The sequence below is a fragment of the Achroia grisella genome, unplaced genomic scaffold, assembly GCF_030625045.1.
Source record: "Achroia grisella isolate CSIRO2021 unplaced genomic scaffold, CSIRO_AGI_Agris_v1 utg152, whole genome shotgun sequence".
NCBI lineage: Eukaryota > Metazoa > Arthropoda > Insecta > Lepidoptera > Pyralidae > Achroia > Achroia grisella.
The window spans coordinates 218,564-362,742 of record NW_026712648.1 but is presented as its reverse complement, the minus strand read 5'-3'; the positions used below and the strand labels follow the sequence as shown (position 1 = coordinate 362,742).

At 32.0% G+C, this 144,179-nt stretch overlaps 2 protein-coding genes and 1 pseudogene across 6 annotated transcripts; 1 reads left to right on the top strand and 2 right to left on the bottom strand.

Annotated features, from left to right (window-relative positions):
* The window catches only part of LOC131840918 (uncharacterized), a 22,243-nt pseudogene extending 20,057 nt beyond the window's left edge, over positions 1-2,186 (bottom strand).
* A 31,243-nt stretch (positions 2,187-33,429) lies between these two features.
* On the top strand, positions 33,430-124,152 carry LOC131840889 (visual system homeobox 2-like). Of its 3 annotated transcripts, none has more exons than XM_059189086.1 (9): positions 33,430-33,881; positions 56,926-56,979; positions 68,872-68,892; positions 73,092-73,182; positions 74,137-74,263; positions 109,767-109,941; positions 120,173-120,303; positions 121,446-121,628; positions 121,973-124,152. In XM_059189086.1, the coding sequence occupies exons 1-9, from the start codon at positions 33,581-33,583 to the stop codon at positions 122,123-122,125; spliced, it is 1,236 nt and encodes a 411-aa protein (XP_059045069.1). In that variant the 5' UTR covers positions 33,430-33,580; the 3' UTR covers positions 122,126-124,152. The 3 variants fall into 3 exon arrangements, with proteins under 3 accessions (XP_059045069.1, XP_059045067.1, XP_059045070.1); XM_059189084.1 differs by having other exon boundaries at positions 109,767-109,950; XM_059189087.1 differs by lacking the exon at positions 68,872-68,892 and having other exon boundaries at positions 109,767-109,950.
* A 2,136-nt stretch (positions 124,153-126,288) lies between these two features.
* On the bottom strand, positions 126,289-139,807 carry LOC131840888 (uncharacterized). Of its 3 annotated transcripts, none has more exons than XM_059189083.1 (5): positions 139,604-139,807; positions 134,756-134,873; positions 134,071-134,256; positions 133,076-133,229; positions 126,289-128,138 (listed from the first exon to the last, which is right to left on the bottom strand). In XM_059189083.1, the coding sequence occupies exons 2-5, from the start codon at positions 134,846-134,848 to the stop codon at positions 128,044-128,046; spliced, it is 528 nt and encodes a 175-aa protein (XP_059045066.1). In that variant the 5' UTR covers positions 134,849-134,873; positions 139,604-139,807; the 3' UTR covers positions 126,289-128,043. The 3 variants fall into 3 exon arrangements, with proteins under 3 accessions (XP_059045066.1, XP_059045065.1, XP_059045064.1); XM_059189082.1 differs by having other exon boundaries at positions 139,608-139,807; XM_059189081.1 differs by lacking the exon at positions 139,604-139,807 and adding an exon at positions 136,461-136,483.
* Positions 139,808-144,179: the final 4,372 nt, after the last annotated feature.

The window sequence follows — 144,179 nt, the reverse complement described above, 5'->3', positions numbered from 1 at the left end:
CGCTCATTATCAAGATGAGAGTGTAGTGTTGCTGTCACACCGTTCAAATATATATTTGGGATAACAACAACTTATGTTGTTTCTATTTTACAATTTAGAAATTTACCATTATTATCTAATTATAATAATTCATGATATACTTATAAAAATGTTGCAAAACAACAAATAAACGACCTTATTGTATTAAATTTAAATAATAAATTAATATATCCGTGGTATATGTGTATCTACCTATCATACTGTGCCCGTTCTTAACAATTTATGCATTATAATGATACTGAAGTATAGCAAGAAACTTGTTTCTTGTTTTAAGTGAATAAATGTTTTTTTAAATAAATAATTGCACTATAACAAGTAATAGGCATGCGATAATCAACACAGAAACCGACACGAACTTATTTTTAGTGCAATCAGATGAGACTATTAGCGCTATGAATTTTAACATTCATTCAAATTTGGAACGTCTCGCATGGAACACGATGTTGTTTTGTTTAACTTTATATACAATTTTTCTCCCTTCTTCTCAAATATTCTGTGGCGTCACTATTAAATTCAGTGTACAATACATTCTAACCATTGTTTATTATATAATATCAATACAACTTTATAATATTAATAGAATTTTTAGAGAGAAAGTTTTTTATACGGCATTCGAATATTTTTTCGGGCAGATTTAGAACAGACTCTGGTAGTTTGTTGCAAAACCTTACGCAATTAACATGAAATGAATTACTAACGTACGCTTTTTTTACTTCTTTATTTATAAAAGTATTAACAGTGAATAACAGAATCGGCGTAGTTACGGTGTGAGTGTCACTTCCAAATGCACCCGCCACTGCGTTTCTTATATATTTTATTTTACATTTGCGTCATAAAACGCTCATTACGGAATGCATTTGCTAACGAACGAGATGAATTCCGCAATGCGCGGCCCCTTATGTACTGAGACGGACCGCTCTCGTGATACGAATGACGGTACTCCCAGGGCCAATGTTCATGACGATGGTCGAATACCTTATGTCTTTAAAATATGACATAAATAGTTACTGCGTATGTAGTGTAAACAACTTCTTTATTATAATTTAAAGGAAAAAATTAAGAGTTTCTAGTTTGCTACAAATAAAAAGTAATAAATATATTAGTTATACAAAATGTATGAGAAAATAAATCAGCCATATTATTGAAACCATTCTTATTAGGCAAATTTTTGGGTTACAGTTTATGTAAAATAATTGAACTCCTTAATGAATTAAAATTATTTTACGTAATAGAGAAAATGTAATAAATAGAAGATAAAGTAATCATAGTATCTACAAGTTTTATTTAGTTACTAATATCTAGTACTAAAAATACATAATAATGTAGCTTAACTTCAGGAATTACGCCATTTAAAATATTTGAATGCTTAATTATTGTGTAAAATGAAATTAAAGAAATGCATTAAGCACTATTGCATTACTAATGGCCTATCATACTTACATAGCCTATCTCCGAGACTATCGGCTCACAAAAATGGCCGGGCACATAGCGTCTTTGTCTATAGTTAACGAGTTCCTCCCCGTAACGATGTCCTCCCGGTAATGATGTCCCCCTCTTTCCTCCTCCGTCACGCCCTCTGCAGGCAAGTCATCGCTGAAAACAATGATATTAGAGTGAAATAGTGAGAATAGTTATATGAAGCTAAAAGGGTCCGTTTAATTATTGGTGATGTCAGTAATATTCAATAGTGTTTTTGCGAGGGTTTAAATTGAATGTGTGCCTATGTATTTGGAAATATTAAGAATTATATAAACAATCAACAATGTTAAACCAATTAAAACTTGCCTCTATTATATGTATTTGTTTACATCTACATATAACTTTGTTTTACGGTTTATGTAAGTCCGCATTAAGACTCCGTATGGATAGTTCCCACCTCTGCATCTGAACCCACTAATAAAATAAAAAAAAACTAAAACACAAAGACCGATATGGCCTAATTAAAGGTATTGTCAAATTACTTAATGGATTTAAATAATTTTGGTTATTAAATAGTCTAAACATTCTGCCTTTCCTATGACATGCGTCATGACATTTACCATTTACGATATTCAGTGCGGAAACTTGAAATTCATCATTGCTATTAAAAGCGTTTTAGCCTTGCCTATTAGTGACCAAATTCCGATCATGGCTGAATTGATATCCATATTGCGATAGGTACATGTTCCGCCTCTAAACGAGGCATTCTCGTACAAGTTTCTACATGATTTTGATCTAGAGAAATTAGGATAAGTATTTAAATACGATTAACTGTGAGTTAGAAAGTCAAATTGTTTTAGTAGATATACAAGATTTTATCAGATTTTTACTTTATTCGGTCGAATTGTAAATTATGTTTTAATGTTGACAACCCTGGACTAACAAAACAATCTGTACAATACAGTTTTTCAGAGTTTTACCCACAACTTAAATATTCACCCCATTACAGCGTGAACATTTGCATCCAATAATAACTTGGGTTGGCGACGAAACTTCTACAATTGACTTGATTCACATCGAACAGAATATATTCCATCTTATACCGCATTCCCAGTGAACTCGTTGAAAGTCAATTTTGTGAATACATAGTAAATCTCAATATGCCCCCACGTCCTACCCGACTGTCAATCGTTATTCCATCCCATAGGAGGGGGGAAGGGGGAGGACACAAGTTTTTCCATTTACCGTCAGCCAGATAAATGTTGAATATTATGAATTACTTGTTATTACCAGCGACTTCGTCTGCACAAACAGTTCAGACAGATATGCACTTTTACAATTATAACATTAGTATGAATGTAAAGTACCTACTACACTACTACTTGTGTACCCAACACTATATTATATCTAAAATATTAAGTCTATATATAATATAATACTATTTTGTGACTGTAAAACAAATCATATGTAATAATTATCGATAACCTTTTACTATGATGATGTATTACTGTTTATTATTTAATACGTTTTCTTATATTAACACATAAAACTCAGAATATTTCGCAACATGTCAACACATAAACTTTTTACTATAAATTGTAACTGTAAATAAAATCTGGGGCTTCAAATGTCTACCATGTCTACCACTACCCCAATATGATCATAATAAGTAATTTTGTTTAATTACGAAAAAGAATGCGAATTTAATTACAAAGAAAAGACATCAACGACTTTTATAGATTACAAAAAAACTCATTTATATTTCCAATAATAATTTCGAAAAGAAAATATCGCCTTAGATAAATATATTAGAGTCGGCTCCACTCCAATGAGATCGCTTATTTACAATTCTTTGAAACCGTAAGTATATAAGGAGAACATAAATTATACAACGAAGTAATGGGGCCGTCCAATTTCCAGAGATCCATTTCAATATTGCAGAGTGGTGGGTAGGGCTTTGATCTCGGCTCCTTCATTATAGGTATAGTATCGCAAGGGGCGAAAGGGGGACGGGCGGGGGAGAGGGGGTACGGTGACAACAAAATAATATGGAAATGTGAAATGAGAAAACATCACAAAGAATCACTTCAATCATATAACAGTACTGTTTATAAAATAAGCGAAATATGTATAAATATTTATTATATTCAATACTAGCATCCTGCTATTAAAGTATCAAGAATTGGTACAATAAATTTACAAATTGTATACGTAAATATTCTTCAGAAATCACACATGAAAAACGCAAGGAAATCCGTTCAGTAGATTTTTGGAATACAATGCGTAAGTTTTATCTTAGCTACCGAAGATTACCTTAGCTTTCTATGACATAACGGCCAAACTTAAATAAATGTAAATTTACGTGAAGATAAAGACGAGTATTACGAGGATATATATACGGCATCTTGTATACAAAAAACAAACGAAGTCACAGTCACAGTAGTATGTGCCACGTAAAACCTAAAGAAGTAAAGTATTTTTATCTTTTATGTTAGATATACATATCTGCCTATAGTAGATACCTAAAATATACTTTATTTGTAATATGCGATAAAAAGACTTAAATAATATATTAAAGAATACTTATATAATTACAATAAGGCTGGCTCATTGCTGACAGCAATCTTTTCAAAGCAACGTTAGAGTAACGGATTTAATTAGATACCAACCTATTCGAGGTTGGTGACATAGATTCTTTATGTATATATAGACAAAGATAAATGGTAACCGACAATATACCTACACGAACAGCATTTCATATTCAACGCCATCATTTATCATCATATAAGGTCTGTTATTCCAATAGATTAAGATATTATGCCTGCATATCCGGAAATAATTGGTGGAAAAATAAATGAAACATACGTGTCACATACAGACTTATAACTCACTTCGTATATAGTTCAATTTTGAAAATATTTTTGATCTTTATGTAATATTTTTTACCGCTAATTGCATGATGAGAGTAATGGATTACATTATAGAATAGAATATGAAGGTATAGTAGAATATATCTCTTTTAATTTTATGGTGTAATTTAGCAGCTATCTTATTACCTACAGTATTTTTGGGATAACTTTCTTTGTAGCAGCTGTGTCCACTAAAGTATTGTAAGTAATCACTGGCCTCCCGTGACACGACCCTCCCCTACCCGTACCACCCGCCACTCATACATTTGATGCTTGTGTAACACACCCCCTCCGACAACTTATTGTGTGTTGACTTGGGATAACCACCCCTTGCTTATCGTAAAGATATATGACTTACTTATTTTTATTATACAAGAAGTTTTCTGTGTAGGTACATACCTACTAGCTGTTTCATACGAGTTCGTTTGCTTTTTTTAGATAAAACAACCTATATCCGTCCTTGCAATACAATTTATTTTCACGCCAAATTTTATAAAGATCTCTTATTAAGAGTCGGTTTAGTCGTATAAAGGCAATACAAAAGAAAAAGAAAAACATTATTTTGGCATCTCCTTAGCTCAAAAAATAGTAGTAGATAAGTAGATACGTGAATTATTTTATTCCTAGATATTAACAAATAGAATATCTTGTAGTTAAAATTGGTGTATAATTGGTGTGTAGATAATATGAATGTAAAAGTGTATCTATCTGTTTGATTACCTCTTCATGTCGATTACTCTGATGTACTTTGACGTGAAATTGTATTATTTATTTATTTAGGAACACCAACAAACAATATGACAAAATTGGAAATATAATGCCGCCATATTTACAATATCATAATCTATAATTTATATTGATTCTGGAGTAAAAAGCATAATCCATCACATTTAAAATTAATCTTCCTGTTGCTAAGTAACAGTTATGTCTTATGGGCAACTGTGATCAAATAAAGAAATATATTATATCCACTGAATATCTCCATCAAAGTCCTGGATGTCGAGGATGATTAAGAGTGACCGTTAAATGTACTAAATTTAATAAATGTGGATATTTGATGAATGAATGTTAAGTCTGCAATCATACGTTGGGTGTAAAGGAGGTAATAAGAAAGATAGTCTCTAATAGAAGGTCGCTTATGTGAAACATTAGGAATTACTGATTGTGAATACTCGTTGAATATTTTTTATTCTTTGAGATGATGCGCTGTACTGTAGCATCAAGATGGATATAATGTATATGTCATGTAATGTATGGATATAATGGAGGCAAATAATCTTGTGGAAAAGCAAAAAAAATATTAAAGCAAACGTAATCACAAGTAACAGATAATAATTAATAATAATATAAATCTAATATCACGAATTTTTATTCAGATATACTACTTTTAAATACTGAAAAATTGTTCACAGTACTTCATTTGCTCATAGAACTTGACTTATATTGGTACGTATGTTTGAAGGGTATTCACTTTGTGAATAAAAAATAAAAGCTAATGGAGAGCAAGGGTAGTTACTGCGAATAGGGTTTAGAGATGTGCTGCAGTTGACAATCGACAGGCGCGGAACAACCTAATGGGTAGGCCTGTTACAATCGGGACGTAGAGCTACGAATATCAAGAATAGTAAAAGTTAAACAAAAGTTAATTAATATTGCATATGATAGTGGTTAGGTAGTACATTCTCCATTATTTCATTTAAATATGTATGTATATACTCGTAATCCTGTACTAGCTTATTTGAAAAATATAACAGATGAGTTTCGTGTAGTAGATTTGATTTATTATAAGTGTCAGTAAAGATATTTTGATTTAATTGTATTTCATTATCCTGTATTATTTTCTAATATTTTGTAATATAATGTATTTAGATGTAAATTTTGTAAAAAGTCGACAGTATGGGTACTTACTCCACACCATTTTTGTACTGTTATTTTCTTTGCAAGCTTTCCTGCAGTTACGTCATGGCAACGCCTGCGTTGATCACGATGATGCGTCACTCCTGAGTGATGTCAGAAGATGATGGCGATGTCCTGCTCGTGTATATAGGTGATCATTCCATGTTTACTATTCTAAATATCATTATTATTAATGTCACTTAAGTTCAGTTAAATGGATTCCTGGATGTTATGAAACACATTTAGAACCGGAAAGTGGAAATAAAATAATATACACGTAGTTTTAAGTAAACATTCGCGATTTGCATACATTATTAACTGGTTTTAACAGGTAAATAAAGTTTTTACCTCTCTCGTCAATTCACTACCCGTGGCGGTAAATATATATATATAATAGTCGATTAGTCATGTCTTGATCATGGATAGTGTTATTATTCACGTTTATAAAATCAATGATATATACCAACTTATAGCTTATAAATATTTTTCTAATATGCTTCCTCCATTATAGCTTTTTATACCTCAACGGCGAGAGGTGTAGAGTGTGGCTGGCGATTTGCGATTTTCTAAAGAGTGCTTACTGTGTAGCACTCTCCACGTAACCTCCCTCTGTCCTCTTCGCCCCGACCTCTTGCCCCTCTCTCCTTCACAACCCCGCCGTACTCCGAGGAGCACTGGAGGTTGGAGAGTTCATTCTTTAATCGTTCTTCCGCCTTCGACAGGCTTCTTGAGCATACAGTTTTACAAAATCACAGATCTTCGAAAGCTCTCGATTGTAGTGATTGACAGAATGTTATTGGTAATTTTAGCGGCCGTTTTTTGTTAACAACCTCTATTTTTTTAGGATATATGTAAATAACTATCGAAACTTAACCTCTCGGGTAAGATTTCAGCTTCATGATTCTTTCAAGAATAATTCTGTCATATCATAGTATGATCATCATTTATGAGCGATTTATGTTGCATGTTTTTAAGAAGTAGTTTTATTTTTACTTATGTATAATTTATACTTATTGTGTATATTTTGTATACATATCCCGTTATCGCGGATGGGGTAATCAGAAGCATTATCAATTATAATAATCATTGTCATTGTGATCGCAACAATTGACATGTCCAGAGTCCAATGTAGCAATGGGCGAGTCTTTTTTTTGTTTACCATGACTAAAACCTTTTAGTATTTAATTAAATAAATTTAAAAAGAAAATTCGATAGGTATGATGGATTTGCTGCCAAAGCTAATCCTATAAGCGAATCATGCGTGAGTGAATACGATTTGAAGTGATTTGTCATGCCACGCTTCGGTGGCTTTTCATTTTGGGGAAAATCAGTAGGTACTTTTTGCTGACGGGGTTTTTATGTACTTATCAGTCACGAAATATAGCGTTTTAGAACCTAGTAATTATTAAATTGTTAAATTGATAAATATTAATAATTGACCTTATGAGGATTATGTTTTTTGCATTATTACAAAGCCATGCTCCTCTCCTTTCATGTCATATATATCTATCAACTAACTATCAATAGAAGATTCTTTTAAATTTATATTTTTGTATGTTATATGATATCTTCGCTAAAATTAAACATACGATAATCTTGAAAGCAAAATAATACTTCAGTGGTAGGTCCTTACCTATTTCCAAACAAACTGTATCCGAATTAGTAGTTAATTTGTTTTGATTTGTAACAAAATTATATGTTCCGTTCTATGTCTTTTAAGAACGTTGTTGTATGCCTCTATGTCTTCGTGGTCTTGAGCAAATTCTCTTTATCAAGTGCAGATCTAATTGTTTGATTTACCAATACATCATTTACTTCAAGACCACTAACTGTAGATATATGTATGCATATTAAAAGGTACCTATAGCAATACAGTAGGGTCGTATTGAGGGTGGCAACGATTTTCTGTAACTTAATAATAAATTTTATTGGCAATCTACGGCTACGCGTCTCCCCCTTCGTCTCACGCATGCATTGTATATATTTCAAAATATAGATACCTGCAAAAATAAGCAGAGACTAAAGAGGATTTTAATCCCGCCTTAACTATGTAATAATTAATTATATATGTTAACTAAGGTAGACTTTATAAATAGTCGTCTCGGTCTCCTATTTCAGCAGCCAAGCAGCTTGCTTTATAAGAAGTATTTCGGTTGAAAGGTGAAAAAAGGCTGTAAAGTTAAAGGATAAAAGAAATGATATATTAGTAATATGGGCGGAAAATACACCCAATGTCATCGGTGCTGTTTTGGTATATAGGTAATGGTAAGCACTTCAATCAGGTGCGTCGTTAGATTCACTGTCATTCCAATTATATAAATAATTAAAAAATATACCTTATAGAGTACCATATAAGGTGGGATAGTGTAAAGAAGACTATGTAGTGAAGATGAATAGTACCTACATTATCCTGACGTGTCTAAATTATAAGTGCTTTTGTAAATACGTTAGAATATGACACGATCAAGATATCATGTCATATGTTAACTTATTTGCGTATGTGACAGTAATTCGTGGACAAGTCACCATAACATCATTGAGATTTTGTCCACAATGTCACCAGTTTTCATTAATGTATTGCGGCAAATTTCTCTTAAAATCTTGTTTTATTTCTATTATTTTACAAACAAAGATAAAATACTGGTACGAAGTTTTAGTTACAGTAAGTAATGGAAAGCTTTAAGTAACCATTATAATTGTTATCTATAATTGTATAGACATCTGTATATTCAATGACATAAAGCCGCGGTCGCCTGCCACAACAATGAACTGTGACGATCTCTGTCAGGTTCCAACAATAGTTCTCTCGCTTGTAATATTCAAAGTGGATAACTCTTCAGTTATGAATAAAGATACCTATGTCACATACTTATGAATATGAATAATGAACCACAAAGCAACAATACAAATAATATAAATAAGATTGGTAATAATAGTGTAAAAAACGAAGTTGTAACTTTTTTATATAATCGACTGAAAACGTCAATCACTTATTTTTTAATTAATAGCTACAACTAATAAACATTATTTTTCAGATATTATTGCCTAACTTTTTCTTTTTAACCTTCTCTTGTCAAGCTAACATTATCACGGATTATCACTTCATTAGAAAAAGAAATGGCACCTGAATTTTTTGTATGTATGTTGCTCAATGACTAGGTAAGGATTACCGTGTGAAAGGATTTCAACGTGAAGGCTACGCACGAATGAACTATTGCCAGCTTTAGCTTTTTTTATGAAATTGTACAGCACCTAGATGTAACTGCAGCCTACATATTCGTACATGAACAGCATAACGGACATCACGTTATCACTCGTGATAACGTTCATGCGTTGTCATTTTAGAAGACTAAGATATCATGAGTGTATTTTGACTACATAATCGCCTATAGAAATTAGACACAGGTTACATAAAAAGCAGCTTAGCGGCTGAAATAGGTGAGACTGAATTATGTATCAAAGCAGATGACTTTTTACAGTTTATCTTTGGTAACTGCTCTGATATTGTCTGTTTTAATTCACACGATCATAGTCGAGATGCCTACAAATAGTTTCCTTAGATACCGACATATATTTGACAGTAAGAGGAAAAAGTCTGGGTACAACTACCTAATATTGTATTTAATTATTTTAAACAGCTTTTAATTAATTTTAAAATACAAACGATAACATCAACTTTTTTATTTGGTAGACTTTGATGTAATTTGACGACTGTTGTTGTCATGTTATTTACATTAAATTTATCGTGAAATCTTGACACGTCGCATGTGAGTGACGCGTATAATGGGTGTTGAGTTACGCAGCCGGTGGGCGGAGGGACAAACAAACACACAAACTGACATTTTTATATTATTATTGGGGACGTGACGATAGTCGTGCGGGCCTTGTTACGACAAAAATTATTATATTTAGTTATTTACATAATAGGATTTTTCACAAAGGGCGCGATAAGCATTTTGAATGTCAGGGGTTGGTTATATGCCGCATGCAGCTGTAAATCAAGGGGATAGACAGCCATTCATTGTCGAATATTGAATAATCAAATTATCTTACTTAGTAATAATATTAATGTATGGTAATTACATATTTTATTTTTAAAATCAATTTTATGCAATGAAAAATATATTACTGAAATACGTGAGTTAGAAATATTAAGAAGCTAACGGCTCTACTAATCGTAAGTGTAACGGGTTAGTTAACCACCTAAATCAGTTGAATTGTGAATCAGTATAAGTAGTTGGAAAACGAATAAATTTACCCTGCATCCGTATCTAAAATCAATTTACAAGCTCACTACTTTCCGTAGCGTTTCCGTAGGACGTGATAATGCTACGCTTTTGCTAAGCTTTACAGATTCTACAAGTCTATACTTTAGTGCTCTGCTGAAAATTTTCATATTATTTACATTGGTTTCTAACATATACGTGAATACGTGGAATAAACGCCGAGAAAGGCTAATCGAATTAAAACTGATCAACTAAATTTTTGTAAACATTGTTTGATTTACATCACATATACATACAGTCCACTCATTCTATCGCCCACTTTTTGGTCCTACTTTGATAGAATTCCAACATTTACATACACAGAAGAAATAATAATAATGTTAATTAATACGTACCGCGCGTTAATATTATTTTTTAAATATGTATATTTATAATAGCATGTGGTAATTGTTATATGCTTGTTTGCAACGATTGTGGTAGGTATAAAAATAATTAGGTATATTAATGTTTTATACATATAATCTAATATTCAGTTATTCCGTTTATAGCTGTGACTGTGTCTGCAAGTACCTATCTAATATTGTATGGCATAAATTTTGTAGGTATATTGTTGGCACATTTAGTACTCAGGTAACAAAACAAAATAATAAGTGTTCACAATAAACCGTTAAAATCGGAAGTATTTACGTTTAATAATATCTCATCAATAATTAAAAAGACGTTTCAAATTACAACAAAAAACGAAAGGGGTTGTTTACAACAACATTCTACAAAACAACACTAGGCATTATACGAAAACAAACAAGAAGACATCCGGCGAAATTGATACGATACTACACCTATAAAAACGTGCTCTCATTTATTGATCAGCATCGATCGAAACAAAGAGATCTTTAGAATAGGTATCGCATATCGCGAGTAGTGTGGACGCTTGCTCGCACCTTTTTATCGATATCGACAATCATTCGACACCTGTCAATTAGTGGCTGTCACAACCGTCTCTTCACAATGAGCGAACAATCATGCCCATTCTGTCGCGCACGCATTGATAATAAATAGATATTAATACAATTAAAGAAACGCGCGGTCAATAGCCGGCCGATCTTTGTGTTAGCAGCTGCGAGCAGGTACATTTCCTTTCTCATTGTTATCAAATTATCAGACATTTTGTGGCCGATGTGGTCAATGGAACGGTTTTGCCGAATCATCACTATAGTGTCGGTCGCCTCAGTAATATGAGCATTATTATATTATTATTTTGTTGTGTGTAACGACAATAGGCTTTGTGTAAGACGAGTGTGCTGTAGCGAATTTAAAGTGTTATGACAGAATTGGAGATGACAGTATTTAGATATTGTTGGTGCAGAATAGAAAGTTATTGTGTGGAAATATGATAACAAAAAATATGTTTACGTAAACTAGAGATATTTGATAGTATAAAAATAACTACTTCAGATTCGATAGGGAAAAAAGGCATCTACTAATCTCTTCGATACAACCTACCTAATACGTAGTGTTAATATTAAAAATACCTATTATTTTTTAATAATATTCATATTCTTATTCCAGTAAAATTAGTCTTCTCCATTCCTTTTATATCTTATATATATCATATACCTAATATGTAAATAATGCTAAATGTGATATACAGTTGTAAGTATAGTAGGTACAACAGAAATAAAAAGATAAGCTATTTAGATGTTAATCCAGAATATCTTTAGTAAATAGGTAATCTGGTTATCAAATTTTGTTTAAAGACTGCCTACTGTCGTACAAAGGAATATTATACCAGTCAATTTAGTTCTCTACAGGCTAATTCACATAATATCGTGACATTGTTATAGAAACATCTTAAAAGAATTCCCCTTTTATCAATAACAAAGTTAGTATTATTTTATATACATCTTAGTTAGATCAATAGTATATCTATAAAGGTATTGATAAATGAATCTCGTTTCCATGCAATTTCATTATTCGATTAACTGTGCGTATCCTCGACGCCATTTGCAATCGCAATCACAATTACGACCACCCTTTTTCTCTACTTCAAAACTTTGACACAACTTTAGTTGTTATGTTACTATGTGTCTTATTGCGGTGACGAAAAGTCTATACTGATTTGATGAAAATGTATTTGCTGAATGAAGCCGCGACCCGAAGCCCGGGGCTGAAGTGAAAACACGAGTGGTGTATTGAGGCGAGTGTAATTTTGAGTTTCTTTTCTGGAAACTCGTGACATGATTGGTGGAGAAGACGGCCGCGGAGGGTCGCGATTGGTCGCTACGCGCAGGGAAAAAACGTGGCTTTGTGCGACCGCTGCGATTATTCACGACTATTAGTTATGGTTGGGTGAGCGGCCGGCCGCTCTAGTGGTGTTACGTGAAATAATATCGATATTTAGAAATTAATTATTTAGATTACTAACTTGATAACTTGACTTTATTTTTATAGAAAACAATATGAACTATATACATTAAAAATAAAATAATAAAGGTTTACATATTTTTACATTATTATATTAATTTAATTTTTATATAATTTTTACGTGTTATATATATATTTTGGTAGATATTATTTTATGCATCTAGATTAAACGAGAGATATATATTAAACATATTGCTTCAGTGAAATATATGGCGAAACTTTACTGTTTTTTTTTAAAATTATAGGCCCATGAATTTCACAGTTGATCATATATTTTCTGACAGCAATATTCATTATCCTATTTTTCGTATAATAATCAAAGTATAGATGTTGGTACAAAACAATACGTCATTCTTACATTAGTTTAATTTTAGCTGATATTTCAATTCAGTAAAATTAGACTACCAAACAGCAAAAGAAGAAACTAGATTAGGTATTCTTTTAATTTTACATATATATTGCCTAAACAAAATACTCAATGTTAGAAAAGAAATATAACTAGGTACATAATAATATTTAGTTATCACTATATTTTTTATTCATGTTTGCATATGCTCAAAGTGTCTTCGATAAAATTTGGAATCACTCTAAATCATTATCTATTTCATTATTAATCATTAGTAAATAAAATAAAATTTCTATTAATATTAAGAAAAAAGTACCTAACATCGATATAATCTGATCGATCCATCGACACCGCCTCCCCTCTAGTGTTTACAGTTCCCGTATAATGGGACCAGTGGCAGTTGCCAGTTACCGTTCGCAATCATACCACCTTTTACTTACCGCCAGAACGAGTTGGCAATATCCTGCGGCGTAGAGTGACAGAGACAAACTACATGAATTCAAATACAATGTGCATTCAAATATACGAATGTCAAAATAATACGTCCAAAAATGAACTGTAATGCACAGTGATAAGTGTCTTTGCATAATTCATTACGATACTGTGTTTTGAAGTCACAATGTTTAGCATGTATGTTTTCTTTAGATATGAATGCAAATAGTAATGGCGCATTTTTATTCAGAATGTTTATATAGAGGGGTTGCTCCGGGTATCGGGGGTGAGTGCGGGTACATACGCCGCCATTTTGTGCGGGTAACGTCAGCAAAGAAGCGAGATTACAGAGCACTCGAGTTATGAGGCTGGGGACCAAAGTGGATTCGCTAAGTGAAAGCAACTGACTGAGGAGCCCGTTGATTAAGCCCTTATACTTCATATCTCCAATGCTGCAATCTCGGATAATCTTCTGATTGATATTGGTTTTGATTCAATGATAGGGGATTTTTTTATAGATGATAATGGATTGGTGCGCTATAGTACCTAATCCTCATGAGCTAACGGTTTACACTAGCTGAGCATCAGTGGATGATTATATTCGCTTGAGGTCAGGTCAGGTAATCTAGGTATGTCACGAGTTACGATGGTTTCCAGGGGAAACCGCAAGCACGTCAACCTGACAGGATACAATGCTAGAGCTATGAGTTCCTTAGACCACATTACTAACAATCTCCTTCCAAATATCCCAATACTAACTGATTGGTGTCATTTTGCGTCTACAGGATCGGTAATTATTATATCATATTGGACAAAAGCTACAGCATATGCTGGTGGTCACTCTATTCTTCCAAATTTGAATTTAAAAATAAATCTAAATTGTAAACATATACAACCATATATCTAAAGAAGACGAGCTGAGTTTCTTTTCAGTTCTTCTCATCACGAAAGCATAAGCTGACGGTATTTATATAATATTTGACATAGATATTGTGATGACAGGAGCGGTGGTGAGAGTAAACACACACAGTAGGGTGTAACTTGTATTATATTATATTATACAAAGCAAGCTTGTATGCTATTCAATAGTCATTTCTCGGTGAGGAATCCGGTATACGTGTAAGGTTTAGTATGCATTAAAGCAGTATGAAAAAAGGATATTTCTGAGTAAATAATACAAGATCCAAAGTGGAATTAAGGTGGGCATTTAAATTTATGTATCTCCTTTATATGTCCTTTAATAAAATAATTAAATTTACTTGAATATTCAAAATCATTATAAACCGTATAGAATGTTCAACGAACTTTAAAAGTCGCATGAACAGCCGTCATTAAAATCTGCACCAATATTCTCATTAATGCTGAAATTAAATTGAAATCGAATTCCGCAGTTCATGACGAATTGGCTCGTAACACTGACGAGTCTGTGACGAACAGTGACAAAGTAGCGTCCGCCGGGAAGCGAGCGTGACAATCGCGCTCCACTCATTAGCAAGTTGTCCAAACTCGTTATAAGTTGATACCGCCTCCCCTACCCCGTGACTAGCCCACTGTCGCGTTCGCCACTGTTCATTGTTATTTAGGTAGCAGTATAAACCAATTCGGCGACATAATTTGGCGGATAGGGATGGCAGATATATGGCAATATTCAACATAGGTAAATTCAAAAGTGTTTAAATTTAAGTTCTTTTGAATAAAAAAAACATTCAATTTGTTCTGTCCTGTCCTGGCCTGTCCGTTCCAATCTATTCTACTCTAGTGTATTCAACAACAGGTATTAAATGGATATCTACTACAAACTCGTGAAACGTTACCTTGCAAACCTTTCATATGTTAGAAAATTAAGTAGAAAAACATGTAATGCAACTGTTGGGGTTAAAGTATATTTAAAATAAAGTTTTCAAGTGTTAACAGGTAGTCAGGAAGGAAGCTGATTCCCAAACAAATATTGAAAATCTGATTAAGAGATTGAAGTAAGTAGTATGTTTTATTTATTACTTGTTACATAAAGACGGATTGATGAGTTAATAAAACACATTTAATATCATATATTATTATTATTCCTGCAGCAGTAATGGGTGGATGCGACTTAAGTGGATAGGATGTATGATGAAAAGATTAATCTTTATAAAAAGAGAAAAAGCTCAGATATATCTATGGGAGAAGCCAATACGTCGACCTAAAATGGGAAAATTTACAATTATTTTCATTTTTCGAGAAATTTAATTATTAATATTTGACTATAATAGGTACTATATGTACTTACAAGTAGGTGCGAAGTATTATTTCAATGCTGGTACCACAGATAACATAATATTACATACTAGTACATATATGTAGTATTTAGTTAAAAAGTGAATCTAGAAAGTTCCATAAAGAAACAGATACCTAATGAAACAGTGTTACTTAAAGAAAAAGGCCATTTAAGGTTTTTAACCTTTGGTATTCCAAGTGTTGATAGGCTAAGGTAACCGTCACTGGTAGGTACGTATATACCACATAATTGGCTCTTAGGCTTAGTTATCATCATGTGCTATTAAAAATATATTGTATAAATATAATAGTAATAACCCTGGATAAATGACACAGTCAAAACAACTTTTTATTATGCTAGACAAGTAATACTCTCAGACCAATACAATAATCATACTGTAATATTATGTTATCAGTGATCATACTAATGAATATGAAATATTGTAAGACAGTGTGTTAAACCGTTAGATCATCGAGGCTGTCAAATTAATTCAAAATATATAATAACGCTTTTGTTAGATGCAGACACCCCTGGAGTCGATCGCCTCGGGCGTACGGTAAACGGTGCGTGAGTTCGTGACTTTTGACCGGCAGGCTGGCGTCGTGTAGCTCGCAAATTATTTTATATCATAATGTATTGACGATAATTCTTTTACTGATCTTCTTATACAGTGTGTTTATAACACACATTTAATATTTATAATAATGAAATTCATTGAGAAACATGTAATTAATAGTATCCTGATTTATAGAAAATTGCCCTTGTTTTTGGGGGAATATATAAAAAGGAAAAGGGAATAAAAAGGTAAAATATCTGTGTGTACTTATTGTATAGAAAAAAGTTAAATCTGTATGTTAGAATTCAACGCCCAAAAGGATAGATGTTTCAAGCGTCCATAGGCTACTGTGACCGCTTATATCGGATGGGCCATATAGATATCTATTTGCCACTAATGTAGTATTAAAAAATAAGATAATAATTTGAGTTTGCTACAATTTATTATATTTATATATTGCGTACAGATAAATACTAAATAGTGTGTTAGAAGATACCTATATTACAAAAGTAGTCAGTTATCATTTGCTTATTAGCAAGGTTGCTTATATGTAAGGCAACCGTCACATACGAACATGACATGATGGAAAGCATCACGTTATCATATGCCTTCCGTTAGTCTTCATACCCAGTAATTTCCCTGTCATATATCAATCGTGTAACCGAAACACAGCTTACAAATAAACACTCTGCGGCAGGTAGAGGCTGAAGAATTTATTTGTATAAAATAATAGAAAATTCTTTATTCAAATAAACTTAAATTTAATTACTTTTGAATACTTATTCGGAAAGTTCATATAATCATCCCAAGAAGAACGAGCAGGCTAATTGCGTGTCTTAAAAAAAAACAAAGAGCTTCCAATGAATTTTGAAACTTTACTTCCAAAAATTATTGGATGCTCTACAGTTAGGTCCAAAACCCCATCTGTGAGAAGTCCTGTAATTGGTCTCACAGCTGAAGTGTTAACGTCATTTTGACAGCTATGTCTAAAATTGCGTAACTCGTATGGGATCATCCTGTAATAGTTTAATTGAGAGTATCGCATCGCTCCGGGCGGATTGTAGCGAGTTATATCTCGTTAACGAAGCGGAGTGCGGTCCGCGGACACGCTAATGATCATGATGACGCATGGCGCATGGCGTTACGCTGCCACAACGCTCACTTGCTGGCCACACACACATCACACTCGTCACGTATTGTTATCTTACTGATATTGTAAACACGGAAATTTGTGTATGTGTATGGATGGATAGATGTTTGTTACTCTTTTGCACAAAAACTACTGAAATTATTTTAATGAAACTTTACAATAATATAGCAGCTATATTCTATACCTATATTATTCTAAGTATTATAGCTTAGGTATACATAATAATACATACACACAGGCTATATATTTCCGTACACAGTTGAATCCGCGGGTACAGCTAGTATATTTTATACAGTAGTACAGCTTATATTTTTTACTAGCCTACTCGCCAACTTCATCTGCATCATACTTATTTGACATTTATCTTTACATTTCGCTCAATTTACATAATATCTTTTTAAATATATGTGTTATTATATATTTTGTGTGAAGGATCACCAAACCTCCATCAATCCATCCACAAAATATTCGCATTTATAATATTAGTAATATTATTAAGATGTAACTGGATCAAATCTAATCAAATTTATTTTGGTACAATATTTTTGTGAAAAAATATTGTTAAATACAATATAAAGTAAAAAATAAAAATATTTGTCAAATTAAATCATATATACTAAGGATATTTCAAATAATATCTTCATGCTTTATATATATATAAGTAGCTAGAAATGTTAATCAGTTGAAGTTTTTCTTAAATGGATGGCAATATAATGTTGACACTTGTGCTAATTATTAGCACACACCAATGTAGTATGATAAGATGAACATAAGAATCCTGTCAATTAGCTCATCATGACAAATTCACAAAGAATTAATCACGATAGCTTAATTCGTTAATTCCATTAATAATTCTAACATATTTACATTAAATGTTTTCTTAAATGAAGTTTCGTATTATTGTAGTATGACAGTAGGTATATAATACCAGCGTCGTAGCACCTCGTCACGGCATATTCTGAGCTAATATGTTGTAGATACCACTCATTAGTGCTTCAATTGTTTGTTAATTTTTTTTTGGTTTTTAATATTGATTAACTGTATAAATGTACTTTCTTTCTTTCTAATTGTACGAGAAGTAGGTATTAAAATATTTCATATGTGATCGATTCACAGCGCATCGAACGCCACTTCACTTCACAACAATATGCAATCAATTTAATTATGTGCTATGCAGCTCCAACGAGCTGCCCTTACAGGCCAATGGTTGGACCGGGCCAATTGCAGCGAGCCGCGATTGGCCGCCGCTTCTATTAATTATTCGGTCTCGCGATGAAATCATGGCGGACAGTGTGAATAGGTCTTTGTTTTTCAGTTGTACCTCAGTTATTATGGCGGTTCCGATTTTAATAGTCGTTGCTTCAACATTTGATATTGTGGTTAAATTACTTTGATTTTATGTGTGATCCTATAGAGTTGATCTAAAGATCAGGTGAGAAAAATTTGGATATAACAGTTTATAATTTTTAATTATATGTTTAAACGTCTGTTGTCTTAGTTTCTGTTACGGATTCGCTAACATGATTACATTGTGCACGATAAACGTTCTTTATAGTCTTCCCCATAAAAAATGTTGTGCGTATGTTATTTTTTAATGATTAGCAACCCATTAAGGCAAACAACAATGAAATAATCGTTAAGATATAGCTATCAAATAACGTAAGGGCACATATGATTTCCAATTAAAAAGTGACAAACAAAAACGAGTCTCTTATGCCTAATAATTGTTATATTAGGTACTTTGCCAAAGAATTTATCAAGTGATATAATGACCTTAAATGATAGAACAAAAGTTAGTAAAAATTTATGATATTGTATTGTACACATGAATTTATTTAGTGTAAAATTGTATTTGCTGTGAGTAAAATAATAATTATTCGAGTGATTTATTATTATTATTATGATTAATTTCTTTATTTCACCTCGCATATATGAATGGCAACAAATACCTACTTGTAGTTTTTAATAAAACAATGCAAAAAATAATTAATGGTACAAACAATTATTGTTCGAAGCTGGAATCTGAAAAAGGTATTAATTTGTAATACAGATCACCAGATTATTACCTATAGGTATAGGTACGGTATGCGGATAAATGAAATAATTTTAATTAAATTTAGAACCTATAACCCATTCTACGGGGGGAAGGGGATTGTTAGTAATGAGGACTGTTGACCCCATTGCTAGCAATGTACCATGTCAGGTTGACCTCCACGCGGTTCCCCCTACTGACCTGACCTCATGCTCATCTTATCATCTGTCACTGGTGCCCCACCAGCCTTAACCGTTAGAGCAGACGTGCACCATTCCATTATCATGCCTGAAAAAAAACCCCATTCTACGTATATTTAAATATATATTGATACTAGAATTCAGGGTGAACTATAACTAAGAATATTCTTCTTTAAAAACATGATACCTGTCTACTTTTAGGCATTCATTCAAGCAAGCGGTTTTTACGAATTGCGACTATATATTTATTTACTAATTTAGGTACCCGGTACGTCTGTCACATGGCAATCAAGAGTGGCCCTGATTTTTGATCAAACACCAGCTCACGCTATGTGAATTTCCTTTTAGTTTTGGAAATTAATAATAAATTTATTGCGTATAAAAACTGTTACAAAATGGATTTATTTACTGCTTGTATTGTATATCTAGATACCTATAGATATGTATATAATGCAAGTAGTTTTTAAAAAACTATTTAACACCAAGTTCAGTGATGTGTCTAAACTAGGTCAAGTAACTTAATTCATTGTGAATCTGGAAGTAAAAATGACAGTTACCTCATTATCATGTTGCTATAGAATTGCAACAGTATCATGTTCATAATATTGTTTTCTAGTTTAGTAAGGACACTAGTAGATAAAAAACAAATTGTTCTGACTATTCAAAAGTGCATAAATTAAGTTTATTTGAATAAATGATTTTACATTCTATTCTATTCTACTATAGTATAATTAAACACAGCGGCGGTCTTACCTATTGCAAGGTTCCAGGACCCCAAGTATTTAAATCCTTATAAGCATTAAAACACTGGGCTATAAGATATACCTAGTTATTATTTTTTATAAGACGAGTTGTGAGATTGTTTGCTTTTTTAGCTAATTACGAAAAACATTTGCACAGGGAGAATACTTCTGTATCTACATGTTGACAGCCTCGGTCTTTACTTTTCGATGGTCTGGGGTTTGATTCCTTGCACGGGGCAAACATTAGTATTCATGACTATAATTATTTATCTGAGGGTATTCTGTGTACGTTACGTATGTAATAAATGTACTTATTTATAATAATAAAAAGTTCACAAATAGTTCATTTCACAACACAACATATAAAATACAGAATATAAGTTTTGAAATCAGTTGTTTATAACTGAAATTCAGCTTATCTTGGATCTAGATGGTCCTGTGTGGATTGTTCAGACTTATTGTTATTATCTACTAGCTATTCGCCCCGGCTTTACACGGGTGTACATGTATACAATATAGAAACCTTCCTCTTGAATCACTCAATCTATTTAAAAAAACAGCTTCAAAATCCGTTGCGTAGTTTTAAAGATTTAAGCATACATAGGACGGACAGACAGCGCCAGCGACTTTGTTTTATACTATTTTGTTTTGTATTTGTTTGTTTTATACTCGCAACAAATTATTATTACGGTCACCTGAGATTTAGGACACAATTAAACGGCATTCCTAGTCCATAACTAATTCCTACTTCATTCTACTGATTTCTACTTCATCATTATTTTACCTATGTAACAATAGGTTCTATTATAATATGAACCAACTTGATATGGTTGTGATGAATCGGATGAATAGAAGATGTCATGAACGAAGATAACAGGTAAACAGAATGAGTGGATTTATAAATCAATGTCACTTTCCGATTCAAACTAATCATACTAATTGTATATATTCTATTAAATGAAGAAATAAATATTTTTGTATATTAAAAAAAATATAATATTTCTGTTTTCAATAATCTGACAAATGAAATATTTAAAATTTAATATGCCTATTAGTTTTTGAAAACAGAAAGCATAATGAATGGGATTCCACTACAATAGTGTTCTTTTCTCTGCCATATTGGTTGGTCCTTCAGGTTGACCGAGGCAGGTCAACCAGAGGAATATGGTTATAGTTTTTATTTTAAAAACTAAAGTGGTCTGCGTAAGTGCCTTTATCTCTCCAATACGAAGCAGCATGCTTTGTGAGATGTATTCAATTTGAAGGGTGAGTACATGAAGTTACTAGATATTGAGGCATGACATCAAAGTCCTTTGCAATGGCAATGTGTGATGTTACGTCACATGATGACGTGAAAACGGTGTTTTTCTTCATGTATATAGGTGACTGTTACCACTTATCATCAGGTGGATCGTCAGTTTGTTTGCTGTCTCAATTACATAAAGAGAAACTTATTTTTTAGATTTTATCCATTTGCTCAAAGGAGTCGCAGATAGTTGTATACTCCTGGTTTTCGTATCGACAGCGGTATTCATGCACATATATAATGTTAAAGTGTACTAAAAGACAGAAACATTACACATGTTTCTGAGTTACACTGTCACTGAAGAAACGATGACATTTACAGAAGTATAAAACTATGTTGCGAATATCGACGCCCTCCATAGAGTTTGCCCAAAAAATCATTTTAAGTTTACAAGGGAAGAATGAGAAGAAGGAACAGTAGTATTAGTAGTACCTAGTAATGAGGATTAGAAACTCCTTTGCCAATACCTGGAATGGCGAATTTACCAGAAATAAGTAATCCAAGTAAATAGTGTTAACTATAGTATTCATAATAACTTTGTTATGGTGATCCGTTAGTTTGTTTATATTTTATGTTAAAAAAAAAGAATATTGTAATTAAATAAAAAAATGTAACTGAAAATAATTAGGAATAGATTCATTATTAGGTAAATGTAATTTTGTAGAAATATCATCCTCCAATTCCATATTATAATTGTTTTTTATGCACCTAGCATTTCGGGTTCGTACGGGTATTTAACAAATATTATAATTTTTATCTAAACAATATTGAATAGTATTTTAATTTTGTACATTTTAACGTTTCATTGTATATATTTAGTACTTATATATTTAGGTCATAATTATTACTCATTAGGTGGCAGCCCTATCTCGCTGCCTCCCCACCGCGGCGGGTGACCGGGTGCAGGGCTGCCACGCCCCACAACTTAGGTTTTTTAATCAAACGCCCTCTGTCATTAGTATTCCGCATAATGGAGTGTACGACCGCCATCTATACGTACTCACCTTGGTGCATACCTACGCAATATGGGGACCTATGGAACAGCTCTATATGAGTGCTGCGAACTTATACTGAAGCTTCATATTGGCACACTACGGCTGAGGAACTGTAATAGAAACTAGTGTATAAATAGTTTACACATAACTAATTGCAGTGACATCGTCTACTTTTTTAGAAATCAAATAGAGCTTATGTCCGTCCTCGTGCTATAATCTACGTGCCCAATTTAATTAGGTTCTGTTCAGCCATTTAAGGTAACTAATAAACAGACTGAAATACTTTCACATTCATAGTATTAGTGTGTTTGATATTATTGTAATAGTTACATTTATATCTAAAAATACTACATAATATGTTACGCTCTATTTCGAATTTTCTTATAAGGAAAACGAACTATGGAACAACTGCATATAATTGAGAAATATTAATATTTTAAAACTTACAAGTAGTTACACTCTACTTGTAGCATTCATATACAATATATTAACATTATTAGTCATTAGTCATTAGTCATGTGCTTAGCAGTTTTTAGACCCAAAAGATAGATATAAATATCAATTCGGTGTGTTTAAGTTTAAAAACTGCTTTAATTTGCTTAGCATAAGGAGAGAGAGCGTATCATGAGTATATTAAACATTTGTACCCTTTTGAAAAATTCATTCACTGTTTATTTCGTAGTATCATATCTTACATATTTATATATAAAACTTACTATGTTTAAACAATCAGATGAAAGTAACTTGGTAGGTACACCTCACCATTAGGTATATAGAGTTACTCTTGAACTAATGAACAGTACCTAACTCTCTCTAAATAGTACGTTGCATATATAGAATATATATGAATTTACTAGCCTCACTAGTTACTTATAAGTACTCATTAGTAAAAAATCATCATGATAAATTAATTATAAAAAAATACAAAATTATATTAAAGTCCTATTCAAATTCTAAATAATTAATTTTTATAAGACATCATGCCTATATAGGAAAAAGTAGTATTTTAGTTGTCATTTTGTCTACTGTTAAGTTTGGTGGCTGCTATTTCAATGGTGAAGAATTGGCAAGAAACTCAAAAGGAATTTAATCAGTATTTTAAGAAAGCTTTAATAAAATGTACATACCAGAATTGTCTAAAATTAATTATGACAATAAAAATTTGCAAGGTATGTAAATATGAACACTCCAGTTCTTGCTTGTCTCTGCCTATAACGTAATGTGTAAGATGTTTATATATATTATTAGATTTTAAAGTATATACATTAAAAATATAACTATAATATTCATATATTGCTCAGTCTATAATTCTCCATGATACCTCGATAAAATGCCTATAACTCAGTTTTCTCAGGTTCATAGGTTGGATGTAAAGGTGCATTGGGTGCGCAATTATGCACCCCGGATCCAGGGGGCCACCCCCACAACCCCCACCTCTCGCTTGTCGTCTCCGCGATATTCAATAAAAAGTAGTGTCGTGTGAATTTGTGGTGGCCCTAGAGTGGCGCGTGTACCTTGAATTCAGGGTTAACACTTATTTTTTGGTTTTGTTATTATAAATAATTTAGATTTCTTAGTTTATATTTTTGTTAATTTATATCATGCATCCCTATTTATTTGGTCACGCCGGAACTTCAAAACGAATTAACTAATAATATCTATATTTTGTTTTCCTAATACTTGGTTCTTATGCAAATAACGCTGAATTGAAAAACACTACTAATGTAATGTCGTTTCACAGGCCGCGTATTTGGGGACAATTTGTGTATTCCACAAGACATCGCCTATCGAATCAGCTAGGTATGTATATTATTATATATATTTGTAGATGTTCAGTAAATAGGTACCTATTCAAGATTTAGAATTTATTTAGAAAATATAAAATACGGCACATGTTAAGATAATTTTTACTTATTTTATAATCCCACTACTACCTAATTAATTTAAATCCGATTTTTATGTAACTTTACATGTTCGATATAGATTATATACATATTTTAATATTAATGTGTACATTAGAAGGTGTTTGTTAACTTTTTACTTTTTTAATGAAATTGAATGTAAAGATCTACCTATGTAGATATCACGAGGATGGACATAGGCTATCACATCATATCATCATCTGCTTCTTTCTTATCCCATTTATTTGGGGTCGGAGTAATATGTTTTTCTCTACCATCCTTTCCTGTCCGCAGTCATCTTGTTATTCATTCTGTTTCTTGCTCCTTTTTAACGTATATCACAGTCCATCCATCTCTTTTTGGCCACATTTATATATAATATTTTCTTCAAATTCTCTTCATTCTATCATATTATGCCAAAACATATGTTCTAACAAACCTTCAAACATTTGTCTAAAAAACAGACAATGTTACAAGAAGTGAGAGCAAATGTCATAGCAATTAATTTCATCATATTAATATTCTAAGAAACTTTTGTAAAGCCTTGTTTCTTTGTGGTCTGAACCCTTTAGTTCACTACCACCTTTAGTAGATACCTATGCAAGAAATATACCTGTAGATATAGGTATCTGATTAGGTAGTCGTCTTCCTCTTGTATCTCAATCAACCGATATGTATAACATTGTATGTAGAGTTGTCCAAGTACAGGACTTTTTATTTTACTTATTATATTTCAAACACAAAGCAGAAGAATAACTTCAATCAATTGAATCGAATTTTGCAGGTATACTATAAGTACTCTATTTTATATTTAAAAATATTTTGGAATCACTCGTTAAACAATCATTATCATCATCATTATATAATATATATATACATAGTATAAAACAAAGTCGCTGTCGTTGTCTGTCACTGTGCTTAAATCTTTAAAACTACGCAACTGATTTTGAAGCGGTTTGTTTAATAGATAGAATAATTCAAGAGGAAGGTTTATATGTATAATACATGCGAAGCGGGGATGGGTAGTAGGGGTACTTAATAAAATATTGAAATAATTTATTATTGTTTTTTTAAATTATGTAATACTACAAAGTCATGAAGGAATTATTAAAGCAATATATACCTATAGATAACTAACACTAAGCTTTACTGCAAGTAATACAGGTCTTTGTAATAACATGAGTATTAACATGTAGACAAAGACATGAGTATGCATTTATTTGATGATTCCAGTATATTATTATTTTTCAGAATCTGGATTACATTTGACATTCTCTTGTCTTTGATAAAACTGACGATTAGGTAGCTATCTGATATCAATCTTTGCCTTTTTAATTCTTTATAAATATTCAGATATTTAAAAAATATTGTGCTATATAAAGTTTAGTGCGTGTCGTGTCGTTTACACTCATTCTTTTGTAATTGGAAATTTCTATGTTTTAATAGTAGTAAATTAGTAGTTATTTCAATTTTAGTGAAAAGTAGTAGGTAATTGTTGCCGATGTAAACTCGTACATGAGAATGACATTATTCTTATATGCAAGCCTTTCTTTTTTAGTGACGCATTAAGAACATCTTACCATCAGGTGGTCCGTCAGACGACTTGTCATTCAGTCTCATTACATAATATTATCCAATAACGGATAAGCAATTATAAAAAAACTGTATAACTGCAGATATATTTTTGATTGATCAAGTACTATAAATCCAAATACTTTTACATCACCTTTTTTAATCACCTGATTGTAAGTAGTAACAGTCGCCTATATATATATACATATATACATGAACAATACTACAAACATCACGTTATCATGCGACGCCAGTGAAAGAACTTATGCATTGCACTCCATTCCGGAGGACTATGATGTCATGTTTTATCCAATATAATTTCATTACCTTTTCTCAGGTTTGAATCGGAGCACATCTTATAAATCTAGCTGCTTGGCGGCTGATGTAGATAAGACTAAAATAGAGAAGGACACATGTAAAAATTCTAACACGGTAAAATAATTTATCTAATATCTATCTAAATTTTATATCACAATCCGTTCCGTCCAGTTCGATTGGCTACTTTTGTCAAAACAACTGGTAATAAACTCCAATGTAGGTATTTCTAAAATCTTTCGTGTATTATATACCTACCTATGGTATTTATTCTTCATAAAGAGAAAAAAATATTAATCAGTGGGTATTTATCTCGTAGTAATCTTCTAAGTAGATATTTCAGAGAGTAGGTACCTAATATTTTTTTTGGAATTATTATAAAATGTGGTTCAGTATTTTAGATCTATTATCAGTTGTATGCATCGGAGCATTACTCCTTTCCTAATCCAGAACGTTTGTTATGTGTATGAATGTAATGAAAATAAAACTAGCAAATAAGAGTGTCAAAATTTACCCCTCTATGGGATGACATATATATATATAATCAAAATATACCTACTTATTTTTATATGTTTATATTACACACGAATTTTCACTATCTCTACATATTATTTATTTTTAAAAATAGACGACGTTGCGTATTAGAGCTTATATCCTGTATATTAATAATACTGTTATTTTTTCTTTGTTTTCTAAATGCAAATGAAAACAGAAAACTAGAAATATTAAAGATCTGTATAAAATATTCCTGAATAATATATGAAATGTTAAGCTATAGGTATATATAAAGTTAGTTATATATATATATATATATATATATATATATGAAGTAGTATTGATTTCATAGATACTTACTAACTAGATACTAGTACAGTTTACCAATGAGGCAAAAATGTTTTTATTGTTTTTTTCTTTCATAATAATTATAAGGCCAATACAGGCCATATAAACAAGTAGTAACTAACAATAAAAAAAAGTTTACAACTTTTTGTTTTCAATTTACTTCAGAAAAGAAAGAGATTATCAATTCGACTAGGTACCTATATGTATTTTATTACAGTTTATTTATTTTTATTATCTTACGACTTTTTGTATAAAATCAGATTTTGATGATCTCTTTTTTCTATTTGAAAGTTTGTTCATACAAATTTAGTTTGATTTGCAGTTAATGAAACTTAAATATCTATAACTACATGACCAGTGCTTCCCCAGGCGGCTTAAAACTTTCTGTCTTTTGTATATAATGGAATAAAGTGGATATCTCCAAAAAAGTATTAATTTTTTTAAATTAGTAACCTAGTTTTTGAAATAAAAACATTTGTGTGTTCAAAAATTAAATGCAACTACAATCAATGCTTTATAATATTAGTAAAAGTGAAATTTATTCACACCTTGAATTATTAATTTAATCTGAAATATAAGGTATCAATATTATTCTACATATAAAATATGTTGTTAGTGCCTATTCACACCGACCGCTAGCGCGACACGCGATCCGAGCGTTTCGCATTACACTACACAAATCGTATGTTTTGATTGAACGGACACTCAAACAAACAGACCCTCGCGTCTCATTGTCAACCTGACAGTTCCTTACCGTCTTGTGGTATTCACAACGCGTTATGACGGTTCACACGATGTCCCAATGTCCTTTTTTCGTTTCTAATTGTTTAGAATAGGTACCTGCAAGTGGTGGGGATTTTTGACAATTTTCTATTGCAGTTTAGTCTGTACTGTAGGGTTGTAAACATTTTTTTAAATATTTTCACGCTTGTTTACAATTGTGTACATTATACCTACATATGTTTAATTTGATAATATTATTTAAGAGCTGCCGATATTACGATGCTTTTATCATACACTGATCACTTCTACTCAGCCGTTTATATAAAGTAGTTGTATAAACGTAACGTAGTAACGTAGTTGTACAAATGTTGTATAAGTTTATATAAAGTGCAATTGTTGGGTTGTAATTAAAATTTGTGCGAGTAGTGACTGTTAATTGAAATTAAAAAAAATACAAAACTTTATTAAAATATATTTTTTTTACTATTATAATAAAGACAAATTTGTTGTAACTTATTAGTAACTAAAATGGTTTTGCTATTTATTTAGCACAAATATTTAATTATTGAAAGTCACGGAAGTTTGGTTATTTTTAAAATAACTCTACTAATTTAGTTGACATATTTTATGTATCTAAACATACTCAGCTCAACTATTTTGTGCAAAAATGTATCTATTATGTAATTAGTATTATTAGACTGGGTGGGATCTAAATCCATAAACAACAAAAAAGGTAGCTACAATTACAGAAAAAGTTCTTCATATATTTAGAAACCATCAATTTTTATAATTCTTATTTCAATTAGTTTAATAAACAGTAGAATCTATTTAGGTATAAGTTGTAGATCTGCACTGAAAAAAGCGACTTTAAAGCTTTAGTAATAAACACCATAATATTGATTAGTATTTAGTAAAAAATAGTGACAGCAAACTAGTTGTACAAGTAGTAAATATTTTGGCTATTTACTAAGAAAAAATTTGTGAATATAACCAAGACTGTATTCTTTATTACAAAAGTTTGGTCATTATTATAGAGTTACTGTAAGTAAACTAACTTAATTAATTATTTTTTTAGTAGAACTCCTGTTTATACAGTTATCTATAGAATGAGGATGTTGGCCTGTCTATTGCCGCTTGTAAGAAATTACAAATAGATGCATGTAAAAGTAAATAAATCATAATAAATTTAACACTCATTTTTACATAGTTTAAAACGAAGTCGCTTCCTCTGTCTCTCCCTTAGATCTTTTAAACTACGCAACGGACTTTAATGCAGTTTTAAGCAATAGATAAAGTGAATCAAGAGAAAGATTTATAAGTATCTATGTGTAAAATATGTAGATACACCCATGCAAAAGCCGGTGCTAGATAAGACTGAAGGAGAAAATAAAACAGTTTAATATTGGGTTTAATTTAGTTAGAATTGATTTAGATAGATAGATAGATAGATAAAAATTTTATTCACGTTAAAGGCACACACACACACAAAAGGCACTGTAATAATAAGAACAAAAATAAAACAGATATACACATTACATTAGTGAAGTCAAACAAAATACAATACACAACAATTATACAGATAAAATAAAATGCAATACAGATAACAAAAAACGGTATGAGTAACGTAGTGTGTGTGCATAGCCCATACGTAAAAAGGCAGCACCTCAGTGTATTGTTTGCAGCATACAAGCAGCAAACCACTGATATTCAGGCACTGCCCAGAGACATACACGAGGACGCATGTAACAAGACCACAGCTTGTAATCAGCCCTATTACATTATCATAAATATTAATATATTAAAAAAGAAAAAAAAACTATATTAAAACAAGAAATAGGTATAACATATAGGCATAAAATATATAGGAAATTATTATCAATTCATATAATAAAATAAATATGAAAAACAAAAGAGAAAATAGAATTATTGCATAAGAGTGTGAAGTGTTTAAAAGGAGTATTGAGTGTTGAGTGTTGAGTGTTGAGTGTTGAGTGTTGAGTGTTGAGTGTTGAGTGTTGAGTGTTACCACTATCAAGCAACCAAAACCACTAATCAAATATTGGGGAAAATGAAGAAATATATGTACATTATATGTATAACGGTTACAAAGACAAATCAACTTGACTTTTGTTCCTCCAACAACAAATCTTTTAATTTTTGCTTGAAAGTAAGTTTCGAGGGAATACTTCTAATTGGAGGGGGTATATTATTCCAACATTTGGTCGCTTGATAGCGGAAACATCCTCTAAACGCCATTGTTTTATGTGAGTGCGCTGCCAATGGTGGCCTCAGAGTCCTAGGTGTACCATCTCCATATTGGTCGTGGAACGTGCGAAACCTTAGCTTTTGGTAAAGATACTCTGGGCTTTTCAGCTTTGTAAGGTTGAACATAAGCATTGCAAGGTGTAATTTTCGACGTGATTCCATATTTAGCATTGAAGCCCTATTTATGAACGGAGATACATGTGTACGCGGAGGAATATCAAAACAGAATCTACAGCATGCATTCTGTACACGTTGAATCATTCGACGAGTTTTGTAAAGTAATCGAGGTCCGTACACCAAATCTCCATAATTTAGCCTAGATAAAATTAATGATTCGCATAGAGTGATGCGCGTTTTTTCATTTACACAATTTCTTATTTTATATAAAACTTTCAATTTATAAAAACAGTTCTTTACAAGATTCCGGATATGGCTCTCAAAACGGAGTTGGCAATCAAAAACAATACCCAGATTCCTGGCTTCACTAACCTCCTGTAAACAAGTATTTAAAATTTTTACAACGGGATCGCTATTTTTGATCATTTCAATCTGTTTTTTACTACCAAGAATCATAAATTTAGACTTGGACGGATTAAGTTTGAGACAATTATTAGAAGACCAATCAGCTATTCTACCCAAATCCTCATTAAGGGCCTTCAATGTTTCTCTAATTTTTGTTGGCTTTAACGAGATATAAAGTTGTATATCGTCAGCGTAACAGTGATATTTGCAATGTTTAATAACGTTAGGTAGATCTGCACAATATATATTAAAGAGAAGATTAATGATTTAACTTTCTTTGATATTCATATTAATATATTATTAATATAAAGATTGTCTGACTACAGGTAATGGTCCTTTCTCGGTCAAAAATAACAGATTATAAATCTTTCATTTATTAAATTTGTCAAAGAGTAAAAATTTTACTTATTAAATGAATTAAATTTTTACTCTTTGAGAAATTAAAATTTTTGATTAATCTAATCGATAAATCAATAAAATTTATCAATTAAATAAAATACCTGAATGATATTTGTAAAATATCTTTATTTTAAAGGAATATTTGTCGTGTCTCTTTATTTAATTTTTAAATATCTACTCTCTACCTAATAATTTTATTAGACCAGCAGGGGTTACAAATCTGTACATATTTAAAAATAGTGTAATATTGTGTTAATTTTATATTTCGCTAAATACTGCAGAAAACTATATAATTTAATGAATAAAATTAATGATATGTATAATATGAGAATATAGAGAATAAATTAAAAATTAACTAGGTAAATCTAACTTATACACTATAAATATTATTAAATGTAGATATAGGTATATAGCTATAAATTTGTTAATGAAACAATGTTCGGACAAGGTATGAAATAATATTAGTCTGTCTCCTCTCTGTTTTATTTTAAACGTAAGACCTATCGCCTATCTACCATCATACTTAGTTACAGTGGATCTAATAAGGTACGTGAACATTAAACTAAACATGTATTACATAAGAAAGTGATGTTACCTACATATTAATAAGTAGATAGGTATATAAACTGTTTATTACATAATTTTTTTAAGTTTAGGAACTTCAAAAGTCTTATCAAACAAGTCATTGGTCATATAATATTTACTACCCTACTTTCTTATACGTAGACTTTGATCTAAGTACATATAATATTAAAAAAAAAACATGAAAATATTTATCAGATATTTTAATTAGGTGTTTAAGAACCTACATGGTTTAAGTAACTTAATTCTGTAGTTTTGGGTAATTCCTAAAATAGATTCCGCCACCTACAGCGCCATCTTTTGAATTATACCTACAAAATATATAGAAATGGATTTAAATGGGTAAGAAATAAAATAAAAGATGGGCTCTTTTATTTTATTTCTTTATTGTCATTAATTCTTATAGTAGGTAGGCATTATCTACAGACTTTTAGGTTGAATACGAGCAATAGTTAAGAATGAAGCATTATACAGAAAACGGACGTCGAAATTAATATGAGTAAGAGGGGGTCATTGAGACAGGCGGAGGTAAAACAATAAGGCACAGTGCGCACTGAGCGCTAAGTGCGAAATTACGCGCCAATCCACCTGGCGCGGTGTGTGCTCGCGTATAAAACCGGCCAAGCGCTGGACTCGCGCCCCCCGCATTAGTACAGTCGCCCGCGCGGCCGTCTCCCTCGACCGCGGATCTATTCATTTCTTACAATTAATCAAAATTAAATCAACCTGCAACACCGCGACTGACTTTAGAATTTAACGCTTTCAATCCACAGTCGTATTTCAGGTGGCAGAATGTTGTGTAGGCGTGCCCGTCGCGAAGAAATCTGGCCAATAGAGTGCGGTAACAAAATATCCGTATTGGCTATTAGTAGGCTCCGCCTGCGCGGGCTGGGGGTCCCACAGTTCAGTTCGAGAACGTCGTATCCCCCTCGCAACGGGGCGTAGTAACGTCGTTGTAGATCTGAGTGTTGTATCTTCGGTTCAGTTCAGAAAGGTCGTGCGGTGTACTCGCGGGGAAGTGAATTAGGTCGATTCGGCAACCAGAGCGCTTCGCGAGTACTCCAAGGGGGGTTTTCTCGTTTTTACAACGCAACGGGCGGCGCCGCGGGCAGAAGCGCTCCAGACGCCGCGGCGAGTGCTTGTGTCACGTTACACATTGCAATTTGTCAGATGATTTTTCCGCAATTTTCCACCGCATGGAAAATTAAAAATACGGCTTTTTTTTATTTTAAACATTTTGGCCTAATAATTTCGGTCTAATTTTATGACTGTAATAAGTATAAAATTTATTATTACTTAAAAAAAAGTAAATAAGTGTTACTTAGATTTTTTATGGAAGTGTGTTTTTAATATTAAAGACTACAACTAATTATTAAAAATAAGATTAAGTACTTGAGTACATAAAACCTATTGAAAATTGTGATATCAATATATAATAAATAACGAACAATGGAATACCCTCTAGAAAAAATAAGACAAGCGAAATAAAATTGTCCATTAAGTATCTTATTTATAAATCCCTGAAGACACAATGCAAGCAATGAGCGCTAACACGAGCGCGCCGCGGGCTCCTCAGCGGTCACCTTTCGCTATACAAGAGCTGCTAGGTCTATCAGATAGCAGAGACTCCAGAGAAAGATATTTTGAAAATCGGGATAACGATAGAGTATTAAATTTGTCAGAAAGCAGAGAGTCTCGAGCTCCATATACTCCTCAGTTCCAACTGCCGGCGTCTGTGGCCAGCCGAGTAGCGTATGCTGCCGCTTTCAATGCCCAGGCAGCGGTTGCAGCAGCATTTCTACCAGGTCCACCCCTCCTGCATCCACCACCTGGTGAGTACTTTGTTTTTCAAATAGCGAATACTGGATTGTAACTGTTTACTTCTTGTAGGTACCTAATGTTATTTAATATCCTGATTCTTTTTGGTAGAACCTAGACACTAAAGTGAGTAAATTAAGGAAATGGTACAGTTATATCAAGGTCTGTTTATATTATTAATTTATTTTTATCATAGGATCTGAATAAATATTAAATAATTTTTCTTTTATAATAATTATTATTTACCTAACTAAAACGTATCTATTAAAATAACTGACTAGTTCTCATAATCGTAGATTCTTCGTCGGAATTATTAGAAGACCAGTATTAAAAAATGTCTAGAAAAAAGTATTTGTTAGTCAATTTGTTATTTCCATTCATTCAGTTGGTCCTAATAAAGTTAATTTATCTTTTAAACTTCCAATATAATTCTAAATATAATTATTAAGTTATTTTTACAAAACTACTACGGCAACAACTTCAAGAGCTTTTATGTCGTGCTACTCGTAGTTTTGCAGCGGCGGGTAAGGGTTCATTATGCGCGTTTAATTAGGCTTTTTTCACTTTTATAATTAGCGTCTTTAGTCTGTGAGACAATGCTGCCTTTGTGGGCTTTGAGAGAGTTCGCCGCAACACGATGCAACGCCCGTCGCGCGCAGTTCGGATTACGCCGGCTTGTTATGTGTGAACAGCTCTTTATAATCCTTAAAAATTATAACTAAATTAGGCATAAGGTTATTGCAAGCAGATATATATTTATATATTCTTGTGCATATATAAACAGAATAGATATCAGGCGGACTTTAGGTTTAATGTCATTCTCTACCATTACCAGTCTTCTCTGCTATTACTTTTTCTCGTAAAAACATTATAACAGGTCAAGGTAAAAATTTAATACAAGTATTATATGTAGATATTTGTAATTAATTCTTCCACATGTAGAAATATTTTAATACAGACCGGACTTTACGCCTGAATGACCTCTCTACCAGTGTCGCAGAGAAGTCTCTCTGTAAAGCGATACAATACTATAATTGGGAAATATATTTACATATCGATAAAAATCTACGATAGAAACCTATCTATTAATATGACCAGTACATGCTTTTTAATCCATAAAACTATGGACTTAAAGCTATTTAAACGTTGATTATTGCAATACAGTTTTAAGTAGCATTTACTTTGATATTTCCAACAGACATTTAATTGAAAATCCACATTGGTCCCCAAATACTTTGCGATGAAAATTTACGCGTGCATATTTTTCATAAATAAAATATTCTAGTTCATTAAATTTTATTTATATAACAAAAAATATACCTAGGTATACTGAGACAAATTTGTAAAGTCAAATTATTACTATATAGCCTAATTTAATTTTATTTCGTGCGTCACACAGTAGGTACACAGTTTTTGTATTCTGTCGAAAATTAAGAAACGTTATTAATATCAAATACTTAATATAGTATCTATTCATCATTAGCACTTCATTCAGGTAGTAATGTAGATGTTTGATCTGTTATTTGTAGCTTTACATTGATTTGCCGTACAGTTCCACGAACCAACGTTTCATCGACCGACCGACGGCAAATGCCTTTGACGGGAACAAGTTTTTCCATTTGCTATAAAGGAGAGTCATATTATTAGAGTATTTATGTATATAAAAGACCAGATGGAGGAATATAATAAAAACCAACTTTCGCCGATTCCGTCGCTTATGCCCATAGACTCAAAATATTCTAAAATTATTTGGAAGTTACGTTTAAGTATCTGGAATATCTATGTTAGTCCACAGAGTAGGTAATAGTATCTTGCAATATGTCGGGAGATAAATAGTTCGCATAATACAGCGTGCGCGTATTAAGTCAATTTATATGCATTACTAATCATCAGTATAAACGGGCCTACAGAATCATCTTGCATTAGTACACTCGGTACGCGTATTTATTATTACCGCTGTTTCCTGGTTAAATAAACATAACTGATCATTAGTTTATAATGAAATACTATATACCTATATAAAACGACAAAGAATGTTACCATCAGCTAAGGCATAGACTATTTAAAATTATTTAATAAGGTAATTGTTACCTATATGTTTATTATATATTATATGTAGGCATAGATATATAAAATACTCGTATATAGCTAATGCTTATGATCATAGTCATAATTCACTTATAAGCGAGTATATAGCCAAGATTCTATTTCTTATTATTTTAGTGCGAGCGTCAAATGTCCAATAAGAAACCAGATACACCAGTTACCACCACCAAGATATACCACTTTATTTTGCAAATAAACTAGTATATCCTCTTTTTCAATCAATTTATTCCTGTATGTAGGTACATAAAGTTACAAAACAGTCGAACATTTAAATTGAATTTGTAGTGGGTTTTAGTTTAGTGTACCTATATAGAAAGTATATTTGGATGTAGAAGATAGTTTCTTCGACATCCAAATCCGCATGATCATCGCAATTTGGAGCTCCAAGATATATAATGTTGCTCAAAGGCAAAACACTGAGCGTAGCTCATAAAAATCTATATGTATATTGCTACAAACTTAGAATTTTGTACGTAAAATGACATTACTAAAATCCCGATTAAACATGGACAGCCTAGATAATTTTGAAAGAGTAAAAAAAATAAATTGATTGCAAACAGATTAGGTTACGGTTTTTGATTATAAATATACAAACTAATTCTATATCGTATGTTCGTGTATTGCTCTTACAGTTGTATGGTTCTTATTGTGACGTACAGACAGATAGTATTATGGAGACGAACATAGTATCTCAAAATACTAGCACGATATCTTCGGTAACAATATGGTATAATAAGGAAGTCAAATAACAGGATAAGAGGTATGATATCTTAGTCCTTTGTAGTGATAACGTATAAGTATCACGGGTGTTACATGATAGCGTGATATCTATGGTATTTATACTGTATATACCGGCAAAAGAGTATTTTATCTATTAAAACTCTGTATTAAGATGTTGTTTAGCTATAATATATAAATACCCTAAATCGCATTGACTAAGAAAAATGTTGTGAACGTTGAACCAAGCTAATTTCTTTGCCTAACGTCTCGATCTTATCTTTACAATTGAATAATCGTTTCGAATCGAGTTCGCGCACGCCAACAAAATCTACGACACCTCGCACAATAATCTTGTAAGAGCTGTGAGCCATTCAGTGCCCTAAGAAACCCTCGCTCACACCTACACCAGAATGGAAGCTTTGTCCTGAATAATGAGGTCGAGATAAAGGATTGAATGAGATTTTGTCAGTTCAATAAAGGGATATACGACAACACGACGCATAAAAAGCTAGCCGTTATTTTTACTTCGAACATTTATTAAATAAACTAGCCGGATCTGCGATTTCGTCCACATATATTTAATCCAATTGGAATAAAATAAACGTTCAATTTTAATCGAGACTTACCACAATTACATTAGTGCGTAAGTAAATTGGTTAAGCTGTTTCTGAGATTAGCGTGCACAAATGCTCAAATATAGAGATAAAAATTGTAATATTGTTTTGAGTTTCGTGTAAATTATGTTACTGAGATTGGCGTGCACAAATTTCCAAACATAAAGATTAAAATAGTAATTTCTTTGGATTACATATAAATTACAATTGTGGGTAATCAAATGATATTGGCACCTTTAAAAGACTTTAAATTATGTCTAAGACAGAGATTTCGCTATGTCCGGTGAAATTGTTTCTTTTTTACAAATTCTTATTTTATTGTCATTTACATACAGAGTAATTAATAATTAATAGAAAATTGGTAGAAGCATTCCGCATTCTTATCTGTTTGTTGCTGTTTAAATAGTCTATATACCTATAGTAAAGTAATAATTTTTTTTTAATTACTTCAAAAAAATTTATTATGCAATCAGAAATACTACAGAATAGAAACTATCTTTTTCCATCTAGATAGATTTCTTTCATATAAATGCACTTACTATAGGTTTCAAAATCTGAACACCAAACTCTACCTGTTCATAATATTATTTGTAGTAGTATGTTATTAAGAAGACATTTGTGGTATGTAAACATAGAATATTTAGGAGTGTAAATAGTCAGATTAATGGAAATAGTGGTGTTTTAGGAGTAAGATTCAGTATTCGGTATTTGTCTAAGCAGCTAGAGTATGGTATGTGTGTCAGGGTACGGTATCGATCAGTCCCGGCCGACAACAAATTAGACAAGCACATTAGCAGGGTTATTAGCGTGCCCGTGGACCCCTGTTAGGTACTCCATCCATGGACCGGCTTAGTATAGCTTCGTAACCAACAAATATATTAAACTAGCTGAAATTAACTATTTCTTAAAATAAATTCCTAAAACAAAAGTAGCCAAAGTTACTCCCTATAACATTAGTTCTGTGAGTGACAGTCCCGTCAAAATAGGGCCTAAATACTCGTAGCTTTGCTTTAACTTTTGGTTAGTAAAACAAAAAAAACACAAAAATTTTATAATACAAGTACCGCATATACTTTTATATGCATTTAGTAAAAACTGTTACTTTAAAAGTACAAACAGACACCTCAATTTATTTATTTGTTATAGAAATTTTAAGTAGGTAATATGATCTGTACTTTTTGAATTAAAAATTTTGAGACAATTTAATATTTTTAGTACATAATTAAATCCTGATAACAATAAGTAAAGTATTCTTAGTTAATCTAATCCAATGTAATTTATGGATCATATTAATTATTGAAACTGAGTTTTGTAGTTTGAAACTAATAAAATATTATTTATGTCCCAATACAGCGTCGAATTATGATATTTAAACTAAATGTTGTAATTACTGAAAAGCTATTAAAGTAACTTATGTCTTCGCTGTGGATAAGGGACTTTAGCCGAAAGGGTTGTCGGTTATTGGTATTCGCGACCGCTCGGCACACATGCACACTCGGCACGTATACAATGAATTTGCGTGTACCACTCTGTGTGTATGCAGTTAACCCTCCGCTGTAGAACCAGTTTGTTATGTTTTGTCCCAAGTTATAAGCGAAAAGATATATGGAACCGAAGTTTAAGTGTCCTGTTAATTTGTTGTAGTTTTATATAAAAATCAATTTTAACGGCAAGTTCTTCTTTTTTTATTTTATTTAGTCGTACAATCTTGACAGAGCGTTGTGGCCTTCATTATGGTACCTATCAGTGAATTCTCTTCATTATCCTCTTTGGTGATAGAGCTCCGTGCAATTTTTTCAAAAATATAATTGGTAGCAGTGTAATTATTAATACAACAAACAAAATACAACTCGCTTTTTTTCATTTCATTAATAATTTAATCATTACTGTTTTTAGATTAAGAAACAAATTCCTATCGGGTCTACCCGGATAGGAATTTGTACACATCCATTAATAGCCACATTTACACATTTCTCGCATAGTATAGCGACTTATGACATATAATTTGGATTATAATCCAAATTTTGCATCAAACCTAAAATAGCAGTGGTTTAAATTACACTACTATGCATAATATTTGTCACAGCGACAAGTGGTTTCGTGGCATCAATATCGGTACAAAATTTGCTACAAGATACCTATTGTTTTCTAATCCTACTAGTTCCCTTTCGTTGTCAATTGTTGTCCAAGAAATGTCTATATAAAAAATGGTACAAATCGCTACTGCTTATGTTTTGCAGCGTGTGCAATACCTCGCCGAGTATAGTGCGGTGTGTCGACATGTTCGCGCGGTGGGCATTACCTACCACTGCTGCGACTTCTAGCTGCCGCTACACGAAAGCTAATACATGTTCACGGATTAACATTAGTTTTATATTATACTAGCCGTACCCGTGGTTTCATCCGCACTAAATTTATAGCCTATATGTTATTCTGATGTATAGCTATATTACTGTAAAGTTTCATCAAAATCTGTTTAGTCGTTTTTGCGTGAAAGAGTAACAAACATCCATACTTAGAAATTTTCGCGTACCTATATAATATTAAATACTATAAGATTATGCTGGCTTTAAGCCTACAATTTCTTTTGCGAAATCATGTTTTCTTGGGATAAACTGCAACCATAATTTCTTGATGTATAGCCGGTAAGGCGTGAAAGTTACCTAACTTTTTATTTGTAATATTGTTTTATAATGGAATGGTGCATCCACCTGTACTAACGGTATAAGCTGGCAAGCACCAGTGGAGGATAATAGGATGGTGTTAAGATCAAATCAGTTGGCCTATCGTGACAAATTCACCAGGAATTTATTACTATGATTTCCAGGACGAATCGCGTGAATGTCAACCTAGCATGGTAAATTGCTAGGTATGGGGTCATAAGTCCACATTATTAGCAGTTCCCTTCTCTATGTTTATAATATTAATTTTGAATAAGAAAGAGAAAATATGTATAGGTATATGTATATACTTAAACGACATCATGATAAATTTTACGCTAGTGAAGTCACTGCACTTGCAGATAGCAATTACCATAGGCAGTCTATAAAAAAACGACTAAGGAACCCTAGTCTAACCAATTTCAGCCGCCAAGTTGTTTGATTTGTAAGCTGTGTTTTGGTTGTAAGGTGCAATTTAGCAGTGAAGTTACTGAATAAGAGGTATGACATCTCACTCTTTGTAATGGAATTCACGGGTATCAGATGAAGATCGTGCCCAGTAGCGTGCCTTGGGAGAGGCTTATGTCTAGCAGTGGACTGAAAGCTGATGATGATGACGATGATGAAATGATGTCTGTAGTACTATTTTTGTCTATAGGCGGCAGTTATCGCTTAACATCAGCTTGTTTGCAAAACTATTGGACCGGTCTGATAAGTTTTTACCATTATAGTTCTACATTATCCTCGATAAATATATATGATAGAATATTTTCAAAAACGTTAGGCATCCGTATAAAAACTTCGTTAATGTATGTATAAAAATACAAAAAATGATAATAATTGAGCAATTTGTTTTATTAGTTTTATAGTGAACATCAATATTGAATGGTAGGTAGGTATATGTGAGTGTGTTAATTTTTTTTTAATTTTGACAGTTTTAACTTTCGCTGGGATATAGCTGGGTATTGTAGTATATAGTATTCTATAAGTTAATTAAACTGTACTGTTAGATATTCTATTAATAAACAATAATCTCTATATCATTAAGGTTAAATCTTAACACGATAGCTTATCAATCTTCTATAATTTATGCTTCACAATGAGGAAAGAAGATATAATGCATGCAGTGACATATCCTCAGCTAAGAAACAGAATAGAAAAGATTATTGCGTTATCTTTCCAAGAAGATACTGCTGTAAATTTACTGCAAAAAAATTAATTTATCCTTAACGAAATTAGTGGTATATTAGTGCGAATATTTCATGTTTCTCCATGTTTCATTTAAAAAATATTTTTATACAACAACCTCATACTTATACATTATTATCTATCTGTACTTTAATAATTTTGTGTTAATGCGCTTTAAATAAACACACAAATAACGTTTCTGAGTAGTCTATAAAAATGAGTAATTTATATTAATTTCTTACTAATGCTATGACTCTAATTAAATGAAATAAAATAAAATAAAATGTCAAATTAAAATCCGGGATTAAAAAACAGACTATAATTGACCTGACTTTATCCTCATACTAATCTTTCATTGGCACCCCAGTTTGCCCTACCAGCGTATATAGCTAATACAGATATTTATTTATTTAATTTAGGCTACATGGCCCATATTATAAAAACCTTATAGACATCCATACATAAGAAATAATAATAAAATAAGTTAGTTAAATGCACATATCTTTTTTTATTATTCCAACATAATCCAAAAATACTTATCAAGTTTAGGAAACGTAGTAATCTCTGTATATTGTTATACTTTTTATATGGGAGTGAATGTGACGATCGGGTGTGTGTGGGGGTGCGCGGTGCTGAGGGGGAGGAGGTGTGAGGGTGCGGAGTGAGCGCGCCTCGACACCTCCGCACAAAGGCATCACCGCCGCGCTTATAGCTACTTTCACACTACTAGCATGCTCACCCGAGTGCGTCTCACTATACCATATTAGAACCAGAATATGTTTGTCTGACTTTATATATATATATTAATAATAATACATTTCTCAGGACAACTCAAACAGAGCAGGAGGAGAGGAATTGGTAGTAATTGGGAATAGTAACCCCATTGCTAGCAATGTACCATGTCAGAATAACCTTCACGTAGTTCTCCCTGGAAACCATCGTAAATGATGAATCATTTACTTAAATTAATGTTGAAACATTAATTTATCTTGATTGACTAACTGACCTGATCTCATGCTCATCCTATCATCCACCACTGGTGCCCCATTAGCGCAGGCGGGTGCTTAATTCCATATATCATCCATAAGAACTCACACAGCGCAGGGGGGAAGGGATTGTTAGTAATTGGGTATAGTAACCCCATTGCTAACAATTTGTCAAGTTAGATAGACTTCCACGCGGTCTCCCCTGGAAACCATTGAGGTTAATTCCTGATACATTCGTCAAGATGGACTAACTGAACTAACCTCATACTCATCCTATCATCCTTCACCACCTTCTTATTAGCGCAGGCGAGAAAAATTTCATTATCATCCATTAAAAAAATACTCACACTGCGCTATCTAGTCCCAAGCTACGCAAAGTTGAGTTGTGGGTACTGAACCATTGATACATATATTGGGTACAGTTTTGTTTTAATACATGCATTCACACCGATACAAACAATAGTCATGAATACTAGTGTTTGTACCGTACGAGGAGTCGGACATTCTACCATCGGAAGTAAGGCAGTGTGTAAGTGTGTGTGTAAATATAAATAAATAGTCTAATTCATGTAGGTAGGTTTGATATTGCTGCCTGTTAAAATTATAATTGTAAATATCATCTTGTTTAAATGAGAAAGTGATTCCAGATTCCAGATAAATGAGAATCCAGTATTTTTTTTACTGTGTGTAAGATTTCTTATGTTTCTTAGAATTCAGAGAATCCGAGTAAATATTAATATTAATTATTTCGAGGTCAATGTTTCCATAGAGCATAGAATTTCTCCACAATAAGGAAAATATACTATAGAGTGTTCCCCGTATAAGATCTTGCAACAGAAATTTATGTGTGTAGGTAGATACTATTAGCGAACTATATAGGTTTCGAGGCGACTACTAAAAGTGAGGTGCCAGACGAAATCATTAGCAGGTAATAATGATTTCAAAAGATACTACTAACCTACGTAGAGGTGGCATTTTGTAAGTAATAATCTTACGTCATTCGTTTGCAAACCTTACAAAGGCTGGCGCTTCTATACAGGCCAGTGACCTTTTTATAATTTGAACTAACAAAAAACTATACTAGCTGGATCTCAAAGCACCTATATACAAAAACAATTTGAAGTTATTGTTCTTATAAACTTGCGAGTACAAAAAAAGGAAGGAAGTATTGTTACTTTTTCTGTAGGTATATGTTATTGCAATAGAAACGGTCATAGAAACACTATCGAATTATATATATTTATGTCATTATTGAAGTGTTCGAAACATGAGGTTTCGAATTCAAGTGCCTATCTGTTATTCTTGTGATTCCCGGGAATTTAGCTAATATGTTGTGGTATGATCTCTGATATCATATTAATATTTATTTTCTTTTATCATTTACTACTTGAATATGTACTTTGAATATGTGTGCAATAACAATAAAGTAGGTATAAATACAGAATGATCTCTTTAATAATAAAATTCTTCCGTTTATCAATTATATATCGCTAAAGTTTAATTTAAGGGGTAAAGTACCTAGCACTGTAGGTAATTACAAATAATTATAATGCCTAGTTTGTAGTCATCGGTAAGCATCGTCACAGATTACGATTAGATTTGAAATTAGGTAAGCACATAATTGTACTTACCTGATATAAAATCTAGAAAACTGAATATTAAAGTAGCACAAACAGACTTTTTGCTCTAGTTGCAAATAAACAAACACTAGACACAAAACTATTTTAATTTACATCCTAACGCGAAGAGTTTAGGCTCATATTCAGTTACTCACAAAAATCTTTCCCACCTCTAATTAGCCTGAAAACGGAACTACCACGAAGTGCTTTCATTTGAAGCTTTATCTGCTCACGTTTACGGTGCATTTTAGATCTTTTGCGTGACTACAATAATAAAGGACACTCGACCTGGCGCGATATTTCTCGCGGAGAACTAGGTATAGAGTAGGTACTGAATGATTGCCGAGTTGAAAATGAAGCACATGGAATAATCTCAAACAAATTCCACAATGATAGTGAATCAATATTATGATATTAAAAATAGTAATGTCACGTAAGTTATATCACTAGGCTGTTTTCTATATTAAGAATATTTGACCAAATTAAAGTAAAAGCGGATTCCGTATATTTTACTTGAACCTCTATCCCTACCGTACGATCCTATTATTTTTGACAAAACCCAATAAAACCTAACTTTGGCCGTATTTCAGCCGTTGCCAAATAACGGGTATTGGTATCTCTATTTAACATACAATATCTCGTATATTTCATTCCTCTCGCGCACACTGTTCGAACGATTATGTTAATACCCCCGGGGGCTGCATAGAAATTGGGCCCTTATTTACAATGAGTTATTTAGCACCGCCCGATCATCCTATTATGGAAATTTTATTAACTTTATGGTATTCTATGTATTTATATTTGTACTATTAATGATTATAATACTTCCAGTTATTTAATTACAATTGTGTATATACATATTTGTTTTAACAGTTCTATATTTTGATTTGTATGTATTTGTATATTGTATATTGATAATTATGTAGATATTTAATTTTAACTTAATACCTGCCTTTTACAGAATAAAATAGATAACGCAGTTTCATACGAATATTATGTATAATTGAATTATTTTTTCCGTCTATATGTTCTTACGTATTAAGAGTTTTTAGTGATTTATCTATCAACCTATTTATTGTTCTCTGTATAGATGTTTCGTCTGTTACATACACATACACACAATTACATTAATGTTTTAGGTTTACAATTACTAATTAATTTATTGAGTTATCTTTTGCTACTAATTTCACTTGACTAATATTAACTTGTATTATATAATATATATTCTACATATTTTTTAAAATCAAGGCTATGATTGGGCTATAACGGGATTACACCAATCATTTGTATAATTCCATAACTTTTCTACGGCTTTTCCTCCTATCCTACAATTCAGTTCTGTTTCTTGTTTTCATCACGAATATGAATAAAAACTCTTAATAAAACTAAACTGCGTTTTCATTGTAGTTTATACTACCTATATCGTAATGGTCGAAATATGCGAGGTCATACCTATAACATTGTTATATTATACATTTATTTAAAGTAATTCATCAAACGACTCAATATAATATTTAATTTGTTAACTAAAGTAATCTGACCAGTATCGAGCCTCGAATTTCGTCTATTTTGTTTGTGGGAGCTCTCGCGTCTAAACACTTGTTTTCGCAGCCCCTTAACGTAACGCACCCCGAAAAATCTATACCTCACCCCACAATCCCGCCCCTCGGCCCCTTGTACCACCCGACAGACTCCTATTTTGGACTTTTTAACCCAAGATGGCTTAATTTTCTCACAATTCTTTCTTTAAAAATCCCATTAGAACGAGAATCGCGGGGGTGAAATACGGACGTTTGTTGTGAGGTAAGCGTTCCGGGATTAGCATTTAGCGGGTATTTGTGGACAATACGGGAATGAAGTGCTGGCTTTTGTAGCAGCGAGTAAGGTTTACGAAATCATTAATGCCAGGGGACTAGAATCAGTTTTTACCTTCAACTATAGACACAGTACGTAATCTAAAGAAATTGCAATAGACGCCGTACTTTGCAATTATTCGATTTAATTTAAATGCATCAACTATTTGCTTTACACTCATCGTGAAACTATGTTTAAAACCTTCCCCAAAATGGAAAAAAAGGAAGTAACTACTTCCTGCTTTAATCCTCATAGAAGCGGGAAAGTTTCTTTTTAAAGAATAAAGTAAACCTAATAACCATATATACCTACATATATGATGAAATGAAATTGCATATATAATTAGAAACTTAAGAAAAAAAGACTTAATAATTTTAACTTTAATGTCTATTTTCCAAAAGATCTAATTCATTTAATTAAATAATACTGTCTATTATTAAGCGTACGATATATTCAGGCAATCCGAGTACGTAGTAGTAGAGCACTTTTGAGCACAAAATTTTGTGTATGAGGCATCTTTTAATTTAAATTTAATTAAGGGTTCTTCAAACGACGAGATTGTCATCATAAGCTTTTTAAACATCATAAAATATTGTAAGAGGCCGTTACTTTTTTAATGTAACCTTATCAGGGCTGACGCTATCGATTTAAATATTTTCTTAGCATGACTTATAAAAACTTAGAAAGCGCAGTCGCTGCATTTGTCTCTTTATTTCCCTGCTATTCCCTTCTTCTGTACTTTTATTAAAGTTTTCACTGTTTTATTTTAATATTTTTTCCGAAACGTTTAGGTACATGTATAAATTATATGAGTTGTATTACTGTACCAGTATATCCATGCGGAGCCGAGGAATTTCGATCTTAAATATTTATTTAGGAATAGTAGTTTAGCAAAGAAATAATTAAAATACTTATAATTTTCTAAAATAACAGTTATAGTAATAAAATTTTATATATTTATTATTTAATTTACATAATATAGTACTCAATTCAACGAGTACAAAACCCAATTTTCGAATCAGATTTTCGAATGAGAAACCGTAGTGCCTATAGCAAAAAGAAATAATTAAAATGACAAATATAATTTTTATTACATAAGAATTTTAGTTTTTACATAATATATTGTTTAATTCAATAAGTTGCTAACCCTATGTAGTAAGCGGTGCACAGTAGACGAGCGGAGCGGAAGCGCCTCGAGCGAGCGGGTAGGAAGCGGGCGCGGTGGGCTCGAAGCATTGAGCGGGCGAGGGCGCGCGGGGCGGCGGGCTCATTGTTAATTAACTTTCCAAACCGGCACGCTGACAATCCCGCGAGTGTCTCTCGGACTACACCGAGTGATAACCCTGTAACCTACATTTTGTAAATACCTTTTTTACCCTTATCTATTTATTTATATGATATTCAACGAGTACCTGGCTAAAACAATACTTTAGTAGCGTAAAACATAGCACAAATGGACATCTTTGGAGGAGACTTTATCCATGTGGGATTTTTGCTGACTAAATAATCAAATACATATATGTACATACTTATAACAAATAGTTTAATAATAATAAATATATACAGTAATAAAAACTTTAATAATTAAAAATCTGTATTATTCAGTCAGTTGGTTGACTTATTTGAAATAATCGAATCGAAATCACTTAGTAGGTACTATTGTAAGTTTAGTATAATTGCGTATAGTAGTATTTCATATAGCGTACAACTTTTTTCTCCTAACAATAACAAAAGTCATCTGCTATATTATAACTTATTTAAAAAATGGTGCTTCGATACTCACTTTAATATGTATAATTTTAATCTAGTTCGATTAATAAAAAACAATCGATTTGAGCCATGTGTACCACCATCTCAAATGAAATCGCTTCATTCCAACTCCGTATGAAATCGCTATTTTCTTATTAAGTGCAAAAGTGAGGCAATCCAGCGACGTTTAATGAGGGCCCAGCACCTGAGACGATACAAAGCTCTCCGCTACAAATAGATTAATTAACGCGAACTCGCAATATAGCAAGCATAGTCGCATCGTTCTCGTCACGCTACGACCGCGCGGCACCCGCGCGGTTGATCAGCGATAAACGCGCGTCGAGAAATGAAGTGTTGTAATGAATTAAGTAAATGGAAGAGGACGACATTGGCACTCAATTATCTGTTAATTGATTCGGTCTATTTCTTAATTAAGCCGTCGGAATGTCAGCGATTGGAGCTTGTCTCGGGGGCGGCAAGGCGGCGCGGTGGTGGGGAAGAGGGTCTTTATTAACTTGTACTTACATAGCTATAGTCTATAAATAATAATGCGGAAGGATATTTGTATTTCTATAGATATATTTTACACACTTATATCTTAATAAATAGAATGGTATCAATGTGGTAGTATTAAAGTTCAAATTTGTTCCTCCTATTCATTAGTACTTTCTAAGTACCAAAATGTTATATTATGTAAAATGTAATATTCTTTTATCTGTGCTAGTATTATGGTTGATTTGGTTATGGTTGTATAATATATTTATATTTTCTGCTACGTGGTAGTTTGTATTTACACTGAATTACACTTAAACTTGTAATTTCTACTTTTAATTAAATTAAATAATAATAGAGATCATTGTCAATAGAGTTAGGGAGATAGATTATATTATCATATTAATTCCGAAATTAAATATTTAAAATAAATTATTTCATTATAATAATATATTATATTTTGTTCTGTTCTATATACCTACATATTAAGTCATCGATTTAATGCACTGAGTAAAATTACTTCCAACTTGTTTCTAGTCAACTATTACACAGTCAAATAAAAGATAAATTTTACGAAGTCTAAGTATGGTTTTCAAAGGTTCCCTTGATACAATTTAATTTTATTTTGAGCTCAGATTCTACATCATCTTTTTATGTTTCAAATATGTAGTAAATTGGAGAAATATTGTCGAGTTACCTTACTACGTTAAATTTCATGGTTGCTGCAATAATATTTTGTCAATAATACCTTAATTTATATATCTTATAGCCTATCGTTGTATTACAAAAATCAGGTCGGCGTAACGCATCATCGTCAAGATTGTACTACTATGACCTCCGGGTGTGCTCGCAACGGAATACCGACAAATTTCGCGAGACCTCACACACAACGGCTCTCATACTAACATTAAATGTGACCACATTACTATTATGAAACAGGGGAGCTCTTCATAAACGGGTTTTGTTTCATACGATTTTCTTAGATGACCAGAAAACCTTGAGCTTTTGACAGTCTCGCCTTACTGTCTTTCATACTGTTTAAGCATAAGGGAAGGGTTCACGATTGACTGGTGTTCGAAGGTCGGGGCCGTGTGTACTAGTGCTCACTTCACACGTACTACAAAGCTCCCTAACTGCCTGCTATTAACACTGCTCAAACCCTCTACGCGGTAGCACGGGCGTAGTGTTGGTCATGTACCTTCATAACGATTATAAAAGAAAATTACCGTTTAAATTACTTTTTAGTATTCCTAATTCCTTTACATACTTCTATATCATGTTACTACTTCTTTTTGATTATTCCTACTGCTTTATTTTTAAATTTAATGTCCATTGTTGAAGTTTTAAACAATATTTCATAATTCAATATGGATAAAAATAAAACAAGTCAGTTTTACCGACTATGAATATAGGTAATATCTATGGATTTCATGCGTACTGTACATATTCAAGAAAAGAAAAGGTTCAAATTTTAAAATACTATGAATATGGCGCTAATCCTTTAAATTACTACTCTAAATCCTACTCCAGTCCATTGATATTGTCAAAATTTTTAAACTTTTTTAATATTTAGAGAAGTTGTGTATAATCTCTCTTTATATTGTCACTGACTTTGTTCTTTAATTTAAATTTTTAACGTTCAAACATAGGAAAATATAAAGTCCTGTGGTTAACATAGACATAAATTATATCATAACTAAACGCGACAACATAATGCTCAGTAAAGTGCCAATTAATTTACTCTAAGTTAATAACTGCTAACGAAACACTGTGTAAGTGTCCCATCACTAGCTCGCTGAGTCGCCCGCGGCATTTCCGTTAATCAACTGAAACAATACCTACTTCTCCATGTAATAAGATTTGAATTCCTATGCAGACCTATTTTATAACTTTGCTTCAGATTTCACCGACGAATTTCAACCTTATATATTCCGTATTAATGTTCATATTCGGAATTTTGTATATAGAATTATTTGGGCACAAACGAAATAAGGGCAAAGGAAGACCGAGTCAATGGCTGGCGCCGATAAATGATCTGCAGTGAGCTTGTTTCACAATAATTCATTAGAGACAATCATTAAAATTACTCAACACTCGGATTATTGACAACATTTGCCTGGCTTGGTAGAATTAAATACTTCATAATTATGATTGATGATTAGTAACTATTATAGTCTGAGCTAAAATATAATATCTTGCAATCTTATTAGGATAAATGGATTTCTATTAAGTATTAATTGGTGGATGGTAGTTAGTAAATGGTGTATAAATTTAAGAAAAATAACCAGTCTAAAGGATAAATAATTTTGCTTTATAGGACCAATTATTAGGTGGGTTTTAAAATAACAGTGAACAACAATTGTTACTAAATTTATATTAATTTAAAAACAGAATTTATTTTTTATTAGTTCTGTATTAATATAAATTTAGACTAATTTTGTTCCCTCAATTATTTAAATAAAATAATCCACAGGACACCAAACAAATTATAGTTATAATACTGTAAATATAAAAATGCGACATATAATAATACTCAGAAGGCGTTTCCTTTGCTAACGTCTGGCTTGGCCCCGGGAGTCTTAACCCTTTGATACTCCCATTGTACATCAACATCCTGATACGGTACCGTACACTCAAAATATTGTGACAATGGCCACACCTCAGGATTTCAGCTATTATTAACGAACAATCGGCGAGATTTCCACAACTGTCACATTATTGTAACACGTCCCTCGTTCAAAAATACTTGAGCGTTGCATTGTGTCTGCCACCTTTAACTTTTCTATAGAATCCATATATTTGTTTAGTAGATAAATCAGCTTGTGTTGCCATACAAGGCGTCATTAGCAGTTTTTTGTCCTGGAATTTGCATGTTATTGAACATAATTATATATTTTTTTGTGATTTCATCTTCATAGAAGTGTTCCTGTGTTTGTATAGGATCTTATTGTTCTCTGTAACCTCGACATAGAGTAGGCGCTTATTCACTATTACTGGTCATGACTATGCAAAAATGTAGGCCGCGTTTATTTTATAATACTAGAGCAGTGAAAATCAACACATCTTTCTTTCCGTAATTATATACATAATCCACGACTATACAGATGTAGAGGGCACGTAAATGAAAAATCAATTCTCGGTGATGTGCCCACAAATGTGTATAAAACTTACAAAAACAAGAAACTAAGAGATAAGAAAACAAAAGAAATATGATTCTACTCAGTTTCATGGTATGTCCAATATTGGAACATACCTCTGGTTTTTAGTTGCACTATAATGGAGGACATGTGATATAGATAGAAAACGAATATTAAAAAATATAGGTAGATAATTAGATTATATTACATTTTTATTATATCGTATATTACATTTTTATACCAATTCGAATCTGCTACTAAACCGCTACATCACCAGCATAGTTAAAAATAAGTATTTTATTGTCTGCCAATATTTTGATACCATAGTAACCTGTCTGTAGACCAAAACGAGACTTAGTTTGGTCTAATTTAAGAGTCTATTCAAACCGGCAATAAAATTTCAATTAGAATCGCGATTTAGCTGCTTCTCGAATTATGAGAACTCTTTTGTTGCCGGATTAGCCGACAAAATGCGAAGGGCACGCAACCACCTACCAGTCCCGGTAATTGAAATAGCTTCGCGCATTACACGGTATTATAACTGCCATTATACTTTGACCTTCTTCTCCACCCGACATTGGTACAAAAGTTTAACGTGTCAGGGATAGTTCGACCGATTGTAGAGCTCTGGAATTAATGGTTAGTAGCGAATGCAACGCATTCTTGTAGGATTACAAGTTCAGTTTGACAGACCTGACTTCAATTAACTCACCCTTCGTGTCGATTGAATATTAATTTATTGCTATCATATCTCTTCGTGTGGTGACGAAGAAATAATAAGTAACCTATCTTTTTCATCCTTTGGATGTTTTAAGATGAACTTTGGGAATAACTTAAAGTACTTATGTTACGTTATTTCCAAAGTTTAAGCTTCTACTGGCTTCTACTTATAGTACCTTCAATAAAAAGAAAAGCCTCCTAATTCTAGTCCAAGAGAATTAAAACTCGAAATAAAATATTATAGTTATTATTAACCCCTGCATATATTCATAGTAAGTTGCATTAAAAATATATTATAGGTACCTTTTTAATGTAAATTAATCTGACTATTTCATACGGAATAATCATCGTACGTATATAAGTATGAGAATCTTCTAACTAAATAAATGGTATTATTATTATAAATTAGTAAAAAGATTGGTTACTAAATAATATAACATGTAGTGTACTTGGTCCTAGTGCATGTAACAATAAACCAACTGCGGTACGAGAGCAAGCGGACGGACGTGTCCGGAATCATAATGTGACGTTTACATAAGATGGCTGCCACGGTACGCGTCGCGATTTTTTCCCGCCTCGAACAGCTACTTAACCTGGTAACGCGCTAACTGCTTGTAACATACATTAATTAATTAGTATTTTTTTATTTATTTAATTTAAAACAACAGTTTTCCGAATATTATATATTATTAACTACTTAAAAAAATAAAGTATGTTATTGAACAAAATTTTTATTTAAATACCTTTTTTTCTGGAAATGGGCGCGAAACTTCATTTTTATTAATTAATGCAGTTGTTGGCAGTCAAATGTATTACTGTTATAATTTCACAGGTTTAAATGAATTATTAAAGTCTTTTATCTCAAAAATAAAAGACGAAATCGCTAATGACGGTTAATAAATAAATAAAATATCTAACATACCTCAACAAAACAACTTCAAATTAATCAATTAATGGCCGACATTAGTGTGAAAAAAAGACTATTCTCATCGTGATATTCACATTTATGAATCCAAGTCCTTGTTAAGTCTTATTTACATGACGTGCCGTGACAGGTCGATTGAGAGGACGCTCAATTAAATCCGTTACAATAACGTTTCTATTAATTAAACGAAAGTAATTTGATACAAATTGTTAATAGGACTCTTCTGATCTCTTATTAAGATAAATCATTTATATTCTTTCATGTACAAACATTAATTCGTGTCGATACAACGTGTAATTGACATATAAATATTATGTTATTATTGATGATCAAGTAATTTTGATTAACTCTCACAATTATATTGAGAAAGCTCTATTATTTCTCTTCTTTAATATAATACTTAAAATATTATTAAGACATATTGAATTATGCTATTGTGTTTGTGTTGGGTTAGATTTAGCATACCTACATCACTTATTGAATTTGATTTACTTATAATATCATATTATAAATGCGAAATCTGTTTATTTATTAACTTTTATACTATTAATGATTGAACGGATTTTAATGAAATTATACACGAAGATAGATCTAACAACGACGGATATTTATCTAAAAAAATCTTGTATATATCATTCCGTATTTAATTATTGAAAATAATATTCATTAATTTTATATATACATATTTAATACGTAATTCTTTTAAATTCAGCATGTGTTAACCTGTTAGCCCATCGTAAATGAACTGTAAATCCACGCCAACAAAGGTGACCGTGTCAACGGAGATGTTCCCAATGATCGGGACGCTTGACTCGGCGCTAAGTGGGCCACTGTCGCATGTCGGGACAATGATGCCGAGTAGCTCGAGTACGGCGCTAGTGTGTAAGCCTCTTTACGTATTGTTTACCTCAAACTATTGTCACCTTTTTTGTAACCTTTTTTTAATGTATCGCTTTAGGATGTTGTAGGATAGCGCATAATGCTAAAAGAAGATTATAGTTTAATGTATTTCATGAAAATTTGGTAGATGTTGGTATTATAATAACTATAGTAAAAATGTATAAATTGTATTTTAAGTTTGATATATTATTGATATGAGTCCCTTAGTGATGTATGTATGTAAATAACGTAAATGTAATAATTTTATTTATTATAGGTACTTTATATTTTTGTCATATATTTGGTAGGAATAATTAGATATTAATCTTACATTTTATTTAATTCATAATTATACCGTCCTTTTTTTGAGGTAGTGTAATTTAAAATTGCATTTTGTATATTTATTATGGAATAGTAACAACTGTAATTATTTTGCAAACCATTTTTTAAATAATAATTTTATAAGCCAATTACTACTAGGTATTTACAATTTTGTACGGGACGGACATATAAGATGGACACCATGTAAAATTATTATTTTATATTGAAAATAATTTTTTTTTTATTAAAATAATAAACATCAATAATATCTAGATAATGTATGTATACAAGAGTATTGCGACGCACCTTAAGTATACCCTAATATTATATACATTTTTAATAAACGATGTGAGTGCCATATTTACTACAAATATTTTTAACAAAATAGCTTTAAGCATTAGGTATAACAATGTGTTATTGTTTGTTAACCTAAATATATAAAAAAACAATAGATATAAACCGTAGAAACCTGACAATTGTATTAAAAAGGAAATATGAGTAGGTGACTGTTTTATTCGATTGTTTGTACAGTTGCAATGTCAGAGTGTAGTGCATGAAATTGTTTCCGAATCGTATTATAATGTTACGCCAAGACAACACAACTTTCTATATTCACACTACGGAATTGAACACGTTACCTCTCATTTCCGCACCATAACAATGGTTGACGAGCGGCTATGTATTGCAGTTTATTTATCTTACACTCTACATAATTGAGGAAACGTTTAACTCTCATTATAGTTCCCTTTCTTAGTATTGTTAAAATTGCATTACTACCGACTCATTTCTTGTTAGAATAATATTGCTGATATTATAGAACAGAATAGAAATTAAGTAGAATTCTCTTGTAGTTGCTGTATATATCTGAAAAATGTATAAGAGGTCTAAAAGATACAATTTTTCGCCACCTATGTGGTATAAAAAAACTATGTTTAAATAAGATTCTTAAGTACTTATCATAGTTGCCTCAGTAGTAAATGAGATTCTCGTGTATGCATGGAGACATAATCTAGGTATCGATAGAATTTTTCCATTATTAGTCTCTTGGAAGTTTGCTTGACAATATATATATATATTAACTTGTCCATATTATCTGAAGCGGGATTAGATAGAAGCAGATGATGATGATGATTATCTGAAGCTCTATCTGCCCTATCTGCTTTTTTAATGTCTATGGAATGTATGCTGTATACCCACTCAGGCGGGGTACCATAGGAGGAAATTAGGAATGAGCAAGTCAAGTCAGTTAGACAATGGTGGCGAATTCACTAGGAATTAACAACGATTTTGCCGTACCAGAGGGGAAGGTGTAGAAGTCAAGTGCTAAACCAATGAAGTCAACGGTGTGCTATCATTCTTTATGTGCAAATTAAACTCACTTTTACAATTTATACGTAACCGTAGTATCTATCATGTAGGCTTCTACAAATCAGCTCGTAATCAGGCTGCATTCGTCCCGTGACGTTGTAAAGGCTAGCTACGACCAACAGCATTAGAATAATATGAAAAAAACTCAGGCTGCCGACCCAATTTGTTGTACTTACCTACTAGTAGATGTTCCACCGAAATCTCGGCAGCCGCTCCGTCCTCAGGTTTCACCGATTGTCTCGCAGTATTGTCTATCGTTCGCGAAATTTGATTTGATTTGTCCCTATTCGATTTTTACAAGCTTTTATTTTTTGTTTTCCGCTTTCAATGGCTATTCACTAAGATGTATTGTTGGTTTATTTGCTTTACTAATAGAATACGACGTCTGTTTTTAGGTTTTTATGTAGTCGCTTTTTTTTATAAAAAGTGTGTAAAAATATAATAAATCATCGTACAAAGTTCTCTGTGTCATCAACTTCTGTCGTGTTGCAGGTCATATCACATTCGATAGTGGGTCCTCTATTTGTTTGGCATTTTACATTCATATAAACAATATTGTATTAATAGATCTATTTATTTTAAAGGATTATCATGAGCTCTTATTAGTATTTAATATAGCTTCTTAAATATTAAAGGTTTCACAATTTCTAAGTAACAATTCTGAATAACGATATTACCCGAATGTACCGCTCGTTTCACACAACCGGATAGATCCTCTCTTTAGTTACAGCGGATAAGGCTTTTGTAAACCTTGACGGTTAATTTTAAAATTTAATTAACTAGTACTTTTTCTTTAAATATAAAATCTTGTCATAAGTTTCTACTGTGCCTATATTTACTTTTAGAAACTTTAAGAAAATTGTATTATTAGATAACAAACTGTGCAATAAAAAATTATAAGCATAGCCTTACTTGACGACCTATAGTATATTCTCTCCAGATGCTAAATATTCGTTGATAAATTATTTTAACTAATTACTACTTATAAATTTGAGATTTTATTTAGGTAATGAAATAATAATTCTTACAAAAATAAAATAACAATAAAATACAACATAAAAACGACAAAAGAAAAAAATAATATGGATTATTACTTATTCAAACCCATTCATTAACATCTAATATAATTAATTTACTGCATGTTTCATGTACCCAATTGTAATGGCAAGCAAGCGGCCCGCCTTATAGTAAGTGGCAATCATTGCCTACATAAGGTATTCAGCAGAACCGTGGACATCATCACATGATGCCTGTATATGCGGTAACACATATGGAGTACATCTATCGCTGATTAAATGTCAAAGGGCCACAACGCAAAAAAAAACTGAAACTATTTTACTTTGAATCTGATACCATTTTTGAAAAAAAAGCGATATGTTAACCTTCTGAAGGACTAACATCCTACACCTCCATACTCTATAACTCTACTACCATATCTCATACTTCGACCGAAACAAACTTATAAAGCAACTTAATGTGCAGTCACAGTACAAGTGAGTATACTGCAGAGGACTTTCTGCAAAATCTACTTCTCGAAAAGCTGTTTATTACCATCTAATATAAAGAGTAGCTTCAAATCGGGCATTGTGCGGAATGCCTTACGTCGGTCCCGACGAGGGCAGCTTAAATCACGCCAAGCAGCGAGCAGTTTTAAATTGGAATTCCTGTAGGAAACGTACTTAATTGTTGTCGCTTAATTAATGTAATTCTTTGTCCACAGGATTCCCACAAATCAAGTCACCCTACAGTCCCACCTCACAGCCGCATCTCACAGGTCAGTTGTTATACAATTATGAGTTTTACAAAATACCAGACAATCAAGAAATGTTTTATTCGTTTGTTTTCAGAGATCATCTTGAAACTATATACCTAATAATAATAACTCAAATTACCACAGCGTCATCTAGTCCTTAGTACAGATTTTATTATGGGTACTAGACAACTGGTATAAATAAATACTTTTTTTTAAATACATATTTTATATAGAAAACACCCAGACCGATACAAACAAACATACTTAGAAATACAAAATGATTGTATCGTGCGAAGAATCGAATCCGCGACCATTGATATAAGGCAGTGTGCTAAACCACTAGACAACCTCAAAACTATGAAATATATATACGTAGAAAAAATGTTTTCGAGAAAGATCCTATATATATGCAAGCGTTAGCTTATAAAGTAGTATACCTAACTATTGAACGTACGTCGAAGTGCATATACTAGTTTGCAGAACATTTGCGAGTGATTTAGGAAAGTGGCTAGAAGGTGGATGTGGGAATCACGCGGGGAGATATCCCTCGTGTGGCGCCATCCCCCCTCCACTCTAGTTGCACCCCGCTTCACTCACCCCCCGCTTTGTTTCAGTAATGAATCCGCCAAACACCAAACGTCACCGCGCAGCCGCTCGACCTAACCAAAACCATAAATCATATAGGTAACGGTCTATTAGCTATCGAAAGTTGAACCCTCTATCTACATAACTTCGGTCCAAAGCTGTCTGCCAACCATCCGACATGAAACCTTCTAAAGGAACCGTCAAAATTTTGCTTAGGTCGTAAGGTTTTAGAAAATATTCTGCTAAATGCAAATTATAGAGGTCGAGACAAACACTATGTAACTGGGTACTGTGTTTATAATTACGTCACTAACACCTGTGTTCTGATGTAGATGGCGATAGCCAAACATGGTTGTTGTAGTTATGTCTCTCAAGTCTGATGAAAGTGGCTTACACTGTTGTAGTGGCATGCCCTAATATGTGTTTTACAACCCTAGCAGGCTATGAAAAGCGCTCCGCAGAAAACAAACCACCTGACTGACTCCCCGCCCGGCAGCCATTTGTAAAAATTACCTTCGCCGCCATTTCTACGCGGGAATTCCATATTTGAAACGCCGCAGGGAGGAATTCGTGAGCAGATTTGACATTTCGCCATCATGGCCGCGCTGTTTTATTGTTTCTAAAACAATGACGTTAACTGCGATGGCCGTTTACAAAGCATTGTTTAGGCGCCGCCATTTTTAATTTGAAAATTGGGGTGATTGTGATATTTACGCAGAATGGTGAATTTTAACCACAATGGTATATGACTTCATTGGTCGTGACGCTATACAATGACTCAATGATTACTTAGACCAGGTAACTATATCAGTGGGAGAAATAACAAAATTGTAATGGTCTACATCTATCATATCAGATTTCTACTATCGACTTCTGAATGCATTCGCCTTTAGCATCTATCTAGTCGTCTGCACTTCCAGATTTCACTTTACTTGTCCATTGACATCATTGGCCGAAAACCTTTTGACCGTGTCGATTTTCTTTAATTTGTGTCTTCAATACTCTAGTAAGTAGACGGTATATTATGGTCTAATACTAAATCGGGAACTAGATTATCTGCTAATATCCTCATTTTAAATTTTATCTGGAATATCCACATTTTTGACACTTAAAATGTTGCCAAAAAGAATGTATTTAAACTATTTAATGAAGTTCTTGTTAAAACATTATTCTAATATCTAAAATAGATACACTCCATTAGAGATTTTTTTTATTATGATTTTTTTTATTTACACTAAAAACATCATCAGTTTTTACTTACAAGTATTTCCACCTAGCGAGTGTGTATGAAATCAATTTTGACAGGCGACAAGAAGTTATTAACTTGCCGCCATTGAACAACCTTCTCGATTTCAACAAACATTTGTAGTGAAACTACGTTTTCCGACTGTTACACGTTTAAAATCGTCTGTTTTACCGCCTCGTCAAAGTAGTATCCTGCATAACTCCTATTACAAGCTAATACAGTGTATATTAGTGTGACCGGTAACGCTTGTGATTCGGATCATATGACACACAAGTTAAGTGGCGACAGCTTGTAACAACAAGCAGTAACTATATTATTATTAATTTTGCGGTCGCTCATTTGTGACAGTGTCGTATTTCGGCTGTTCCTTTAGTGTCAAATAACGGCTACTGTTCTTAATCTAATTACTCAAATATATGGTTAGCAATATAGATTATGGGTACCTATATCTAATCCAATGCGGAAGTATGTACTCTGGTTCTAAGATCGAGATGATTGATTATATATATAGTAAGTATAGATATTCTAAAGTGCTGTGCATGTATGAAATAATTTCATGCGAATACCTCTCTAAATTTAACTATTCCATTGGGTAGATCTATGTACGAGTACATAGATCTAAAACTCTATACTATTGTCTACCTAACATATCTTTAATTCTACCAGATGACAGCTAATAGTTGTCCAAGTTTCTTGATTGCGTATTTAATTCATTGCATATTTTCACATCTGTGTCTGTTGTTAAGGATATACAGTATGAAGTGAATAACAGGTTTAGTAAGCCTAATATCTATGTAGTCTTTGTTAAAAAGTATATGATACATGGGATGTACCACGCAGTGTCTGACACTGTCTGATGCCGAGTGTTGCCCCTGCTTTTATATCAACAATTTCTTTTAATTCAACTTGTCATGTTCATGACCAAAGACCGTGATCATTGTTAGAGCGTACAGCTGCTACAGCTCTTCAGGGCGATTCTTGACGCAATGGATGTTGCCTGAGATATCACAAGAGTTTCCGTGTCTCTTCATTGCATAACGAGAGCCCCCATCTCCTATTCAATAGATATACCTAATACCTACCATTCTTTAAATTAGGTACCTTGTAGGATATTAGACACATTATATTAGTTCGAAATACGAGCTGTCACTTCGAACATGCGAACTGATGAACGCGTAACAAATGTAGCGAGTGTTGTGTAAACACGCCACTAATTGTGGGAGTGTCAGGTTACCAACGCGTGGTATTGCAGTATCCAGGGTTGCAACAGTATTAGGATCTTCCGATAGTTAGTATTTTTGGTATTCATTATGAGGTACCATCGTCAGCATGATCCTTATTTCACCGAGATTAATAGACATTACAAAATGTTTATTTTTCTTCGGACTACTGTAATACTGTTGGCCACAGCTGGCCTTTACATTTTCACCGGCTCCTTAGTTACCATCTCAATCATTTCTTTTGCCAAGTGGGAGGCCTGTTTCTAGGTGTTGGTTAGCACTTTTCATGAAATGGATCGCCAGTTCATTAACCATTCTAGTGACAAAAAAAACCTTGTACAATGTAAGAGATTTTTATTTATCCAACGCTTATTCATAAATGTTCGCAGTAGTCATAATTTTGTATTACAATTTAACTTAAGAAGAAAGTAATCCATTAAAATAAATTAGATTCAATGAAATATAAAAAAAGAGTTTTAAGATTCTAACCCTGATAGTGTAGCAATTCTATGCGACATTTTGAAAATTGGGATTGCTCAATTTGAACCTAGGTAAGTATATCTAGGTATACTACGGTAAATTATTGTAGGTACTCGTATTTCCTTAAAACAATGTTAAGGTTTAAGTTATTGAATGTAAGTATCTAATGGTTTAAAAATAATGCCTACAGTTATTTAAGTTTCTCCTATACTTTTTACAAAATAAGTACCAAATAAAGACAATGGTAGATAGATAGATAGAGTCGCTAATAAAACTGTTATTTATTCTTTTTTTAAATTCGTTTAGGTTTTCTCTTTATTTTACATATGTGCTTTCGTAACATTCATGGTGGAAAACTAAAATAACTTTTGAATAAGCATAAGTCAGAATTGATATTATAGACTATAACTCTGCTACATAATCAGAGAAAATAACTCTTAACATATCTCAGTAAATTCACATTAAACATAATACTAATGAAGAAAGTTTTATATGTCTATGTTCCGCAACACATTTTAAAATACCAATTTCACTTTCGTCACGACCAATTAATCGATAAAGGACATCTTGAAGGCTACATAATGAGCAGGCACTTACAGGACAGTAGCCATTATAATTGCTAATGCCTTCACTTCGCTTTGATATTTTGCAAATATACCTTTCAAACCAGTAAGGACTTCGTACCGAAGAGATAAGGTTTATATTCCCTCGTTTGTATCTAAGAAGAAATTAGTTGTTCTATCGGTACTTAATTCATTATACGATCAGTGGCCCAAGGTGGTGGGTGGAGCAGGAAGCCGCTCGGGTGAGGATAGGGGATGGGTGTTCTTGTTCTAATCGTAAAATATTATTGTTATGTCGCCAGTCGTAGGGGCATGGCTTCCCAATGGTTCTATATTTTGAATTATTCTCTTTAACCAACAACGTTATATAAAATATACCTAGTTTTCTTAAATAACATTATAAAAAGGAAAGATTCGATTTTATGTTTGAAACGGATGTTAAAAATAAATAATTTGACGTTATTTTAAATTACGTATAGAAGCTACATAATCAGTGAGTTGCTCGTTCTCCTTGTGATGAGACAGCTTTCCGAATGAACAGTAAATTAAAAAAAATATGATAACTTTTCAAAAGTACTTCAATGTAAGTTTATTTGAATAAATGATTTTCTATTCTTTTCTAGTTGGGATGACATGGATTTTTTTTTATTAAAAAAATAGAATAAATTAAATAGTACATTAATTTCAACATAATGAAAATAATAATTAATTAATAATAGAAAATCTTGTATTTTGAATTTTCTAAGGAATGGAAATAAACTCTCAGATAGATGTATTATATTTATGAGGAAAGAGCGGCTTTTCATATCTATAGAAAACGGTTGCTACAATCTATGAGGTAGGCCATCAGCCTGTTCCCATAAATTGATCGAATAACTTTAATGATTAATGTGTTTTTAATAGAAACTGGAGGAATAAAAAATCATTCATTATAGGTAGTACATACAACTTTATATTTCATACAAAGTGTATAAGGAAAGGATAGATATAACGGAAGAAGCAGCCAATATTCGATTACTTAAGTGGCAGTTACACTGTCCAGTGCGGACGCGGCTCCGCCCTATACCTCCCCCCCACTGAAACACCTCCTCAACCTCCCCCCCCCCCTCCTCAACCCTCAATTCAAGGAAAACTGTAATATTACCCAACCATTATATTTTCACGCGTCGGTGCCTGCTTGCGTGCACTTCCTTTCGAGTTTGGGGCAAATTTTTCATTGTTATTTTCACTGAATCCACGGCGAACGTAATGTATTGGATTTCTCTATTTACATCTTCATAACACGTTTGAGTCTTAGGTATATATTATAGAACTCGTGTAATAAGATATATATGCCTACACAAATAAATATACCCATAATATTTGTAATCGACATAGCTTTGCTTGGTTTTATATTTTGGTACACTCGGTAGCCCTATCTATATGTGTACAGAAATACTTAACAAAAAAACCGTTTAGAATAAAATTTTTCTTTAAATTTCCCTAGAAATTATTGAATTAATATTTAATTGTAGCATCTTTAAAATCAAAAACCTAAATCATAATCAGAAATCATCATGAAGGACCTTTTAGCCGCTCATGAACGTCAAATTTTATATGTTCAGTTAGTATGTTATGTTAGTATATAACAACAAGCAAAATAACAAGCCGAGCGTTGTCTTCTTTACATTTAATGAAGCGTATGCATTTAATGAAATGTACCTATATTCTTCAGCTTTATAAATTATCTCTCACGAACGCATCGAGGGGTGTTTAGCAGATGAAAAAATATAATTGCGTCGGCTGTGGATACAAGCAGTGGCACACGTCTTTGTTGTGTCTTATAAGCAGTTAACGAACTTCTTTGTAAGCTTAGTTTAACGGGATCGGTGGTCTAGTGGTTTAGTACACTGATTTACTTCCGACGGTTATGGGTTCGATTCTTTGCACGGTATACAATTAGTATTCATGATTTTGTGGTTTGTATTGTTCAGGATGTTTTCTATATATTGTGTATCTTAGCGCATATTATCAATGTATTTCCTAAAAAATGACTGTTTAGATCCATAATACAACACCCATTATACAGCAACCATAACACAAGCTCTACTTAACTTAGGACTAGATGGCGCTGTTTGTCACCTATTTCTGCTATCAAGCATCTCGTATTGTACTTTTTTCATGTGGTACCTCGTACCTATATATGTGACGTACTATAGATGTGATTATCAGACTTCATCACAAAATTTATTTATAATTCAGTACAATAAACGCAAGCTATATAATACTTCTTTTTTACTTCTTATAGTTTAATAAAAATTTTTGAAAATGCATTTATATTATTGTTAACACTGAATAGATATCACCTAGATATTTAGTATCTGTAGTCCTAACTAGTTGATATGGCGCTATATGTCACATGTGCATGTATTTGTTTCGTTATTTTTTTTTATTTAAAATATTTATTGAGTGCCATACTTATTATCTTCCAATTTACTTTTAGAATAGAAGTAATTTTTACATAAATAAAATTAATATTAAATATCTTTGGATAGTCACTAATTCACAATTTTGTGCTCATTTACTCAAATCCTAAATATTGAAAATAATGAGACAAAATTGTGACTATCTAAACATATTCATATTAATTTCAGTGTTTGTAAATTTACAAGTAGGTACATTACAACCGCGAGGGTGGAAATAAATATACTTATTACTTTATTACCGACTCTGTTAGATTATTTTGAATTTTGCTTTGTTCTTTAAGATTATGTGCAAATTTATACGTTACCAATTAAAAAATAATAATTTTTGAAATTTTAACCTCTTACTATAATATAATCATCAATATAATTAAAACTACATTTAGCTAGTAAATTGGACTGTGTAACGCAGGCTTAAGTATATCCTTACATCATTACACTCCCCTAGTTTAGGGCGACAACAATATCGTTTTCAAAAAATGGCGAAAAGCGAGTAACGAGCCTCGAGGGTATTTTCGCCCCAAAAATCATTTTCCTACGTCCCAGAGGTGGCGAATTCGTACCGAGCCGTTCGTACCCGACATCCCTTCTATCCGTGTCGACTCGACTTAACACGTCACGCTGTTTAGTCGACTAAATATAGTATGTTTGTATCGGGGACTTATGAGGGGCGAGCTTTCATCATCTCATTACGTAAGTAGTATTATAATTTAGATCACCGCTTTAAATTAATATGAAAACTAACTATATTACGTGACACTGTCCGCGTGGAATATAACCTGTAATCGCTGATAACGTTATCATCAAGTAAACTATAAAAAATTTCGCATATATCAAGTTACTCAGCTTTTTATAGGTCAAAGATATTTTTAAATCAGTCGACTATTTTGCGTTTATCAATTAGGTACCTATAAATAAATGAACATACAAAACTCTAAATTTCCTGTTTATAATATTAGTAAAGGTAATTTCTATTTATAATATCGCATATGTAAAGTTGTATAAAATGTATGTAAGAAGTAATATTGTGATTATTCCTTAGAATTCTGCACCTAAATTATTGTTATATACCTAAAGAAATTTTGAATATAACCATATATAATAATAATGTAGCATTGACCCTCATAGAAATGTTATCTTTCAAAAAGTCAGTCGGTCAGAAAAAAAAAAGAATAAATTTCTACAAATTTAATACAATCTCTACCTATTCAAAAATACCAACATTCATTCATAATTTAAACTAATAATACCGTTTCATTATCGTGTTACAATTAACAAGCAACAAGAGCGATTATTAAAACCAACTAGCTCTTTATCCTTACTAATATTATAAATGCGAAAGTAACTCTGTCTGTCTGTCTGTCTGTCTGTCTGTCTGTCTCGCTTTCACGCCAAAACTACTGAACAGATTTAAATGAAATTTGGTACCCATATAGTCTAGACGCCGAGGAAGGACATAGGCTACTTTTTAATGCGAAAAAAGGGTTGTAAGGGGTAGAAAATGGTAATGCAAGGTTATCTTTATGCGGTTGAATACACACTTATTATAATAAAGGCTTAACTAAAAAATTAGATATTTTGGAAAGTCTACTTTATAATTGTGTTATTAAGTCTATTTTCAAAAATTTTTAATTTCTGAATTACACCAGTATTGTACTAGATATGCGACTTATTAACGCTCATATGTCATAAATAAACATATATGTCATTTGTATAAGCAGCGCGCGCAACTGATTATTGTCAATCCGTTGTCTCCTTATGAATTTAAATGAATAAACGTTTGCTCTGTAAATTTATTTTATAAATACATAAATATAATCCTGGTATAGCCTATAACTGATGACCCTGCTCTTGGACAAGAGCGTAAGAACATATTATTAATATTTTTGAAGAATAAAACAACATATAATATTAAAAATGTTGTCAATACATATGAACAACATTTCCTTGGAAGAAACAACATCTACCGTTCCATCCGAGCTATTCAGGTTCGTAATACGCGTTTCTCCATTCTGGCCAGTAGAGTCAGAGATATGGTTCGCGCAAGTAGAGGGATAGTTTGCAATTTAGAATATCACATCTATTATTTTGATTTAACAAAATTTTATTATGTTATTGGCCAACTGGACTACCAATTTTCAAAAGCATTTAAAGAAATGTTTAAACTGTTTATTACATATAAATAAATATGACATTTAAATTTGTAAATATCACATTGTCACCATTCAAGGGGTAAAATAAAATAGCAGATAAAAGTTTTTATGGAAATTCGTCATATTTGAAGCTAGAACGATGAAGCTTTTTTTCTTACGCTTTTTTGGGTCAGTTTATTTAATAAATACCTTACTAATATTATGAAAGTGAAAGTGACTCTGTCTGTCTGTCTTAAAAGCCAAAACTTCTGAACTGATTTAAATGAAATTTAAAGTCTAGATCTTGAGATAGGACATAGGTTACTTTTTAATGCTAAAAAGGGTTATAAGAGACTGAAAGAGGAATTTTTTAAAAGTTTAAGCTTCAATCTTATTTTTTTGCGTATTGATTAAATATAATTAACGAAAATGGGTTGTAAGGGTCAAAAGGGGAGTTAAAATGTTGTATGCATGTATTGTCATTTTTTAAAGCTAGAAACTTGAAACCCATTTTTTAGGCTGTTGAGAAAATATCAGTACCTACCGCTACAGGACTCAGCCATAAATGGTTACAGTATAGCGACATCTTTTCATTAGTACATGATGACACTAATATAAGTAGCATTAAAAAAAACAAGAAAAAGGGTTATAAGGGGTTGAAAGGGGAGATGTAATGTATGTATGGTATGTATGGAAGTATCTTCATTTTAAAGATAGTAGTTTGAAACTTAGTTTTTGGCTGTTGATTGAATTGTATGGAATTATGTATGGAAATTTCATTTTTGAAGCTAGAACGATGAAACTTTTTTATTGGGTTAGATTATTAATATATATTTTTTATTATTTGCTCAAGGTCACTATTTTACGCGGACGAAGTCGCGGGTACAGCTAGTAGAGGTATAATTATGCAAACATTACCCGAGTATGACGTAAGTAGGCCCCAGTTGGCCTTCCCCCCTGCACCCTGCGTCCCACCAACAAGTAATCACCAAGAACAATACCAGTAATTAAGTTTTGTACATGTTTATTGCGTAAATACGTCGTTATCCTATCTCATACGAAGTAGCGTATCACAAACACACAACAATTATGGTCTATTGTTCCTGAAACTGTGCAATTGGTTATTCGTTACAATGTTTGTCTGTACGCTAAGATCGATAACAAAACAATACCTGTAATTATGAAAGGCAATGATTTCTATTTATTTTTCATGATAATGTAATGGAAAAATGTGAAAAACAAAATTTTAATTAAAACGTCGAGGCTGTGTCGTTGTTTATATACCTTGGTAACGGTGAAAATACATCGTGATAAAGATTTTTGCAGGCGTGTATGACAAGTTTACAGGTATATTTATAAATTGCAGCATTATACTACTATAGAATAACAGAATATTTACCAACTTAGACATTTCTATTTTATAGAAATAGAAATAATCTTTATTCAAATAAACTTAATATAAGCACTTTTGAATAGTCAAGTTTTTTTATTCTACCGCTTATTCGGAATGCAGATTCATCACAAGAAGAATAAGCAAGAAACTTGTGTGTTGCTCTTTTAAATAAATATTGATTTACTTATATTTAATTAACAACATGGATTAGGCATGGGACAATCAACATAGAAACCGCTACGCACTTAATCTCTTTTCAATCAGATGATTTCAATTAGATATTTTCTACAAAAACATTTATAAATTCTTCAATTTTATAATAAGCTTTTTTACAAAGAATATATTTTATAACACATCTGACTTTTTTTTCTGGCAAATTGAGTACAGACTCTGGGGGTTTATTGTAAAACCTTACGCAATTTCCATAAAACGAATTACAAACTTTCGTCAAATGGCACTTAGGTAAAAGTAGTTTGTTGACATTACGTATGCTTTTATTAGTGTAATCTTGTTTTAAAATTGTAAATTTTTGTCTGGCAAGCATAATATTTTCGTAGATGTATTGAGATGTAACGGTGAGGATATTTGATTCTTTAAAACATTCACGCAAAGACTCCCTGGAACCCATACCGTAAATGGAGTAAATGGATGGCCCTCTTTTGTAAAATGTCCATATCCGTCCATGTCTGTTAATTGTCTAATTCTTCTTACCGCATAAGTGCCAGAACTAAGTCTATTTGCCAATTTAGAAGAATGAGCACCCCATTGCAGTGTGGAGTCTAATGTGATACCAAGAAATACAGTATCATCAACAAAGTTAATAAGTTTATTGTTCAGTACGATTTTGGAAGTTTTAATTTTTTTATTGATTTATTAAGTAATAATTTTAAAAATCTTATCCGTATTTGGAAATTAAACTAGTAAGTAACTGTATTTTAATTGAAAAAAATGGGATCTCTATAATAACTCGTGCGAAATCTGGTTTCGAGTCACAGTATTTTATATTTTTGTCGCCTTTGAATTTACTATCTGAATCTCAATAAAGAGCTCTCGAGTTCTATTTTAAATCCCGTCTAATTACTCAGTGAAAAAAACAAAAACCGCTGACCAAAACGGTTCGTGAAAAGAAAGAAGCCCCGAGATCATAATATCTGGCCACAAAGGTGCTTTGTGGTGGTTTTGTGAGTCATATTGCTCCATTTTTGTTAACACCTGCGCACTGTGGGAACAAACACGAAGAAATGCGATATTGCAGACACTCGTACTCTTTCACGGCGAGTCTTGTCAGAAACGTGTTAAAGTCCTGACCATTATGTCCTCATCAAACTCGTGCAAACTCCGAAGGTTAGAGATTTTTGCGAATAGGTTAGATATGTCATAAATTAAATATTAGGAAGTGAGACGTAATAATTCGTTATCAGATATCTCATGACTTATTTGATATAAATTGTAAACTTATTCATTTTTTTTTTCAAACATATATACTTTTATTATATTATATTTTATTTTTAACATTATATAAAAATGTAATTATAAAAAAATCAAATTCTACTCATTTTCTAAATTATGTACCTAACGTACCAAAATCGCACTAAATCGAGAATCTATTTTATTATTATATTTCTTCTTCTTAATTTATTTATAAAATATTGCGTTATGTTATTAGTGAATAACAAGAGGGATATTTTTCTAATGTAGAGTTTACTTACTCAAGAAAAGTTTTTTTTCTAACCTATCATAACCAAGTATCAGCACCAGTATTAAATTTTCTTCCTATATTTTTATTTAAGTTTTATTTTAACAATTAATTTTATTTGTTTCATGTATCGTAGCAGTCCGCCAGTTTTATTCAGGTAATTTGCAAGGACGGCGGCGCGGGCGCGCCTTGTGAGGGTAGTCGTGCCGCGACAAATCAAATAATGCGCGGCAACGCTCCTCAAATTGGCTTGTTGCGAGAAAATTGCCAATTTCTTGCGCTCAATTCTTAATTCTCGTTTAGCGTTCGCCGCCACAATTTGCACGAGATTTGCTTTCCACTCAGCGCACGTGATATTTGCATTCGCCTAAGGCTGTTCATGAAAGACGATTATTTTTCTTTTTTTTTTGTTGTTCAATAATTTAGGATTTTATTTTACAATATGTAATCTTTCGCGCTGAAATTAATATGATAATATCAAAATTATTTTTGCACCAACAATTTTCGAAATTGAGAAGAAACTACAAACAACTAGCTTCAAATATTCGAACACTGACTGAGTACAAACTATTATAGATTTTGGGCATACTTTTATACATTAAATTTGAGCTGCCGAATAACCGATAAAGTGCAAATAATTGTAATTAGGCAAAAAATATATTTTAATTTAAAACAACCATGTCCTCTTTGTGGTAAATAAAAACAAATGGAAGCTAATTTGTTTAAAACTAAGTACCAAAGTCTAAATACTAATGGCTTTTCCATTTACGGAGAGAGATAAGGACAAGGTTTTGGTACTTATAAAAATAATCTTACATTGAATATGTTTTGAGCGTTGGCACTTTTGATTAGAAATATAAGTTCAAGAGGATTTAAGAAAACCTGCTTATCTTTTTATATCGTTGCTGTCGAATTAAGTGTATCTTTTATCGTCGCGCCGGTAAATTGAATCCAGGCCATGTAAATTGGCCCGTAGCCGTGTCGCATGTTAACGCTACTCTGTACTACTCGTTCCAATTGCCTCTCTGTGCACTACGAATTTTGTTTTCATCTCTCTTCCCCACCTGATCATTTCATAGCTACGAACGAGATGGAATAACACGATATTACGTTACATGTTCGCAAAAGATCTGTTGAAGACGGAATTTCGATATATTGCATTTTGTTATAACGAAAGAGCTTTGTATACAAATTTGAACGTTTTGGAGGGATCAGAATAGACTGAAAATTTTTGTGGAAAGACGAATAAATTAACTGCAAAGCAGGTTGCTTCCGTAGACCGATCCGTAGCATTTTACACACTTTTTTGGATTTAGTTTCTATAACTGCCATGTTCACCATTCGGTTTGGTATGTAGTTTTATGTTCAGTTTTCCTTTATATATAATATTTGTGTTTTATTCTCTTGGGTGTATTTCACGGCACATTGCCATCTGTTTCAACTTTATATGCTTACTGCTTCTCTAAACTGCCTGCAACTTTAGATGAATATTTGCCGACTTATACCTAATTTTAGACAAAACGTGGTGCCCTTGTTAATTTGTGCTATTATGCTTATTGTACTTGTAGTGTACAGATCTTGAATTTGTTACAATTTTGTCGATATAAAGTTGATATAAACAGTATCTATTGATGAACATGTTACGTAGGTAACTAATTATGTATTATTATAATACGTGATGGTAAGACTACTTCGATGAAAAGTGGCAGTGTTCGACTTAACACAAGTAGCTTTCCTTCGCCGACACTTACGTTCCCTCGGAGGGAGGCTCATGTTAAAATTATACCTCAAATTATACCACCGTCGCTATTTCAACTCTATCTTCATATGCAGAAGGTGCATTTTCTGGTGTAGTTCACATCCGTGTTAACGCATATATTATTGGTCGAGGTAGTTGCACCAGTAATGATCGTAGCTTTATGAGGATCAATTGAAACATTATGGTATGTTTTTAATAATATATCAATACGACTATTACCCTAGAAGAGGTAGTCAAAGATTAATTAATTGAAAAAAAATCGGTTCTGTACAATTAAAAAAAAAGTTTATTTTTGTTTTTGAAATTGGACAAAAGACAATAGCAGCATCACCTAATCAACGCAAGTGCAGACGCTCAGAATGATGCCTCCCATGGGACATGCTCACCCATCCGTGTCCTCGCCACATTTCACCTCCACCGGCTCTCTGTAGGCATTTATATAATACTAGCGGCCCGTTCCGGCTTCGCACGGTATATTTTTTAATTTATAGTTTATATGAATTACTGTTGCTGTTACTACGTCGTTCTCTGCTTTGTTTGCGATAAAATGTATTCCATGTCGTTTCTCTTAATACAATAAATATTTATATTAAATTGTATTCTATTATCTATAATCGATAAATATTAACATATATACACAAATATTTTCGCATATATTATATGGATGGAAATGGGTATAATTTGATTCAGCGTACAAACGTCAGATTTAGATTCAGTGTATAGACTTCTATTTTCATGTCAAATATCAATGAAAAGGGTACCAACAGACAGACTTTCTCATTTATAATATTACTATGGTTAATTTTTCCTATACTATACATTATATTTATTAAAAGTACACTGCGTATCGACCAGTCACTGCAACCGTCATAAATAACTAGTGTGACCAATCGATTAGCGGATAGTCCGCCCGTCCCGATTGGTCACGGCTCACAGTCACACTGCAGTGTGGACACTGGTCTGTCCCTGTGTAAATGTCATAAACAAACATGTTAATATGGACAAACATTAAAAAAATAAGGTTTTCAATTTGATTTTAATTGCTATCTTACGTTATAATGCTTGTATTTGTAAGTTGTGTGTAACAATATTAACTAAGTAGTTTTAGTAGATGTGGTAATATTACTAAATACTTAATCTAAATAACTTAATCTGATATAGCTATATATCTATATATCCTTTTATGTAAATGATGAATCGATGTAGAAATACTTTTAAGCCTTGTAAATATTAATTTTCTGGATCAAGTCGAAAAATACCCATTCAAATTTTAATTCTCTGTATTGTGTTGCAGTCAATTTAATTAATACATTGTAATTATCATGTCCTTTGACCTCAACAAACTGATAACACATCCAACCCTCTCACAAAATAGTTTACATCGTGATTCGTCACACTTACACATCAACACATGTACATACGAAACGAAATAACACATTATTTTACATTCATAGCGCGCTTAGTATAGAGAACATGTTACGAATCCAGTATTAACCGTGTATTGGACTTGGTAGCGCCGTTTACATCGTTAAGTCGGATTAGAGGTCCATAAGGGAACCGCTCTAAATTTAATAATTCATTGTCGTATTCATTGGCGCCAAATTCAATTACCCGGCTTCCCTGAGGGATGTCGTCCCGTCCCCCGCCCCGCTTGCCGCCGTCCCGCGTCCCTGCTGTCCCCGGGGACGCGCCCGATCTATTCTATTAACCCGCCACCGCTCGCCTGTTTACTAATTCATTTGGCAATCACATTCGGTAATTATGTGACAAATCCCCGAATAAGTGTTGTGTTGTCACACTAGCCGTTAAGTGGATTTCGGGGACGGGCGGTATCTGATGCGGGATTTTGACTGCAGGCAGCCCGGGTTGGGATTGTGAGCTACGTAATTTAACTTATGAAACTTGAAACAGCTTGCCGATTCACAAACACTGTTATTATATTAGCTGTCTTCAGAATAGGCAAGTTTTGAATTTTTTACTGTTCGGTATTTCTACAGTATAACTAATATATAATATCTTACTCTATATCTAATAGAGTTTGAGTAAACGTTATACAAAATTACGTTAAGTAGAAGTTATACAAGCAGCTAAGGTTATATAATTTTCTTAACGGTAAAAATATATAATTCATTGTTATAGTTTATATAGTTATTATTGGTTTGGCTCAAGTAAAAAGAAAATAGTATATAAATTATTTTTTAGTCTACAGTAAACATATCAATGTACCTACTTATTTAGTATATATAACTATATAAGTCATTTTCTTTCTTTTACACATCATATTATAAAAATACCGCGAAATTTGTATACCTACATGAAAAGATACAAGATTTAAAAAAAAAGTGAGTCATATATAATTCAGTTTTTTATAGGCGTAGATAGATAGATAGTACTTATATTATCGAAAATTATTCGACGCAATAGCCAATTGTAATAAAGAATATACATAGATATATGAAACAGGAACCTATACAGTAGTTACAAATAAAATACTTATATAATTTTATATCACATGGAACACCAATTGTTTATCGATTTTAATAATAAAGAATAATTTAGAAGAATATAGAATATATATTTCTGTCAATTGTTCGCAGGAGTGCCGGCACTAGAAGCAGCGAAAGACTTCACAGTCGATGGCCTCACAGGGTACAATGGTAAAAAGAAGAAGAAAAAACGCCGGCACAGGTAACTGTCAACCGATCATACACAAGAATACATATATATATAACTAGCTGACCCGGCAAACGTTGTTTTGCCTTAAAATAAAAATAAAATTTAGGGGTGGACTACCCCTAACATTTACAAAAATAGATGTTGGCCGATTCTCAGACCTACTCAATACGCTCACAAAATTTCATGCGAATCGGTCAAGCCGTTTCGGAGGAGTATGGGAACGAAAACTGTGACACGAGAATTTTATATATAAGATGTAAAGAAATAATATGCATGCAAAAAGAGAGACTTAGAAGATAAAATTTTTTATAACTTATATGACATTATTTTAGCTAAGGAATATACTGAACCTGACAAGATCTTCTTATTTTTTTACTGTCACGAGGAGATATTCATCTTCATAGTAGATATACTTAAATTTTTACGAGATTTAGACCGACGAAAGTCGGTAAAAAACACTATGATTATGAGGTTATATAGGCAAATGTATTTAATGTAAACGAGATTATAAAATATTTTTATTTTCTTTGTGCGAATTTATTGAGATTACGTAACGTTAGCTTGTAAACAAAAGTAACCATATAGTTATCAAAGTTGTCTGTCCGGCAACTAATAATCTATGGTAACTTCACCCCTATCAAACCAGGACAAGTCACTGTATGTACTAGGTAAAGACATTTTATTTAAATAAGAAATTTGTGAAATGCCTTATGAAAAGCTTCTATTATTAATTAATTAATTAATTTAACTTGCGCATTAAGCACATAATATAAAAGTTAAGAAACACATATGACGGAATTACCTACTATCTGCCAGCGCTATGTACCAGGCAACCATGAGTGGTGGAGAGGAAGGTTGTTAGATGTTCACTAATATAAATGAGACTTAGTATTTGTCTTGTGTAGGTACCTATAAACCGATCCCTGTGATAATTATAGTTTACCAACTCGCGTTCGGTCTTTGCAGCAGGACGATCTTCACCTCGTACCAACTGGATGAATTGGAGAAGGCATTCAAGGATGCCCACTACCCTGATGTGTACGCTAGGGAGATGCTCTCACTTAAGACAGACTTGCCAGAGGATCGGATACAGGTTAGTGCACAACTACTCATTTAACTATCGATCTTATATAAATGATAACTACTTTATTATTAATTAAATAGGTATTCAATTTAATCGATGGATTTGGAAAAATATAATAAACATTTTACATTTCAACTTTGGTACACGGAATATGGATGGTCTTTTGAAGATTTCTTCAAGTGATAAAGTAGTAGACGGGGTATTGGAAATACATAAAAATTAATTATATTATTAACCCTTTTTCTGGTCTTTCTTTAACTTTTATATGAGTCATATTTAAAATTAATTCTAAATCGTCCAGTTTTTATGCGAAACCGTAACATACCATCAGAGTGTTTTCAACTCCTCACGATTCTACGCTATCATTGATATATCAACTTTTTTTTATTTTTTTTATCTTAAATTTATTTAGGGACTTTAACCATAATATGGTAATGCCAGTCCCATCGTACCTTATCCGTAGTCTTAATTTTGCTGACGACGATACAGGTTCAGAAGTGCTTTGTCTGGTAATTTTGTAAATTATCAGGAAAGATACGACAATATCTGTAGATATAACTAGTATATAAATATAAACAACCAATTGGCTGCATTTATCCTTAAACTGTTTCCACATGCAAGCATTGGGGCAAATTATCCCTGATCTTAAATCTAGGGTCTTGGGGAAAAAAATCGTATTATTCGGGTATTAGGCCGTCAATTGGCATTGATTGTTGACGATTGACGCGCAACACGATACCTCCACACCGCAACATAAACGTACAGCCCACGGCCCAACCGTCTTCTATTCAGTTTTTACAACCTTAAAAAATATATTAAATGTTCGCCTATAAGTCACACTTCCATATTATTGTTAGTCTCTGTCGATTTCTTACCATTTCACTAAAGCGGTACAGATCCTAATGTTTGAGGTAAAGATAGATAATAATAATATCTCAGGACAATCCACACAGTGCCATCTAGTGCCAAACTAAGCACAGCTCGTGTGTACTAGACAACTGATATAAATATATGAGTTTTTTGTAAATATACCTATACAAAAAGTAGACGAAGTAGCGGATAGTGTATTAGAGATAGAAATATAGTTAGCCCACAATTTTATCCATGTGTATATTATTATGATGTGCTCTTTATATCCCCGATACTACCTATGTACTAAACATAGAAAATTATTTAAAAAAATTACATGAAATTATACAGGTATATAGAAAAATTAAATGAAATTTTAGATTTCATCATACCATGTTACCATCTTCATCTCCATTTATCTGCTGCTCGATCACTTCTTGTATTTTAATAAAATTAGATCTTTATTCTTTATCTATATTACATTTGATTACACATATCATCATTATAAAAACTTTACTTTTTTTAACATCTCTACTAAAATCAAATAGGCATAATATTCTAATGTAGGTATGTACATCAGAAGACAGTACTACAATGTACTAATAGGTTTCATTGAAATACTAAGAATAATAAATGCAAGTTTTTCTTTATGACATGTTTTGAAGCTAGAATGCTCTGATTATTGCTTTGTTAAACAATTAAATGCTTCAGTTACTAAGCTATTTATATTGTTAATTGTGTGTACGTTTGTGTGTGATGGCTGTCAGAGCCGATCTCGTCAAGGTAGAGAGAATTCGACACCGGCAACATGATATTTTTACGCAAGAAACGTTGAAATTTCGCGGAAGGAAGCTTTTTGTATACTCAACAATGACAATATTATGCTCGATTAAGTAGGGATTATAGTATTTTATATTGCTTTCTTTAATTATACTTTAATACTAGCAGTTCCCGCGACTTCGTCCGCGTGGAATTTAACTTTATTTTTCTAAAATAAAAGTAGCCTAAGTTACTCCATTTTACATCAGCTACCTGCCAAAAAAGTCCCGTCAAAATCGGTCAAGCCATTTCAGAGATTAGCCGGAACAAACAGACAGACAAAAATTGTAAAAAATGTTATTTTAGTGTATCTATGTACCGTATTTAGGTATATTTATAAGCTTGTAGTAAAAAACGGTTATTTCTATATTACAAACAGACGCTCCAATTTCCTTCATAAGATCACTCAGTCTAGTCAAAGAGTGTTGTAGCTTAATGTATTCTACCCTGACTTACACACAAGTAAAAAACTAGTTTAAAAACCAAAAAAAAATTGTCAATTTACATTTCTGACTTTTGTGATGAAAACATCGATATTAAATCAAAAATAACAATCCGAGAGATAGCAGTAGGCTCACCACCATCTTCGTGGAATTTGTACCACAATATCGTGGTAGGAGTTTGTAAAAAGTAGTTGGCATGGTTACCTCTATCTACTTATTTCATTGGCTTATAGCTTAGGTACTTTGTGAGCTGTATTATTGTAGTGATAGATGGTGAAATTACAGGTTAAGAAGCATGGCATCTTAGTTCTACCGAATGGGCATAGGCATTGTTTGTCTTTCGAATTAGGTATATAAAAAATCATTTCGAGTTTGACTTTAGACAGCCTCGGTGGTCTAGCGGCATAGCAGCATATCGTTTTACTTCCGATGGTCGCGGGTTCAATTCTTCGCACCGTATTAACATTTATATTCATGAGTATGACTGTTTGTATAGGTCTGGGTGTTCTATGTGTATTATGTATGTATTTACAAAAATATACAGGTATATCTAAACATTTATATCACAAGCTCTGCTTACCTTGGAACTAGATGACGTTGTGTGAATTGTCTAAGGGTATTATTATTAGTTTAAAAATACCTACATACCTATTAATTAATTATGTGTAGTTTAGTTTAGTGTTAGAGTGTCTCACTCTGTCTCACACATAATTTCTGTCTGCCCTCTCTTTCTCTTTTTCATCTATTTCTACCAAGTAAGTTGCCTCTTAAGTTGGTTTCCGGTTTGAAGGGTGGTTTTCCGGATTCAAGGGTGAGATATAGCTGTAAAATCACTAGGAACGAAGTCATCACCCTCAAAAATAGTAATGTATGTATAACTGGTGTGTTACGGGTATCACAGTGTATGGCATCACAGGTATGATCTTGTTCATATTTATTGGCAATGGTTACTATTTTCTTATCAACATTATTTTTATCATCATTAGGACCTTTATTGGTATCATATTAAATATAATCATATATAATCTTTAAATTTTGAAATAAAATACCTATAGATATATCTATATATCTATTATAAATAAATTTAGAATACCAATAGGTGGGTATATACATATATATCTACTATATACTATACTATATCTATGTTAGGGGATAAAAGACTGCATAATATCTGAGTTAGTTATATTTCATAGGTATTTAATAGATTAGTAGGGGTATGAACCTACCTACTGTAGTAAAATTTTTATTTAACCTCAATATTATGTCTATTTTTTCGTCCGCTACGCACGACTCAAGTGTGCGCCTACCCTCGGAAACGAGGGAAAACACAAATACAACCCTCAACCCCTCCCCCCCTGTACGCACCCCCGTACTTTACCCCCACGACATTTATGAAAATTTCATTTCCAAATTCAAAACTCATTTCCAAACTAAAGTAAACCGTAACATAACTGCATAAAGTTGATAGCCACTTAATTTTCTGAAGGAGGAAAACTGTCTGTCTTGCATTGAAAAGTGAAGTTTAATGCAGTAATTTTAAAGTTTATTTTATATTTTATTGGTGTAGTTATGAGTGATGGTTGAATCTTCGAAATAATGGCTTACTAAGGATTAGGTTTCCCCCATTTCACAAACGTAGTTTGTTAGACGATACATACAGTGGGTAGGTAGGTAGATATCCAAATGGTTTATTATACAATCGAACATCTTGGAGTATTTAGGTGGAGCAGTTTTAATTATAAATTCTTTATAACTTAATTTATAGACTCGTTTTAAGTACCTACTGTTATTTTGGAGACATGACAGTTCAAATTAGGTACCTACTATGCAATGAGTTCATCACTATTCAATTACATTTAGGTAGGCATCTTACTTGTAATAAGTATATGTATTTCGTTCAAACTCTTTATACACTTAAGTACCTTATTAGACATTTGCTAACTTCGAAACCTACCTATTTTCTGTAAATTCATAGTTGGGTTAATTCCATAGGTTCGATATGCCTAATTTAAGAATCTTATTATCCCATTTGTATAATCGCTTGTGTCACTACATCTATTTAGGATTAATTTAGTTATTTATTTGTGTTTTCGTCCCCGGAGAACTAGTCATTCACATAAGTAGGTAAATTAACAAATTTATAAAGAAACCAATTCAACTCCAATCTCTGGGTCCACGTTGAAATAGTAAACCAAGAGGTTACAAATTACAATGCTCTTACATGTAATACCTACCTATAATAAGTAAAACACACACACATATATATAAATAAAATACAGGATATTTTCTTTTTATTTAAATAAGCTTGTACTTATTAATTAAGTGAGGTTACGTTTACACAAGTGATGCCATCTATCGACGCTTGACTGAATTACTCGTAGCTATGGCAACCGAGTGCTGATTGGCCACTTCTTCAAAAATCGATCGGGACAAAACGTCGTATACGTCAATATTGCTCATTCGAAAAACATTCTTATGTTTACATGCTAACGTTTATTTTAATTCTTATATGATGTGTTAACTGAAACATTGCAGTTCTTAACGATTACATTATTAGCTCCGCCCCACCCAGTGACATGGCGGACTGATTTGTCTATACAAGCTTAAACCTTAATGTTATTGACATCTAAATATAGAGTTCTATTAATTATTCCCGTACTGATAATAAGAGTAGATAAATATAACTTATCTATTTAAGTAGACATTTAATTTACAGGAAGGAACTTTTTAATAAAATATTAAGTACCTACCTAGATACTGCATTTTATCTATGATCATGATGCGCCTTCCATATTTGCTTTAATTTAAGTAATTTACGGCAGGTACTTGAATAATTATAGGTATAGGTAAGAAATAGGTAGGTATCTAGGTTTTACTCTAGAAATCATATATACACTGCAAATAATCATTACAAGTAATTTAGGTACTTCTATTTAATTAAATTCAATTAATATACCTATAAAGGTTTGTTGGTAGAGCACAGGACCTACCTATTACTTACCTATATCACAAAATATTTATCCGTAAAATCCATTGAAATAGAATAATAGAAATAATAGAAAATCATTTATTCAAATAAACTTACATTGAAACACTTTTGAATAGTCATAACATTTTTTTTTTAATCTACCGCTCATTCGGAATGCTGCATCACAAGAAGAACAAGCATGAAAACTTGTGTGTTGCTCTTTTAAATAATTTATTCTTACTTACAATTTAAGTTTAAGTGTGTGAATACAAACCACCGATTAGCACTAATTCAATGAAATAATAAAATAGAAAAAACATTCAATATACAACAACTGGTTAAACAATTAATAAGAGAAAATAAGTCATAGTGATTAGATTAGTCATTTGTAAAATGACATGTAAGTACTTACCTACTCTACAATTTTTTATACATATTCTAATATCAACAACAGTGACAAATTGTTATACTGAGGTATAGCATATAAGCAAAAAAAATTGCAAGGTATGCATAGAAAGCGTTCGACGATTACCGTCGGATGAAATTTTATAATAATAGGTACAGTAGTACCTAGTGAGAGTGTCGAGATGAAGAAAATCATAACTGCTATCGAATAATTTTGATTCATTCTCTTTGCTATACCTAAGTAGGTATGTATATTGGACACAGAGTAGTTGAGTAGATTTTGTATTTATAGTAGCTTTCTTAACTTAATTCGTATTTACGAAATAAATATCTAATACCTACTTCGAAATATATTTTATGTTCATTTCTTTTAAAAGATAATGCTTATTTATTTATTTATTAAAGGAAAACCAAGGCTATTCAAGTATATCTTAAATAATATCAATATAGACGTCATAATAAGCCACTAACAGGCTTTCACCAATAACAACTGACTAATTCTAAGAAATTTACAAACTACGTATAAAGGCAACAACACATTAGGTATAAAGTTAACAGAGAATATGAAATTAATTAACAAGAGTACAGCAATAAATAGTGAATTTATAGAAATATATAGGTACGTATTATATGATCTTCAATAATAATTAATTGTTATTTAAAGAAGGGCTCACTTAGTTGGTGTCTCGCTGATTTAATATTATTACGAAATAGATCTATATTAACCGTTTTAGATAATTTATTAAAATTGTTGCTAGCTCGCCAGAGAAATGAATTCTGCTTATAGTTCGATGACACTAGGGGAACAGAAAGGATATTATTTATGTAGGTATTATTCTTTCTAATGATTTAAAGGCTGTAGATATTGTTGGTGTTAAAGGGATCTAGATATAATTTTTATTTTAGTATTTTTAATGAGGAATTGGAAAAGTCAGAAACTTCATATGAAATCAGAAAATCTAAAACTCTTTCCACTATTGGGAAGGGTATTAAAATGTGACTGTATCTGTGGCAAAAACCTCAACTATTAAAAAATTGCTAAAATTGATGAGATGTAACTTATGTCTGGCCTTATACTAACTTAACCTTACGTATACCTACATAAGTCTAAACAGATAGTCCCGTCAGCTCTGAATTATCGCACGATTGAATTTCCGATCGTATTTCGCGGCAATTACGCGCTTTCAGCGGCGTGCAGCGCTTACCGCTCACTGCCAGACCGGATACAAAGGAAATGTGATCACGGCCGACAATACCTACTCCTCCACTACGGTTACCGTCTCGTGCAACTGACGCTAGATTAACCATGTCCTGCCGCTGCATTCAGCTGAGTTAAGTGATCACTTCTCTACTTTTCCGCAACTAATCGATTAATAAATTAGAATGTATCTGATTATACCTATATTTTTTATAACTTCTCATTATGTATATTAATATTACGAGCACATACATGAATTAAAAAGTCTAGGTATCTTAAACTGTGATTGACATTTATAAGAACTCTTTGTTACTTTATTCATCACTATCAAGTAGAATAGCCATCATTCTTCAATTAACTTTCATAATTTTAAGGACTATACTAGCTGCTAAAATATTTTTCTTTCTTCGTCCATCTTTAAAATTTGTATAGACATTCATTTGTATAATTTATGAACAATAAAAGTTATAATTTATTTATGTACCGTCTGAAAGGCCCAGTTATGAAGACCTTCTATTAATACGTGTCTAATTCGAAGTTATCATTTCCATACAAAATAAACATCGTTATTTTCATTTTTATATATGACCTTCAGAGATATTTTGACACTAAATTTCTAAATAACCTATGCCATATTTTGCTATAACAATTACATAAAAAAATACTGAAATTATCAATAAATTATGAAAGTTGCCTTGTTATTGAATAATTAAATACTTACATTATTTATTCGCGTATCGTACACTTTATTTGCAATACTAAAGATATGTAATATTGTCTACATCCGGTGACATTAACAACTTAGCATTTAAGGTGCTTCCGTTCCCATTTGAATCGTTTGGACACCATAAGTGACCATAGTCTATTAAATGATATTTATCTCTTTCCACTTAGGTAGGTACTATAACATCATTAAATATAATGATTATAATGATTCAATTCGTTCTTAACAACCAAACAGACAAGTGACACGTGGGCACGTGAATTATGTCGAAATTCTGATAGAGCTGAATGTTTAATTAGTTTATATGTATATAAAAGTATGGTGGCATGTACCTATATGTATATTTAATGTGATTCAAGATTATCTTTCCGACCATTCGAATAATGGTTTTAGCCAAAGAAAGTGACCAAAACTACTGATACCCTTTCAAAAGTAAATGTTATGTACGATTCATTTTTAAATTAGGTAGAATATACCTAGGGAGAACTAACAGAAACTGTTTTCTTCAGAATTCTCTTTTAAAAGTAAATATTATGTATTTTTTAATAGCAGATTCATCTTTAAATTGGGTAGACTGTAGTACAGGTATATTACATATAGGTAGGTATGGCCAATGAAAATAATTTATTCAGCAATTGGCCTATTCTAATCTGTAGATAAGTACTCTGTACTATTTGAGATGGAAATAAAGGTCTACTTTAATAGTCTAGTAAGTCTAGTCTAATAATATAATAGTGGCCTTTAGCTGTTATGCTTATGCAATATTATGGTATGCTAGCCTAGCGAATCATCAGGTCACAGCCTACCTCTGCACATTGAATAGTTTTCAGAATCTGCTCTGAGTACTTGGTTACCATTACTTACACTTACTATTTGTTTAATCTATGTGACTCTATATATTGAATCCTTTAGAGCCATTATATTATGTATTTATCAACCTGTATGAATTCAGTACATGTTAATATTTTCCGTGATAAATACATAAATTCAAACATTTTACTACATGAGCATATTCCTTACAAAAAGAGCGGTATGTGAACTTTCCCTGGTATAACGACTGCTGATGGGTTGCGGTAATGTTACCTTCAGATGTACTCCAAGTTGGTTTGCACCCTATGCCCTAAAACATACAATTAATTAATTATTATTAATAAGTTACGTCTGACAACCCTAATTCCAATCAGGAATAGAAATTCTCCACTCTTCAATAATCCAATCCACAGACATTAGGTTATAATTTTACGTGCGGAATTCACGAAAATACTTCGCAAACGACAATAAGCCGGCCGTAGGATATGGGGGTGACCCCACTGGAGAAGGTATGTAGGGGTGGGAGGCGCGGGGGGCGAGCGAATTTAGCAATTACCGTGCGTGCGCGGATTCCGGCCGGGCCAGTAATAGCTACCTAGCTGCTGGCCTGCCGACCCGGCACGCGGTACTCTGTAGCTTATTTGGCTATTTATAAAATGCTCCTCTGTGCTCCTGATTGCCTAGTACCTACTTTAATTTTGTAACAAACATTTTAATTTTATAGTCTCAAAATTAATTGCTAAATATTTTAATACTTCGCACGAGTACCTACTACAAAAAGTATGGACTTTATTTTGTTAGAAAAAATGTAAAGAAACTGTATGTATTGTTTGTTTTATTTGTTTCATTTAAATGTCTATATAAACAAATAAGGTACAGATATATAATATATAGTCTATTTTTATTCTGATACCCATTATTTCCAAAAAGTAGGGGGCACAGCTTGTGATATAGTAATGTAACTAAATGTAATAGTCTGTTTCGAATCAGTATTTTTTTCTGTTTCATAAATCGCTGTATAATTTAACAAATTCTGAATTCGTAAGTTGTAACAGATAACAGGGGTGAGCGCGGATTAAGAAGACTGGGGTTGTTTGCGTCAACTAAACGCAATGGGGAGATAATGCGACAGCCGGTGGTCGAACCCCGCGTACCTTCACGACATACTTAAGTGGACCGAGTTGATTAAAACGCCGTATGTCGCCACTTGTCGTTAAGTAGAGAGATGCAACATTCGATTTATCTAAATTAATAGGCAAATTGAATTGGATACGATTTATAAAACAAAGCAAGCTATGTAAGGAATATCCTTATTTTCATAAGGTAATAAAAGTTTTATTAACTTAAAATAAATTAATGGTAATAATTTCAATAAATTAACAAAATATAAGTTTTATTTATCATGCCATACGGTCGGGAGTAATTTATAATATTTGAATACAAGGAAGACTTACGCTACTTTATAATACAATCAATTATAGTGACGCAGAAAAAGTCCCAGGCAAAAGATGTACCTAGTAATTATATTAAAAAAGTCAAAATACTTATTCATATCTGAACATAATTACATTAATTTTGACAATCCGAACGTTGTTCGTTTAATAGCCTAAGATAATTGTGTTTACATGTAAATTTTATTAATACAAACGATTCACTTGTCATTGTAATACTTACTCCCGTCCCATAGAAGCAAAAATACATAAAAACAATTCAATAAAGACCACAAACGAGCGTTCTCACAAAGGAGACAAGAGAGTACGCTCGTAATCGGATTACTGGTGATTTATCGCACCACTCCATGTGTAATAATCAATTTATGAGATAAACTATAAATTATCCTACCACTAATGCAGTATATACAATCGATGTGAGCCTTATTACGAGGCAATAAGCAACATTTTACGAAAATTCACTTCGATAAAAGTTGGGCGACCGCACGCCCCCGTTGCACGCGCTCGTACCGTTTTGGGGGACATACATTTTCGTTGTCCCTAATTTGCAATAATGAACTGGTTCACTGACTTAAATGTCGAATAGCCTGTGTAAAGTGACGGCTGTTTTAAAATATAAAGAAATAACAGTTGTGCACTTTTTGTTGGATGACAATTCGAATGACTTGCAAGAATGATTGCTGAACTTGGCTATATAAAAACACGGCAACTATAAGTTGACTTTACAAACTGTTCTGTATGAAATATTTCGTTGACAACAAAAAACGATTAACACGAATGCAATCATTAATAAACTCTCTAAAACTATATCACAATCTCATCTGTTATTTATTACATATTATTTCCTTATATTACCTTATATACTTCTGTTAAGATTATTGCCCTCATAAACTCAGGTATTGTAATTAGCCCTTAAAATTTGGTGTTCAAACAAACACCTTTAGGAAATCCTAAAGTCGTTTGTTTTACACAACTAAATTAATCACTAATAGACTATTAACAATTATTAAGATATTCACAATTTTTAATTTTTCTAACAAAATTTAGGATTTTCTTTTTCTTCTGCATAAGCCAATGTTGCTATACTTAGTAGTAGGTATATATGTATGTATTTATATAATTTTATTATTTGTAATCATAATTTGATCCCATAAATAACTATTTAAGGGGCAGGGGCCACAAACATCAAGTCTTTTCAAATTATCTCCGACTATCTACCATTATTAATATTAAAGACCCCATTGGGATGAATTGTGCTTAATCAAATATTCATGTGTGTGTGAGAATTCTCCGTGCAATGTAATTATTCGATGTCATTACGTTCTTGTTGATGATTGGTTTAATATTTATTTATTTTTTTATAAAGAATACTCTAAAATTAAAAAAATAAATAAGGTAAAATTGTTAATAGTTAAATTTAAAACTATACTTTAAATTTAAATAAAGTAACCTGAAGATTACTAGTTTATCTCATTACTAGTGGTCCATCCCGGCTTCGCTCGGTACTCCTAATTTTGTGTATTTTGTGCATATTAACATAATGGACTGCCATTGTCACTGCGGAATAATATACCTTTTAAACAGTGAATTTATAAATGGGTTCCGGCATACTTTTGATATCAGGTTAATAAAATTTCCTCCCTCTCTTCTCTTGAATGAAAGGTAACTGTACAAGGTATGTTAGGTTTAACACTAAACAGAGAGAGGAATACTGCGTCACGTAAAGTGTAGAATTGGATATCTACCTACTTGTTAGCAGTCATATATTTGACAGCCTCGGTGGTCTAACGGTAAAGGACACCGCTTTTCTTCCGATGGTAGCGGCTTCGATTCTTCGCACGGTACAAACATTTGTATACATGAGTATGATTTTTTGTATCCGTCATGGGTGTTTTCTATGTATAATATGTATGTATTTACGAAAACGAAAATCTATGTACTTGTTACAGTTATCTAGTGCCACAAATAACACAAGCTTTAGCTAGCTTAACTTGGGACTAGATGGCATTGTGTTAATTGTCCAGGCTTATTTATTTATATATAACTAATAAATTATACACATCATCCCTACAAGTGGTAATGATGCGAAAAAATATAATAATAATTGATAGTTATTCTTATAAGTGACAACGCAGCTCGCTGTAGCAGCGTTGGTGTGCTTAGGAGTAATAATGAAGGGGGTTGAGATTTAAGTAAAATAAAATTCAACAAGTTTTCATATTTTACTAATAAGTACGATTTATAAAAGATCTGTGGTATTTATTACTCAAATAAATATGAGTAATGTTGTGTATACATACAATATGTAGGTATACACATAAAATCTTAAAACATCAATAAATACAAAACTAGGAAAATTGTTCAAAGAAATAACAGATAAGTTTGTTGCTCATTCTTCTTGGTTAAGTCTGCGTTCTGAAAGAAAGGTAGACTAAAAAAATACTTAGTATTTAAAAGAGGTTATATTAAGTTTATTTCAATAAAAAATATTATTATTATTTCTATTTCTATTCTGTAACTGAAATCAACAATTTATGATAATGGAACTCCGGAGGGAATTACTCATATATACTGCAGTTTGAAGCTGATAGGTAGGTTCCTACAGTTAGTTAAGAAACTATTACATAATTAATAAATTACAATACATATAATATACCTAACATACCTTATATATTATACATGCTATTATTAATAGCAATAATATTATGGTAAATTAAAAAATAAGAATAATTAAAGAGATGTTGTTTCCGACTGACTTGTCACCCCTTACCCGTGTTACAATTCCCTAGTCTGGCTACGTACGTGATAATACTGGCTTTAAAACACGCTCATTTTCCGTAATTGCCGATTATGACCGAAGACACGTGGCCGGCTGCGTCCGCCGTTCGACGCCCAGGACGACCGGACGGGGTCCCTAACGAGTGCATTTCCCGGACACCCGCTGTGTGACGCGCTTTATAAGTATAAAATGTTTGTTACTGTATTTTTTGTTATTGTTATGGAAGCTCATTGAGGTTAAATTATAGACTAATAAGGTTTTCATTGTGAAGAGATAATGTTTATATTGTAGGTATATTCATGTGGTACCTACATTAATTCTTGTGATAAGATGATCCATAAGGATTAAAGATAAATAATATAGTTTAAAATTTTTTGATATTATTATATGGTTTAGATACTTATTGTGATAATTTTAGTGTGATAACTATTTAATATTATGAGAGAGTGGTTTACTATACTGATTAAAACCAACATTATTTGTACCTATAAAAATAATGTTAAACATATACAAATTATGTATATAAATTATTGAATATATAATGGGCCTTTATAACATTAGACATAGATTTAAATTATTTTATCCGTTTTATTTATATTTCTTGTTTCTTTATATGTTATGTTGTCTCAAGTGTTACGTTCGCCACGACGTCAACATTCGACTTAGCTTATTTATATTATATTTAAATTGTACAAATGGCTATATAGTTATATACAAATATATATTTTTTATATGTTAATGGGGGTCCCAGCAGAGAATAATAAGATGAGGTCTAGACAGTTAGCCCATCGTGGCAAATTTATCAGGATAGTTTCCAGGGGGAACCGTGTGAAGATAAACCTGACATGGTACATTGCTAGCAATGGGGTAATGGTCCACTTTACTAAGCCCCTTACGAACTACCTTCCCCCTAATGAAAGGACATTAGATTATCGTCTGTCTGTGCAATTAAAAGACATGTTTGAATATTAATAAAATTCTAAAAAAACATCATCTTATTAGGACTAAGTGATATATTGCTAACTTTTTCAATAATTAAAATACCAACAAATGGTCAACGAGTCACAACACTATCAATTCCCCACTCAATCTCGTTACATTGAATTTTATGACGAGAACTCTAAACGAATTGAACTCTGTAATGGAGACGTATTCGCTACTTGGTGACATTGTGATTGCCACAATACCACCACTTGAATGGACTTAACGTGTGGTGCAATGGATGAGAATCAACCGAACTTAAGTAAAACATACGTCTCTATCAGCTATACACAACTGTTTTTGATTTCATTATAAGAGCGGTTGTAATTACTAATGCTATAATTTGTGTACCTATGTGTAATTACTAACTTTTAAATTCGATTTAAGACTACTTATTATTAGTACATAATTAGGTAAGTCGACACCGTATGAGATCATAACAATCGTCGAAGATTTCATGTGGACCGACTTAATAACTGTGTAATATATGTGGACCGACATAATTTTAATGATTATTTACTAAAGCAGTAGTAGTAGTTTACTTAGTAGATAATTCTAGACAGTGCAGTTAAATTGACGTTCAGAATTATTAATATAATATTAAGTTCTGTACACATTTATTATTGCTTCTATAAAATGAAATGGAGTGTGAAGTGAAGTTATTACATTTTTGATATAAATATATTTTAATTTGGAACCTATTTATTATTTAATATATCAATCGCTAATGCTTATGATTAGGACAGGCGGGGAGACTTTAGTTAAATATATCAAATTGTCCACAAATGCAATTTAGTACAGATCCCATTTAGGTTATTTTGTTAAATTTGGGCGTATCTTCTCGTATTTATTGCTCTTTGGATTTATATTGAGTCATAATACAAAATCAATTCAGTTAATGTAATGGTCGTTTACAATCTAAAATAGAAAAGTGTCTGGATATCCGAAGAAATTGTTCGAGTAAAAATACCTATTACTTAACTATTTCTAAACAACTGACTTTGTTCAATGAGCAAGATGATCTGACTGCCTAGGATGAAAACATACATCAAATTAATACAAATTCACCTACTATTTTCTACAACAAAGTAATTATACCTACTTACACTATCATTTTGAGTTCATTTAAATACTTAATTAAATATAATAAGTAGCTACTTAATTATGTTATAGCCTGGGACAATGGGGGTTAATTAAAATTATGTTAACATCATTTATGTTAAGACAGATGACACTAAAGTTATTTTCTGTTTTGCTATCTATGAAATTATTTATTTTTCCTGAAATCATATCAGGAATATTTTTGTTCATGTAGGTATGTAATAACAGAAAGTTAAGTGAAATCTAACTCTTATCACTTATTACAATAATAGATAACATGGCATAATAGGATAACATGGCCCGTCCTCGGTACTAATCACCAGCTTTGCTGTTAAATGTGGAAATAATAATAATAACATCGATTCTGGATAATTTGCCATTTGGCGCTGTGTGCCATCTAGTCCCAAAGCTAAGCAGAGCTTTTATTAAAGATAGTGAACAAAATATCTAAATACATTGTCTTTCATACATAGAACACACTCAGTATGACTGGAGAAGGAACACGACGACAATTTTGTTTAAAATTAGAATGTAATAAATGTGTATTATTCCCAAAATGGCTCACAGCGAAGAGAAGTAGTCAAAAGTGACAATTAAAAAGGCAGATATCAAAAATACAAAGTTTATAAAAAGAACGGTGGACAAGCTGCCATCAACACCTAGACCAATACAAACAATCATTGTCATGAATACAAGTGTTATCACCGTGCGAGGACTCGAGCCAGCGACCATTGTAAAGTGTGCTAAACCTCCTGACCACCGGAACAATACTTATTGATTTCTTGACGTCCGGAGTTAAAAAAATTACTCTCCGGTACAAGATAAAAATTCTTAACTTGCCAAAGTTATAAGTGCCCATTCGTTTAAAAGATGCGAAGTAATTTGTGTAGACGGAGTAAGTTCTGGGTCTCTAACTAGGCGCTGTACAATTATAAAGTTGTGCAGTGCGGAGCTCTGACGGTATTGTTGGGACCTAGCATCGATTCAATTGAAAGTAACTCTTACTCTTGTTAGATTCAGTGTTTAATTTTCTCTGTTCCTTATTGTATTGTAGATATATAATGCCATATATTTATTTTCAAGATATAAAGTAGGTAAGCGGGTAAACCTTTTAAAATATTGTTTGTATTATTATTTTATATAGACAAATAATGCACTATGTCATAGTGTATCCGTTTATATACATTAAATACTTTATTTCTTCCTTTAAAATTATCGTCAATCCATAGTTATATTTGCAGTAGAGTAATAATTACAGATATTTCGCTCACATATGTATGCTCTAGATATAAATCTGTATACATACATACTATGTATAAAACTTTTAGTTTCAAAAAGTTGTTATTTTTAGAAATGTATTCCCTACCTTTAGATTAACTAAGTCTGCCTCGTGCCATGTAGGTATAGGTTTACAGACAAAAATGTATAAATATTAGCTTCTAATTTTGTTCCTTTTTAACCGATTAGAATAAACCAACCACTAAATTTTAATGCATCTTATCACACTACTTTACTGAAAACCTCTAACAATCGGTCAGGTTGTTTTTAAGACTAGAATGTACAAACATAATATAAACAAATAAATCTGGCAATAATTGTTTTGGCTTTTATTACGTCGCTATAGTCCACTGATTATAGTTTTCGTCGTATATCTTCCAGGTACAAACAGAAATAAGTTACATTTTTATTATATGTATATGGAGTGGAAACTGCTAACGATTCTACTACCTCCTTGTATCACGCTACTTCCTATAACGATATCGGTTATTGAATCATTTATGTAAAGCAGCTGGCAAATGGCGCGTCAGTAACTTGATAATAGCCCCCTTAGTCCTCCCCCCCCCCTCCTCCTTCGTCCGCCATCCACCAGTGGTGCATCTCCCCCTGAGCCTCGACAGATTTGTTCAGCATCACTTTATTAGACAAATGATGTTATAAATATGAGCCGATGGATCGAAATAATGCAAGTTCAGAAGTGTGCTCCGAAAATTTTTGTGTCATCAATATTTTCGTAACATTAGAAACACACTTCTTATATTCCTTTTTTTATTATCTATATAGAATAATAGGTACAAAATATTGTTTTTTATGTAATAGAATGACAAACAAGCAGACAGCACACTGGATAGTAATTTAGCATACATGAACGTGATGTTCGTGGCGCTACCACGAACATCACGTAGGTATTGTTTTTTTTATACCAGGATGTTAGCAATCTACTGTACGGCTCGTTTGATGGTTGACGGTTACCACAGCCAATGGACTTGACTATGATTCTTTTTACTTTGACACTTATTATTTTTTGCGTAGTAAAAGATTCCTTTTAGCCTTGTATGTTATCCGAATAACTTCTACTATTCTTGTTATTTTTTTATCATATTATGCTATTTATACTTTATGAATTGTCATAAAATATAAATAGCACACATTCCTACAAACTATTACCCAATCATGATAGTAGACAAGTAATCAGTTCAATCAATTGTAATCAATTACAAGTCGATCAATCTTAATTATGAAGTGAATCAATTCGATTCCATTAGGTAATCGGTACAAAGGTACAAGTCAGACACAATATAGCTAGAGCTATAATAGAAGATATCATTGTCCTCTATGATGGGGTCCCTTGCATTTCACACGCAATGCTTTGTTTCAGTGTTACAAGCCTGTTTAATTAATTTGTTCAAACATTTATGGCGGCCAGTAGGTATTAAATTTGTGTAAACTAAGTCTTGAATTGTGTTGACGATACGCGTGGGTGCGTGTGTGTAGAGGGAAGGGAAGGGAGTTCTATTAACCTATGCACTATAATATAGGACAGTAAAGTGTCTAAGTCTAAGTTGATATTTATAAAAGATGTTTTATAATATAGCATTATACCTACTTAGTAATATATTTTTTACTAGTTTCATTGGAATAAAGTTTTGTAACATTTTTGATGCTGAATTTGAGTGAGAGCGTCCTAGCCTACTGTCATATACTACTGTCATATACCCGTGTTGTGTGTTAATGTATATTTCTAACTGACTCTCCGGTTAACAAATTGATAGGCTCGCCCTTTAACAAAGCTTTTAAGCACAGAACAGAGAGTGCCTAATTGTTCTGTAGTTTTAACTATTCCGTTGACATTATTATGAATTAAGTAAAAGATGCGATAACATGTTCTATAAGTAAATATTATGAATTAAGTAAAATATTCGATAACATGTTCTATAAGTAAATAGGTACTATAGGCATTTGGAGGTATAGGACGACAAACATAATTTTCTGTACAATTATGTAGATAATATTATAATATTTTTGATAAAAAAATATTTGAGTAAAAGCGTAACTTTAATAAAATATGATTTAACGGACTGTACTATTAATTTTGTGTAAACATTGTCATGACATTGTTTAGTTTACAATTCTGAATAGTATCCATGAATCCCAAGAAGACGGGACACCCCTTTGTTGGCGTGTTTAATCGCTCGTCTCTAGATTAATGGCGCGAAGTGAGAGTTAATGTTATAATTCATGTAAATATGCTAGATTTTTCATATTTCATTGTAAGTATCTATTGAATTTAATTTTAAATTTAAGTACCTATGTTATTAGATATGAGATATAATATTGATATTTCAAAATATGTTTTAATTGTATATTCTGTGTTATCTAAATTACTGCTGACTCGCCCCAACTTATTCCGAGTTAGTTTACTATTCTAAGGGTAACAATATTTTTTAAATAAATTTCCGGGCACGTTACTCGTTATTTAAAGAAATTTCCAGAAGTTGAAGCATTCGATATGTCTTATTCGTAGGTAAACAATACTAAAATCTCCAATAAATGCAAATTAACTATTAGATTGTTTTCTTACTTTCTTTCAATTGAGAAGAATAGTTTACCAGGAAATGACGGAATAATGCAATATAGATCAATAAAATAGATTTATTATTAGTCAGGTGGATGAAATCATATTTAAATTATAAACGCGGTAGTTTATGTGTGTGGATGAATGTAGGATAGATGTTTGTTACTTTTTCACGCAAAAAGTACTGAATGGGTTTCAATTAACCTTTACAGTAACATAGATTACATATACATCAGGCTATAAATTTCACCCATATTAAAGAGAACACAGCACTATTAAATATAAATGAAACATGTATATTAAGGACGATTGGGTAACAAACATCGAAATGTTTCACAAAGATTCTCCTAAACTAAGTACTTACTACGATACTCATACAATTAGTGGCCGGATATTACGCGAGATACTTCACCTGAATCAATATGTACAAACATTTGTTTGTGTGTGGTCAGACACATCGGAGCATTTTTTTTTAGTTATATTTTTAAGTAGGTAGAGTTTTAATCTATTAAGTAATGTATTTTGTGTCTAACGAGAAATTAATATGATATTGATGAGATCGGCGATTATACACTGTTAGACCAATAGCCTCGGGTTCAATCCCTACTGAAAACATTTGTGTTCATGTGTATGTGTGTCAATTTATTATCTGGGTATTTTTTGTATATGATGTATGAAAACACGAGATAATGTATATAAAAGTTGTAAGTATAGTATTCATATAACAAGCTCTACTTAGTTGGCTACCACACAACTGTCTAAATTGTACAGATTTTGTATCAAGTAGCATCTTACTGTACATTACTTCGCATCAGTTTTAAATTTTTACGAATTATTTCATTGAAATCAGTTTGTAATCGGTAATGAGGATCGCTGCGAATTTTCATTCATCATTCATCTTACATTAAGGAATATTTAATAAAAAAACACAGTTTTATAACATACTTACTAGTGATAGCTAGCGTCTCACAGATGCATTACAAATCTTTGAATTTCTATTACCTACTTACTTTACTATAAAAAGATTGTATTATATTATATTATACATATAAATCTTCCTCTTGAATCGTTCTATCTATTTTTGAAAACTGCATTAATACACGTTGCGTAATTTAAAAGATATAAGCGAACAGACAGAGTCGGCGACGTTGTTTTATATTATTTAAAGATAGTAAACAAAACATTACTTTAATTTATCACATTATCTGTATATTTCGGTACCTATACCCCGAACAGATATTAATTTATTTTAAGAAATTACATACTACAAAACTAAAACGAATGTAAACAAGCTATTAAAATAATAACAAATATTACGCATATAGGAGTATTACGTACTACAGTATAATAAAATATTATAATCAGTCCCAAATATAACAGTGATAGTACGGTTGCACACAATATTTATATTGTCAGGCTATTGAGCATCCGTAATTGATTACACTGAGGCGCAACTGAGCAAACGTAATTACCTCAGACAATAGAACCTCACTGCCGAATTGGTTTTTAGTTAAACACAGCCCAAATGAAAATCCTACATAAATAAATTGCATAGACACTCTTGTTTTGTTACTTTGAATTTTTGTTATTCCTGGAAAATTGGATTGCAGGTGTTGAAAATATTTATTTTTTGTAATATGGGAATATACTTTTATTGCATAATCAATCTTACGACAATGATTTTAGGGCATTATTTTAGTCATTAAAGCCTTAGAAGAATGAGCGTGTATAACATTAGTTAAACAGTAAGAAATATTGAATAGATTAATATACCAGTTAAGTTCTTCTCAACTGAAAAAATCAACTGATTCTAAGAATGATGGATCAGAAATAAGAATCAAAATCTAATCAATTAAATTACATTAGCCGTTAGTCGGACGGACTAGGCCATATATTTGTACTACAATTTAATTTATGACACAATACTATAATAAACCTAAAACCGATGGGGCAGAGGTTTATAAAGAGCCTCTGCTTATTCGTATATTTTTCTATTAATTTTTACTCTATTTATTAATTCATTTACTTATGTAAACCAATGTGTATAAACGACTTTCCATCGAAACATCGGTGCAATTTAATTAATTAACCATTAGTTACACAATGGAATTGTTACAGAATGTGAGAACTATAGATTGAAAATGATATTCCTTTGTTCCAAATGCACGAAATGGTGCCAGTTACCGATAGCTTTTATGGTAATTGTTTCAATAGATTTACTAGTACTATTTGATTGTAATTGATTATTTTTGAATAAGTATAATATATGCCTCATAGAGGTTGCTATGAATAGTGATACATCCTATACTTATAATCAGTCATATCATAGCTTCTTACTCTAATTCTTTTACAAATACACAGAATATTCCCAAAATACATAAAATTCAATCATTTGCATACCTTACATTCCCACTATGCTATACAAAAAAATAATACGTAGTTATTTGTACTTAAACAATCTCTTACAGAGTACATGTACCTCTTTGATATTAATCTCGATTTCAAATGATTACATTTCTTTCCTAAAGAATTAATAAAGTCATAAAATGGTTGTAAAATATGCCTAATCATATAAAATCCTTTTCATCGAAATATTTGCAATTTCACATATATCGCAAGCAATCGACTTAACAACACAATCAATGTCTATTAATATAGAGATAGGTAAACTTAATTCTTTTCCAATACTCTTAATATAATCTCATTCAGCTAAAAGCAAATTATTACTATCCAAATCGTCGCACAAAGCCGTGCAAACACTATCAAAGTAAGTAACATGACGGTACTTTAATCCGTTCCCAATCGACGGGACCTCGCCAAATCTGCCGGGTAATGTTGGAGAAATAGACCGGGTAAATATACCGGTAAATAACCGCTGCCGGTCTGCAGCATGTACCGCTAATCTGGTTACAGTGTTTTATGGCGAATGGGAGTTGGAGGCGGCACCCTGCAGCGAGATTTGTGTCTTATGTTGTTTTGTTTACTGTTCTGTGCTCGCTTCGTCTAATACATTACGTTATATACTTATATATGGCTATAATTTTCTATTAATGTTCAATTTTGTTAAGAGTACATCCTTATTCCTAGATAGGTACTTTGTTTAGTATTATAATATTACGTATTCGTAAAGAAATAATATCTTATAGAATATAAAATGTTAGCAATGATAGTTAGCAATAGTAATCATAAAACTAAATAGATTACCTTTTATATATGTAAAAAAACTTTTAGAACCTATCTTCCGATAAGGTAGACAGATGCTAAATGCCCCGATTCATAATTGATTCTTGCTTTAAAGCTTTTTTTCTATGGTTATTTATAGTTCTCGTAGAGGTAGTAGTATAGTAAGGTTTTGCACACTTGGATATATTACACCTTAAAAAGGCCTGTAAGGCTTATTTTCCTTCCCAATTCCCAATGGTACATTCATTACCAGATGCAAATAGAAGTTGGCTTTTCACACTTATCCTATCCAAATCTTTCCAGAAAAATTTGTATGGCGAAATCTTCCGATAAAGGTGAGCAAACTAGTCTCCGGCCGCAATGCTCGACCGATGCCGACCGCTCGAGGGCCGTTCACAGTCGTTCAGTTCAGGTTGTTTGTTGACACTTGTGATACTAACGGCCGTCTAGATCCCTAAGCTAACCCGTATTATTTACAACGTCAAGATACCTGCAATTTCAGCTAACGGCTGACGGCTAAACTGCAGTTTTCCTACCATTTGAAAAGCGAGGTGATTCTCAACTTTTATTCATTTGTGTGTTCGGCTTTAGTAGTTTATGGATAGATTATGATTATTCTTTATTAGCCCCTGAAAGAAAAAGAGAAGTATTATAGGTAGAACCTTAGCTATCTTACCAGTACCTTACCGTAGCTAGTAAACTAACTATGATACGGTTTTTTTTTCTTTTGAAAGCTTTTTTACTTAAAAATTATTTCGATTAAAAAATAATCATCTTGATGCGGCTTTAACCAATTGAATAAAAATGGGGATTTTGAAGTCCGATAGTGGACTTGAAAGACTTCCTATTTTCTGTTTTTATGTATTCAGTAATCTAATAATAATAAACTCTTGTTCTTTTAATTGAAAAAGTATACTCTCGTATCGTGTTTACAAAAAACAGTCTTAATTTAGTCGGAGCCATGTAGTGACTTGCTCAGTTACCTATTATATACGACTTACGAGCCAACTATTTAGTGACACCAAGAGAAGAAATATATCTGTAGATTTATCTTACCTTGTATTCATGTATAATGTGATTCTTAATATGTATTGTTAAGTAGGTATAAATAAATAAAATACACTTAGGGAGATACACGTCTTTACATCGTAGGTATACTTGTTAACACTCTATAATACAATACGTAACGTAACCCAATAGTTAGCCCATAGAAGGTACCTAGTAGTACCTTTGAAAAATTTATAAAAAGGTCGAACCCTCCAATTTGTTGATGGTACACCTCAAAAGTCGTCAAATTGGATAGCTGAGGAGGGCTAAAGGGCTTGTTTACTGCGTGTCGGTCCACAAAACTATTCGAGGCCGATCGTAACCCTCGACCTCTCATTATTCTATTTTCTCGTATTTTCACATTTTATATTGAACTAGTAAATCGCTCCGAATTTGTACGGGTGCAATTATTGTAGGGATTTCTAATATTTTAAACAATATACCAGTGATATTGTTAAGATAAAAATAATTTCAAATACTTTTGAATAGTCACTTTTTTATACTTCAACTCATTCAAAATACATAGATCATAGATAATCATAGATTGAGACAAAGTTTTGTTCGTGATACAATACCTACAATAACCTTCGTAATACAATAAACTTGCAAGTAAAATTTTGTTAATATTTGTTCTGTCATTTAGTCCTCAGTAACAAACAGATAAACAGACACACTTTCGCAACTATAGTATCGGTATGGATTATATAGACAAAGGAAATATATAACAAAGTTTGGCCAATTATACAGATGGTACATGCCAATTTATTAGTGGTATATTTGATGATATTTTATAATTTTATTTAAACAGCTGTTTCATTATTAGAATCGACGTCATACTATATCAATAATATATTAGTCATCGTTAAAATGATCGGATAATATATCTAAGTAATTTAGAAAACCTATGAAGATAGTACACAAATAATAAAGTTCCAACAGTGCTGAGTCTTTTGTTTTCGTAATTTCTTGTACCTAACAGAGTTTACTGTCCTAATCTAAGATAGATCTACCTTAGTATTAAAAATAATCATCAAAATTACCAAAATCTTGCGTTAAGTGAAGTATATTTTAATACAATACCTACTTAACTTACTTTGTTATTACACCATTTTTTTACATTATGCCCGAAACAAATGCCCACATGATGTATTAAATAACAAAGTACTGTTTGTATACATAATTTTATAATTATAACACCTATTAAATTAATATTGACATAAATTACAAGAGAACAATTGTTAACACGTCGGAGCATCGGCTCGGAAACCTTCCCTTCACACAAAAGGGCCTTATTATCTTTTATTATTTTAATATTGTTGCAATAGCACACAATACAGACGCCTCTATTATTATTTGTACCTACAAGACACTAATGAGTGTAGGCACATATTTCCACAACCAAGTTATTAAATGTACAAAATTCAAACTAATATAAGCCTTATGATATCAACATATCGAACATTTGATCTTTCTGTATGACAGTCATAAAATTGTTGATTCACTCGAGTCGCACAAAGGAGTGACACGGGATGCATCTTGAACTGTCAAAGGAGGTTTTGAAAGAAAATAAATGTATAATTATTATTAGTGGAATCTTTTCGAGAGTTTCTGAGAAGGCGAACGTGTGGTCCATCGGGCTTGATGAATAAAATTGTAGTGTTATTTTATTAGGCATCACTTGATTCGAGATTTCCTCGCACAAGTATCTACATATATGATGCGTGGACACATGATGATGCGTGCAAGTGTTAATAAATTATCTCTGATATAGGTATTAGTTATTGTATCAGTCGGCTGACAGTTTAGTTGATTAAATAATATTTTCTATTCTATTTTACACAAAATTTTAGAAATGTAAAGTTACAATATATGTTTTAAAAATCAAGACATTATTAGGTGAATATTAAATTTAAATTTTCTCTGTTTACCTGTATATATTTAGATGTACAAATTTATAGTATTACAGTTCGTTTATAATAAGATATATAATACATGTAAGTATAAAATGGACCGTGTCGTGGAGATCTATGGTGGAGGCCGTTCATGAAGTATAAAGTGGTACAACAAGTTTATTTAGTAAATTGCAATTGTAACATGAATAACATAACGATGTCAACAGGATTACATATAAAGTGTCACAAGTTACATTATCTAAGTATACCTACCAATTCAAAACCAAAATAATTTTGATATTGACCAGAATCAAACTCATAAGCTTTAGTGTGTAAGTCGGGGTACAAAACCTCTAGACCACGATAATCTCTAATGATTATAAGTAACGTAAGTAGATATAAAATAAATAAACACTCAACACCGTTGCCAACCATTATAGCAGCCAAACAATATTGAACCCCAACAAGCCTGATTATGTTGGTACAAGTGTAGCCCGTGACGATTCTTGTTTGCGCCTCGCATTCCGGCTGTGTGTCTGTTTGTCTTGCTGGTCGATTGTCTCCTTGTTTGTCAAATTATAACGCTGTTTGGTTATCGTTACGCGTGACGCCTTCACTGAATCTAATATTTGCTTGTACCGTAACAGAATCGTTTCTATGCACTATATTTTATAGTAAATTAGAATAATATTATTCATCTTCACGCCTAATGTTTTAAGGGACAGATAGATATAACATCACCATACAAAACAACAACGGACGTATTACTGATTTTAGGTATCAATTGGCAAGATAGTAATAGGAAAGTAACCAAATATACTTCGGTGTTTTCTCAGTCATAGATTCGGCTCTAAAGCATTCGTAAAGAATCAATAATAATGACTGTATCTAAATATATATAACTCAGAGGTGACTGACATAGTGATCTATCAACGCACAGCGCAAACCACTGGACGGATCGAGCTGAAATTTGGCATGCAGGTAGATGTTATGACGTAGGCATCCGCTAAGAAAGGATTTTGATGAATTCCACCCTTAAGAGGATGAATTAACGCGAGCGAAGCCGCGGGCAAAAGCTAGTCTGTCCATCTAACAGTCATTCCATCTAGATTGATCTATTTATTCTATGTAGCCTATTATGGTAGGTATGTACATTGATGATGCGCAGCGTTTACTATTTACAGCCTACTGCCTTATCAGGCATTACATACTACAAGCCCTCTGGAGAGTGTTACTCTCTCCCATAATCAACTACTCTAATTAATTTATCGTTTGCTTCTTTCACTATATATAGTTCCACTAAATTCTGGTGACAACACTGTTCTTAAGCCAAAATTCCTTAAAACTAGAAAGCTGTCGGTATTTATCAATGCTTCAAAATTACATGAAGTACTTAAATATGCCATCGATAATATCAAAACGAATTCAATTCAGCATTTTAAATAATTCAACGAAATATACTGCTTAGTATTCGATACGAATATTGGAATTAATACATTCCGATGTTAAATCGAAATACTCGCATAAGCTACTGCACTATTGAAATCAATTCGCATAATCGGATTCATATGATATAATCGCCGGGCGATGTGAGCATGATATTGATTGCATCAAATAACCGCTCGAGTAATTAAAAAACATATTAGGATGTAGAGACGAGTTCCCCTTCACTTTGACCGCTTAAGTAATCCGATTGGCAAAATGTGTTTCTAAGAGTGCCTTTTTAAAGTGAGATTATAGAAAATGGAGGCTGAGTCGATGCCTTGAGTAAGAAAGTAATGTTTTTAAATATATCTACAATATAAACATTTTTCTATATGTATGTTCCATAGTTATGGAGAGTGTACTGAGTATTTTTTATTTAATTTCATTATAAGAAATAAAGTATTACCTATCTATATATACATCATGCATGAGTAGCAGCTCTCTACCGGGCATTTTTCCAGGAACGATTAATAACGACTAATTGATGCGAAATATCCCAGCAATACATTTCCGATAAAAAGTTACTTTAATGTATTTACGAGAACGTTGAAATCCAGCTACCTACTTTTCGGTAACGGTCGATCTCGTTTCGATTTAAACAAACATCATTATTAGACGTCAATTTGACGTCCGTCAGTGGGAAATTACGAAAAGCGATTATACGGCGGATAAATCGCTGGACGCCGGTTGTCGGTGGTCGGACAGTACGCCGATTGCCCGAAATTGCTTATTCACGGTCGCTAGTTGCCTAGTTAGCGCAGCTGTTGTTGTGGCGTGACTGTTAAGCGGTAGCGGTAACATGCTGTATGTTGTTGCATGCAATTAAAAACTAAATGGGCGACTTTTTTTTATATATATCACTAATAACTATACCTTTATTTGTATTTATTTTTGTGTATTTGTTTAAAGTCGTAAATATATTTTTAACTATATACATTGCAGACGTACCAAGTAGGTACCTGAGGAATAGGATAGAAAAAAATGTAATCTATCTATAAAATCAAGTTCGTCATTTTGATTCTATTACATTTCATATTCCTAAAATGTAATACTGTTACCTTGTTGTTTATTCATTATCATTATTAAAATATATACTGAACTAAATTGTATTATCCCTTGTTCATTCATGTTATGCAAAGATTTAATTACTTCAAATAGGCCCTTAGTTTTTGTTATTGTCATTACTATTAAATAACGATTTGCGACATATTCGCTCAGTATGAATTCTGTAATGTAACGGTCAAGCCTATAAGCCGTCCCAGACTACGGGTCACTTATTGTCCTGTCCTTTGTGTCCATCATCTTACACAAAGGAAAATCTAAGAAATACGACCGAATGCGCAAAATCCATTGCAACATTCTGGGGTGGGGATAAGGGTCAAAGTACTTGCCATTGAAATGAAAGAAGAAGACGGCAAAGTCAGAAAAATCGTGGTAGCTTGTCGCTCGTCACTTGTCACACATATTATGCCGCACTAAACATTTCGCCAGCGACAACACTTGTTTATTTTACTGCGGCGCTGTCGGAAGTCGACTCATTTTCTCGTTAGCGTTATATTTTCATTATTACCATTGGTATTATCATTGTTAGGTGGTGACTTGCGCAATCCATCGCTCCACATTCGGTTAGAGCATTTTTTTAAGTGTTTCCGTTGTAAAATAAATAATTGGTTATATAATTGTCCATTGATATTTAAACCTATATTTATTATTCCTATATGTATAGGACTCAAAAAATACACATTGGAATAGGCTACTGTTGCGTTTTCTATATATATTTTTAGACTTGTGTTATATTACTTGGTGTCTCTATAATATATAATGTATAGAAAAAAACTATAAAAATATTTATAATCTAATTAATTAAAGTCATTTAAAGTATTTAGATTGATTAATTTGGTATAACTAAGTCATATAGGTATATCGAATTAATCAAAATATCTTTATTCATGTATGTAGGTAGGTCTAGTACAGGCTCTTATGATATGTCGACTCTATCATCAGTTCTGAGTGCTTTTGATTAAGATGTACTTATTACTATGTCGCTATGTGCAAAATGCATAGAAATTAATTACCACAATGACTACTAACAAACATAATTATAAGTATTATTCAAATTATCTATCAACATTAATTTAGGTTAAGTACTGACGTCAGTCTTTTGTCAATCAATGGTAATCTTTATATGGACATCTGTATCTAATCTTAAAACAATTCTAAACCTTTTATGGCTACGCTCTGGTTTCCTGTGAAATTGCATTATCTTATAAGTATGATTTGAGCTCGGCTTATAAAGTTCTCCCAAGTTATATTGACTCAGATACTTAAGTATTTCGGTGGTTGAAAATGATTGTGTTTGGTCGCATTACCCCAATATCCAGGATTAGTGACAGCCTCGGCGAGCCGCGAGGGGAGGGCAGAAGAAAGGAGCCAAATTCAGTTAGCAAGTATGAAATGGGTATCGATTTTGTACACGTAAGTAGGTACTTATATCCAGCAACGTAGTTACCTACTTGTGTTTATTTAGAATACTTCCCTATCATGAAATTTGATGACCATGTAATTTTCACACCATTATAGGTTGAGGCTATGTGTAAGTATTACAATATATGATATGTACTCGCCCCGGTATTGTAGAGGTGCATTCTGTATACTTAAGTATACCTATTTTTTTATACTAATTATACCTAGTCCATTTTACTAGTTTTCAAGAGTGGGAAGAATTTTTAAATTAACAAAGACAACGATCTTGTTGATTTTTATTATTAGCTATGTTTTATAGATACATAGGTAGTATATTATTTTTACCGCGACAGTACATATTATTGTGAATAGTGAACAATAACAATTGTCGTTTTATGGAGGTGGTGTGGGAACTTATTTATTAATTTATAGGTATTAAGTAACCTCAAACCAGAATATTGGTCCGGACGCTAGATTGGACACCAAACCGGATACTATACAAGTGCTTAGGTATTGTGGAACCTTAAACTCAAGAGATTTGGATCATTTAATTAATGCAATCGCCGTAGCAATATAAATCTAATTAAAATTAGGTAGTTAATATCTTGAAAAATATCATATTTCCATTGGTTGAATTAGTTTCAAGAATAGATCAACTGGAATAACAATATACCTAATTAGAAGTATTTATGTAGGTCTCATTATTCACTTCTCATGAACTCATGGCTATGTGCGCTATAAATTAAGTAGTAGAATACCTAATAGGTACTTGTAATGTAAGTAATTACTTGAAAACTTGAAAAAAATTTTATAAAAATTAACAGAATCAATATTGATCAAAAACTTAGAAAGATATAGTGTAGATATCTACCTACCTAACATAAAACTGTATCTAGTTGCTTTACAAATTAGGTATCTGCATAAAAATATAATCGAATGTTAGTAAAACAACATCTTTTGGATTCGGTTGAAAAGGAAAACAATCGTTAGCATCTTGTTTATTAACAATTACAGTTAATCCACAAAAGAGTGTGTTTAACTCCAATGAAACTAAGTAATAAGTAGGTGGGTCCCAGATACAACCCAATTACTTAGTGAAGCAAGCTGTTAAACTGTCATCTCTAACCACATATTAACTTATTGACTAATCAAACTGTTTCCGACATACCCCAAATTAAATAATAACCTGTTAAACCGAGTCGCCGACACGTCGAGTGACGTCATTGTGCTGCAAATTGCCGCCAAATTGAGAACAGACGCAATCGCAACTCCATTTAGCGCGCGCCTGTACCTGATTGGTCGACACGCCCGCTCGCCGTGCCGCCCGGCGCCCGCGATACCCCGCACGTTCGGAAACTCCATTCAAACCAGTAAAGAAATGAAATTATGCACCGTAAATAGGAACGTCTTTCTGAACGTTTACTTGCCATGTTTAAACTGTCACCGGATTGTGAAAGGGTATTTTAGCACGATGAATTCATAATGGCCGTGCAATGGCGATTGCATCAAGCAGGTATGCAATGATGTACTTACTTACCTTATAGTAAGATGAAATTGATGCAAAAAGCATTCGATACCTTGTTTTTTTATTGCATTAAATAGATCCATTGTGCCACGTTAACTAAAAGATTTTTTCCAGGAATCTGAAGGAACTTATCTTAATAAATATCTATCTAATGATTATTACCTACTTAAACTCTAATGCATAACACACTACTTACTTAATTACGTACTACTTACTTCTTAGTTTTTTATCTATAAGATAATGGTAATATTGATATCTAGAGAGCCGAAATTTTACGTTTCTAAGCGAAACTTATCTTTGAAACCATATTATTTTGAAAATAGTTCTCCTCTCCATAAATGTTTGTTCAGAAAACACTTTAATAGATATTTGGTTTATTTTTTGTATTTATTCTATGTACCTAAAGAGTACCTATTTAGTTATTAATTTTTACTTTACACGTTTTTATTTTAAAATGTTCATTTTAAATTTTGGGCATAGATAGAATCCTCCTAAATTGTCTATGGATACTATTTTAACCTTTGCTTTCCTTTCTAGTTAATCACGACAACCCTGTTCCGTTTCGTCACTATCGGCTATACCCCATTAATCGCGTCATCCGTTAAGCATTACATTATCCCCTTTGTTCGGCTCACAATGGATTACACCCCGTAATACAGTCGATGGGGCGCGATCGTCCGTTGTAATTTCGTAATTTTATTGCAATGTTCGTAACATAATTGACAAGGTAAGACAATATTATCAAATTTTTTTTTAAAGGTATATACGTACCTACGTACCTAAGTAGGTACGTCAAAAACTATGTATTATGATTTATAGTTTTTTAGATAGATCTATATTGATATTTTAGATAGTTTGAATTATTGAATAATTTATATGTAAGTACCTATACATTTCATAGTGAGAGAGTGTGAGCGTAACTTTAGAAAAAAACAATAGAAATTTTATTTTAATTATACTTATACCTACTGGTATACAATTTTATAATAATATCAACTAAAAGTTCTCAAACCTTTAATCTTAAAATGTCTGTTAAAAAAATAAGTAAATCTATTAAAACATACTATTATTCAGTAAACGATTACATAAATGATAAACGTGCATAGCAATAGCTGTTCATTCTAGGGATTTTAGTTTAATAGTAATTTCAATTACTAAAAACATCCTACATTTCTAGTCATTTATGCAAGTTAAGTTAATAAGTGATTTATGAATTTCATAAATAATTTTACAAGACAATTGTTTTAGATAAAAGGTTAGATAAGGTTTAGAAATTATGTTAAATTAATTTTTTGTTATAAAACATTAACCGTAAGTTGCAAATCCGACAGCAGACAAACCTATATTCACTCGAGTGTATACAAATTACTACACAAATGGTACAAACGCGACCCTTGAACTAATGTGACCATTCGTGCGGATCTCTAAGGATAGACTGGATGACAATAAAGATAATGCAGGTTCCCAAAAGTGAAGGAACTTTTAAATGTTTTGATTAAATTGATTAATTGATTAAATATTTGATTTGTATTTTTATTAATATTAGTGTAGATAATGTAGCGGACGTCTACCTTCTATATCTTACGTCTATTGAAGTTATTACAGGTCGAAAAAATCTACATGTTAGATAGCACTCATACCATTTTAAAGTGTATGTGGCAGTGAAGTTATGCGATTGAGGAACAATAAATGAATAAATAGGTTACAAATTCATTCTCAGGAATACTTTTGTTACGTTACCTACAATAGATACCAGCAACATACCTGCAATTCCCCTGGTGTTGCGGGTGCTCATGAACGGCGATAATCATTAACCATCAGATGAGCCGCAAGCTCATTTGTCCCCTGTGCTCAACAGAAAAGACACCTCGTAAAATTGCAGGGTACAAAGTGAGGCTTATCAACAGAGTCCTCAGTTCTCGCCGATCATACTGTTCATGTACATAGTTGCTATTTTCCAACAGATGGGCCTTGTTTGCCCTTAAACCTACATAAAAATATATAGAATTACTTACATCGTTATTTTAGCGGTGTTAACCAATATACCTATTGTTGTTGAAAGTTTCACAACGTTACATTTGACTATAAGGGCTCTATTCACACCGGTAACATGACACGTTACTACATACCGTCAGGTAGACCTTATCCGTTATTATGAATGGGTTTTTCACTTGGTCTTACCTCATCTAATGGGAAATGATAGCGAGACCTAGGATGTAACGCGCTTACCCAAAAGATGATCTATCTATTCACCATAGACTTGAATCTGGGGTTGTATTTCTCTTATAACATGAAAGCAGGAAGTGCATTCCACTCTTTGGCAGTTTAAAAAATGGGGACGCGAATCGCTCGGTGCTAATATGTGAAATTTCCACGACTTAAGCATAAAGTCCTAGTGCTGTGTTTCTCTTAAACCTACATAAAATGTATAGATTTACCTATATTGTTATTTTAGCGATGTAAACCAATATAATATTGGTGAAAGTAGCACAACGTTAGACTTGACTACAAGGGCTCTATACACACTGGTGACGTGACACGAGTAATAAATTGTTGGGTGCGAGCAATTCTCTCGTGCGTCGTCACGCATCATTAACGGGCGCGAATGTGCTGCCAAATTAACAATTACGAACCTTTGTGCGTGTATGTTAATTAGTAAATGCTGCGAGAATGCTTAGGAGGTAATGGAGATGACTGCGATAACGGTATGCCTTATATTACGGGTTTGTTTTGTAATTACCTGCCGACTGAGTTATGTGCGGGGTAGTTGGCAATTTCGCCTACATTCTCTTTACATACGCTATTAATAACAAAATGAATATATTTATTTACATTTATGTAATTAAAGTAATAGTAGATTATTCATCCGTATGTGTGATCATAGGTACTAACCGAACTGCGTTGTTATAGAGTTTTAGGGCTCCGAAATTGGCAGCACTAAGACCTATAGTTTCAATAGTACACTGCTATACATTATAGGAAGTACGAAGGCGATTAGGATCTAACTCCGTATTTAACATAAAATTACAACTACGTTAGTCTTATAAAATATATCCTTGTTATACCATACCTAAGACTATTCTGTTCAATCAATGAATCAGAATGCAAGTAATGCAGTATTACCGAGAAATTGTGTCGAAAAAAAATCACGCTCAATCAGCGGCACTGTAATACGGTTATCCACAAACAATTAAGGGACTACTGAGAGACTAATCCCTATAGAGCGACGGTCGGCCTGCCTAATCTCGAACAATTACCCTGTCACAGCGCATTGGGTCACAATCAATATCGACTGTTGCACGAAATACAGTGACCGCTGCGGGCATTGTGGATGCGTCTTTATAACAAATCCTGCTAATGTTATAATAAAAAAAATAAGAACTTTTTTGAGATTGATGTATGTTAATTTGTTTTTACGCAGAAACTACTGTATGGAATCGAGAAATTTCTTACAAAGATACCTAGATGATAACTTAAAATGTTTCACATTTTTTTTCGAATTCACGCAGACAATATCGTGGAATAACGCTAGTTTTATATAGTTATAGTAATATAATTTAAGATTTTAATCCACAGAAAAACAAACTTACTAAAACCTGTTTACAAATGTATTTATGTAGGTACTAAGGGTTATTTAGGTACCAACACTATAATAAATACATTTAATGATAATATAATTAAAAATTCACAAAGATATGACATCCCTTACTCTTAAAAGATACAGTTCAATTTAGAACCTATATTTCTTGAATTTGGTTTCGGCACAATATTCCAGATATCGCCACACCTTTTAACAATGAAGGAACCAAGCAAATTAATTTACTTGTACATTTTCAATATAGGTAGGTAAGTATGGAAGGGAGAGAGGATTGTTAACACTAGGAACTAATGGCCACATTGCTAACACACCTACATGTTCTTTGTCAAGTTAACCACCACACGGTCCTCCCTGGCACCTACTACGATGAATTCCAGGTTAATTTACCATGGTGGGTTATTCGACCTGGTTTTATTCTCATCCTATCATACCCCACTGGTGTGTCGCTAGCGTAGAGCACAGATACTTCTTTCCTTGTTCTATATTCACCCATACAAAAAAACATATAAGTAAGGATTCATTAAACCTTATACTATATATACATTACTATTGTCTTAGTCATTAACTTAATAGAACTAATAGATAGAGAGGTGGTTCCCGGGTGGTATACGGTTTGGAAAGAGGGATGGGTAGTCAGCGATGGGCATTCAGTAGGTACACGCCGGTAGACGGTTCTGGAACATAATACCGCTGGAGTATTAATTTGTGAGAGCAGATCGAGTTTAATTAACAAATTTAATTGGAAATTAACTGTTTTGTACGACGGCGAGGCCCGGGAGGGGAGTGGCGGTCCATGCGGTCGGAGTAGGGTTGTAACTCCTTGTTTTAATTGTTAAAATATTAAAAAGAGACAATCATGTTATTCTAGATTAAATATAAAAGTGTAAACAAGTATGAACATGTGAGTATATCTTGAAAAAGAGAAACCTAATTAGAGTAGGATTACCACAACTGTATAGGTATTTAGAAACTGTCACATAACATAAAAAAAATATTTATACAAAATGAACCCTTTATTACATAGGATAAGTTAAGAAATAAATTGTGAATTTATTATAACTTAGTAAAATTAAAGTTTACTGCTGTAGAACCCTGTATAATGTGCATTTCTTCCATACTGTATTAATAGTGGAATATTTTTTTTCGAATTTGATTTCCGTAAACATGAAATCCAGATATTATTTTCCTTTAAGAGAATAATATTAACTAATATTTAACAACGCTGTCAGGCACGCGGATATGCTGTTTTCGACAGCCCTATGTTGAGTAAACTGACTAGTGGGGGTCGGGTGGGACGTAGTGAATTTGAAAATTTAATTTAGTCGCGTTTTGTTTCAATAATTGGTTTGTATTATGCGCTTAGTGCTGTCCCCGTGTTGAGCTGGACCTGAGTTAATGAGGTATTTGCGGAAGTACCTAGTGTTAAACATATTTTTTACTAATAAATATCATCATTGCCTTTCCTTTAATCCATTTATTCATTATTTGAGCGCATTGTCGGCGTAGTATGTCCTCTTGTTTCACTGATCCTTATGAGCCGTCGTATCTGAGTTTATTCTCCATTTATATTGTGTTTCACACAATCCATCTATCTCTTTTTTGGTCATCCTTCGCCACAAATAAAATGCTTTGTGCATTTTGATAAATAGGAAGATCTGTTTATGTTATTGGAATGGCAAACAAGCTGATGGCCTACTGTATACATGAACAGTACTATGGATACATCATCATATGACATCTGTGTTACACTCAAGCGTTGCCATTTCAGAGCACTAAGATATCATGCCTCTAAACCTGTAATTTGACTGTCTACACCCTACAAGCAAAACACAGCTAACAAAGCCAGCTGCCTGGCGACAGCTGGGTGAGGCAGACGAGTTTTACAGTCAACCTTTGGTGAAGAATATTTTGTTATAAATTCTGTGTTTATCTCAACAGGTCTGGTTCCAAAACCGACGTGCAAAATGGCGCAAAACAGAAAAATGCTGGGGAAGGTCGACAATAATGGCCGAGTACGGCCTTTACGGAGCTATGGTGCGCCACTCCTTGCCACTTCCTGAGACTATACTCAAGAGCGCTAAGGAGAACGACTCGGTAGCACCCTGGCTGCTTGGTGAGTTCGGTGAGGCTTACACTTATCCAGAGTTCTCTTGTGATGCAATCATAAGTATAACTTACAATAAACTAAACATATTCTCACCAGATGACTCTGGACGTATGTTTTATGTCATATTTGATATAATTTATTAAAATAGAGTAATCATATTTGAAATACGTTATTATTTTAATAATAAGAAAGATCAAACAACTCATTACAATTGGATTTCTCAACTAAAGTTGATATGTAATGTATGTATTACAATACGAATATGGAAGTTACATATAAACTTTTACCTTTAATAGTACCTATTTAGTACGCTTTAGTAATATTGTTTAACGGATTTTAATACACATAATTGAACGCTAAATAAAGTACAAGTATTTCTTTACCTTCTTAAAAGTTTGTATAGAATAGAATAAAAATAGAATAATATAGAAATAATCTTTACTCAAATGAACATAATCTAAGTACTTTTGAATATTATATTTTTTATTCTACCACTTATTCCACGGCAAAAATACTAAAATGGAATATAAAATATATTATCACATATCGATTTGACTTAGTTGCCAGTAAATTGGCATGTTAGTACATGTTTGCTTAAAAAAATAATTGTTATTGCTATACAAAATATCTGATTAAATTACTTCAAAAACTATGGAAATCTAAAAATTACACCAAGGTACGTCTTGCCACAAAATCCAGTGTGGTTTCGACCAGAATGTGGAGCAATGCTTGGTTTTTGTAATCTCGGCGTCCACTTCAAGGTAAGTTAAATGTCGTGATAGCTTAGCTTGTCGTTAATGTTAATTATGACGTAATAGTTATTACTATGTATGTGTGTGTGTGTATGTATGTAATCGGACTTCATTCATAAAAATGGTATAAAGACGTATTACACGTTACATTTCAAAATTTGTTAACATCCTTTACGTATCTTCATTGCTTTTAATTTGACGTTAAGATCATAGAGTTCTTGTTATGAATAATAATTATTTAATATAACTAACCTAAAATAGGACATATATTTGGAAGTTTCCAAAACAAGTACGATATATTTAATAAAACTATAAGGAGGTATAGTTGTGGTTTATTCATGTCAATTATAGAATACCTTACTTTACCATAATTTAAATTAAAAGTACCTATATTTCTGAAAAATAAATACATCTCTATAGGTAACTGTAGGATAAGCATAGGCGACTTTTATGAAATTATTTGGCTTATGTATCACACATAGGCATTGGCGCCGTTAGAGAATCTCAAATAATTAAAATAAAGAGATATTAAACAATGGGACTTTTTAAGTATAGGAGAAAATAGTTAGCGTTGAGATAAATCTGGTCGTAAAGCACCATGTTCTGACCTGATGATTTTGTTCAAGAGTCGAGCGCAGTGACAGGTGGGGGGCGCCCGTAGCGCCGGCCCGCAACCCCTTCCCCTCTCACCCGGGACCCTGGTGAGTGAACATACATACATACGAATATACCCTGTCACTGCGCTAATTAGCTATATACTAGTTGAACTAAATCATAATCAGAGGTCACAGAACAATACTACGTTTTATGAGTTAACACCACAGTTATAAAAACGAAATCAAAATTGAATCTAAGTATAATACAACAACCTGCTTTCGTTCTAAAAAGAAGAGCTTGCAAAAGTTTCGTACAAAATATATTTTGTTTCGTCAGGCGGAATTACAAAATGATGACAAAAACGTTAAAATTAAGTAATGCAAAAAATTGTTGCAAATAGGTAGAAACAAAAATATTAGGTAATACATAAGCTTTGACGTTCATAAGCAGCTAAAATATCCTATATGAATAAATTATTTTGAATGTTTAATTGAAATGCCATGCTTTCAAAAATTGGTAATGCATATTCATACAAAAATATTCTGTTCTAAGTAACACAAGCTTAATATACTTAGACGGTAATAATGCATTAAGTTATGATGGAACATATACAGTCTCCAGAAAATGCGGTATAAGTACAAGTTATGAAACTTGATACGCATAAGTTGTTCAGTAACAAAGACTATTACCGAAATCTTTAACATTCCTTTCCCTTATATGCTTTTAACATGCATTATTTTTCTAATATATATTATTAGAAAAACAATACATTATATTAATAAACATGGCATATTCTTAACAGTATTTTTACAATCCTTCACAGAGACTTTTATTATTTGGTTGATTCTCTTTGTCCCCAAGAGATAGATCATACAGTATTTATACTTGCCGCAGTTTGTTAACACATGTAATAGAAGGAGGATTTGCTATACTTTTGTTTAAATTTGTCACTAGAATTGATAAGCATTTTATTCCAATATCTGCACGCTTAGATTTCATTCACACAACACTAAGTAGTCCCAATGTAAGTAGAGCTTGTGTTATGGGTAGGTACTAGACCATTGATATAAATTTTAAACTGTTATTTTTTTGTAAATACATACATCATATATATATAAAACACCCAGACCGATACAAACAGTATGACTGTTTGTAACATTTGAGTTCACTCATAAATACAAATGTTTGTACCATGCGTGGAATCGAACCCGCAACCATCGGAAGTAAACGGTGTGCTAATCCTGTGTGCTAGACCACCGAGGCTGTCATTATCTTTGACTTATTATATAGAACGATATATATACATGAACAAACGGTACTGTACAAACGGTATTGAACAAACTTATTACATTGGAAATTAAACGAAAACATATTTTTACAATGTAAAGCGAAACAAATCGTTGTTTTTAAATAATACTAGTTTTTATACAAACATGGTCTGGATAAGGAACCCCACCGCGCCGCAATACAGCCACCCCACCACCACGTTGCGAAACAAAGACGCGTATAATTTTTAATCCCAACAACAAGAGATGCTCATTTTTCACTACGAGAAGGCTTCTATCTCGACCAAACAAACTTGCTGCTCTGTAACATTCTAAAATGCGTCCTAATGTCTTGTAAATATGGTATAAAGACCAGAAAATGTGGAGTTAGTATTTTCTCCGAGGGCAAGAATCTGTTGACAGCTTATGAGGAGCTCTTTTATTTGTTAGACTGACAAAAGAATATGTTTATTTACGTGTGTGGGGACTTTGTGACGATAAATAACGATTGTCGTGTTTTGCTGTGGTAAATGCATATTACCAACACTCGTTTACATAGTTAATGTGATTTATAATACATAATTTATATTCGTACATTGTAGGATTGTTTTATACGCGTTGTAAAGCTTTCTTACACTTGTAGATATTCTATGTTATTTTTTTCAGAGATTAGTAACATTATTATTAACTAGCAGTGTACGCGGTTTCACCCGCATTAAATTTCAATATAAAATATAGCCTATATGTTATCCTGATGCATAAGCTATTTTACTGTTAAGTTTGATCAAAATCTGTTTAGTACTTTTTGTGTGAAAGAGTAACAAACGTCCAAACAAACTTTCGCGTTTATAATATTATATAAAGATTAAGATTTAAACTTAATAATTATAATACCTGAAGTAATTGAAAGACTTAACAAGCCGATAATCTATTACCTAATACTTATTTTATTCTGTGGAACAGTAGTTCTTTATAGTTAAGGTTGAGTAGTAAACTAAACCTTCTCTCAGATTATTTATCTGTGATTATTTATATATGTGATCACATTGACTCATAACTGAAAAACTATATAATTATACCTAGCGAACCTGGCAGGCGTCACCCTCTGAAAAGGCAACACTACCTCATATTGTTGGTCATATTGTACTTTCAGACTATCCAAGAAGCCATTGAAGTATGAACAAAATTGTATCTAAATCAGACCAACCGCTTAGGAGTTAGATTATGAATACACGTAATGTTACGTTTACGTTAATAATTATTAATGTCAAAATATCGTAGCTTCGAGTCGTAGTCAATTCGTAGCGTCGTAGCTGAAGTCTACGAACTCGTGCAAAAGGCCTATTGTTTTATTATATATATACATTCTGCTTAGAGAAATCTAATAAGTAACTCCTATTTATATATTACTATATCCAAGACTCCAAGAATCTTATTTTTTGCCAGAACTCTTTTTTTGTCACATACTTATTACTTAATTCAAAACAAGAACAAAATTAAGTCGTATTAAAAATCACACAACTTTAACCGTAAGCAATAGAGCCTAAGTTTCCTCCTTAAACCGCCGTATAGGGGGGAGTAGGGGGCCGAGGGGTGTACGGGGCGTGCGGGATGCGGGAGGCGGGCGGGGCCGGCAAGATGGCGGGCGCATTGTCTAAACGTTGATTAACGCAGATTTAAGGGTTGCCACCGTCACCGCTTACATTAATTATGTACTCGGCTGTTTCCAGGTGAGTTTTTTTTACCTAAACTTATGTATGTACCTACCTATGGATATATCCGTTGATAGTTTTTGTATTATTATTACATATGGGTAACAGTTAAAACAATATCATTTTTATAATATTAATTAATCAATTTTAATTAGAAATATGATGCAATACAATTGAATTATATATTAATTATAAGGAGAGGATAAAAATTAAAAATACCCTAACATGTACGCCCAATTATTATTTAAAAAAAACGGGTCTGCGGCCTAGTTTATTATGAAATGAATGTATTAATTTTTAAAGAATAGTTGGAAATTTTACGAGGAAAATACTTTTAAACTGGGTTACTGGCACTGGGTTACTACAAGAATTTCATTATAATCTACCTGCTTATAACGATCCTTGGAATTTTAAAAAATACTTATAGTTCGTTACCGTCCTGATATTAAATAAATATATTATATTCTACAAAGATAGATGCTTAATCATTATTAAACCTTATTTACTCTTTAACATAAGCAGAACTTTTAGAAGCACTAGCTATATAGGTACAATAGAAAAAGTAAAAATATAATACAAGCCAGTAAAATCTATAACAACACCATACCACAATTAACTTCATAAGCATACCCATAACTACAAGGTTTATCTATATTATATCTCCGATTTATATAATAATAATACACCAATGGAATGTCTTACATATCTTTCCACCTAAAACACCTATGAAATGGACGCTAGTATCTATTAGAAAGAAAACTTAAAAATAAAATAGGATTAATTAAAGAGTACATGTATCCTATATGAATAAAATATGCTTTTCATTCTAAAGCATAAAGTGTATCAAAGAAAACAATTATATTTCATTATACAAAAATATTACTGATCACACTAAGTACAGATCTTGTACACTTTGATTGCGCCCCATCGCAATACATCAGTGATCGGACATTCTGCGGCTACTTGAATACGATCGCAAATGGAACATAATGCATCTCTAGAGCACCTTACAGAATTATCTACCTATTATCCACTTGCTTTGTTCATCTTTCTTTCATCTCCGCAAAATGACACACGCTTGCCATTATCTTGAGTGAAAACGCACAAAGTGCACTCCCGACGCGATATCTCATTCAATTTTGTACTTTATTACGTGGAAACTTACTTTATGAAGAGGCTAGATGTAGTTTTGCAATGGCCAAAGTAACTCTTTGTTAATTATAACGGAATAGGATACGAGTACCCATGATTTTTCCCTTTGATTTCATATTGTTATCGTGAGATGTAAAGTAGATGTCATTGATGGTAAATGTGTGATCTTGAAAGGAAGGCATTCAAGAGATGCAACTAAAAGTAATGATATAGGTAACATTGAGTAAAAAAAATTTTATATAAGTATAATTGCTAGTAATAGAACAATAAGCATCTAGCTCATGAAGCTTAAATCTGGAGAAAGCAACAAGTATAAACACTTAAATTATATCTTCTACAGTTCTATATTATATATACTGTAATAATAGCAGTATTACATATTCGATCGTGCATGATAATATGTATGTAATGGATTTATAATTCTAATACATTGTAAATAGGTATCACAATTGCTTGCTATAATGATTATAGTATAATTGTCAAGTCCAGAGTAGGTTAACGTTAAGTAACTTGAATCGATATATCAACCGCGCGATGCCGTATTTACTCGCCGGCGCTAATGGATAAAGTTCCGGACGTAACAGACAAATCAGGCCATTATTGGGTTCGTACAACACGTTAATGACCATTTACGCCCGTGACCGTCCGATCGCCTCATTAACACACGCAATTGGACGGCTGTTTTCGGACCTTAATTATCCCGGGATCTGATGTACCCTGAAAAGTATTTGGTTTTGGTTGTTAGGCAATTTAATTACAATGCTCTGCAATGGTAAAAACTTAGTATATTTAAACGATAAATTAATTATCAGAATAATTATTGTAGAGTAGAGTAATTTAATGCTACATATTTCTCTAATCAAATTAGACTTATATCGAAGCGAGGTCTAAATTAATCTGAATGTTTTATACCAAATAATGTAAAATCATAACTTACACCCGTATATAGTTGAGAGGTATATAATTGCTTATAGAGCCAACTGCTGTAAGGAGATGTTAAATTCAATGGCATTTCTATAGTTTATCCCAACAAATAGAGAATTTTACCATTGTATTGCTCACCATCAACAACGAAATCATCTTCCCAATTTGAAACATATGGGCTGCTTCAGATCAGTTTTCGTCGTATAGAATAAACCCCATACTACAGTCTCTTGAGGTTTTCTACATCATAGAATTTTTCACCCCTGGTGTATTGTACAGACGTTAACAGTCAGATGAGTCTATTTTTCACAACTAAGGTAAATAAGGTATATCTTATTTCTATTGTATATATTCTTAACTATTAAAGCGAGTTTTAGTTGCTTTTCACAAATCTTTCCAAGCTGCTACTTTAGCATTTTCGACATCAATCTGTTACCAACTTCATAAGCGTTATCGTATTATATCTATTCAAATTTGTATATGCTCTGTTGACCGCATAAGAAGTGGACGATATGACAAAACTCTAGCAATGTCATAATAATATAATTTCCAACTACAATTCATTTCGCAGTCGTATTGTGTACGCGCCCTGTATCCCAAGTTCCTAACCAACACTCCTCTAATGCCGGGAGATGCTGCTCATAAATAAATCCCCTGATTAGGTATTCAAAGTGGATGCTGACGCGTCAGTAAAAATCTCGTAAAAATACTACGTCTAGATATTAAAGAAGGCTTGCTTCACGCTATAACTCGTTGTCGACACGCAGTTGCATATTTACTGCTTTTGTATTAATGTTTAATTATTAAATTAGTTTTAATGTTTCTATATTATTTTAACAAAAAAAAAAAAACACGTAGCTTTTATATCAAAAATATTTATATTCATATTTTCTCTTTGACTATCGTAGAAAAGATATTGTAATACACCCTGCGTATAAATAAACAATAAGATTTTCCATCATATTGAGCTGAATCAGTATTCCAAAAAAGTTAAGAAAGTACTTTATACTTCAGGTACTCAATGTATTTGAATAAAGCCTATTTTTAATCTAAAATAGATTATCCTTTTAGTTTATATAGGATATGCGGAATTCTTTTTTCTAATTTATTTATTTAAATAGTGTTTTACTTCTTGTATAAGTGGAAAAGTAGGTATTTATCTTATCTAGATAAGTCAATAACAAATTCAGATAAATACAAGAATTCTTGCAGTTTAACGTCAAATTATTTCAAATTGATGAATAATTCTAGCTAGTAAGCAAGAGGTATAGTAACCTACTAGATAATTCTATTTTTAGTAAACAAATATTACTGACTCTGCTTTATATGCTGCATATACATAAGTGCGTCTCGATCTCTTCCATCTATAACTCTATCACATAACATCTATAAGTCACAAAATTAGCTCATACTAGCTCGCAACTCCCATCTATCATGTCTCCAGACGACATGGCATGTAAACTGATTCCGAAGCTTCGTGTCATCTCGCTGTTTAATCTAAGAGCTAAAAGCTAATTTGTTTTATAACTCTCTTTTCCGTAAAAACTATAATCTTATGGATAAACTTTTTTACCAATTACTACCCAACTCATCTTAAATATTTATTTATTTTAAGACCAGTCATAGGTCTGATATGTCTGTTACATCAGTCTTGAATTTAGGCTCCAAATCTGTTTTTTTAAACGTAATGAAAACTATTACAATTAAATCGAAAAATTTGTCCATTAATTTTTAAGAGTATATAAAATGTATGAAATGGAGCAATGTAATATTTCATTATATGATTCAGGATATGATCGGAATTGGTTTTTAAAGTAGACCGCATAGACAAAAACAATTTAATAGCTAAAACGGGTTTATTTGACGGTTGTCATATTTATAAAATACCTATGTTGTTTTTCACATTCAACTACAACCATATTGAAGTCTAGACTTTAAATTTATAATGGGATATAGTTACTATACTATATATAGACCACTCCTTATTACTTTATGGTAATTTGCCTTGAAAAGGAATTACCTACTTTCTCAATTGACATTTTTTTATGATGTATGGATTCGCGGTATCTTAAGCAATTGTCAGGTTTGATCTTTTTTTTTAACAATACATTAAACTCAATTCGGTGCATAATATTTGTAATAAATTGATATCTTTAAAAAGTATTACTCTTTATGCTTATTTAGGAATGAATAATAGACACACATATAGAATCTAGGCTTTTTAAGAAAATCAATAGACATTCTTGCATGTTTGTGCTAATACCATTCCTGCCAAGTTTGCCCAACTTGAAAATTCCGTAGCTACAAGTAGAACGTAATAAACATACTTCCAACATTTCTGAAACTTTCGAATTGGAAATATTCCCCATAATTACCTAACAATTAAAATTGTTGGCATAAACTAGATGCCTATCTAGTGCAAATTATTAGATGTAATGAAGTAAACCTTATTTAAATGTTATTTCATATTATACTTATGTTATATTATATTTTCGTATATACGTATATAGTATCTAATATTATACAATTTCCTACGTATAAGTTACAGAATATAGATAATATAACAGAATATAAATAATGTTTATTTAAATAAACATAATAGAAGCGTCTTCATATAATCTTTCTTAAATATATTTCGATAGCTAATCCGCAAAGAAAGATACGTAAATAGTCTTGACATATCTAAAAGATTTAGAGTACAAACTACTAGAACTACAAACTAAATTGAATAAAAAGACACAAAAGTACTTAATTAAATCTTCTTTAAGAAAGCAATACAAATCTTTAAAACAAAACTTTTGTATTCATTAGTAGGTATTGTTTACATTGGTCTGAGTGCTTCCTATTTATGTATGTATTCAAAAAAATAATGTATTTAAGTAATAATATCAGTTGTCTAGTATTCATAACACAAGTTCTTCTTAGCTCGGTACTAGATGACGCTCTGTGAATTGTCCAGGATTATTATTATCGTTTCTCTATATTTTTAGGACTCCATTTCCTATTTAAGACTATTAAGACTCCATTTCCTATTTGCTTATTAAGACAAATATTTATAAAGAACAAGTATAAAATAAAAATATCACTTATGAAGTTAGACTCTGTCTCTTGTAGTGGTCACAGAGGTACTACATACTAGTAAGTGCATACAGAATGCAATGCCGTCGCCATTCGACGGGACGCATCTCTCATTATCATTTATTGCTATGCGAGTATGACAGCACGAAGTCCGTTTACGACCCATGTTGCTCCACTTGCAAACTACATTATTTATGAACATCACGCACGGCGTCGTAAAGTCCCCTAAGTTTATATTTTTTTCACTATGTGTTCGCAATGTAGCCTTCTAATATATAACTAACTACTCGTAACATTAAGTAGGCATTCGTAATTCGACTGGTTGAATTCAACGCCGCGCCATCGAGTCGTACCAATATGTATCTACCTAATTATCTTATTTGTTGCGTTGTTACAGTAATATAATTAAAAAAATATTGTATGTATACCCCATGGTACTTATTATGTGTCTGTCTGTAATTTTTTTCGATTCTTCTTCTTTCAATCTGTCTATATATCTCTCTTTAGAAACTTTGAAATTTGGCGTAATATATTTCGATTTATTCCGGATTCGACCTATTTTTCACGCGGTCATCTATACTATTTTATAAATATGTGTTTATCTGTTTGTTTGTAACCTTTTCAGGCTCGAATGAAAAATAGACAATGAACATAAGCTGTCTTTTATATAAAAAAAAAAGCATACGAAATCGCGATTAAGTTAGTTACTGTCTATATGAAGCAGCGGTACATTACATGCAAGTTGTTTTGTTTTCAGGCATGCACCGTAAGTCACTGGAGGCGGCACAGCACCTCAAGGAGTCAGGGTCCGAACGTGAGGGCTCGGAGCCGGAGGTGGAGCGAGCGCCGTCCGCGTCCCCGCACCACCATGATAATCACGACAATCAGGTACCTACATGCATGTCTTCTTTTTGTAAGAAAACACATAAGAATATCTTATTTAAAACTAGCTACCAACCTTCGCACGGGTGTACATGTACCTATTATACATATATCTAAATCTTCCTCTTGAATCACTATCTATTTAAAAAAACCGCTTCAAAATCCGTTGCGTTGTTTGTTTGTTTAAACCATGATAGTGTTCGCGTGAAGGTACATTGGACCTGGCGGTGTAACCCACCCTACTACAACTACTAGAATATAAATAATTACTTTAGAATAAGTAGGTACCTATCTTTTAAATAATCGTTACCTACTCTTTTAGAGATAACCGTAATGAGGCAATAAAGATATCTATCATACAAAGGTTATAGAATTAGTAACAGCACTGCATGTCGCACAGGAAAATATATTTAAAACAACATAATAGTTCTAGAGTATTCTAATGAAGCAGTAAGCGGGGAAATGTGTGCCCATAAAGTGACAAGGAAATGTAATTGCTATTACAAAAATACTAGGTACTAATAAATGCCAATTTCATTTATATCGACGACCGTATTCGTCTGTATCGTTTATTACTATTACTAGTACTTATAAGTGACTTTTATTTCTAATACCTAGACTTTTTCATTATATTATATTTGAAGATTCTTTTGTTACTACCTAAGTTTTTTTTATCATAGAACCATATAGGTATATAGGTAAATAATACATAAGTATAAGAATTTATTTATGCTGGCAATTTAAATATTAATTCGGTATCTACTTGAACAAAATACTAATAACACTAAAATTTAGGGTAAAACGAAGTAGTGGGTATAATCGACTCGATAGTCACTTTATGTGAAATTAGCGTTGAAAATTAGCGTTGATTACACTGCACATGAGGCTATCGATGACCTACTGCTGCTGGCTGCTGTTATATATATATTTGGCCATAATATATATATTTAATAAGTACTTCATTTTTTGTTTCACAAAACAAACACATACTATCTACGTAGGTATAATTAATTTTTCTTGTCAAAAAAAGTAATTTTCCCTTGCACATATTGAATTTAACAAATTCGATAATAGTTTTTACTATTATTTCTTAAGTACCTATCACCTTATTATCTATAAACTTTATAATCCTTATTCACAATTTTCAGGCGCAGAGCTCGCCAGCAAGTAGCACAACAGCTTCGTCATCAGCCAAGGGACGAGCGTCACCAGAACCAGGCCGCGAGATGTACGACGACCCTGAAGCATTCCGGAACAACAGTATCGCATGCCTGAGGGCGAAAGCGCAAGAACACCAGGCCCGGATCCTATCCAATAATCTACTGCTACAGGTAAACTTGAGTTAGATCCTTCCCAACTTAACTGAAATGGCAAACAAGCAGATGGACCACCTAATACTATACAATCACCACGAACATCACGTCGTCAAGTCGTGTAATATCTTTTTATACTGTAATTTATCTGTGTCATCTCACACTTCATTCGAAACACATCTTATAAACCAAGCTGCTTGTAGGCTACGCTAAATACGTCAGGTACATTCGCAGATGACTAACCAAGGTCTATCTCGATGTTCTTTTTTTTATTAAAGCAAACATTCCATTCATAAATAAACCTACCTGGTAATACTACTCTTGGATCAGGATGAAGTGTTTTCAAATTACTGAAATTTCAGGTGCGAGGTCTCTCTCGAAGTGCAAGCGGCGTGCCGGTGGACGACGATGGCCCTACTGACATTGACGTCGGCACTGAACCCCCGCCCCTGGACCCGCCGCATACTCCACACCCACCACACTCGTCGCATCCACATCCTGCGCACCTCTACTGACGCGCCGACACTGCGACCACGTCGCACAACCTTTACTAGTACCGGAGGAACCGTAATGACTTACAATGTTAAGGAATTCGTTGACTATTAAGCAGCTTGAGTCAAGCATGTATAGGTAATTTGGTTTGAAGCCTAAGCTATCCGCTTCGTATTTGTCAAATACTAAACAACAAATAATACGTGCTAGATCAAACTGCTCGTCGGTACGAAACCTATTATATAGATGTTTGTGGGCAGTGAATACTTTTAGTGTCGTTGTTATCACATGACATACCAAGTCAAACGCGATTTCATTATAACGAGCGTATTATGCGACATGATAAACTCTGTAAAAACTATTCCATATTTAAAGTGTAATTATGTACATTATAGTTCGTAGAATATTTAAATAATTCCCGTTTTTCGTGCAATACCTTTGGTTAAGTATTTATCAGTGTAGCCGAGTTGTGTTAGCGATTGTATAAAGATACCCCGCACTTAAATTAAACCTTATTCTTAGAAGTTACATGTCCCGTAGTGTAAGTGTAACATTTCGAACTGTGAAATTTAATTAAGTAGTAAAAATTAATCATATTTATTTCTATATTGTCTAGTATACCAATGCTGACTGTAGGTATACCTACAAGTTGCATTCCAAGATTTGCATTTAAAATAGAGAAATATATTTCGTCGACAACGAAAATTTGTTTCACTGGTAAACGGGCTTCACGCGTGTCTAAAATCAGGGGCATTAAGGCACAGGACGCTCCCTATAGTAATCATATAGTATAAAATAAGACAAAGTTAGAAGTATTTCCCCTGATTTTAGTGCAGTGTGTAGACCGTTTTACTTTATACATCTCAATATATGTATAATACTTGCCTAAACTTTAATAAATATAGACACATAATATAGTAAACTACGTATGTCGTATGCTGTACATTGACGATTTAATTCCATTTAAACTCCAATGTCAAGATATATCTTAAGCATATAACCCAAATCTATTCCATGGAAAATGTATTAAAACTATCATAAAAAAATCTATGATTACATATAACCATCGAATACATTGCGTGTCATAGTATGGTACGAGTGACAGTCGTTCAGTAGGTTTCTTTTACTAATTCATTATAATAATTGATGACTATTTATCTCCATTGAGGCTTGCTTTAATTTCAAATATATTATTGTAAATAAAAACTATAATTTTAACTGTCAACGGCACCATACTACAGATCGTATAGTATAAATAAGATTCAATAATTAAACAGTGCGCCATATAAAAAATTGTGGTTTAATAAAAAATATCCTCTCCAGTTATTTTCTATAGTACCTACTTACCTATTAATCTAATGTAAATAAATATAAATATCTACCATCGATCAGTGTCTAGACGGACTAAGATGTATTTACTATTTGAATATCCATCTAAAATAATTTCTATTAAAAAGAATAAAATCATGTAAATGCAACATCCCAATTTGTTATATACTTTAATTAAAATAAGATAAACGAAAACCATACATCGAATACATTCAACAGATGTTGTCATTTAAGTAAATTTAATATAATAAAAAGGAAAGATAGGATGTTTTTTTAATGCATTAAATCATAAAATACTTAAATGATTATAGACATTCCTTGACATATTAAGTTGCACTATCAGAAAATAATGTGGCGCGTACTTTATTAAAAAAATATCACATCTGTCCATCTAACCGTACTGTACTATCAGGAAGCCTCCATAACTGACATTACCATTTATATTTATTAAAAATTTATAAAGTCGCTGTTAATGAATTATGAGTCCTATCTAACTGTTATAAGATGCAAAATAAGAATAATACAGTATCTATTTGCGCCTGTTATCAATTCTTTTAAGGCCTGCCGCAGGGACTAGTAAAAATCATAAGCGGATTTTAATGCCTGAAAATACCACACAATAAAGTACAATTATGTACGCCACGGAAAATATCGAACAAAAACTCTAAAATGTGCGCAAGCGTTTGTATTATGCATATATAATACAATTAAATTTGTTGTCTAAAATAAAACTGGTTGGCGACGATTTAACAATATGGTACTTACAATAGAATTGTAATATATTTATTGAATAAACGAATTGAGTGGGACGATACCGTAATGTCTAAGGTTATTCCAATAAATAAAAAAATGTATAAATCACACACTAGTTTTATTTAACATCTCTGTCTAAATTTATATGCAAATTACAGCACAATCTGAAATCACAATTATCGTTTAAAAATATTAATAAATATTTTCTAAAATAGTACTCTGGGTAAGAATAATGCTAAAATTGTTATATATATATGCATTTACCAACTTCATTTAAAATTTAATACATCATTTTTCGAAACTCTGTATTTTTTTTAATGCTTGTGTTAGTTTATATTCATTTTACACATCATATACATTTATAAATGTCTTTTATAAAATAGCAATCTGGATATATTAATTTTAAAAATGCTTGAACTATTTGACTTATGATATTCATAATCAAATACAAAAACCATATAAAAATTGTAAAACCCGAGATACAAACTCTGCGTGGGTACCGTCTCACCTATTTCAAACTGCATCAGATCTCGTTACCATTCCATTGACATAAGAAAGGCATATAGAAGACCTTATAGATAATTACATTTCAATTATTTGAGAATTAATTTTCAAATAACTTTTTTCCATATTATAATATAAAAATTGTAGGTAGCACGTGACTTATATTAATCTTATTAATACAGTCGAAAGTCTTAAATAATAGTCTTTATTTATTGAATCTACAAAAAAATTTAATACAGTGTAAATCATTCTAAAAACTTCTACGGTAAATTATGTTTAATTATTATTATACATATAATATCCTTACTTCATTTAGAAGTTGTAATACATAGTTATTTTTTATTATTTCGTGTTTAATATACATTATTAATATAAATCTTGCTTTCAACCTAATCGAAACATCAAGTAAGGAGAATAAATAAGTTTATTCACCATACAATCATTCTTTTTAAGACCCGTTTAACTACATTTATAATGTTTAATAATAATGTATAAGAAAATATTGAGATGCAAATAAATCAGTTATATTCGAGTCAATAGTTCAACATAAATATCATAAAAGCTTAACTTCAGTCGGATTCAAGTTTGTAACCTCTGTGGTTTAATCCGTGCGTTTGTGAATCAGTCAGAACAAATTATTATACAATATAAAAGATATATATATATATATACATATAATATTTAAAATATATTTCCTAATGTTAAAAATTGTGTCTACCATATTTGAAGATTGTCTTCGTTCGTGAGATCAAAAAACACCTACTACTGAAGCTTATACAGTCAAAGTGAGTCAAAAAACAATACATTGACTGTGCACCTAGTTCAAGGAATATATCTTAATAAATATCGTATTACACCTAAGAATATTGCCTAATTAATAATAATATTATTAAAACGCTCTGCAGACTTTTTCCATAAAATTCTAATAAGAATTAGAATAATGCATATTAGTATAAAATTGTCTTTTTTAAACACCTCCACACCTCCACTCTAATAGTTTCACAAGTAAAAGCGAAACTAGCGTGTAAAAAAGTAAATTTCAAAAGTATCCTACAGTTATTTGTCTCTTTTTGGTTTTTGGAACAAAATTAGTGCAAAATCATTATACGCATTTATAAGCGCTAATCTCAGGAAAAACATGACCGATTTGGTTGCAGTTTTCACTAATTAATTGTGGTAAGCTTTATTTTAAATTCAATATTTTATTCCAATCAGTTTGAAAACAAAAATATTATAGAACGAAGTCGCGGTATTAACTCGTAAAACAATAAATATGGGTATAACTACTATTAATAGTTTCTTTTACTTAGGACATTATTTGAGTGGAAGTACTATATATTATATATAAGTAGTTAGAAAATTACAAACACTATATAAATACATTTTAGTTTCGCAAGGCAATTACAACATCCCATTGACAATAAGCTATAATCACAAGACCGATTGGTCTAAAGTTGTGCTGAATTTAAAACATTTAGTTGTAATACTCAATACAATCTTATAATGACTTTTAAAGCATATTTTATATTCCGTTAGAATATATCGCTCACCTAGTACAATACTGTATTACATCAAGAATTTCAAATACAGTAGAATTCATATATAACGACTTCGCTTATAACCACTAACCTATATTAGTGACGATAATGTTTTGTCTAGTTAGATTTCATTGTTAGGAACTAAATAAACGGTTATACCGTTTAGTGCGACCCCGGTTTAAGCGACTAACTGCTAATACCATTATTTATGATAATACGTACAGGTAAAACAACGCGCGATGTTTTGGTTACATAATCTACGCACCAATACCGTTTATTGGCCTCGCGCGCTTCTTCCTGCCTTATTGACGCGCGCGTAAATATCAGTTAATGTTTGTCACCTGTTATGACAAGTTCTATGAAACAAAAGTATTTAACAATTGAAGCAAAAGTCCAATGTTACACCGCTTAGAAGTCGGTGAATCAAATGCAAACCTCGTCTTTACGAGGTTTGCATTTGATTATTATAGTAAAGTATGAACTGTTTTATTAATCAAATAGGAAAGTGATACTTTCACTATTATAATAATATGTACTTCAGAAAGAATCCTGTTTTGTCCGTCCGGTTAGTATGACATAATATCGCTGGTCCCTTGAGGGTCTTTATATCCGGATTGTACTGTATTTGAAATAATTTTTATTAATACTATCTGTGACTTTCATCTCCGTATACGGTCACCACAATCGTATATAAAACCGTAGCTTGTACAGAAACAACTCGTTCTAAAAAAAAAACTAAAATTGAATTTTGACTAGACATTTCTCCATAAAATTCTAATTTAAAGCAAGATTTCATTCAGCAGCTAGCTGCTAAATTTGAGCATAATTGCCTACAACTAAAATTTTTTGAAAAACGTAGTTTCTGGCGATATATTACATGACACTAAAATATAATCCACATATTTGTAAAATAGCGAAGCGTGTACACATCAATAGACAAAAATATTTATTAAATGGTATTCATATAGAAGTGACCGACACAAGTGAATACGGAAAACAGGGTTTTATCAAAATAAGGTTATACTTTATATAACCCTTATTTTAATAAAACTCCAATATAACGTTAAAAAATATCTCTACATGATGTCTAATAAAAACGACAATACAATATTTAAAAATGGGATAACTTTATATCCTAGTTCATATTAAGAAAACAGCATTTTTGTGTGCGGATTATATTCTGCATATTGATTTCATGTTTTATATTCTTATCATGAAATGACAATGACATTCGTTTTTGCATAAATAAATAGTTGATTTCGTTCTTTTCCTAAAATGTACAATTCAATGAAAATTACACCAAAATTAATCACATTTATGAGATCTAACACACCATATACAAAAAGTGTAATATTCAATACTCAAACTACACTTTTAAGAAACAAAGTTTCTGTAAATAACAGTTCTGTAACGTACTCCCCAATGTTACTAATTTCAATTTAAGAACAATTTGTTTATAATTAATTTAATGTATGAGAATTGGCCATTGCTCTTTGTTACGACAATAATCATTTATATCTATATAAAAATAAAAAATATTCATATATAAATATATATAATATAATATTTATAATGACTACAATAAATATATATTTTTTTGTAGTCATAAATGCTCCATATACTTCATACAAAATATAAAATTGCGCTCTTACAGCTGAGATCACATGTCCTTAGTTCTTTTCCTTACATCATAAATTCGTAGTTTAACTACTATTCCACATTCCTTTCCAATACCATCATAAATAATAATGGAACATAATTATTACGAAACAATAACAGAATAGAAAACAATAAATAACAATTACCAACAACTAAATTCAACAGTCAGCCTTCGCAGGGCCCTCCATGTCTTCGGAGCTCTTCAGCTTCAAGTAGTAACTGTTTACAGTTATAATGAAGTAAGCGTCGGCCACTGTAAATATTAAAATAATATTTTGAAATCTCATTTTCTTTTTCAAAACTCGAATGGTAGTTTTGAATTAAAATGTTTCTGATTCTTTTAGGAATTCATAAGAATACTATCTTTACAATAATAATAACACTGGACAATCCACACAGCGCCATATAGTCTTAAGTTAAGACGCTTGTGTTATAGGTATTAGAAAAATAATATACTTAAATAAAATTATATTTTAAAAATAAATATATATATAATATACATACGAAACACCCAGACCAATACAAATAATTATACTTATGAATACAAATGTTTGATTCGTACGAGGAATCGAACCTACGATCATTAGAAGCACAGATAATATAATATTACATACAGATACCCCATCCCATACAAGAAAATGGTTCCTTCCTAACTCGGGCTATTCTTCGGGCTATTTTATTTCGCCACCGTAGGCGCTAGATGTCGCTATATCGGATTACTAGTGGGTGATTAGTAATAAAGCATGAAAATAGATGGCAGAGAATTCGGTCTACATGACATCTGTTTTGCAAAGATACGTACATAATAGATATATAACTGTATCGAACTCCTGATTGGGTACAATCGAAAATTCAATGTAGGTATAATATTGTTCGCTGACAGTCTACAGACACGGCTAATGTACCTATGTATCTATGTACTATGTTACAGTTACTTTTTTACATTAGGCATGTGTGGCTTTTTTTCTCCCGACGAAGATATGTCGTAACGCGTCTGCACTAAAATCGGGCTATCGGTTAAGGAGCAATAGCTCCTTAACGAATAGCCCGATTTTAATAATTTAAATTGTTATGTGATAGTGATAGATTTTAGCTATAATCAATTGATGTGCATATGGGTACCTCATATAATTTTCAGTGTATAATTATTTCTCAATATGTAGTTAATTATGGTAAACTGGCAATTTGTAAAACTGAAAATAATATCTGCAAACCATCAATCTGTTATATGTAGGTTCTTTCAGGGATACTACATCGGTGCTAATGACATGTAGGTTATTTTGATGTTATACCTATTTGTAGAACCTTCGATATCTACAAACTACGCCTTTACTGCTAGTTTTTTGGTATTCATGTAAGTTGTTATTCAGTTGAAATTAAGCTGCGAAATTACAGGATATTTGGACATAACATCTATGTTCTCCGGAATGATAACGTATGCGGGATATAGCGGGCACGACATGATGACGTAATGCTGTTTAATAATATATGTGTATGTATGTACGTCGGATAGCGTCGTGGTTGGATGGATCGTCAGCTTATTTACCATTTCAGTTAATAATAGTAGGTAGTAACTTTTGACAATATGGATGAAGGAGGGTAACGGTGATGATGATGAGATCAATAATGACTGTTGACTATAGTGACGGTGGTATTTATTTATGACCACCATAAAATTCATTATTGGCAGTATTCTCAACATTATCATCATTGTTCATCATGATGATTGAGATCAAATTAATTAATTGATTAAAAAAGTAGCAAGTATTAGGTAGGTACTAAGTCCTTATATGACTTAAATACAAGGTTCTGGGATACTCTGATATACTACAGTCTCTAGATTTTGTTTCTTATTAGTATTCCACGACCAAAGTCTATAGACAGAGAAATATAGATTTACACAAAGTTTTTTGATGTAAATGGGAATTATTATACACATTGCATTAAAAAATATATATGATTACCATCTAATACAAAATCATTATGTAGTAAATAATTCCTGACATTTTAAATCGAATGAGGTGAAACTAACATTGCATGAACACAACACTTGAAGATCATAACATTTTTATTTCAGGTAATAAAACACTTTTTAATAATTTATTAATCACAGAATAAACAATTGTTAATAATTTACAATAATATTTCTTTCACTGCTTGTCTGTTATACCACTAAAACTTCAAACACTTCTGTTATTTTTATATTATATTCCAAATAAATCAATATCAAGACATAATATTTCATCAAAATCATTTCATAATTAATTCCTGGTACACATAATATTCCTGGATTTGTTGATGAAGCAATATAATAATAATCATGAGCTTAAATCATAAACTTATTTGCAGTCGGTTACACATAATACAATTACTTGGAATTTCTTCTCATCACTAGTCCGTTGCTTTCTTACTTATTTAATTATATTATTAATTGCATTGTGATTAATAATTTACAGATTTTTCTTCTGCTTTTTTCTCTTATTTTTACTTGCATTATTATTTTATACAGTAAAATGTTCATATATATATATATATATATTTCTATATATCTATATTTCTATAACTCCTGTTCTTCACAGTAAAAATGTTATTTATCTTCATCTGAATGACTAGGAGATTTAGAATATCATCTCTTATTTGTTTAAACTTTGTTCAGTATTAAGTTGTTGATGTCAGGAAAATCTGAAAACAATATCATATACCATGTTACATTTTCATGAACTTACATGAAAGTAACTAAACTAACCTTATTAGCACAATAAACATATTATTCATACATCATATTCATTCAGTTCTAATAAAATATAAAAATAATACTACTGTTTAGTACTTTATTTTGATTAATAATTTTCAGTATTTTCTCAATCAATCAAAAATTATAAAATCAGTGTTAGTTTTTTGAAGTTACATTCATAACAATAATAAAAACATAATAATACCACATTAAAGCGGTCACCAAGTACCTATGTTTATTATATTTTAATATGAAAGATACACACGCATACATATGCAAGTTTTTAACAACTTATAGTTATACCTGGTATGAGATAATCCTCAAAGACACGATAGTTTACTAAATATTTGTAGTAGTCCTTAGACACATTTAAATTATTGAGTTTAACAAAAAATTAAGAAGTTCAATGAACTCTGAACAGGAACAATTCAAAAGTTGAAGTACCTACTTAACTTAAATGATGAAAAAAGAGAAAAAATCCAATGCTAGTGAAAATATGTTTTAAGCATTTGACTTAAAGTCGTTTATCCTATTCTTTTATTCCTATATTTTATATTTTTAATATTTCATGTATGTTGCCAGTACTCGTTGTCATTTCGATATAATAAAAAAATATGGACCAACCTACGATTTAAAATCGATATTTTTATTTGTGATGAAATCTAATAATATAAATTATGAATAACCTACCCTCGAATGGAGATATTAAAAAACTAATTATCATGAATAGTAGGTACTAAGATCAGTAATATATCATAGTATTATGAATGATTATCGTTTCAAAACCTTGTACAATTTAGTAAGGTTGAAAATATCCTTCTACAAAAGCAAAATTCGAGTATTTGTAAAGTTTCTTATGAGTATTTTAAAAAATTCGAGGATCCTCATATTTAGCTATCAATGTCAGTAATTTAGATACCATATAACACTTGTTTATTGAGGTTTCATAAAGGTATAGCTGACCTTATATACTCTATACCACATTCAATTCTCATTCATTAAATTACAATAAGTAGGTATTTTTTTTTTTAATAGAAGAACTATGTCACTAATGTCATTAATTGCTATAATTACCAGGGTGACCGCGTGGAGGTTGATATAATAGAGTACACTTATATCAGATCAATCTAATTAATATTTCCCTCTTCAAGTTTCGAAGTTATGAGCGAACAGATAAATATATAGTACTTGCATACCTGTCAAAATCTCTCTATTTTACCGTCGTCGAGTAAAAATTATGCATTGCAATTCGTTCCAAATAAGAGTATAATACAAAATGATGAAATTTTACTGTTTGCAAAGACTAATTAAAAGCACCATCGAATAATGCGTTGTAATATCCTGTTATCGATTATTCGAAAAAATCGATAAATCTATGCATTTATTTTTAATATGGCAACACTTTCTAAATAAGTATTACTGGAATAATATGGTTTTCTTGTTTAGCTGTTTTATATTTACTTAAACTTTTTTTATGTTTAATTTATCATAATAATATAGTAAGTACTTATTATTTGAAAATATAAAATAAACATTTAAAATACGGTGAAACAAATGAAAACAGCGCCATCTATGAAAGTATTTTGGAAACAATAAGCCCCAATTAGCAATGATTAAATTGTAAACAAATACAGGGCAACAACAAAATGAGTAAATATATGAAAATTACTTTTCGAAACGCATTATTTCATTTTAACATCTATATATGACTTTTTAAAAATAGATTAAACATTTTTAAAAACATAGTTTTGGGTTTTAAACGATTACAAAACAATGTTGAATTCCATTCGATACCAATGACGCCATCTAAATCCGTTTTTCGAACTAAAAATGGCTACTATGCCATTGATCCCCACTGTTAGAAGTAAGGCAGTGTCTTAAACCGCAAGACCACCGAGACCGTCGGGATAAAATGGAATTCCTATTTCTCTTGGTCACACAATCAATTGCAAAGAACAGAATTGAATTCATTCATCTTTTTTATCGTATATCTATAACAATACGTTACAGAAGGTACGGAAAGTAGATATAGAATGAAAAATTAAGATAATTGCCCAGAAGAATTAATAATTTTAGGAATTTTAAAAACTATATCGCGCGCTTGACATCTTGCGCTATCATATAAAGATTTTAAAAGTCATTATATAACAGTGTAAGTAAATTCAGGGGTACTAGCAGACCGTCCCCATTATGATCACTTATCAAGAACTAGTTGTTGCGCGTCACTTCTCCTGTCTTTTTGGTAATGAATATACATATGTCACCACATAATTCTGCGGTCACCATTAGGATTTCGAACATCGGCACAGGCCCTCGTATACGACTATTGAATCCCCGTTGAAATGGATGGATGGATGGACATGTGATCCAACTTTGCTCTAGTTCATGTCTATAGGCAGTTACCACTTTTCGTCAGGTAATAATTTGTTCATAAAGAAATAAAAAATGTAACTTACTGAGAAACATAGCACTCAACGTGAAAGAGATGAACACATGCGAGCCGGAGTCGGAGAAGCCTGAGATTGCGGTGGAGACGACAATAAACAGCAAACCTCCCATCCATAGCACCAACATTATCCACACCCACGTACGAAGACCGGTACACCACCGCTGCAAGAAAATGTCAAAGTCAGAATATAGGTAGTTTTAGGACATCGCTTCGCTCCTTTATGGGCGCAGGTTTGATTCCATTATCGATGCAAACATGTGCATTTATGAGTAGATCACATAGAGTAGTTAATCTAGCTGTTTTCTAAATATATATATTATGTATTTATTTTAAAAAAATATCTATACTCATAACATGCTCAATGCTCAATACAAGCAGTTGACAATACCTCTGACTATCCAAACTGGATATCAGTCGAGAATGTACTTGATACAAAGGAAGCATATCTGCAAAAATAGATGAGACAAAAGTACACCAACAAACGACTTTGTACAAATTCTAATACAAGTTAAATAGAAATATAAATAATCTTTATTTAAATTAACTCAATATAAGTACTTTTGAATAGTATTTTATTTTATTCTACCACTCATTCGGAACGCAGATTCATCAAGCAGACAAGAACAAGCAAGAAACTTGCATGTTGCTCTTTTCAATAACCGTTATTTTAAATAAATACATAGTAATAAGTAGGAGGCATGTGATAATGAACATACAAACCGCTATGCACTCATTCTTTGTTAATATTGTGAGCACTATGAAATTTAAGTTTTTACAAATCATAATAGGTAGGTATATTGCATTACCCTCTAAGTATATATCCATTAAGCTTGTGTCAGTTACTAGAACAGACTATTTTTGTATAAATCTACAATACCATGTTTTTTTAAGCACGGCATATTTTCAAGCAATTGTATTATTAATTCCGCCTGACAAACAAACTAAAGTTTTTCTATAAAAACATTATCATTAGATAGATTTACTTAGTAAATGTAAATTTACCTTATAAGTAGACAGGAGTAGAAATAAAGCGAGCAATACATGAACGACGGAGGAAATAGTGGCCGCCAAGGCGCTGGGGTACGCAGCAGTGTATACATGGTCTTCTGCGTCTTCGACGGTGTCGACTTTATCGTGGATTTCAGAGGTAATCAGCGCGCTCAAAGCTGTCAGCGATAGAGAAACAATCTGAAATATAAGACCAAGTAATTGTAATAATAATATATCAGGACAATTTACTTAGGGTCATCTGTTCCCAAGCAAAGTAGAGCTTGTGTTATGGGTTCTAGACAACAGATATAAATACAGAGATACATTTTATTTTAATACATACATGATTTACATAGAGAAGACCAAGATAGATATAAACAATCATGCACAAATGTTTGTACCTAGAAATCGAACCGGCGACCATCATTAATAAGGCGGCGGCCATAATCATAAAACATGAGCAACACCACAGTAATCGTATCCTCATGATTCACTCTTAAATGCTGCCATTCGTGACTAAAACGTTACCTCTGTATCCAGTAATTTCTGTCTCATCTCACGCTATAAACCAGAAAACAGCGTAAAATGCGAACCGAATCGAATCATACATGCGAATCTTCAAGATGCTGAAATTCCCATGTATGATTATGTAAAAATATCTACCGTAGTCGAATTATAGTTATTGAAATGTAATTACCAGATGTAGATATCCTATGACCTTGGCGCCAACCCCAAGGTCCAGACAACAGCAGAATGACGTCACGTATGGCAAATTAATACCCATACTCATATCTTCTACAGCACCAGAACGGGGTCTGAAATAATCAAATAATTTGTACAACAGAAGCAGCAACACAAGCATATAATATGCAGGCTGACATGTTTTTGTTTGTAGGGCAAACGGTGTTCGCGCCACACCTGATGGTGAGTAATAACCACCCTCCATGCACCCATGAGCCGTGGTAATTACTCACTACACGCAACAGATAGATTGTTCCTCGCTACTAAATGAAGTAGGAAGCAGAAATAATATTGAGCTGGGTTCCGGGACATTTAAATATTGATGGCAACGAAAATGCTGACCAACTGGCAAAGTTTAGGGACAAAAACTGCTGAAACAGGGCCTTGAACCTTTCTGTGCCTCGTTTCCTAAAACTGGGACATCTCAAAATAATAACCAAACGAGAAGCACTTTCATCACTGGCAGAATATGCTAGGATTAGTACGTTCAAAAGCCCTAATAACGGGCTACTCGAAACTATTCTCCAATAGATTATTACTATTGAATAAAAACAATATATGCATCACGTATACATCAGAAAGATGCTGTCTTCTTGAAAGTTTCAGCATCATATTGATCGTTGGTTGGTGGTAAATACTGTTTGGACTTGATCCAACAATGTGGCACAGAATGCCAAAAAAATGTAGAAAAACGGGGAGAATTGCCATTCATCCAGGTGATCAGAATGGTATTTTAATAATTTGCACTCGGGGGGAAGTTTATAATAATCGTATTGCTAGCAATGTACCAAATTAGGTTCACGTCCACATTATTCCCTGGAAATCATTGTGATAAATTTATGGTGAAGTTACCACGATGGGCTAACTGACCTCATGCTCATCTTATCGTCATTCACTGGTGCCTCACCAGCTTAAACCTTTAGCGCAGGCGGGTGCACCATTCCTTTATCATCCATAAGAGGAATAATTGGCACTTTGGGAGGACAGTTTAATAATAGTTTGTACATGTCCAGAATATATTGTTTTTTATTTTTTCTCTTACGGTCTACGTCCCCATTTTTTATCTTTATGTATATGATTGGTAACTATTATGTCTATAATAAATGTTATTACAATTACTACACTAAAACTCTTCCGTGGAAGCATCCCACTATAATAGGTACTTTAAAAATACTGTACTGTTCTATGTTCTATCAAAAACATATTTGCCTGCGCAAAGCCAAACCTGTCCATCTCACAAGAAGTTTCGTTATATATTTTTTAATAAGTAAATGAAAGGTGCATACAGAATATCTAAATTATCGAGCTGAAGATATTTTATTTTATTGCTCATCGAATTAGGTGTTATTTTCTGGCAGCCCATTAAGTTCCAATAATACAATTCCATTCAGTAATGAAGATATTCTAACTTATTTAAACATATATACCTAGTAAAACCGTTATAAACTATTGTCTAGTGTTTTATAATTAGCAACATCTTAAAAAATCTATAAATTCTTGTATAATGTTTTAATTTTAATAACTATAATATAATTTGGGACAACTTAATTTTTATTTTTATATTCAAGCCTAAAAAAATACATATACTTAGATCAATTAAACTCATTATAGTCGCACAAAGATGAAACAACGCAAAACTAGTAAAGGTAGTGAGAACTCACAGGTTATCGTCCGTCATCTCCGGTCTTCAGTCAGCGAATTAACTTGCAAACAAGTGCATACAAAAAGGAAAACTACACAAACCATGTCTTTATAGAATGTCTTTAAAGTGGTGAATAATTATCCTACGCCCAAGTTAAAAGCGATTGTCAAAAAAGGGTTAAAAATTACAGAAAGAAATTATTTATATTGCCAACATTACATTTATGTAATGAAATTCTTACCACTATTAGTACATAGTTTACTATCACGTATTATCGTGATATTGAATATAGTCGATAACATAACTTTGTAATGATATAATTTTTTAACTCTGCGGATTAAGACGGTGTGATTTCACGTATAACATTCTAATAAATTAATGATAATTAATTAACTACTACAAAAAAAAATATATAATTATTGTCCTGGCGTCGTATATATAGTATTTAATTGTGAAATAAAATAAAATATAAAATACAGCCCATATAAATTTTAAGAATAGGTTATTATATAGAGTATTTTTTTTATTTATTAATTATAATGAATTTGATAGTATCAGTTGAAGACTAAAATCTGTGTACTATTATATTTTGCACTAACTAACATTGTAGGTCGTGTAATCTCGTGACTTGGGCCAACGCCGATGTAGTCCCGTTCAATGACGATACTTGAACATATCAAGGTCATTCCATTGTATTCTTGTAACTTACTGATTGAGAAATACAATTAAAAAAGCTAGATTTTGTAAGGACAATAATTTTTCATTTAATGACATCTATAAAAATAGAAGTAATTAAGTATAGAATTGCTAAAATAATATATTAATTATAAATATAAGTAAAAATTTTATGAAGTTGATTAATAAAAATATAACAAAATTAATAATAATGTACATTTTACAATTTTTTTTTAATTGGAATACAATGGAATTGTGCTCCCCCCATGAACATGTCAGTCAGATCATTTACCTCATCGTGGTAAATTCAGCGGGAATTTATCACTACAGCTTCCAGAGGGAACAGCAGGTAAGTGTAGGTCAACCTAACATGATTCATTTCTAGCTAATCATTACACGACATTACTAATAATTCCCTTGCCCCTAAACAGGGAATATTCACTGCTATATAAAGTAGAAGTACTTTACAATTCCAATTTACACAGTCCATTCCACCACTACACAGGTCCCTCTGGAAAGCATTGAGGCTAATTTCTGGTAAATATGTCATGATGGGCTAACTGCCCAGACTTAATCTAGACTAATCATCTTTCTCCACAATTCCCTGACCATTCGCTAACGCTGCATTACTGCTACATTTATAATATTAGTAATATATATTTTTTAAATCACCAGTATGAAAAACTGTAAAGTACAAAACTAATTTACAATTAGTTGGTTTTAAACTTACTTAAACATTTAGTTATTTCTTTAAATCTACTTTGGTATCATATTATTAATATCATACAAAGTGAAGATCTATTCCACCGCATGATATACATCATCTACAGTATTTCAAGAGAAAGATTATTTTCAGACAATCACACTTACAGTATAAACATTTAAGTGCAATATTCTTAAAATATTATACTTATTTATTTATACATTGTGTAGCAGTACCATGCAAAAACAAATTCAGATTACATGAATGAATATTTAATGTGTTATGTGAAAATATTTAAAATTGTTTGTATTGTCTATTATCTGAAAACACTTGATGTTGTATCACTCTCTAATCCCAACAAGTCGTAATAATTTTTATTTATTTATACATAGGTTTATATATGCATATAATAATAATTAATATGTATTTAATAATACTTTTAAGAGTAATTATTGTTGTCTCATGCAGATTCCAAGGACTAATCACTCCTCTCCATCCTAAGGTTGCCTGGAAGAAATCACTATTTAGCAATAAGACCTCCCAGTGTTACCTCTGTATCTTATTAATATTTGCATACATATGAGTTTAAGTTTTTTTTTTTGTGAAAGGTACAATAAAGATAATTTTTTAAATTTTTTCAATAAGTAGAATTCTTTTAAAAACAAATATATACAAAAAGTACAGAATAAGAGTTTTATTTAACACAGGTTATTGCAGACACAGACTACTGACTCAGCGTCATCTTCAGTCTGAATAGAACACAACACTACAAATACAAATGGTAACAATAATAAATGGTAATACTGTGATTGTATTAGAGAATACTGGACACAGATGGGACACAGTGGCATATAAATTGGATGTCAATAAAATTAGTAGAATTAGTTAATAATAAAAAAAGTTGTACTGTCTGACTGAAGGCTATTATTATTTTACTTTAACAGCCTCCACAGTCTAGTGTTTTAGCACATAACTTTACTTGTGATAGTTGAGGCTTTGAATACAAATGTGTATAATTGTTTGTATCAGTCTGGGTGTTTTGAAATGTATTTACAAAAAAAGTTTCTGCACTGTGTGAATTTTTATCGAATATTATTAATAAATATTTGAAACCAATATACTTTTATGTCACAGCAAAATAATTCTGTCTTTTCATGATTAAACTTAATGATAAATAATTGATAAGAATTTTAGATAACATAGATAAATAACAGAAGTGTTTTATCAGAAACATTACAGTACAAAATTAAGTAGACAGTATTTATAAGGTAAATAAGTAAGCTAAATGTAAATAGCTATTGTAACCATATAACTGACTAACCTAACATTTCTAGTCTGTAAATGTACTATAATATTTTATTGTCTCATATGTTGAATATAATATCCTAGTAAGTAATCTATGTTGACACAATAAGCTACCTGGCAAGTAAAATTAAAATATAATTCACAATAACAAATATTATTTAATCTGTACTAATATTATAGTGACATTGTTTACAGAGATTTTGTAACGAGGATATTAAACTAAAACCGAACACTAATTTCATAAATTCTTTCTATGTCTGTTAAGTACATCACTTCAGAATAAAATATCCTATATATTACGTTAATATACATAAAATTCACAAATTTATGAGGATCCGGATGAGATAGGGGTGAGCCACTAGTTATTATGGGTTTATTTATTAGATCCTTATTAATATGATTATGAAAAGCATAATAACAATCTAAATGTATTTGTTACTAGGACACGTAATAGACAAAAAATAATTTTATACACGTACTTACAGTTTTTCGAAGAAATACAATGATTTCTGATTCTTAATTTTCTATTCACTCAGATGCGCAATAAATATCTGACATCTGTGTTTGAATTACTCTGAATTCTCACAATGACATTTGTCGTTGAGTTGACATTCCACAGTTGTCAAACATAAATCAACTGCCGTATTTGAAACATCAGACATGACTGTATGGACACAGAGCCCTTTGCTTTTCCTTTACAGGATAAACAGAACCAGAAAATTTGTTGTATTTGCCATTTAATATGCGATAAATAACGACATATTTATTATAATCACAGAACAAATTGGTCAGCCACAAATTTATGCTATTTTTACTAAAGTACTATTTTAACTTCGAATATTTTAGAACAGTTTAACTTTCTTCTAGTATGTAATAAATAATAGTCAATGAAAACCTCATTCAAATCGGTTAAGCCGTTTTATAGATTAGTTTTGTTGGCAGCCATATGTATACCATTGTATGCTATTCTTAATGGAAAGAATCGTAGTCATTCCTAGTGAAGAATTTGAAAGTACCTACACTTTTTTTTACCTTTTCGAAAGTGTTTAACCATAATCTGGCAATTAAGGATTATTTATTTAGATATTTAATATTATCTACTGTACTAGTATCTGAAGGGTTTTACGAGGAAAATTGGAATAAAAGAATTTTACGTCTTTACAGAACAACTATTATATTTAGACAGCTTTTGTGACATCCTTTTAAAAAACAAAAAACAAATTAATTTCTTCTTTTTTACACTCTCTTCTAATTTTCACACGCGTGAGAATTATTTCTATAACTACAGTACATGATAAAATTAATAATATACGAAACTAACTTAACAAGTACTTCGCCTTAACAGAGAGAATTTATGTTTATCAAACTTTATTTTATTTAAGGCTTTTGTAAATATATCTGCTATTTGCAGTTCTGTTGGACAATAATCAATGCTAAATTCATTATTTATATACAATTCATGGATATAGTGGTAACGAACATCTATGTGCTTAGACCGTTTATTAAATACGCCCGTCTTAATCAAAGCAATAGCACTTTGGTTATCTATTTTAAATAACACGTCTTCTGGTTTAGCGTTTAGTTCGCCTAAAAGCGTCTTGATATACATAGTATGTTTGCAGCACTCTGCTGCCGCAATGAACTCCGCTTCTGTAGAAGATAATGCTACTATAGGTTGCCTTCTTGAGCACCAGGCAATTGGTCCATCACCAAGATTAATAACATATCCTGTAGTACTTTTCCGAGTTTCTAAGTCACCCGCATAGTCAGAGTCACAAAATGATGTTAACTTAAGATTGGAATCGAACCTGTAACACAAACCATCCTCTATGGTACCGGAAAGGTATCTAAAGATTCTTTTAACTGCTACTATGTCCCTTTTCTGAGGATTCTCCATATTTCTACTAGCTTTATTGACAGCAAACGCTATATCCGGTCTAGTTCTTGTTGACAAATATAGGAGACTGCCTACAGCTTCTCTATAAGGGTATATCAACTTTTCCTCTTTGTCACACTCTACTTCTCCCTCTCCTGCGGGTGTCTGGGCATGTTTGCACTTATCCATATTAAACTTCTTTAAAAGTGATTTGGTGTATTCAGTTTGTGTTAGATGCCATCCTACATTATCTGCTTTTAATTCCATACCCGAATACCACTTAGGTTCAGAACACGATGTAATCTCGAATTTCTCATTTAGTCTAAACAACAACTGTGTTAAGTCTTCTGCTTTACCAATGATTAGTCCATCGTCAACATATATAGCTAAAAGAACTGACATTTCTTGATTTTTATAAATACAAGGTTCGTTTCTTACTTGACTAAATCCCAATTCTTTTATTTTTTCGTTGAATTTTTCATTCCACCTTTTTGGAGATTGTCTAAGTCCGTATAACGACCTCACTAATTTACATACTTTATTTTTAGAATCGCAGTGAACTCCCTTAGGAATTTTCATATATACCTGTTCATCATCACGCAACTTACCATTGAGAAAGGCTGTTTTTACATCAAACGTCATAATATTGTAGTTTTTAGCTGCGGCAATAGCGAACAATGTTTTTATTGCGGTCTGCGATGCAACTGGACTAAATATATCGTCGTAGTCTACGTCTTGTTGTTCATTACCTCTTACGACTAATCTTGCTTTGTATTTACCATCTTCTTTAATTCTGAATACCCATTTATTAGTTAATATTTTATGACCATATGATTCAGATTTATCTACTATTTTCCAAACATTATTTTCTTCTAAAGAATTTAGTTCACTTTCGATTGCCCTTTCCCACTTCTCTTTTTCAGGACTTTTTAATACTTCTTCGTAGGTTAGCAAAACATAGTCTTTATATTTTTCTGGTAGCTTTCTTGTCCTTTTTTCCAGACTTTCTTCTGGTTCTGTGTGATCTGTTATTTCTTCAGAAGTAGATCCTACTACAAAATTGTCTTCAAACAATCGTGGGTTAATTTCCTCATTGTTTTCTTTTTCTATTTGATCTATTTCTTCTGTTTCATTGTTTATTTCAGTTTTTACTATTTTGTTATTTTTATTTTCCTTTTCATTTAAGTATGTATTTACATTTACTTTTTCTTGTTTTTGTATTACTTCACTATCATCATTTTTAATGTTTCTTTTTACAAAAGTAATATCTCGGGCTACAATAACTTTTCTTTTTATATCATTCCAAAGTCTGTATCCATTATTTGCATATCCTATCATTCTATATTTTACTGCTCTAGCATCCAATTTCTTACTAGGTGGCAATATCTTTGCAAATGCATCACACCCAAATTCTCTAACATTCGAAAGATTTGGTAACCTTCCATACCATAGTTCAAAAGGTATTTTATTATTTATTGATTCACTTGGTAATCGATTCAGCAGATATACACTGCAATAAAGAGCTTCACCCCACATTTCCTTTTTCATTTCAGACATGTATAGCAAAGAACGAATCTTTTCGAGTATAGTTCTGTTTAGACGTTCGGCTTTTCCGTTTAATTGTGGGCAGTATGGTACAGAGTAGTCTAATTTTATTCCCTTTTTAATGCAATAACTTTTAAAATTGTGTGAAGTATATTCACCACCATTGTCACAACGAATTGTAACAACTTTTAAATTGGATTCTCGTTCTGCTTCTGCAATAAAATTCTTTAAAAATGTTGTAACTTCGTCCTTAAATTTTAAGAGATACACTTTAGTGTAGTGGCTATAATCATCTAAAACAGTTAAAAAATATCTATAACCATTCCACGTTTCCGTTTGTAAAGGGCCACAAATATCTGTGTGTATTATTTCAAGTTTCTTACTTGCTCTAGTTCTTACGGTTTTGAATGGTAACCTTGGTTGTTTGGCTCTTATACATACTTTACAACTCATCATCATACCTTTTTTATTTTCTATTTTTACGCCATTTACTACATCAGGTAAAATTTTTAAAATTTTCTCACTTGGGTGTCCTAATTTTCTATGCCAATTTTCAGCTGAGTTTTCATTTTCTTCATTAGACAAGTATGCCTGTTCTTCAAATTTTATTTGTTTATCCAGTTTTACTACAAATAAGCCGGAATCTTCTTTTTTACCAGCTATTATTTTACCACTGTTCCGAATTTTTACGCCATGTCTATCAAATAATACGGTACCACCGTTTTTAACAATCTCTGGAACAGATAGTAAATTACGAGAAAGGTCTTGCACACATAAAACGTTCGTTACATCACATTCTGTTCCTATAAAATCACCTACATATTGTGATACCATAGTCGCATCTTTTTTAGCTACCAACATACAGACAGATTTGGATTTAATATTTGAGAGTAAAGTTTTATCGTTGACCATATGTACGGTACAACCAGAATCAAGAACAAAATTTGTTCTCTCACTTATAACATTGTTACTTGCGGCTAAGAGCGCAACTTTATTTTCGTTTTTATTTTTCCGAAAAAAACAATCTTTTTCTTTATGATTTGATTTCTTACAAATTTTACAAAATAAAAAATTCCTGCAAAATTTTGCTATATGACCAGTCTTATTACATTTAAAACACATATTAGTAGAATACGAGCTAGATGCCTGACCGTTACCTGTATTTTTACGCATTCTACCTTTATTTTCAGCAGCTAGGGCCACTGATTGTATATTCTCATTTTTTCTTTCTTCTTCTTTTACTAATCTTATTCTTAAGTTCTTTAGAGTTCTTTCTTCTTTAGGAGTACTTTCCCAAGCTGTTACGAAAGATTGGTAGTTGTCTATATTTGAAAGAATGTTTAGTATTTTAGATTCTATCATTGCATCGTCAAATGGCATTTTTAATTGTGTCAGTCTATGTATTAAATTTTCAAGCTTTGTAAAATTTTCATCCATGGATATGTCATTTTCAAATTTATAGTTGTAAAAATCTTGAAGCAAATTCATTTTTTTTCGTTCTTCTGTGCCTTCAAAAACATCACATAGTACCTTAAACATTTCGTATGCAGTTGTGCATTGGAACAATTGAGTTTTATGCTTTTTTGATACACTTTGCAGAATAATATGTTTTGTCATAGCGTCTTTACCTGTTT

Excerpts from the sequence above, each read along its gene's own strand:
- LOC131840889 (XM_059189084.1), top strand. The coding sequence starts at position 33,581 with ATGCAAGCAATGAGCGCTAACACGAGCGCGCCGCGGGCTCCTCAGCGG. Across the intron at positions 33,882-56,925 it reads CCTCCTGCATCCACCACCTG|GATTCCCACAAATCAAGTCA; the intron begins GTGAGTACTTTG and ends CTTTGTCCACAG. Across the intron at positions 73,183-74,136 it reads AAGAAAAAACGCCGGCACAG|CAGGACGATCTTCACCTCGT; the intron begins GTAACTGTCAAC and ends CGGTCTTTGCAG.
- LOC131840888 (XM_059189081.1), bottom strand. Across the intron at positions 134,257-134,755 it reads TCATAGGATATCTACATCTG|ATTGTTTCTCTATCGCTGAC; the intron begins GTAATTACATTT and ends CTTATATTTCAG. Across the intron at positions 133,230-134,070 it reads TACTCCTGTCTACTTATAAG|CGGTGGTGTACCGGTCTTCG; the intron begins GTAAATTTACAT and ends ATTTTCTTGCAG.